The 143,247-nt window shown below is 42.5% G+C and overlaps 9 protein-coding genes and 1 long non-coding RNA gene across 25 annotated transcripts in view; 5 read left to right on the top strand and 5 right to left on the bottom strand.

The window, feature by feature from the left end:
* The window catches only part of LOC124043312 (enhancer of filamentation 1-like), a 47,435-nt gene extending 23,332 nt beyond the window's left edge, over window positions 1-24,103 (top strand). The window contains 8 exon segments of the mRNA XM_046361793.1: window positions 4,405-4,803; window positions 18,677-18,775; window positions 19,052-19,207; window positions 20,312-20,458; window positions 20,460-20,626; window positions 20,664-21,522; window positions 22,345-22,434; window positions 23,048-24,103. Coding sequence (XP_046217749.1) covers window positions 4,405-4,803; window positions 18,677-18,775; window positions 19,052-19,207; window positions 20,312-20,458; window positions 20,460-20,626; window positions 20,664-21,522; window positions 22,345-22,434; window positions 23,048-23,611 — 2,481 coding nt within the window. The 3' untranslated portion in view covers window positions 23,612-24,103.
* Window positions 24,104-31,117: 7,014 nt separating this feature from the next.
* Window positions 31,118-33,976, bottom strand: LOC124042737 (small integral membrane protein 13-like). The gene is made up of 2 exons (XM_046360839.1): window positions 33,448-33,976; window positions 31,118-32,071 (listed from the first exon to the last, which is right to left on the bottom strand). The coding sequence occupies exons 1-2, from the start codon at window positions 33,521-33,523 to the stop codon at window positions 31,881-31,883; spliced, it is 267 nt and encodes an 88-aa protein (XP_046216795.1). The 5' UTR covers window positions 33,524-33,976; the 3' UTR covers window positions 31,118-31,880.
* Window positions 33,977-50,783: 16,807 nt separating this feature from the next.
* Window positions 50,784-63,790, bottom strand: LOC124043309 (ribonuclease ZC3H12A-like). 4 transcript variants are annotated; one of them, XM_046361788.1, is made up of 6 exons: window positions 63,671-63,790; window positions 61,532-62,117; window positions 56,311-56,450; window positions 52,589-52,823; window positions 52,253-52,353; window positions 50,784-52,074 (listed from the first exon to the last, which is right to left on the bottom strand). In XM_046361788.1, exons 2-6 carry the CDS (start codon window positions 62,074-62,076, stop codon window positions 51,068-51,070), a joined length of 2,028 nt encoding a protein of 675 aa, XP_046217744.1. In that variant the 5' UTR covers window positions 62,077-62,117; window positions 63,671-63,790; the 3' UTR covers window positions 50,784-51,067. The 4 variants fall into 4 exon arrangements, with proteins under 4 accessions (XP_046217744.1, XP_046217742.1, XP_046217746.1 ...); XM_046361786.1 differs by lacking the exon at window positions 63,671-63,790 and adding an exon at window positions 63,406-63,551; XM_046361790.1 differs by lacking the exon at window positions 63,671-63,790 and adding an exon at window positions 63,257-63,357.
* On the top strand, window positions 63,554-66,410 carry LOC124043311. The gene is made up of 3 exons (XR_006840297.1): window positions 63,554-63,791; window positions 64,296-64,363; window positions 66,357-66,410. It is a non-coding gene; the product is annotated as an uncharacterized LOC124043311 (long non-coding RNA).
* A 4,992-nt stretch (window positions 66,411-71,402) lies between these two features.
* On the bottom strand, window positions 71,403-75,938 carry LOC124043308 (vegetative cell wall protein gp1-like). Of its 2 annotated transcripts, XM_046361785.1 has the most exons (4): window positions 75,875-75,938; window positions 75,106-75,204; window positions 74,944-74,969; window positions 71,403-74,064 (listed from the first exon to the last, which is right to left on the bottom strand). In XM_046361785.1, the coding sequence occupies exons 2-4, from the start codon at window positions 75,138-75,140 to the stop codon at window positions 72,167-72,169; spliced, it is 1,959 nt and encodes a 652-aa protein (XP_046217741.1). In that variant the 5' UTR covers window positions 75,141-75,204; window positions 75,875-75,938; the 3' UTR covers window positions 71,403-72,166. The 2 variants fall into 2 exon arrangements, with proteins under 2 accessions (XP_046217741.1, XP_046217740.1); XM_046361784.1 differs by having other exon boundaries at window positions 71,403-74,969.
* A 2,386-nt stretch (window positions 75,939-78,324) lies between these two features.
* LOC124043310 (protein OSCP1-like) lies at window positions 78,325-87,045 on the top strand. 2 transcript variants are annotated; one of them, XM_046361792.1, is made up of 12 exons: window positions 78,325-78,657; window positions 79,431-79,460; window positions 79,826-79,980; window positions 83,278-83,445; window positions 84,124-84,204; window positions 84,346-84,449; window positions 84,891-85,019; window positions 85,133-85,187; window positions 85,683-85,825; window positions 85,970-86,030; window positions 86,163-86,264; window positions 86,405-86,547. In XM_046361792.1, exons 1-11 carry the CDS (start codon window positions 78,546-78,548, stop codon window positions 86,226-86,228), a joined length of 1,104 nt encoding a protein of 367 aa, XP_046217748.1. In that variant the 5' UTR covers window positions 78,325-78,545; the 3' UTR covers window positions 86,229-86,264; window positions 86,405-86,547. The 2 variants fall into 2 exon arrangements, with proteins under 2 accessions (XP_046217748.1, XP_046217747.1); XM_046361791.1 differs by lacking the exon at window positions 86,163-86,264 and having other exon boundaries at window positions 86,405-87,045.
* A 438-nt stretch (window positions 87,046-87,483) lies between these two features.
* On the bottom strand, window positions 87,484-89,628 carry LOC124043306 (glutathione S-transferase A-like). The gene has a single exon (XM_046361777.1). The coding sequence runs from the start codon at window positions 88,923-88,925 to the stop codon at window positions 88,236-88,238; it is 690 nt and encodes a 229-aa protein (XP_046217733.1). The 5' UTR covers window positions 88,926-89,628; the 3' UTR covers window positions 87,484-88,235.
* Window positions 89,046-90,825, top strand: lsm10 (LSM10, U7 small nuclear RNA associated). Of its 5 annotated transcripts, none has more exons than XM_046361782.1 (3): window positions 89,046-89,137; window positions 89,602-89,805; window positions 90,064-90,825. In XM_046361782.1, exons 2-3 carry the CDS (start codon window positions 89,638-89,640, stop codon window positions 90,262-90,264), a joined length of 369 nt encoding a protein of 122 aa, XP_046217738.1. In that variant the 5' UTR covers window positions 89,046-89,137; window positions 89,602-89,637; the 3' UTR covers window positions 90,265-90,825. The 5 variants fall into 5 exon arrangements, with proteins under 5 accessions (XP_046217738.1, XP_046217739.1, XP_046217735.1 ...); XM_046361783.1 differs by having other exon boundaries at window positions 89,050-89,185; window positions 89,602-89,790; XM_046361779.1 differs by having other exon boundaries at window positions 89,050-89,185.
* Window positions 90,826-94,704: 3,879 nt separating this feature from the next.
* On the top strand, window positions 94,705-98,964 carry LOC124043305 (protein eva-1 homolog B-like). The gene is made up of 3 exons (XM_046361776.1): window positions 94,705-95,067; window positions 97,588-97,783; window positions 98,282-98,964. The coding sequence occupies exons 2-3, from the start codon at window positions 97,717-97,719 to the stop codon at window positions 98,704-98,706; spliced, it is 492 nt and encodes a 163-aa protein (XP_046217732.1). The 5' UTR covers window positions 94,705-95,067; window positions 97,588-97,716; the 3' UTR covers window positions 98,707-98,964.
* Window positions 98,965-100,303: 1,339 nt separating this feature from the next.
* On the bottom strand, window positions 100,304-139,818 carry thrap3b (thyroid hormone receptor associated protein 3b). 7 transcript variants are annotated; one of them, XM_046361762.1, is made up of 11 exons: window positions 139,603-139,818; window positions 118,544-118,701; window positions 109,271-110,116; window positions 108,051-108,707; window positions 107,689-107,867; window positions 106,917-107,028; window positions 106,624-106,699; window positions 105,113-105,297; window positions 104,622-104,898; window positions 103,830-103,991; window positions 100,304-103,280 (listed from the first exon to the last, which is right to left on the bottom strand). In XM_046361762.1, exons 2-11 carry the CDS (start codon window positions 118,669-118,671, stop codon window positions 103,047-103,049), a joined length of 2,856 nt encoding a protein of 951 aa, XP_046217718.1. In that variant the 5' UTR covers window positions 118,672-118,701; window positions 139,603-139,818; the 3' UTR covers window positions 100,304-103,046. The 7 variants fall into 7 exon arrangements, 6 of the variants coding, with proteins under 6 accessions (XP_046217718.1, XP_046217720.1, XP_046217717.1 ...); XM_046361764.1 differs by lacking the exon at window positions 139,603-139,818 and adding an exon at window positions 131,958-132,064; XM_046361761.1 differs by lacking the exon at window positions 139,603-139,818 and adding an exon at window positions 131,655-131,951.
* Between the last annotated feature and the right edge of the window lie 3,429 nt (window positions 139,819-143,247).

The following is a 143,247-nucleotide window of genomic DNA, read 5'->3' as shown; positions in this document are numbered from 1 at the left end:
AGCCTAGGAGCCGGGAGCCGGGGCCTCCTAACCCTCTGACAAATGGCAAACACGTGTTTACTGGAGGATAAGCAGCCAGCTGAGTCACCTCGTTATGACTAACCAATGTTTATGCCGGGGATATATGTACACATGCGCTGATTGGTCGGTCACACCTTCTCCAATTACAGATCAGTAGTAGTAGTGTGAATTTGTGTGAGTGGGTGTATGTTTCACCCTGTTCTCTGTGTTCCAGATGATGTGTGTTTGTTAGGCATTTCTCCACACACTCACTCACCAGACCTCCTAAGAAGTCTAACTTTTGAGCTTATTCACTGTCAGTAAGCAGTGATGACTGCTGATGACAGACTGTATATGTTGTATTTGTGCTACTCTATTAATGTACTGGCCATCTTGTGTGTCCTGATCTTACCTTCACCAAGCTCTTCATCAAGACCTCTTACCTTCATCAAGAGATCTTACCTTCATCAAGACCTCTTACCTTCATCAAGAGCGCTTACTTTCATCAAGACCTCTTACCTTCATCAAGAGCGCTTACTTTCATCAAGAGATCTTACCTTCATCAAGAGATCTTAATAATAATAATAATATATAATATAATAATATTATACCTTCATCAAGACCTCTTACCTTCACCAAGCTCTTCATCAAGACCTCTTACCTTCATCAAGAGATCTTACCTTCATCAAGACCTCTTACCTTCACCAAGCTCTTCATCAAGACCTCTTACCTTCACCAAGCTCTTCATCAAGACCTCTTACCTTCATCAAGAGCGCTTACTTTCATCAAGAGATCTTACCTTCATCAAGAGATCTTACCTTCATCAAGACCTCTTACCTTCATCAAGAGCGCTTACTTTCATCAAGAGATCTTACCTTCATCAAGAGATCTTACCTTCATCAAGATCTCTTACCTTCATCAAGACCTCTTACCTGCATCAAGAGCTCTTACCTTCATCAAGACCTCTTACCTGCATCAAGAGCTCTTACCTTCATCAAGACCTCTTACCTTCATCAAGAGCTCTTACCTTCATCAAGACCTTGCTGACCCATTTTGTGAAGGTATTTTTCTGTACCCGGTCTCGTTCATCTATGGGAGAGAGAGAGATGATCGATATCAAACAGCAGGGAGAGACTGCATCTAGATAAAGTGTCTTGAACAAATGGAGGTTTATGGAATCACTCATATAAGGGATCACTTGTTGAGATGAAATATTAGGCTAAAAACAACAATTGAAAATAAGTTTAAAGCATGTCATGTCAGGGTAAGTCCCGGTGGTGCTTCAGACCTGCGGGGGAAAAAAATGTGTGATTGTGTTTGCAATGTGTGTGAGGCTGAGCTGTTGACACTTGGGCAGGGGTGTCAAACTTTGCACCGAAGGGCTGCACTGAAATTGTGTTATATTTTCTCACCATCAAAAACACAATCAAAAAGTCCTCTATCCATCATTTTTGTAATTTCCGATGCTCCCTGACTGTCTAGCTTTCATTTGGGTGATTATTAGCGAGCTGGACACAGTCAAGAAACTGTATGAATGTAGGTCCATTATCATTCTACACAGGTTGGATTTGGTTTTAGTCATTTTACATTCCTTAGTAGACATTTTTATTATTATTATTTATTCAAACCACCCGCAGGCCGGATTGGACCCCCTCACGGGGCCATATGTTTGACACCCCTACAGTAGAGGAAACTGAATGCTGGCAGTCAGAGATGAACACTAGCAGACTATGGGTGGTTTGGAAGTGTTGGGATTAGTGGAGCGTTTTTCATCAGCATCTCACTGCTCTTATCTTCACACTCTCAGAGCTTAGCTGAGCAAAGTGCTAAAATGAACTGTCTGGTCATTTGTGTTGGCAGATGATCACATTAATCTGTGTAATTAGTGGAAGATCAACAGTCTGTAAAGGATGATGTTGTTATCATGTCTGTTATGGCAGTGACCTCAAACAAATGATACCTCTCCAGTCCTCCTCACTCAGTAAATATTAAAAAGCACCGTGAACACCACTATAGCCAAGAGTTTACTTATAGAACTGTTGTCTTAGCAAGATGAAATTGGATTTATGTAGATGTCTATATTCGTATTAGGGGTTAACAAGGCAGTTCATACTCAAAATAATCAGCATTTATCTCCGTTCCTCTTATAAAACAGTAATACGTTCATCATCAGATTACCAATGAACAAGAACAGATCCCAGCAGATCCTCTCCCATTGGCCAGCAGCATGCCGTGACATTACGGTGTCAAGTAGAAGCGGAGCTTCAGGCGTGCAGGCAAGCAGCCAAGTGACGGGGGGTAATTGTGGTCTGTAATTGTGCAGTGAGTGTTGGTGGCACTGACACAACGGTTAGTGAAGCCAGATGCCCAGTGAGAGATAAGGATTCCACCGGTCTAGTAGAGGTTCACATGGGAACCCTGTGAATCAGAGTGGGTGGGGAAAAGGAAAAGTCCATGGAACGGTCGGGGAACATTCAGGGAACATTCAGGGAACGGTCAGGCTGAGAGGAAGGCTTCCCGAGTGACATAGCAAATGGTCCGATAACGTGTGCTTGGGAGGGCGAGAGACAGAAAGAGTGTGTGTGAGAGAGGGGACTGAGCCTGATTTCTTAAATGAGAGGCTATATGCAGGAACAGCATCGCGTGTTCCCTAAAAACTGCTTATATGTTTTTGTATTCTATTCATTGCTCTGTAGAACGAGCTGTTTGTTACTGCAATGAATGGTCTTGTACTGTATCAGATTTGGTGTCAGATTCTATGCCCAGCCCAACCCAGCTAAGTCTTCTCTGGTGTCATAACGAGTGAAAAGCAGGAGCACAGTGTGTAAAGCAGACTGACTGAATAAAGAAAAACACATCTAAGATGAACAGTAAGTCTGGTGGACTTGTGTTACACGGTGACCTCAATCCCGACAGTCCCTCTGTGGCAGTTTATCTCTGGTTGGGATGTGATGATGAGAATAATATTTGTGGTTGTATTTTGAGATAGTAATACCACTGGAGTGGCTTTACTAGCACAGAGGATATATCTATATGATGTATTTATTTTGCTCTATACTGTATGTCCGTTTGCTCAGATGGATGTGTTTACCAAGGCAATTTGGGATAAGTGCTTGTCCCCTATAGAGACAATAGTGGGGGTTTCGTATCTCAAGTGCTGTGGTTGGGAACCATTATCCTTAACCGCTGCACACCAACCAACCAGTTGGGTAACCGTGCCCTGGAGCACACAGCAAGGAATGAGAAAATCCTATCAAGATCAAATCAGTCAAAAAGACATCTGGCATGGGACCTAATACAATTTTGCATGGTAATTGCAAGTTGCACAGTGAACAGTTGTGACAGTTCACCCTAAGACTTACTGTACATAACAACCCCATGGACTAGAACAGTGGGCCCACACTGTGGGGAGTGCTCCCTCAGGGCGGCGCGAGGGGTTGGTGCCCCCCCATAAATACGTACTTTTGAAAGTTGTAATAGTAGAATGCACAAGGTGCAATGTCGAAATTGGATAGTGTATCAGTTCCCCTTGTCATGTTAGTCATTGTATACCTTGGAGAGCTACTGTGTTTATAACTTGACATAAATGTCCAGATCAACTGGCCCATGTCAGCAAATGTTTATTTATTTAGGTTTTTTAGCCCATAAATATTGTTGTAACTAGTCACTCAAATATCATATGAATACACATTAGACATGGCAAAATGTATAGAATTGTAAGGAAATGTGTGTTAATAAAACTGCAACATTTTCCTTGAACCCAATGACAAAATGTGTACAATTGCAGGAAAAAAAGAGGAGTGTGAACAGTTTGTGTTATGAACAGTGCTTGTTCCCATAGAAATATAAGCTCCTGACTGGCGCAGCAGTCTAAGGCACTGCATCTCAGTGCAAGAGGTGTCACTATAGTAACTGGTTTGAATCCAGGCTGTATCACATCTGACCGTGGGAGTCCCATAGGGCGGCGCACATTTGGCCCAGCGTCATCTGGATTTGGCTGGAGTAAGCAGTCATTGTAAATAAGAATATGTTCTTAACTGACTTGCCTGGTTGAATAAAAATGTGAATAATAGATGTGTGTGTGCAGGGGGGATGTTCCCCAATGCTGGAAGGGGGTCCCCAAGTGAAAAAGTTTGGGAACCCCTGGACTAGAAAACCATCATTTTACATGTATTAGATGGGTTTACGGTAATGTTCACTACATGTGCTCAAGCCTGTAGACATGTTGCTAAAAGCAGTGACGGGCTAAAACCAGGCTATAAACTCAGCTGTATGTTGCTCAATGCTCACTGTAGACTAGCATATAGTCCAACCTACAGTTCTTTCCTTTAAGCAGTGGCAGGCTAAAAGACTATAAACTGTATGTTGCTAAATGTAGACTGACTTCCTCTCTTCTCTCTGTAGAACCTGATGGCCAAGGCATTGTACGACAACGTCCCGGAGTCCCCGGAGGAGTTGGCCTTCCGGAAGGGAGACATCCTAACGATCATTGAGCAGAACACGGGCGGCCTTGAGGGATGGTGGCTCTGCTCGCTGCATGGGCGCCAGGGCATCGCCCCCGGCAACCGCCTCAAGCTGCTGATTGGTCCCATGTTCGACACCCAGTCCCCGGCCGCCCAATCGTCACCTACGGGCTCAGCCTACCAGCAGAAGGTGGGCGTGTCTTCGTCCCAGGGGCTGTACCAGGTGCCGCCCTCCCAGAGCCCGGGTCATCAGGGCATCTACCAGGTGCCTCCAGGGCAGGATGTCTACCAGGTCCCTCCACAGAGGAGCGTCCTGGCTGCAGACAACACCCCCAGCAAGGTAAGAGACCTGGAGAGACAGAGGGTTGGAGAGAGAGAGAGAGAGAGAGAGAGAGAGAGAGAGGACCCAGAAAAATCTGAGCCTACACCGTCACTATGGTGAATGACTAAAACAATACAGAAATACACTATGGAAAAAGAAGAAACAGCACATCAGAAATCAGCTCAATGTAATTGAAGAATCCATTGAATGTAACCACTTCTGGGAAAACAAACAACAACACGAAGAGTTATCTATCATGATCAAATCTTGGAATCAACTATTTAGGACTACCAGAACCCACTGGATTCTCCAATTACTTTGAATGAACTACAGGACAAAATACAAACCCTCCATGTGTATTTGTATGTATGTGTATATATAAATATATATATTTACCCCAAAAATATATGGGGGATTAGAAATGATCTACCCCCTAAAAATGTTTTATTATTTATTTCAGAGAGAGAGAGACAGAGAGACAGAGAGAGAGAGAGAGAGAGAGAGAGAGAGAGAGAGAGTTACTGCTCAGCTAAAGCTGGTCCCCTGACCTCAGGGTTCTGGGATTATCAAAGGGGATTGAAAACCCCATAAACACCAGCAGACACATGAGACATTAAATACTACAGGGCTTGGAGCTTTACAGTTTAAACCATGGGCCGTTCTGTTCTCCTGCAACGCCACTGGCCTCAGACCTGTCTTATGGAAGTCATTACATAGACATAGTCACAGGCCAGAGAGATTGCAGGGCTGCAAATGTAAATGAAATGTGGACAGGGTGTGCCCTGATGTTAGTTCACCACAGAACAGGTCAGTGCTTTTATGCATAGAGAGAGCAAGACTCCCATTAGTTTATTTTGTGTGTTGGCGAGCTGTGTGTAGGGCCAGGGAAGCCACAGAAGGGCACTGAACGGGGCCCAACTCGTGGAAAAGCAAACAGTGCAGCACCAAATGCCTGTACTTAGGTCTCTGCACTCAAACACAATACTCAGGTCACAGACAACAACCAAGCCCAGTGCAAATGGATTCACCAGTCGTCTATATGTCTATTTATGTTCCATACGGTACAGTATAGCTGTGTATTTCTGTAGTGTAATAACCTATACGCTACAGTATATCAATAAAAGCACATAAATACATACAGTGCATTCGGAAAAGTATTCAGACCCCTTGACTTTTTCCACATTTTGTTACGTAACAACCCTATTCTAAAATTAATTTTAAAAAAAATACAAATATCATCAATCTACACACAATACCCCATAACGACAAAGCAAAAATAGGTCTTTAGACATTTTAGAGGAAAATGGTAAATAAGTAACTAAAAATAAATAAATACATTTAAAAAATGAAATATCACATTTACATAAGTATTCAGACTCAGTACATTGTTGAAGCACCTTTGGCAGCGATTACAGCCTCGAGTCTTCTTGGGTATAACTATACAAGCTTGGCACACCTGTATTTGGGAGTTTTTCCTATTCTTCTCTGCAGATCCTCTCAAGCCCTGTCAGGTTGGATTGGGACCATCGCTGCACAGCTATTTTCAGGTCTCTCCAGAGATTTTTGATCAGGTTCAAGTCCGGGCTCTGGCTGGGTCACTCAAGGACATTCAGAGACTTGTCCAGAAGCCTCTCCTGCATTATCTTGGCATTGTGCTTAGGGTCATTGTCCTGTTGGAAGGTGAACCTTCGCCACATTCTGAGGTCCTGAGCGTTCTGGAGCAGATTTTCATCAAGGATCTCTCTGTACTTTGCTCCGTTCATCTTTCCCTCGATCCTGACTAGTTTCCCAGTCCCTGCTGCTGAAAAACATCCCCACAGCATGATGCTGCCACCACCATGCTTCACTGTAGGGGTGATGCCAGGTTTCCCCCAGAAGTGACGCTTGGCATTCAGGCCAAAAAGTTCAATCTTGGTTTCATCAGACCAGAGAATCTTGTTTCTCATGGTCTGAGAGTCTTTAGGGGCCTTTTGGAAAACTCCAAGCAGGCTGTCATGTGCCTTTTACTGAGGAGTGGCTTCCATCTGGCCACTCTATCATAAAGGCCTGATTGGTAGAGTGCTGCAGAGATGGTTGTCCTTCTGGAAGGTAAAGAAAACAACTGTTTTTGCTTTGTCATTATGGGGTATTGTGTGTAGATTGATGAGGATTAAAAAAAAAATGTTTTATCCATTTTAGAATAAATCAAATCAACTCAAACTTTGTCACATGCGCCGAATACAACAAGTGTAGACTTTACTGTGAAATCCTTACTTACAAGCCCTTAACCAACAGTGCAGTTCAAGAAGAGTTAAGAAAATATTTACCAAGTAGACAAAAATAAAAAGTTAAGATAAAAAGTAACACAATAAGAATGACAATAACGAGGCTATGTACCTAGATTTGTCACTCTGGCACCGCTTACCGTGCGGTAGCAGAGAAAACAGTCTATAACTTGTGAATGGAGTCTCTGATTTTTATGGGCTTTCCTCTGACACGCCTCTTGTATAGGTCCTGGATGGCAGGAAGCTTGGCCCCAGTGACGTACTGGGCCGTTCGCACTACCCTCTGTCGCGCCTTATGGTCAGAAGGCTGTAACGTAACAACATGTGGAAAAAGTTAAGGGGTCTGAATACTTTCCGAATGCACTGTATCTGGCCGTTTCTCTGAGGTAGTTTCCAAGCAGTTTCACATCGCATTTAAAACATTTTTAAAAAATTACAGCATATGGAAGTCAATGGAAAGGGAGTGGTGGAGGTACATCACTGGAAGTTATGTCAAATATATATATATATATATATATATTTTTTTTTTTTTTCTTGTTTATTCAAAATCTTTAAAAAATGGATAAGACACTCTATTCCATTCCCTTAACAGAGAGAAATTAATTATATCCTGGTGGTATTTCTTCTATCCGGGGGTATTTTCAACAGGAAGGCATGACTTAACAGAGACATTACCAAACTAAGGTGTGTGTTTGTGGGGTAAATAGGGAGCAGGCGCCTGGAGCTTAGCTATGCATTCCAAATGGCACCCTATTCCATTTATAGTGCACTACTTTTGACCAAGGCCCATGGTCAAAAGTAGTGCACTATGTTGGGAATAGGGTGCCGTTTGGGATACACTTCAGATCCAGGAATGGAGCTGCGATAAGCCAGTCAGCCAATCAGGAGGCACCAGGGGCCTGAGCAAGAGACTCAGAGAACAGAGACACTAGCTCAGAACAGATAGGCCTGTCAATCAATCCCACCTGTACTGTGCAAACATGCAGTCTCCGTCTGAAAGGGCCCATAGAGCTCTGGTCAAAAGTAGTGCACTACGTAGGGTATAGTAGGGTGCCATTTGAGGCACAACCATAATCACACTCAGAACAGTGCTACTACCATCACTATCACTCCCCCTCTCACTGATAAGGAGTTTACTAAGGGAATGGAATTAAGGCTTTGGTGAAAAGGTCAATTAAATAAGTCTATATGAATGTGCCTCGTGTCTACATGCTACAATGTATAATCAACTTGTTTGAGATTAAATTTAGACTGTGTCAATGTCGAAAAGTGCAATCTGTGTATAGCAAAGTGGTGCCACTGCAGATTTTAGCTGTGTTCCTGAATACTGGCCATTAAAGAAAGCCGCAACGGATGCCTCTGTGTGCTCTGTGGAGTCCAGACAGACAGTGTTGTGTTGTTTTCCACTGAGTTCTGAGTGACTCACTGATTTGCCAACACCGAGCTGTGCTTGGCCCAAATGTCACCCTATCCCCTATATAGTGCACTACTTTTGACTAGCCAATAGGTAATAGGGTGCCATTTGGGACATTACCCTGGTCTAGGTTGATGAAGAAAGAGGCAGGCCAGCTCTGTTGTTGACTGGCTGAGTGGTTACTGCATTAAGGGCTGTTCAGGTGTGGTGTTCTGGCTAATTAAGCTGGTTAAAAGGGAGGTTAGGGGGATTTCCTGGTTGCCAAGCACACACGCACACGCACACGCACAAGCACGCACGCACGCACGCACGCACGCACGCACACACACACGCACGCACACACACACACACACACACACACACACACACACACACACACACACACTTCCTCCTTTCAAGGAGTCAAATGATTATGGGCATTGAGGCAGACAGCCTCCTATACTGAGAAGCCCCTCTCATATCCCACCAAAATCACCATGTGTCGACATGTCACAGCTGTGAAAGGACACAGCTTTGTTACTCAGGCAAGATGCAAGTTTAGCTTTAAAAAACAGATAATAAAAATGTTGTATCACAGCGCCTCTGCTCTCTCTAAAGATCCATTTAACTGTACTGAATTTAAGAATATGAATATGTATATATAAATAGTTTGTAAATAGTATTTTTGTTGTTTCTTGGTGTCATTCCTATATCTATCTTTTTAAAATAATTTTGAATGAAATGTAATATCTGTTCTTCTTGTCTATAACTGTCTGTACTTTGACATGCATTTGTAAATGTTATGTGGACCCCAGGAAGAGTAGCTGCTGCATGTGCGGAAGCTCATAGGGATCTGGATAAACGGAACTAATTTTATGTGTGTGTGTGTGTGTGTGTGTGTGTGTGTGTGTGTGTGTGTGTGTGTGTGTGTGTGTGTGTGTGTGTGTGTGTGTGTGTGTGTGTGTGTGTGTGTGTGTGTGTGTGTGTGTGTGTGTGTGTGTGTGTGTGTGTGTGTGTGTGTGTGCCAACCCCTCTGTGAAATTTCAGATCAGCGACTGGTTATTTTATATTCATGTGACGTAGGGCTTTGGTATATAAATGCACACTGAGGTTTGGCACTGGCTCTAGCTATCTCTCTCAGGCTACTCAGTTTGTGCTGTGGCCCTGGCTGCCTGTCCTTGTGTAACCCTTCAGAGAGGGTGAGCTAAAGCGCCCCAACCACAGCTGCCCCATTCAAGGCCCCAGTGTTGGCCCATAGCTGGCCCGAAGCTGGGAGCCCTTGGGGCTCTCTGCCACACAAAGAGCCCCTCACAGAGACCAGGAGCTGCCTTGCACGATCCTTTGTCACACTGGTGTTAGATGGCAGTTTTATCATCAGTCACTGGCCCTGGTTCTTCTGATTCTCAAAGGTGCGTCTGTTTCTCTCTCTGTGTTCAAAGGCCCCGCCGAGCCTCTTATCTACTCCTACCAGTCCTCTTCCTCACATCCTGCCTCAGCAAGACAAGGCTCACTCCTTCTATGGCCACTTCCTGTCTCTGTCTTATACACATGTAGAGATCCTATCATTCGCTGACGTGGACTGTGATCAACAGTAAGAAACACAGTGCGACTGAGTTAATAAACTCCCACAAGTCACAGAGGATTGAGGAAGTGAACTGCTTGGGTAACTGAGTTGGCCGTTAGAGTGGAGGTAACCAGGTTAAGCTCCAATAATTGGCTTGTTTGTGAGGTTTGCAAGACATTGCTTGACTACTTTTGACCAGAGCCCTTTGGCCCTGATCAAAAGTAGTGCACTCTATATGGAATAGGGTGCCATTTGGGATGCCGAAGTATTTTCTCCCTCTAATCATGTGTAGAAAATGAATTATTCCTTCCTGTTGGGCTCCCTCCTTTAGACACGTGTCTGCTCTCTATTGTCGCCACGGTGACGAATCACTGGCCTGTGTAATTTGACCCAGGGCAAGGTCATAAATCCCATTGTATCAAAGGGAATTGGTGTCCATGTTGGTGTTGGTGTCCATCTGCCGCACACCAACAGAGATAGAGAGAGAGACCCTTCCAGAAAAGTAAAGATAGAAGAAAAAATGCTCTTTCTGCAGTGCCAAGGAGTAAGAAAGTGGAGAGAAAGTGTGGAGGGAGAAAGAGAGGACAGGAAATGTTTGTCTGATAGGTAACTCCATTTCCCCCGGTTTAAAATCTATGCTGACAGGGACAGCTAGTAGGTCACATTCTACGTCTCCCTTCTCCCCGCTTTTTCACTTTCTCACAAATCAAAAAGGACATCTTAATAATGAATAAATTCCTGGAAAGTAAACAGGAAATGGCCGTTCCATCATTAACACTACCCCTATTAGTATAATTTCTGCCAATTTTGAGATTTTAAAAGTCTTTGATCAGAGGGAATAGAAGATGATCCTTATTAGCGATGGAATCAGTGAGCATGTGTGCATAAGTGTGTGTGTGAGGGCTCTTTTAGCGCCCCTGGTAAAGCCCGATCTTTACTTGGCTTTGACCACATGGTCACATCGTCATCATGGAGATCGAGGCCTCGTGGGATTGGCCACGTAATTACCTGCATTAATTAGTTTGCCATGTTATATAGGCCACCGTCGCTCTGAGCTGTGGAAGGGAACATTAGTGTTCAGCTGAAGTGAACGTTGTTGAGAAATAACCTATAATAACACTGTAAAGCTATACGACTGTGAGTCAGCAACCACAGGTGGCCCCTTGAAATCCCCTTGAAACCAAGAGGACAAGGGTAGCATCCCAAATGGCACCCTATTCCCTATGTAGTGCATTACATTCAACCGGTGCACTACGTAGGGAATAGGGTGTCATTTGGGACGCAGCCCATGATTCAGCACGACAGGTGCCCTCTGTAAACCAAGGTGCCCTCTTGAAAGGCTATTATAGGAACTCTGCCACACCCCTTCCCTTTTGAGTGACTTACAAAGAATAACATCACTAATGCCACTCTCCTACACGCTATTAGTCATACCATTAATAATGTGTATTGGGTGGCAACGGATTGAATTTCCCTGGTACTGACAAGGCTCCCTGTGTGGCTTCTGCCCACCCTCAGTGACTGAAAGCTGAAGCAACACCATTGTGTTGACAATTGCTAATGAGAAGATGGGGGGTGAAGGGAGGGATGAAGGGGGATGAAGGAGGGATGGGGCGGGGAAGTTATATGAGAGAATGGTGGCTTTACTGTGTCAGCAGCAGCCACACACACACACACACACACACATACACACACTGGGGAGTGGGTAAGGGCACAGTGGTGATGTCAGGATGGCGATATAGGGAGGAATGGATGGATGGAATCACCCCATCCAGTTCTAACAGGGGTCAATGGCTGCCTGGCAATATGATTGTCACCATTAGGGTGATCTGGCCACCGTTGGCATGTGTCATCAAGTCATCAGCGTGTGAAATGACAACGTAGTGTGCCTTTCTACACCTACGCTCACACCTTCCAGTGTTCACACACACAAACCCACACAAACATTCACACTCAAACTAGCTTTCTTTCAGAGCTGAAGCAGCACTGTCATCACAATGCAGGGTTGACTTATAAAGGTCAAAGTCGTAGTGAACAGTTGACAAGGACATTTTAAATCTACTTAAAATACTAGGCTATGTATGTATTTATCAAACCCATGAAGTCATTGTTGGCAACATGACACGATGACTACCACTGAAATCATATGCGGGGAAAAACCCAACCTGTCCCAACTAGAATCTGTCAGCACATTAAAGTAAATGTGGTGTGGGCTGAAAGAATAATGAGTCACTCAGAACAACCCAGTACTATCCCAACAATGCATGCAGCACCTTGGGGACACCATTTTGAACCTGATCCTTCCGTAGTCACCCACAGTCCTGTGTGACTAGTCCATGATAGAATCCACCTAAAGAGCCTGTCTGCATCCCAAACGGAACCCAATTCCCTCTGGGCTCTGGTCAAAAGTAGTGTACTACAGTATATAGGGAATAGGGTGCCATTTGGGACAGATCCCATCACCTGAGTGGGAACAAGTATTTACCCAGTCCCTGGCATATATGATGTCATCAGCACTCACCCACCAAGACTGTATTTTCTGATGCCGCCGTTCACCTGCCCATCCCCATAAAGGAACCAGTCAGGTCAATATTTACCCAACCACCATTAGGAGCGCCAAGTACCCCGGCAGAGCCCGCCGCAGCGGCAAAGCCTGCTGGGTAAACAGTGAGTGCAGAAGGGAAATAAATGAGCAGTGTTTGTCTGGCAGTGAATGACAAGACCCCGTTATAGGAAGAGTGGAGTAGAGAGTGGCTGTCTGCGTCAAGGAATGGCAACCTATTCCCTTTATAGTGCACTACTTGTTTTGACCAGGGCCCAAAAGGCTCTGGTCAAAAGTAGTGCACTACAAAATGGATAGGGTGCCATTCGGGACATACCCTGACATGCACCTGTTGAGGAGCCAGATTGGTCACTGTGGTTTTCTGTCTTTCATAGGTAGTACCATGTTAGCATTCTCTGGACTGTGTGTGAGAGAGGGTAACTCAAAAACAGAGATCTCCTTTTGTGCAATGCACATTCACTGCAACTTTCCCACACATAGTCACGCCACAGGGAGTATAGGAACTACAGAGAAAGCAACAAGGACCTTTTAGTCCAGGACTTTCCTTTGTTGTGTAAAGGGAAGCTATGCTGGTGTGTCTGGTTACACATGCCCTGGGAGCTTGTACCCAATCAAAGATACACGTGTGTGCGTGAGAATAATCAAATGTAGCATGGCTATTGGTTCCCATGCCTAGTCTTAATAATAGGATCATGGCTTTTTTCAGTCTGTCATAGCTTGGTTGACTCACACTAAGCTGTAGTGAGTAAAAGTTTAGTCTGTAGGTCCTACAGGGTGAAGTACAGTTGAAGTCGGAAGTTTACATACACTTAGGTTGGAGTCATTAAAACTCGTATTAAATGTCAAGAATGGTGGAGTTTAAATGTATTTGGCTAAGGTGTATGTAAACTTCTGACTTCAACTGTATGTATGGATAGGAATCCCAACCATGAGCACCTTTATTTACACTGAGAGGGTATTTACAGACCTTTATTTACACTGAGAGGGTATTTACAGATCTCTCCCTCCCTCTATGGGAAATATATCTTTAAATTGCCAATGCAAGTGAAATGGATAAACAAAAGTTAAATAATAAAAAGTAAAAACAGTAAATATTACACTCACAAGTTCCAAAAGAATAGAGACATTTCAAATGTCTATATACAGTGTTGAAACGTAGTGCAAATAGTTAAAGTACAAAGGGAAAAATTGATAAGCGGGGCGTAGCAAGTGAACCCAAGTGCAGACTCAGATGAGGAGACAGGGATAAGGTAACTAAGGTATTTATTGAACAGCGGGGGGAAGATGGGGTGGCCAGGGGAGCCTCAGACAGGTAGCCGGGACACAAGGATTGAGGGTGAGGCCCGGGGCAAGGGGAGCGAAGGCAGGGTAAGCAGGTCCGGAGCGGAATCCAAGGAAGCCATAGAGCGGAGTTCCTGAACAGGGAAGCAGGACTGACGAGACGAGCGACAGGGACCAGAGGCAGAGCGGACGGAATGATCAGAGATTACAATCTGGCAGCATGGAAGTGGCAGGGCTGAGTATTTGTAGAGGTCTTGATTATGAAACAGGTTGCAGCTGGTGGGGATCTGCTCTGCCTCCAGCACACCTGTCTCCACTCACACAATCGCATGCACCCACACACAGAGAGAGAGGGAGATAACACTGGGGGAATGGCAGCAGGTTAGGGAGACACAGGATGAGAATTAGAGGGTGCGGCAGGGGCAGATGTAACAAAAATAAATAAACATATATATGGGTTGCATTTACAATTGTTTGTTCTTCACTGGTTGCCCAGTGGTCATACATTTAGCAGGATGTTAGGAAGTGCAGCTCAGTTTCCACCTCATTTTGTGGGCAGTGTGCCCATAGCCTGTCTTCCCTTGACTGCCAGTGTGGCCTTTCTCAATAGCAAGGCCATGCTCACGGTCGGAACATAGTCAATATTTCCTTAATATTGGGTCAGTCACAGTGGTCAGGTATTCTGCCACTGTGTACTCTCTGTTTAGGGTCAAATAGCATTATAGTTTGCTCTGTTTTTTGTCAATTCTTTCCAATGTGTCAAGTAATTATCTTTTTGTTTTCTCATGATTTGGTTGGTTCTAATTGTGTTGCTGTCCTGGGGCTCCTTGGCGTCTGTTTGTGTTTGTGAACAGAGCCCCAGGACCAGCTTGCTTAGGGGGCTCTTCTCCAGGTTAATTTCTCTGTAGGTAATGGCTTTGTTATGGAAGGTTTGGGAATCGCTTCCTTTTAGGTGGTTGTAGAATGTAATGGCTCTTTTCTGGATTTTGATCATTAGCGGGTATCGGCCTAATACTGCTCTGCATGCATTATTTGGTGTTTTACGTTGTAAACAGAATTCTGCATGCAGAGTCTCAATTTGGTGTTTGTCCCATTTTGTGAATTATTGGTTGGTAAGCAGACCCCAGACCTCACAACCATAAAGGGCAATGGGTTCTATAACTGATTCAAGTATTTTTAGCCAGATCCTAACTGGTATGTTGAATTTTATGTTCCCTTTGATGGTATAAAGGCCCTTCTTGCCTTGTCCCGCTGATCATTCAAAGCTTTGTGGAAGTTATCTGTGGCACGGATGTTTAGGCCGAGGTATGTATAGTTTTTTGTGTGCTCTAGGCCAACGGTGTCTAGATGGAATTTGTATTCGTGGTCCTGGCAACTGAATCTTTTTGGAACACCATTGTTTTTGTCTTACTGAGATTTACTTTCAGGGCCCGGATCTGTGCAGACGATATAGGTGCTGCTGTAGGCCCTCCTTGGTTGGGGACAGAAGCACCATATCATCAGCAAACAGTAGACATTTCACGTCAGATTCTAGTAGGGTGAGACCAGGTGCTGCAGACTGTTCTAGTGCTCTCGCCAATGTGTTGATATATATGTTGAAGAGGGTGGGGCTCAAGCTGCTTATCCCTGTCTCACCCCCCGGCCCTGTGAAAAGAAATGTGTGTGTTTCATGCCAATTTTAACCACAAACTTATTGTTTGTGTACATGGATTTTAAATTGTTGTATGTTTTCCCCCCAAAACCACTTTCCATCAATTTGTTTAGCAGGTCATCATGCCAAATTGATTCTAAAGCTTTTTTGAAATCAACAAAGCTTGAGAAGGCTTTGCCTTTGTTTTTGTTTGTTTGTCAATTAGGATGTGCATGGTGAATACGTGGTCCGTTGTACGGTAGTTTGGTAAAAATCCAATTTGACATTTGCTCAGTACATTGTTTTCACTGAGGAAATGTACGAGTCTGCTGTTAATGATAATGCAGAGGATTTTCCAGAGGTTTCTGTTGACGCATATCCCGCAGTACTTATTGGGGTCAATTTTGTCTCAACTTTTGTGGATTGGGGTGATCAGTCCTTGGTTCCAAATATTGGGGAATATGCCAGAGCTGAGGATGATGTTAGAGTTTAAGTATAGCCAATTGGAATTTGTGGTCTGTTAATTTTATCATTTAATTTAGAATACCATCAACCCCCTAGGGCTTTTTGGTTTGCAGTGTTTGTATTTTGTCCTGTAGTCCATTCAATGTAATTGGAGAATCCAGTGGGTTCTGGTAGTCTTTAAAAGTTGATTGTAAAATTTGTATTTGATCATGTATATGTTTTTGCTGTTTGTTCTGTTATAGAGCCAAAAATATTGGAGAAGTGGTTTATCCATACATCTCCATTTTGGATAGATAACGCTTCGTGTTGTGTTTAGAGTTTTCCAATTTTCCCAGAAGGGGTTACATTCTATGGATTCTTCAATTACATTGAGCTGATTTCTGACGTGCTGTGAAGGTGTAGGCTCAGGTTTTCTGGGTCTCTATGTTTTTGGTTGGATCGGTTTCTCAATTTCTTTCTTAAGTTTTTTCATTCTTCATTAAACACATTTTCTTAGATTGTCTGCTTGAAATGTTTTGATTTGATAGGGCAGCTGATATGTCAAATATACTGTTCAGATTTTCTACTGTCAAGTTTTACAGCGAAACATTTTTTTCCAGGAAATTGTCTAGAAGGGGTTGAATTGTTGTTTTGGTAGATTTCCACACTACTTTCCTTCCATCTATAGCATTTCCTAATATTATTCATTTCCTTTGGCTTTGATGCCTCATGATTAAGCATAGCTCTGTTCAAGTAGAGTGTGATTTTGCTGTGATCTGATAGGAGTGTCAATGGACTGACTGTGAACACTCTAAGAGACTCTAGGTTGAGGTCAGCGATAAATTAGTCTATAGTACAATTGCCAAGATATGAGCTATAGGTGTACCTACCGTAGGAGTCCTCTCGAAGCCTACCATTGACTATGTACATACCCAGCCTCTGACAGAGCTGCAGGAGTTGTGACCCGTTTTTGTTGGTTATGTTGTCGTAGTTGTGCATAGGGGGGCATACGTGGGAGGGAAGGATGTCACCTCCAGGTAGGTGTTTGTCCCCCTGTGTGCTGAGGGTGTCAGGTTATTGTCCCGTTTTGGAATTTAGGTCGCCACAGACTAGCACATGTCCCTGGGCCTGGAAATGGTTGATCTCGCCCTCTAGGATGGAGAAGCTGTCATTGTTAAAGTATGGGGATTCTATTGGGGGGATATAGGTAACACACATGCGGAAATGTTGCTCTGTTGAGATAATTTCCTTATTCATTTCTAGCCAGATGTAAAATATTCCTGTTTTGATTCATTTAATAGAGTGGGTTAAGTCTGCTTTATACCAAATTACCATACCCCTAGAGTCTTTTCTCTGTTTCACACCTGGTTGTTTGGTGGATGGGGCTACCATATCTTTGTAACCTAGAGGGCAACCATTGGATCTGTCTCCTTTATAACCATGTTTCTTTGATGAAGTCTGGGTCCCTGCTCTTTAGGCCAATGGCAGATGACCTCAAACCTTGTATATTCGAGGGTGAGATATATCTCTCTCTGTATCTCTCTATACCGCTCTCTTTCTTTCACTCTCTGTATCTCTCTCTCTTTCTCTCTCCACTGAGACATTCATCTTAGTCTGGTGGATGGATGGGGTCTAATGCTGGGGTTATGGATGCCATCATTCAGCTCATAACTTCTCAAAAAGAGAAGGTATTAGGGTGGCTACACAGGGACTAAAGAAGAGACCATAGAGATCTCAGTGTAGCCTCAGTGCATTCCAAATGGCACCCTTTTCCCAATATATAGTGCACTACTTTTGACCAGAGCCCTATGAAATAGGGTTCTATTTGGGAAGCAGCCTCTCGCTACGTCCCTGGAGTCTTTCTGTCTTTAGAGCAGGAAGCCATACGTATGGTTCCCATTTTCCAGCCCTGTCAGTGAACCCTGCATGTTCCAGTGTGGTGATGGTGGTGTGTCTATGGAGGGGGAGGAAGGGACAGGGAGAGAGAGGAGGGGGTAGCGGGATACAGGGAAGGGGGAAGAGCATTCCGTACATTCTTCTGTCTGTCTGACGCAGCGAGGAAGTCTGGAGCTCGGAAGGCTGGGATATACAGGGTAAGAGTAGAGAACTGACAGAGGTATGGGAGGGAGAAAGAGAGATTGGGAGGGTGATTAACACTTACGGGAAAGAGAGAGGTGGAGGAATGTGACACGAGTAAAAAAGTGATGGAAAGGGGAGGAAAAAGCGGTCTGTTCCTTTCTTTCTCGCCTCCCTTCTCCTGAGGAGCCAATGTGACACCCATGTTTCTGGGACATCTGTTCTCTCGCAGCACCACACCTCATGACAGCTCAGTCCCCAATTTCACGGTTACATGGCTGCATCCCAAATAGCATCCTATTGGGAATAGGTTTCCATTTGGGATGTACCCAGAGAGAACAGGGTCGTATTCACTAGGCACCAAACAGAAGAATACTTCAAGGGAGTCCAGGGAGGGACTACCTGAACATTTCCAATAAGAAACGCTGCTTTTCGTTTTGCGTTTCAATGTGCACTAATGAATACAGACCAACTATGGGAGCCACGAGAGAGAGATAAATAGGATTAGTCAGAATGACTCAGGGCCTGCAGTAACAAGTCATAGGAGGTATGAGGTGAATTGTGTGTACTGTGTGTAATTTGTAAGACTTTTCACTGTTGTGGAACTGTCATGAACCAGTTGTCGAGACAGAGGTCCTTATAGTGTTGTTTCTTGTGTGTGTCCTGGTGTGGACAGGTGGTGACCCCAACACAAGTGGGACAGTCGTACGCCTACAGCCCTGGCCAGCACACCCAACAGGACCTCTATGACGTTCCTCCCATGAGACCACAGGGGGTAAGTGTCTCTACCTCTACACATAACATAGAACTTCTTATGTCAATCCATCAGGGAAAATCTAAAATGGCACCCTATTCTCTATGCAGTTAGCTACTTTGTATGAAACACTGTGGCTTTGTCTGACATGGCACCCCAGGGCCCTGGCCAAAAATAGTGCACTATATAAGGAACAGGGAGCCATTTGAGACACAGCCTCAGTATTTTACTTAGCTGTTTCTGCCATTCGATGTAATCTATGGTATCCTGATTTTGGAATGTCACTCTGTTTTCCAGGTGTATGACATTCCTCCTGGGAAAATTATGGGATCGCCTTTTCCTGGACAACATTGCAATTCTCCCTCCCAAGGAGGAGTCTATGATGTTCCCCAATCCACTCAGATGGACCCGCGGACACAAGGGGTTTACGATATCCCTCCCTCTACGCAAAGGGTATGTCAGACCATTCAAACTACACAGAGAAACACTAACCACACTGAGACCACATATAGAAGGTTTATAACCTGGTCATTCTACATTCTAATAAAGTCAAAAGGAAGCGGTAGCCATTTAGGTCCGGAAAACATTTTACTTTTATTTATTGACACATGCTCTAGTATCCCTCTTAATTGCATGGTAATAAATTAATAATATGTCAAATTATCATATTTATTACATTTTCGCGGTTCCCTAAAAGAAAGTGTTGTCTGCCAATAGTGTTCGAGCAAAACTCGCTGAGTAGCATTCTCTCTGTCTGTTAACACTCCAGCAGGGAAGTCAAGGACTAAATTATTACATCTCTGGGGATATATCCCAAATGGCACCCTATATAGTGCACTACTTTTATCCAGGCCCCATAGGGCTCTGGTCAAAATGAGTGCACTTTGTAGGGAATAGGGTGCCATTTGGGATGTAGTCTGGGGCATCTTACATTACACCCTGGATACAGTGTTCTAGGCCCAGCTAAGGCTTAGGGCCATCAGTTTGTTTGTAATAACGTGAAATATGTGGGAACCCGTTATTTGCATCGCGGTTGGGTTCGGGCTGTCTCGCAGTGAGGAGCACATTTCAAGGCTGACTCAAATCACTTACAGCCCACTCTTTTTATTTATCCAGCTCCGCTTTCACGCTACGTGCCATTTACGTCACAATCCATATTCCACACTGTCAGGACAATACTAGATGTTTATTGCTTATGCGTTTTGCCATATTCAGGCTGATACTGAGTTATGGTGAAGGAATAGGAAGCTGAGCACTGTGGTTTGCAAATATAGTATCAACCGAAACAGTCGGTTCCGTCAGTTCCTCAATATCTAATTGAAATAATGTGGTGCAAAGCCGGTTTGTTATTGATTTGGTAAGCTGTATTTCTGTAGCTATGACTCATTGTTGCATGCTGGAAGATGCGCTGTCTACTCCCCTCCTTACTGTAGGCCGTCATTGTAAATAAGAATTTGTTCTTAACTGACTTGCCTAGTTAAATAAAGGTGAAATACATGTTTTTTAAATACTGTAGTCTATGAGGCACTCATCCAAACGCTTGTCTTTTCTGTACAGGTGTACTCTGTGCCTCCCTGCCGGATCACCCCAGCCCTCCAGGAGGGAAACTACGATTTCCCCCAACCTCTCAAACAACACAAACAACAGGAGGGCATCTACGACGTACCCCCACCCACCCTCACCAAACCCTCCCCGTCCCCCCCAGTCCAATTATGACTTTCCCCCCAGCTCCGAGCCAATCGGACCCCACCACCTCCAACGCCCTGTCGCCAGCGACAACGAAGGCATCTACGACGTGCCGCCCCCCGCCCACCAGCTCTCAGGGGCGGGGCCTTGTGGCGATCTGTATGATATCCCCAGGGGGATGCAGCAGCCCCCCTCCCAGCACCGCTCCACCCCCCCAGGAGAGGGACAGGGACAGGGAGAAGGGCCAGGGCGTATATGACATCCCACCTGCTCTGGGGGACATGACAGACGGGGTGAACCGCCTGTCCTTCTCCAGCACGGGCTCCACACGCAGCTCCATGTCCACCTCTTCCACCTCCACGGTCTCCAGCGCTGAGGGCCGGCTGGCCCTAGATGTGGACCAGGCAGTCCAGAGGCTGTACCGCCTGCATCAGGCCGTGGAGGCCTCTGTGGGGGCCCTGCAGACCCTGACCTCCTCCTCCCACTGGAGGACTTACCCCTTCATGGAGCGCCACACCAACGAGGTGCGCACCATGCTGGACAGGGTACGGGCAGCCCTGGCAGACTTTGTGGTATTTGGCAGGGGTGCTGTGGCCAACGCCACGGCCCTGTCAGACCCCAGCCTACACAGTAAGCTGAGGAGGCAGCTGGGAAGGCTGGAGGACTCCCAGCAGATCATCCTGCAGACCTACCAGAGCCTGGAGAACTGCGGCTGGGCCCTCAACGCCCTGGCCACCTCCAGCAGCACCAAGCACCAGATTAAGAGTGACAACCTGGACCGCTTCGTTATGGTTTCCAGGACGGTGCCCGACGATGCCAAACAGCTGGCCTCCTCCGTGGGGGGTAACGCTGAGCTGCTCTTCAGGCGGACGCCAACCAGGAATGGGTCCTCCTACCCCAGGGGGGGCACGCCAGAGGAAGCCGTCATCCATCCTCTCACCTCCCCGTCCTCGGACAGCGACAACTACGTAGGCCAGACCAAGCCCTTTCCTGTGCCCTCCAACCAAGACAAAGGCAACATGAACAATAGTGAGAAATGTGTGAAGAGCTGGATGGAGGACTATGACTACGTCCATCTGCAGGTATGTTTGACTCTGACTCTAGCCTGACCTACCACACAGATGTTATATTTACTGTAGACAAAACGTTGGTCATTAAGCAGACACTTATCCAGAGCGACTTACAGTCGAGCATTCAATTTAGATGGTAAGACAAACGGTAGCTAGGTCAAATGTTAGCCCCTCACATCAACATATAATCCCTGATCTATGCATGAGAGTTTAGATGTGAATCACTAGATTCCTATACAGTGTCTTAAGTGTGTTGACACAATATCTAACCTTAAGGGAAACGCTGATCAGGTGGTGTTGAGCATGCTAGCTGCATTATCAGTACACTCTTAGAAAAAGGTGCTATCTACAACCTAAAAGGGTTCTTCAGCTGTCCCCCATAGGAGAACCCATTAAAGAACCCTTTTTGGTTCCAGGTAGAACCCATTTGAGTTCCATGTAAGACCCTTTCTGCAGAATTATTCACATTGTTCTACATGGAACCCAATAGAGTTATACCTGGAACCAAAAAGGCTTCTCCTTTGGGGGCAGCCGAAGAACCCTTTTGGAACCCTTTTTTGTAAGAGTGGGTAAAGCCAGGCTGTATCTGCCTGTTGGGTAGTCCCATCTGTTCATCCAGGAAGACAACAGATAGATTAGAAAGGAATAACTAACATACAAATGTTTTACTGAGCATCAATATGTAGGACTATATGAGAGGGACTATGTTTTCAATCCTAATCTGAGTAGCATCGCAGGTTATGCATTGGGAATTACACGTGTACTTACCCTCTGCTGTTTGAATCTGCTGCTTTGGTTGGTCTTCTCCTCAGTCACACTCTTGTTTCTCCTCAGGGCAAAGAGGACTTTGAGCGGCAGCAGAAGGAGCTCCTGGAGAAAGAGAACATCATTAAGCAAAGCAAGTTACAGCTGGGACAGGAACAGGTAACGGCTTCTTTCCTCTTTTGCCCAGTCTGGGCCACCATACTCAATATCATGCATATTCATGTATTAGTATTATTTCTATGCACTAGATTTACAGTATTAAAGGCCCACTCCTCAATTTGAAAAACAACAAAACGGTTGCTCCGCCACGTTGGTTTTCTATAAAGCTGAGAGATGTGGGCAGAGAAATGTATCCACTCTGAAACAGACTTTTCATACTGTACACATAATTTCTTGAACATACAATATTATTCAAACGCTCACAGTGGATGACCTTTCCTTCATGGGTTCAGAGACAGTGCCTACCTCCTAGAATAGAGCAGAGCCAGGAGGACACATCTGGCCCACTCTGACAGAGCAGTCAAACATACTGCCGTAGAACAGGAGATGAACCGTTTCACTCCTGTAATCATGCTGCAATTATGTTCTCTATGGAAGAAGGAGAATTCCATGATTAAATTGATATGTAGGATGTATTTTCATCATGTTTATTGTGTACATTAGAGATGCCCATCTCCATAATACCACACAGTTTATCTACTTGTGTACATTTTAAGACAATTGAGAAATGGAACCAAAAATATTGATCAGACTTTTCTCTTTCATGTCACAGATTAACCAGTTCATACAGTTGGAGCAAGAGGTGATCAAACCAGTGGAGAATGACATCACACAGTGGATCGCCCACCAGCACCCGACAGGCCCCTCCTCCTCCCCCTCAGACTCCTCCTCCTCTCCCTCCCCTTCCCTGGCTGAAGGCGGGGCCCAGCTGTGTGCGCGGGACCGTCAGCTGCTGGGCTTCTATGCGGAGCAGTGCCAGCAGCACTTTGTCACGTTGCTCAACGCAGTGGACGCTTTCTTCGGCTGCGTGGGCGCCGGCCAGCCACCGCGCATCTTCGTGGCGCACAGCAAGTTCGTCATCCTCAGCGCCCACAAACTGGTGTTCATCGGTGACACCCTGTCCAGGCAGGCAGCCACGCCCGAAGTGGCCAACCGGGTGATGAACTCCAGCAACGTGCTATGTGACCTGTTGAAGACAGTGGTGGGAGCTACCAAGACGGCCGCGCTGCACTACCCCAACACAGCCTACGTGCAGGACATGGTGGACAGAGTCACGAATCTCTCACACCACGCTCAACAGTTCAAAGAACAGCTGCTGCAGATGGCTGCTTTGTGATAGTTTGCGTTGTCATTTGTCACTTCCTGGTCCCGCCTATTTCACCACAGCAACCTGTTTATATACCTTATATACAGTATCTCTCTCTCTCTCTATATATATATATATATATAATTGCTTATTGTTAATCTTAAAAGTACATTTTTGGGCTGTTGTAAATAGTATCGTTTTCTCTGTTCTGTAAATATTAGGCTCTATTTTTGTGTAGATTGTTTTATATAATTAATTATGATATGAATATATAGATGTGATATCTGTGGCTTTTTAGGGTTACTTGGACATGTTTTCGTAACATTCCAATTTCATATATTATAAAGCAACTTATGATGATGACATGTCCGTTTTTTTTTCTTTCATTTTCACCTGTAAATTGTTGACGCACCCTACTGCTGGAAATTACAGTAGTACTTTGTGTAAATGGTTTGATGTCGTACTTCTTTTATTGAAAGCGGTAGGGTTCTCAGACAAAGTAAAGGACTGTTCTTACCCATATGACTGTGTCTTTTTATTTTAAAAAAAAGAACTGCTGGAGACTAGTGGGCTCCACTTTGTTTGCAGACAGTGCACATGACATGACATTACCATGCGTTGTTAAAGCTCACCGACCTGTTATTACACACACACACACACACACACACACACACACACACACACACACACACAGACAGACACACACACAGACAGACACACACAGACACACACACAGGCAGACAGACACACAGGCAGACAGACACACACAGACACACAGGCAGACAGACACACACACGCACAGACACAGACACACACAGACAAACACGCACACAGACACACACACACACACAGGCAGACAGACACACAGGCAGACAGACACACACAGACACACAGGCAGACAGACACACACACGCACAGACACAGACAAACACGCACACGCACGCACGCGCGCAACAGGTGGACCAGTCAGAGATATTATTAACTGGAGTAACTAGGGTAAAATGGCTGGACTGGTACACAATATCGGCACCAACAGTGAAACTCACAGCTAAAGCCTGGTATTCATCTCTTACATTCACCCAGTGCTGGGTGTGGTGGAAATAAATAAAATGGGTATGATAACGACCAGATGGTAAACCACTCACGTTTTCACATACGGACGAAGAAACTAGTCATGTTTGAATATAAATGAGAACGTAACAACAACAGAAATGTACGGTATGTTAAAGAAGTAGACTTGGAATTCTTGGAATACTCAGTAGTAGATGCAGTCAATCAGGTTAACATCAAGAAAAGTTGCCTCACCTTCGCTCTTATTCTCCTGGATCCTCATGTTATTTTCCATTCCATGTCATATTCAATGAGGATTTTTTAAATACCATCTAAGCCTCAGATGGGACGATGAAAGACGGGGCTAAAAGGATTTCACGGAAAACGGGGCAGGGCCAGCGCAGAGTCCATCCATGCCAAATGATCAGTCTTAGCCTGTGGAACATCTTTTATGGCATAGTTAGGAAGGTGGGAGAGGGGGACAGAACATCACGCCCAACTGGTCTTGATCTGGAAACTATCTTTAGCATTTTCTCTTTTCATCTAGAACGTGTCATAACACAGTTCTTGATGCACAGTACACAGATGAACCATCGTTTTATGGCACGGCATACTGAATAGTGCAACAGCATCTAATGAAAGGCATTGTGGGTTGGATATGCACACAGAGCCTTAAAATACAACTAAAAAACATTCATGGTTTATTTTCCCTCTACCCCTCTTGACCCTCCTTTTCATTACAGCCTGACTGAAATACACTGTATATATACTGTAGTTTCTCCCTGTGGAGAGGTGGGCCTGTGGCTATAAGGGACTGGTAAAGGGGTATGGAGGAGATGCCTATGCCAAACTCCTATCAGCTCCCAATCAGAAAACTTAACTCACAGAGCCTGGGTCTTAACAGGCCATCAGTGGTATTATCACCTGCTGCATTCCATTCACTGCTATCCCAGGGGACGAGACGAGAAAACGGAATCCGCTCTGGAATGGCTTTTAAAAGGCTTAATTTAACCCAGAATGTGGATTGACACGGTAAATCAGGAAGATGTGTCATTCCCCCCAAGTCTCAGGTCCCGGGTGACAAGTCTCTGTACTGATTTACCATCAGCTAATAATGGCATCCAGGCACATCTCGTGGTTGGCTCCGAAACAAACAATAGAAAGAAATGGCCCTTTGGAGACTGAGAGCTTTGGCTGCATATCTGGAGACTGAGAATCTTGGCTGAGTTAACACTGAACTTGGAAGCTCTCAACCTTCTCCACTGCAGCCCTGTCGATGAGAATGGTGGTGTGCTTGGTCCTCTTCTTCCTATAGTCCACAATCATCTCCTTTGTCTTGATCACGTTGAGGGAGAGGTTGTTGTCTTGGCACCACATGGCCAGGTCTCTAACCTCCTCCCTATAGGCTGTCTCGTCGTTGTCGGTGATCAGGCCTATCACTGTTGTGTCATCAGCAAACTTAATGATGGTGTTGGAGTTGTGCCTGGCCATGCAGTCATGAGTGAACAGGGAGTACAGGAGGGGACTGAACACAAATCAAATCAAATTTATTTATATAGCCCTTCGTACATCAGCTGATATCTCAAAGTGCTGTACAGAAACCCAGCCTAAAACCCCAAACAGCAAACAATGCAGGTGTAAAAGCACGGTGGCTAGGAAAAACTCCCTAGAAAGGCCAAAACCTAGGAAGAAACCTAGAGAGGAACCAGGGTATGTGGGGTGGCCAGTCCTCTTCTGGCTGTGCCGGGTGGAGATTATAACAGAACATGGCCAAGATGTTCAAATGTTCATAAATGACCAGCATGGTCGAATAATAACAAGGCAGAACAGTTGAAACTGGAGCAGCAGCACAGTCAGGTGGACCGGGGACAGCAAGGAGTCATCATGTCAGGTAGTCCTGGGGCACGGTCCTAGGGCTCAGGTCCTCCGAGAGAGAGAAAGGAAGAGAGAATTTGAGAGAGCATATGTGGGGTGGCCCGTCCTCTTCTGGCTGTGCCGGGTGGAGATTATAACAGAACATGGCCAAGATGTTCAAATGTTCATAAATGACCAGCATGGTCGAATAATAGTAAGGCAGAACAGTTGAAACTGGAGCAGCAGCATGGCCAGGTGGTCTGGGGACAGCAAGGAGTCATCATGTCAGGTAGTCTTGGGGCATGGTCCTAGGGCTCAGGTCCTCCGAGAGAGAGAAAGAAAGAAGGAGAGAATTAGAGAACACACACTTAGATTCACACAGGACACCGAATAGGACAGGAGAAGTACTCCAGATATAACAAACTGACCCTAGCCCCCTGACACAAACTACTGCAGCATAAATACTGGAGGCTGAGACAGGAGGGGACAGGAGACACTGTGGCCCCATCCGAGGACACCCCCGGACAGGGCCAAACAGGAAGGATATAACCCCACCCACTTTGCCAAAGCACAGCCCCCACACCATTAGAGGGATATCTTCAACCACCAACTTACCATCCTGAGACAAGGCTGAGTATAGCCCACAAAGATCTACACAAAGAACACACACCTCTGAGTGGCCCTTGTTAAGGATCAGCGTGGTGGATGTGTTGTTACCTACCCTCATCACCAGGGGCGGCCCATCAGGAAGTCCCGGATCCAGTTGCAGAGGGAGGTGTTTAGTCCCAGAGTCCTTAGCTTATTGATGAGCTTAGAGGGCACTATGGTGTTGAACGCTGAGCTGTAGTCAATGAACAGCATTCTCACATAGGTGTTCCTTTTGTCCAGGTGGGAAAGGGAAGTGTGGAGTGCAACAGAGATTGCATCATCTGTGGATGAGTTGGGGCGGTTTGGATAATGGTGTTAATGTGAGCCATGACCAGCCTTTCAAAGCCCTTCATGGCTACAGATGTGACTGTTACGGGTCAGTAGTCATTTAGGCAGGTTACCTTAGTGTTTTTGGTCACAGGCACTATGATGGTCTGCTTAAAACATGTTGGTATTACAGACTCGGACAGGGAGAGGTTGAAAATGTCAGTGATAACACTTGCCAGTTGGCTAGCGCATGCTCGCAGTACACGTCCTGGTATTCCGTCTGGCCCTACAGCCTTGTGAATGTTGACCTGTTTAAAGGTCTTACATCGGCTGCGGTGAGCGTGATCACACAATCTTCCGGAGCAGCTAGTGCTCTCATGCATGTTTTAGTGCCATTTGCCCGGAAGCGAGCATAGAAGTAGTTTAGCTCGTCTGGTAGACTCGTGTCACTGGGCAGCTCTCGGCTATGCTTCCGATTTGTTATCTCTCATGGACAGACTACCAATCTGACTAAAATCTAGATTTTAGTTCTGGGTTAACTGGGATTACACAGTCACAACATATGGCTTGATAGACTTTAAATACACCTGCATCTGAAATGTAAATTGGCTGGTTTTAAACTCTTCCAATACTCCCTTTGACTACAGTCTGAAAAACAGTTATTTTCTCCATCACTGTTTCATGTTGAGCAACACTGCCACCTGTCGTTCAGTCACTGTATGCAAATATGACAGTAAGTGTGGAGGGTCAAAGAAAGACTCAATTTGAAGTCTGGCTACACATATGCAAGACAAAATAATACACTCAAAAAGATGTACAAGCCTTAAAATGTGTCCGTGTTGTGACATCAAATTGAACATGCAGTTAAACAAATATGCTTACAACCCCCCCACATGTCAGTTCTATATTCTTGAATAAACCATTTCAGCTTTAAAACAATGCAATTCAAATAAATGTATTTCTATACAGAGTTAAGAAATATATTTATTCTGGATGTAAATTACAGCAATAGCCCAAAACAAAAGTGAAATTTGGACAATCACACGTTAAACCATTACATAGAGAATGAACATGTTTTACAATGTCAGGCTTATAGCTGGATCAGAGATAATGTAATGAACTACAGGGAAGGATGCCCTCTTTATGACTACGGAAGCTAGTGACGACCCTGTAGCATCGGGTGTAGTCTTTAGGGCACACCATAGTGAAATACTTTACAATGGAAAACACAAATGATTCTTTTTGGACATGTTTAGGTTCTCCCTTATTCAGCTTTTCGCCTCCATTTGGTCCTTATTGAATACACCCCAGCTATCACCTCTGGGAGGCTAGCTAGCCAGAGCAATGAGCTATAGCCTATTTATTTGTTGCCTTAATAGGGAGTTCTGGGGCAGTATGTATCAAGCATATCAGAGTAGGAATGCTGACTTTGGGTCAGTTTAGCCTTTTAGATCACAATGAATAAGATTATTTGGACAGGGCGGAGCCTGATCCTAGATCACCACTCCTACTATTCTGAGATGCTTGATACAGTTGAAGTCAGAAGTTTACATACACTTAGGTTGGAGTCATTAAAACTAATTTTTCAACCACTCCACAAAATTCTTGTTAACAAACTAGTTTTGGCAAATCAGTTAGGACATCTACTTTGTGAATGACACAAGTAATTTTTCCCACAATTGTTTAGATTATTTCACTGTATCACGATTCCAGTGGGTCAGATTACATACACTAAATTGACTGTGCCTTTAAAAAGCTTGGAAAATTCCAGAAAATGATGTCATGGAGTTAGAAGCTTCTGATGGCGTTAGAAGCTTCATCATTTGAGTCAATTGGAGGTGTACCTGTGGATGTATTTCAAGGGCGACCTTCAAACTTGGAACCTCTTCGCTTGACATCATGGGAAAATCAAAACAAATCAGCCAAGACCTCAGAAAAAACATGGATCATCCTTGAGAGCAATTTCCAAACACCTGAAGTTACCACGGTCATCTGTACAAACAATAGTAGGCAAGTATAAACACCATGCAGCCGTCATACCGCTCAGGAATGAGACGCGTTCTATCTCCTAGAGATTAACATATTTTGGTGCGAAAAGTGCAAATCAATCCCAGAACAACAGCAAAAGACCTTGTGAACATGCTGGAGGAACAAAAGGTACAAAAGTATCTATATCCACAGTAAAACGAGTCCTATATCGACATAACCTGAAAGGTTGCTCAGCAAGGAAAAAGCCACTGCTCCAAAACCGCCATAAAAAAGCCAGACTACGGTTTGAAACTGCACATGGGGATTAAACCTTGTACTTTTGGAGAAATGTCCTTTGGTCTGATGAAACAAAAATAGAACTGTTTGGCCATAACAACCATCGTTATGTTTGGAGGAAAAGGGGGAGGCTTGCAAGCCGAAGAACACCATCCCAACTGTGAAGCACGGGGTGGCAGCATCATGTTATGGGGGTGCTTTACTACAGGAGGGACTGGTGCACTTCACAAAATAGATCTCATCATGAGGTAGGAAAATTACATGGATATATTGAAGCAACATCTCAAGACATCAGACAGGAAGTTAAGCTTGGTCGCAAATGGGTCTTACAAATGGACAATGACCCTAAGCACACTTCCAAAGTTGTGACAAAATGGCTTAAGGACAACAAAGTCAAGGTATTGGAGTGATCGTCACAAAGCCCTGACCTCAATCCTATAGCAAATTTGTGGGCAGAACTGAAAAAGTGTGTGCAAGCAAGGAGGCCTACAAACCTGACTCAGTTACACCAGCTCTGTCAGGAGGAATGGGCCAAAATTCACCCAACTTATTGTGGAAGCCTACCTGAAACGTTTGACCAAGTTAAACTATTTAAAGGCAATGCTACCAAATACGAACCGAGTGAAAAATAAGCTTCTGACCCACTGGGAATGTGATGAAAGAAATAAAAGCTGAAATAAATCCTTCTCTACTATTATTCTGACATTTCACATTCTTAAAATAAAGTGGTGATCCTAACTGACCTACGACCAGGAATTTCAAACTAGGATAAATGTCAGGAATTGTCAAAAACTGAGTTTAAATGTATTTGGTTGAGGTGTATGTAAACTTCTGACTTCAACTGTACATACGGAGCCTGGATATCGTCTTCGTTGTGGTATTGTAACCACACCATTCCATAACAGTTATACAGTGCATTCGGAAAGTACTCAGACCACTTGACTTAACATTTTGTTACAGCCTTATTCTAAAATAGATTACATTTTTTTTTAAATGTCCTCATCTACACACAATACCCCATAATGACAAAGAATAAAACTTTACATTTTGCAGAATGATTAAAAAAACAGAAGTACCTTATTTACATAAGTATTCAGACCCTTCGCTATGAGACTGGAAATTGAGCTCAGGTGCATCCTGTTTCCATTGACTATCCTTGAGATGTTTCTACAACTTGGAAGTCCACCGGTGGTAAATTCCATTGATTGGACATGATTTGGAAAGGCACACACCTGTCTATGTAAGGTCCCACCGTTGACAGTGCATGTCAGAGCAAAAACCAAGCCATGAGGTCAAAGGAATCGTCCGTTAGAGCTCCGAGACAGGATTGTGTCGAGGCACAGATCTGGGGATCTGTGTTTCCTCTTGATGAGGGTAAAACATTTTTATTTATTTTAATTTTAGAATAAGGCTGTAACATAACAAAATGTGGAAAAAGTCAAGGGGTCTGAATACTTTCTGAATGTACTGTATTAATTTCTGACCAACAATAAAAACCTCAAAAATAAACATTCCTTTCATTGCACTTTGGTTACAAATAAAGTGAAATGAACACGACAAGGAACTTTATCAGTTATACAAATTGTTTCATTCCGTTTCTTCTTCTAGCAGTTGTTTTGCTTCTGAAAGCAAATGCTAACAAATGAGCCTGTTTTATACAACAGTTTGTCTAGGTTTGTCAGAATATAGGCGTTGCTACAAAAACATGTTCAAATAAACAAACTCTCAAAACGCACACATACACAGTCATGACAGAGAATTCTCTTGTGTGATCATGGAGAAACAGATTCCCTGTGCAGGTGTTAGCAGCGATTCCCTGTGCAGGTGTTAGCAGCATGACAGCCAGTGGGAGCTGACCATATTGCAGTGTCAGTTAAGGCCAAGTGAAGAGACTGGATGTGCTGCTCAGTACATATACTGTGAACAGCTAAAATACGTATTTGAAACATGAACAAGTTGTACAAAGAATGTCCCATGATTTGATGGGTCTCGTAAGAGTGTCCAGGAGAGAAAAGTAAGAGTATCAAGTTTCTAAGACGAGGACGTTGTAAGGTAGTGGAAAGGGGAGTAGTATGCATGGACATGGGAATAGTATGACATTCGACATCATGCCATTTAGTAAGGGGTTTCATTTTGTCCACCACGGTTTCCTAGAGTGACGAGGGTTGGTGAATAGGGGGACAGGGTGAGACTGATAGCAGATGGGTGTGGTCATCTATGTAGTGTTTTCAGGAGGAACGACCCTCTGGCGGGCAGTCTTGAGCCTCTGGCGTTGGGTTGGAGGAGAGGTATGCTTGCTCTTTGATTCGGACGGCTGGGTCTCTGTCTGTGGAGATCCGGTGTCGCCCAACATCTCACGCAGGAACTTGAACTTGGACAGAAAGAGCTGCCAGACAACATACCAACCTGAGGAGCCAAAAAGAACAAAAGTCCTCAATAGAAAGTGCACAGTGACTGTATATGAATCAAACAATTAATTTGTTGTAATTTATTTTTATATACACACTGAATAACAATATAAACACAACATGTAACAAAGTGTTGGTCCCATGTTTCATGAGCTGAAATAAATAATCCCACCAATGTTCCATATGCACAAAAAGCTTCTCAAATTGTGTGCATTAATTTGTTTACGGCACTGTTAGTGAGCATTTCTCCTATGCCAAGATCATCTATCCACCTGATAGGTGTGGCATATCAAGAAGCTGATTAAACAGCAGGATCATTACACAGGTGCACCTTGTGCTGGGGACAATAAAACATCACTAAAATGGGAAGTCCTGTCACACAAACACAATGCCACAGATTTAATTTCTCTACCATAAGCCACCTCCAACCTCATTTGAGAGTTTGACAGTACATACAACTGGCCTCACAGCCGCAGACCACGTGTTACCACACCAGCCCAGAACCTCCACACCCAGCTTCTTCACCTACAGGATCGTCTAAGACCAGCCACCCGGACATATGATTAAACTGTGGGTTGGCAAAACCGAAGGAGATGTGTCCCGCTGCATTAAGTAAATGGTGGTCACACCAGATACTGCCAAAAAATTATTCCCAGGCATGTGAAATCTATAGATTATGACATAATTAATGTATTTCATTAACTGGATTTCTTTAGATGAACTGTAACTCAGTAAAATCTTAAATTGTTGCATGTTGCATTTATATTTTTGTTCAGTGTATATACACAAGATAAAGTCCAAAACGTAACATCAAATAAGTCTTTGTTTTCCACACACAGGTATGCATAAATTAATTTAACTGGGCCTCAACAATTGATCATCACACTTTGTGATTATTATAGACAGATAGGGTTATTATAGGTAAAATTAGATGTAGCCTACAAAGATATGATCATGAAACAGGAGACTGCCTGACTGGATGATGCTGCAAGACAATCCTGTCGAACACTGCTCAAGCACAAAAAGAGAGACTCAACTGATATGTATCAATTATTTAAACTGATCCAATTAATAACAGCTATGAGGGACAAACCTCTAATAACATGATGTCTTGAGAGATTATTCGTTGTATAGACAACTTTGATCTACCTACTCAACATTTTGAGAATGAAAAAGGTCAAGACAGTCACTGCTCACTAAAGAAAGAGATGACAGGTAGCTGGATATGAAACAAGCACTAAGTATAATCATGGCTGAATGCTACATAGTTAGCTTACTGTACCTAACAGCTAATACGTTTCACAGCTGTGTCCGAGTAATGTCATTTCACATTACATTCAAGAAAACTGAAGTCAAAATATTATGATTACTTACCAAACACCATGAAGAGCAACGCACACACAAGGGTGGCCACAATAACCAGCACAGTTAGACCAACGCTTTGCCACATGTTTGTCTTCTTGTCAGGGCTAACTAGCCAGCTAGCTTCTAGTTAGCGAAGGCCTTACAAAGTCAAAGTTGCTGACAGCTACGTTAACTCCCCAATTCGCTTTACCGTTCAGTCCATTAACTCATTCACCAGACTTGTAAACTGTCTGTCAGTGTCACTGTTGTTTGCCACAGAAATAACGTTACAACATAATTCCTTGCTTTCAACATTAGTGGAGAATAACGTCACCTAAACTAGCTACTGCGGCGAAGGAAAATAAATCCCTCGTTGCTGAGTGATACGGTCTCGCCGCCTGCAAAAATGTCAACATCGGTTTGCAGTGCCAAAATCATGGACAGATAAAGTACCGTTCATATCTAGCTGCATTATTGCAACCTGAACGATTACATTTGGAAAAGAAAGTAGATATTACAAAATCGGTGGTGGAAATGAGCATGCGCAGTAGGCTTAAGATACGCGTTGCATTTTGGGTACAATAGTCAATAGAGTTCGCCAGCTTTTAGTTCTAAAACCCGGAAATGATTTACCTCTGGTTCGTTCAACCGTTCCAATGTGAAAGTGAATGGGGAAATTATAGGGTTTTGGGATAAACGCCGAAAATAAGGTCTGAGGTTAACACAAGCTTATGAGATAATATCAAACATGACATTTATAAATTATGAAGCCTTTAAGTGCTTTTAAAAAATTACATTACAATTATTTTATTTAACCTTTATTTAACTAGGCAAGTCAGTTAAGAACAGATTCTTATTTACAATGACAGCCTAGGAACAGTGGCTTAATTGCCTTGTTCAGGGGAAAAACTGATTTTTACCTTGTCAGCTCAGGGATTCGATCTAGCAACCTTTCGGTTACTGACTATTATTTCTTCCAATCTAGTTAGACCTATATCCCCCAAAAAGTGACATATTTAGAGTGATTCACACAACTGGAGTACAATTTGTCAGATCAACAATGACAGATCAACAAGTCAAATCAACAACAAGCATCTGGATCCGCTTTTTCTGACATCTTCAACCAAGCTGGTGAAAGCTTTCACTACCATTGTGTTCAGGACACGTTGTGTTCAGGACACGTTTTTCACAGCTCCCAGTCAAATGAAGGTCTTTCATCTTCTCCATGTAGATCTTGTCAAACATCTCACTCTGGGCCACTGTGAACATAGTCTTCCAGTCCCCCACTCCCCCACGTTCCCTGATTAGAGACATAACAGACAGTATGGTATCACTTTATAGGCCTTTTCACACCACATTGGTCTTAGCCCTGGGCTATTTTAGGCCCAGGCTAGCCTGCGCTAGTTTAGCCTGCATTCGCACAAGCATTTATTAAGCCTGGACTAAGCTTTAGCCCTGGCTAAGGATTTAAGCTTGTATTCCAAAACCCTGAGCTAACGGACAAACAACATGCTACCAACATTTGTTCTCTGACACACGACCAATGTTATAAGCAATAAGACATTTATTAGCACATTATTTGCTCTTGCTTTTAGCCTAGCGTTTAGTTTCCAACAGTGATGGTTTGTTTGTATAAACCTTGCTGTCTGCCAATCTGACCTCGGAAACAATCAATATGTTTCACTTTTGAAATTCGATCTGGCCATCTATGCACGTTATATGGGTTTTTGTCCTCAGGATGAAATAGTACCAATTTCCTTATCAAAATAGTGTGCAGAACGCATTACAGGCATCACGAGTATATGTAAATGAAGTAACAGTGCAGATTTTGTGATTGGACAGTGAGCATTCTAGATGTAGAACAATCCAGTTTCACTGGATATTTTGGCACCGTGTTTCTGGGGCTAGCCCCAAAAAGTTTGTACTAGCCCAGGGCTAAGGTTGGTGCTATCCCACTTTAGAATGTGCAAGAACACTTGCTTAGCCCAGGGCTTGGAGGCTCTTAGCCCTGGGATAAGGTGCAGTTTGAATGCGCAGTATTTGGATAGTCCCAAATTGTAACGGTTTTCTTGTGTCGAAGGAGAGGCGGACCAAAATGCAGCGTGGTTGAAGTTCATGTTTTTTAATAAGACAACTAAACATGAACATAATACAAAACAACAAACGTGGAAACCTGAAACAGCCCTATTTTTTTTAAATAAAAAATTATTTATTATCTTCAATACCATTCATTCTTTACAACTCATAATTTACATACATAAATAATTTTAAATAAACATAAACCCCAAACAAAAACCTCAGGGGAGCATCTTCCCTCCCCGTCACCCTACAAAATACCTCTCCCTATCTCCCCGTCCCTAATCTATCCTCTTACAAATCTAAATGACACCCAGCCCTAAACCCCCCTTCCACCTCTCCCGAGCAGCATGCTGCCCCCACTTCCTCTCCTCCCTCTTCATCCTCCCCCTCAAATCTCCTTCCACCCTCCTCACTATCCCTTCCACCCCCAAATCTCTCCCTGTCTTCACCATGTTCTGCCTTGCTTCCCACAGCCCCCGTTTAAAGAGACTCATGAGAAGCCAGAGCAGAAACCTGTCCCTATCCGTCCCTCTCGCTCTCCCTACACCCCTCTCTAAACCTGGCCCACGTCAATACAAAATCCCCCTTTACCAAACCTAACAACACCCGTGCCCTAGCCCATACTACTCCGGCAAAGGCACAGTCCCAAAAGACATGGCGCACAGTCTCCTCCCTGCCAACAAGAGGATCTTGGACAGGTGGGGGATTGCACCAAATTATACCAGTACAAGATGGAACGCACCGGGCAAACACTTATGAAGGCTCAACCAATTCAGGTCCTTGAGCCTGTTGTCCAGAACCCGCGCCTGCACTCCCTCCCAGACCACTTCCGAGATGCCCACTACAGGCGCCGGACTCCCTGCCTTTCTGACCTCCTCTTACAGGTGCCTATGATCTAAGCATGCAGCCACTTGGCCGCATGACCAAAGTGCCATGGCAGCTGTTCCGCCCGAGGACCCGTGTTAGACCACACATTTACATTACATTTACATTTAAGTCATTTAGCAGACGCTCTTATCCAGAGCGACTTACAAATTGGTGCATTCACCTTATGACATCCAGTGGAACAACCACTTTACAATAGTGCATCTAAATATTTTAAGGGGGGAGGGGGTGAGAAGGATTACTTTATCCTATCCTAGGTATTCCTTAAAGAGGTGGGGTTTCAGGTGTCTCCGGAAGGTGGTGATTGACTCCGCTGTCCTGGCGTCGTGAGGGAGTTTGTTCCACCATTGGGGAGCCAGAGCAGCGAACAGTTTTGACTGAGCTGAGCGGGAACTGTACTTCCTCAGTGGTAGGGAGGCGAGCAGGCCAGAGGTGGATGAACGCAGTGCCCTTATTTGGGTGTAGGGCCTGATCAGAGCCTGGAGGTACTGAGGTGCCGTTCCCCTCACAGCTCCGTAGGCAAGCACCATGGTCTTGTAGCGGATGCGAGCTTCAACTGGAAGCCAGTGGAGAGAGCGGAGGAGCGGGGTGACGTGAGAGAACTTGGGAAGGTTGAACACTAGACGGGCTGCGGCGTTCTGGATGAGTTGTAGGGGTTTAATGGCACAGGCAGGGAGCCCAGCCAACAGCGAGTTGCAGTAATCCAGACGGGAGATGACAAGTGCCTGGATTAGGACCTGCGCCGCTTCCTGTGTGAGGCAGGGTCGTACTCTGCGGATGTTGTAGAGCATGAACCTACAGGAACGGGCCACCGCCTTGATGTTAGTTGAGAACGACAGTTTGTTGTCCAGGATCACGCCAAGGTTCTTAGCGCTCTGGGAGGAGGACACAATGGAGTTGTCAACCGTGATGGCGAGATCATGGAACGGGCAGTCCTTCCCCGGGAGGAAGAGCAGCTCCGTCTTGCCGAAGTTCAGCTTGAGGTGGTGATCCGTCATCCACACTGATATGTCTGCCAGACATGCAGAGATGCGATTCGCCACCTGGTCATCAGAAGGGGGAAAGGAGAAGATTAATTGTGTGTCGTCTGCATAGCAATGATAGGAGAGACCATGTGAGGTTATGACAGAGCCAAGTGACTTGGTGTATAGCGAGAATAGGAGAGGGCCTAGAACAGAGCCCTGGGGGACACCAGTGGTGAGAGCGCGTGGTGAGGAGACAGATTCTCGCCACGCCACCTGGTAGGAGCGACCTGTCAGGTAGGACGCAATCCAAGCGTGGGCCGCGCCGGAGATGCCCAACTCGGAGAGGGTGGAGAGGAGGATCTGATGGTTCACAGTATCGAAGGCAGCCGATAGGTCTAGAAGGATGAGAGCAGAGGAGAGAGAGTTAGCTTTAGCGGTGCGGAGCGCCTCCGTGATACAGAGAAGAGCAGTCTCAGTTGAATGACTAGTCTTGAAACCTGACTGATTTGGATCAAGAAGGTCATTCTGAGAGAGATAGCGGGAGAGCTGACCAAGGACGGCACGTTCAAGAGTTTTGGAGAGAAAAGAAAGAAGGGATACTGGTCTGTAGTTGTTGACATCGGAGGGATCGAGTGTAGGTTTTTTCAGAAGGGGTGCAACTCTCGCTCTCTTGAAGACGGAAGGGACGTAGCCAGCGGTCAGGGATAAGTTGATGAGCGAGGTGAGGTAAGGGAGAAGGTCTCCGGAAATGGTCTGGAGAAGAGAGGAGGGGATAGGGTCGAGCGGGCAGGTTGTTGGGCCATTATGCTTCTCGCCTGATACGAGAAAAACACCCGCAGGAGGTAACCGGACGGGTGTATCACTGGCTGAGCAAGCTCCGTTAACAAGAAAGAAACAAAAATTGTGTCCAGCTTGAGGTGGAAATGTGGTACCCCCCTATCTCCCTCCCCGATGGGACAGATCATGCGTGCCCTGGCGACCCACTCGCACCTGCCACTCCACATAAACTGAAACACAAGCCTCACTAGAGGCCTCCTCAGACAAGCCGGCAATGGGTAGATGTATGCCAAATACAAAAGAGACGGCAACACATCCACCTTTAGGACCAGGACTTTGCCCATAAAAGACAAATACCTAGCTTTCCACATTGCTAGCTTCCTCTGTACCACAGCGATACGCATGTTCCAGTTTAGCGTCGCTGAGCTGGAGGTCTCAAAATGGACCCCGAGAATCCTCAGGGCTCCCTCACAGAGAGATAACCCCCCAGGCACATCCGTTCTACCGCGCCATCTTCCGAAAAACTTGACGGAAGACTTTGCATGGTTCAGAACTGCTCCCGACCCTCGGGTGAAATCCCCAAAGATGGCAAGGGACCTTGTCAGGCACGAGTCCTTGCACAACAGCAAGGAAGTGTCGTCGGCGTACTGCGTCATCGTAACACGCAGCCCACCACTTCCAGGGATCAGCAAACCTTCCACCCCTGTGTCTGCCCTAATGGCAGCCCCCAGAGGCTCCATGTACAGAATGAAGAGGAGAGCAGAGAGTGGGCACCCCTGCCTGACCCCAGACGAGAGGTCAAAAACGTCACCCAAGTGACTATTTACACTAACTCGGCACCCCGCTCCGACATATAATGTACGAATCCATCCTATAAACTTCTCCCCAAATCCTAATCGACCTAACACTCTGAATAATATATAATATAATATATAATAATAATAATATATGCCATTTAGCAGACGCTTTTATCCAAAGCGACTTACAGTCATGTGTGCATACATTCTACGTATGGGTGGTCCCGGGGATCGAACCCACTACCCTGACGTTACAAGCGCCATGCTCTACCAACTGAGCTACAGAAGGACCAAAAGGATCTATTCACGCGATCGAAGGCTTTCGCCTGATCTAGCGCTGCTACCATTAAAGGCAGACCTCTATCTTTAACCCAAGCGATGGAGTCCCTGATTAACTGTAGGTTCCATCTAATAGAGCGGCCCTCTACCCCGCACGTCTGATCCTCATGAACGACGTAGGGAAGGGCTGTGCGCAACCGGTCTGCTAAAACCTTTGCAAGTAGCTTGTAATCTACACACAGCATGGTCAACGGCCGCCAGTTGCCAAGGTCTGTTATTTCCGCCTTCTTATATAAAAGTGACAGCACACCAACAGCCATTGATCCCCCCGGGACCCCCGTCTCAAGGATGGCCTTCAAGACTTCGAGGACCACTGGACCAAGTATACCCCAAAACTTGAGATAAAACTCAGCCATCCTCCTAAGAGCGCTCTCAACCTCTTCTAGTGAGATCTGGGCCTTCATCACTTCTCTAATGTCCTCCGGCAACCGCCTGGACAAGTGTTCTAAAAACACATTTCCCTGCTCTACATCTATTTCCCTTTCCTTAAATAAACCTTGGAAATGATCAGTTGTCACCCTGACCATATCCTCTGGTTCTCTAACTATACTACCATTTTCTTCCCTAACACTATGCATTACCTTCCTACTCTGTCTTTCCCTAACCATCTTAAAGAACATAGCAGAACAAGTCTCATTATGTTCTAGAAAGCCACTATACGCACACTCAAGGAAAGCTCGAGCAACTCCCTGAGCTGCGCCTTTAGGGTTGCGGATCTCTCCCAGTCAAACGACCCGCCGAGGTTGCATGCCTCGTATTCGAGTTCAATTAACCTCTGGATACTCTCCTCCCTTTTTTTCCTCTTGCAATACCCTATTATAAAAGGCCTAATCCTCACCTTAACTAATTCCCACCACTCTAACACCTCCTTGCACATGGACCGGAGGCCCTCAAGCCTCCAAAATAAACCATAAAACCCATCAACAAAAGCCTGCTCCTCCAGCACATCCCGATCTAGCTTCCAGTACCCCCTACCAAAGAGGCAGACTGGCGACCCCACCTGCAGGACCACCCAGCGTGATTCGAAAAGAAAACAGGCAACAGCCGCCCAGACAACTCACCCAAAGACCTGGGTACAAAAATATAGTCGAGCCTCCGCTCAACCCCCCTGGAGTTGCGCCATGTAGGACCGTCCATTTTCGGAGTAGTGTCCAGACCACCATCTACCAGACCATGGCAAGCCATTATCCTGGCAATGGCGCCCGCACTGCTACCCCCCCCCCCTCTTCCTAAATCTGTATTAAAATCCCCCCTATCACTAATTTCCTATTTGTGACACACAGGGGCGTCAGACAGTCCACCATCTCCCTCCTGTCTGCCACCACCTGTGGCCCATACACCACCACTAATCTAAATTTACAATCCCTTATCGTGACATCCACCCCTATAACCTGACCATATCCTCTGGTTCTCTAACTATACTACCATTTTCTTCCCTAACACCATGCATTACCTTCCTACTCTGTCTTGCCCTAACCATCTTAAAGAACATAGCAGAACAAGTCTCATTATGTTCTAGAAAGCCACTATACGCACACTCAAGGAAAGCTCCCCTGCATTACCACAAAAGAATCCTCCACTTTTACCTCCCTGTGCCCACACAAAATCCCTACCCCCCGATGAGTGCACCCCCCCCGACACCCCAAACCGACTCCCCCTTGTCCCACTCACTCTTAAACCTACTAACATCCCCTCCACCCCTCAGGTGAACCTCCTGTAAAAAACAAAAATCAAACCCCACACACTCCAAATAACTAAAAACCGCCCTCCTGTTAACAAAATCCCTTAAATCCCTTACATTTAAACTAACAAAAGTAAATTAGACTCCATGAAAAAAATAAAAACATGTAATACACTCAAATTCTAAAACCAGACAAAAACAAACAAACAGGACTCACCCGATGCTCCCCTGAGAACACCATCCGTAATCCCGACATCCCCCCCTCTTCCTCCATCACACCATCCCAGGATGCAGGAATAGTGTTTGGCTCCGGGGTGCCCTGCACCCTGGGTCTACTCCCACAATCCTCCCCCTCCCCAGTGTTGCAGCTGGTTTGGAAAAAAATTGGGGAGGCTGAGTCCCCAAACAAAAAACTCCCCACCTCCTCTTGTACCCAGTCCTGAGTCTTGTTAGGTGTGTCCCCACCCAACAGAAGTTGAGGGCCTGGGGAAACCAGCAGCAACCCAGAGGTTTCTCCCGCCCCCATCACTCTCTTGGCCATCCCCTCCCCCTCACTGTCGGCCAATCGACCCCTCTTCATACTCTTCTTTGGTGATGGCGGCAGTGGAGAGATACCATCCTCCCCCCCCCCCCGCCAGCTCCTCTACCATACCCCTCATCTCTTCCACCAGGGCACTTTCCCCCCAGTCCACTTGCTCTTCCACCGTCTCCTTCTTCACCACTCCTCCCTTGCTTTCTTCGCTCTCATGCTCCTCCACTCGGTTGCCTTCTTCCGCCGCTTTTCCTGGTTCTCCTACTCCCGTGCCTTCCGTTTCCTTCTCTCTTCCATCCGCCGCTTCTGGCTCCTCCTCCTTCCTTGTGGCCTTCCCCTCTGGTCCTGTACTCTGGTCATGAGGCGTGCCTCCTTCCCCTCCTCTTCTTCCCCCATCCCCCGCTCCTGCTCCCCCCCCCCCCCAGCCACAGACGCATATGACCTCTGACGGGCCGGGCACCCCCGCCACAGGTGTGCTGACGAGCCACACCCATGGCACGTCTTAGGCTTGTCACAATCTCTCGCCTTGTGATCCTCAGATGCACAGAATCTGCATTTTCTTGTACTGCACGAGGCGAATATGTGACCGTAGGCCATACAGTGCCTGCAAAATGGGGGCTGACGTGCATAAAACAACGTCCCCCTGTCAGCCCCTAGGGAGAACATAGGAGGATGGAGGTAGCCACCATGTCCCTTTGGGTCCTCTCTGAGGAGGGCCTGGAAGCCTCTCCTCCCATTCCAAAACCCAAGGGAGTCTTTGAGGTGCCTTGCTGAGGAGACGTTATCCATGTATCTCCCCAGAAAAGCCCTCACCTCTTCGTCCTTAACGTAAGGGTTGTAAATGTTGACAGTTACAACCCTAAAGTTATTCTTCGCCAGGCTTGTTATATCGTAGTGGCACATCGGCCTCTCACCTCCCACTGCTCTTGCCCTTCTCAGGATATCATCGTGTTTTTCCTCTGTATATAGTGCCACGTCGTATGCTCCCTCCATCGAGTTGCCTTGGAAACAAAACACGTCCTTCACCGTCCTCTGGGAGGAGAAGGTAGCTGAGTTGGTAGAGCATGGCGCTTGTAACGCCAGGGTAGTGGGTTCGATCCCCGGGACCACCCATACGTAGAATGTATGCACACATGACTGTAAGTCGCTTTGGATAAAAGCGTCTGCTAAATGGCATATATTATATATTATATATTAGAATCCCCATCAATATAATCCTTCCAAAGGATTCCCATCCTAATAGGCTCCAACTCCTTTTCCTTCCAAGCAAACCGAATCGTGTTGGCCAGCCCAATCCCAGGGACCGACCGTGTTGATGTATTTAGCACCATCTCCGCAAGGAGAATGGCGCTCGTTCTCTTCTTCCAAAACAAGTAAAAAAGGAAAACCAAAGTGACCGAGCCTATCTGGTGAAACTACACAGAGACAGGAACAATCACCCACAAAACCCAACACCAAACAGGCTACCTAAATATGGTTCCCAATCAGAGACAATGACTAACACTTGCCTCTGATTGAGAACCATATCAGGCCAAACACAGAAACAGACAAACTAGACACACAACATAGAATGCCCACTCAGATCACACCCTGACCAAACAAAACATAGAAACATACAAAGCAAACTATGGTCAGGGTGTGACACAAATAGATTATTTGTATGTAGTCAACTAACTGTCAGCAACATTTCAACTTGTTCAAAAATTGCAGGATGCTGTATATCATTTTGAGCCTGTGGGTTTTCTTTCCTGTTCTTGAAGGAGGGTTTGTCCACTATTGTGTCAATGGTTTTGTCATCCAGGTTTTTAACCAAGTTTGATATCCTGACAACTGCACCTCGTGTGTCCTGAAAGCAATTGTTGTTGTGTTGTTGTTTGATTAGTCTTACGAATATGCAATCCATTGTTTTGTGATCTGATCATTATGGAAATTAATTTACCTTGATCATATCCTCAAATGTCAGTGAAAGGGTATCAAATGAATCTTCCTGAGCATACCAATCAGCAACATGGTCAAAGCAAGAGCCCCCGAGAACTGAGAAATACATATATTTAGGTTATTTCACAATGACACACTTATCATGTGCATTGAAGAGGCTATAGATGTGTTTGATCAATCAATTAAATAAATTGCATGCATGTTATTAAGCCCTTTTACATCAGCAGTTATCACAAAGTGATTTACACTTACTTGACGTAGACCCCAAAGAGCAAAGCAGATGTGAAAGCACAGTGGCCAGGAAAAATGGAGATAACTGAAATGCTGTGTTATGATTACCATTCCCCAAAAGAAATTGAATAACAAATGTATCAAAGTCAGGTTCGCTCTCAAGGGCTTTCATGAAATTGTGGAGATGAAATAAGGACACTGCAACATCGTTTGGGTTCCTGGCTATGTAGAACACCTGAAACAATTTACACAGTTAAAATACAACCTTATCAATAGACATTTAATACAACAATAAAAACACAAATACAGTGTATTTTCACTCACAAATAAAGTAGATTGATGTAAATTAACTTGTTTCTTGAAGAATTATTGTTAGCATGCAGGTTTTTTAAATTATGTCTTTCTGAAGATGTTTTTTAAACATAATCTGTGTACAGTTTTATACATTTTACACTACAGAAATAGCATATACACTAAACTGTGTCATACCATGGATTTCACTGGCAGTTACCATTTTGCCTTCATTTGCATGTGATCTCTCTCTCTCTCTTACCTTTCCCTTCTCTCTCAGTCCTTGAGGGAGTGAAGACAAATGCAAGTGAGACACAAAGGTCCTTGGTGATGGCATGTTGTTGTCGTCCACTTGTCTTATATTCTCCTCAAACCAAGGCACCAGTTGTTGGATTGATTGTTTGTTACATCCCTCTGTCATTTGATCGCCATGATACAATAGGGACAAAATATTCTGTATCCATGTAGTTCCTGTGGTTTTTTTAAAGAAATATAATCTGGGCATTTGTGAGATTACGTTGCACATTCACAGTACAATCCCAAAATTCATGCATAATTGAATATGTTTTGTAGTGTAGCCTACATTTCACTCTGTAGTAAGCACTGTATAGTCCTATAACCTACACTATGTCAGATGCATGGTTTTACCTGACCGTGGGTAAGTAACAGCAAATATGTCATCATCATGTACTTCAAATGTCTCCAGAGACTCAAGGTGTTCAACTTGATGCACCCCTCTGATCAGGTTGATCCCCTTGTATGGGAAAAGCCCAAGGGCAGGTCTTCTGAATATTCTGTTCCTCTCCCATCCTTCAGTTAAAACAGGTATAACCATCTATTACAGCTATTAGGTTAAAAACTAACATTGTCTCCACAAGTACATATATACCCTCTACTGGGCAGAGTCAACTCTTTGCACATCTCGACAGCCAATACATCTCTGTTGCTAGGCAGGAACTTAAGTGATGTGTGTGATAAAACTGTTCCTTCTCCCTTCAAGTGAACTGACCTCTGTCCACATTCCTCACTAATCCACAGCTATCCACCTTTATCAGTGACCACAACCATGTGATTGTCTTTTACCTTAATTAGTAACTCTCCAAGCCCCTAGCTCTTATCCAACCTCCATTGACCCCACAATATACATTACTCATACATGTACCCATTAACTTCTAGTTTAGCAAGTATTTCCAACTAAAACCCAACACGACCAACAGGATGTTTCTGGGAAAATTCCACACTTTCAACAAAAATTTAAGATCAGTTTGGAGGAATCTCTAATCTGGCCTTATTTCACCATGTACTAAGGTATAGAAGTTCTAGAAACTGAAACTACAGCATGTGCAAGTGATTGGAAGTCTTTCTGGCTGCCTAACAAGCATGCATTGAGGTCGCACTGAGGTCATGTGAAACATTGGTAAATGTGAAGTTGATACAGGCAGAGACTATAATTTTTTATATATAATTACCCCTTCCCTCAAGACGTTGAATCATCAGTCATATTTGATACATTTCTGATTCATATGTACCAAAGTCATATATTTGCTCTCAAGGACTTTTGTGCAATTGTGGAGATGAAAGAACACTGCAACATGTTCCACACATACAGTCCCTCAGAGAGTCTTTCTGTCCAACAAGATCACATTATCTCACTGACGGGCTGCTGTCAGTTTGTCCATCATCATCAGTCCCGCAGGGGGTGTTACTGTACATCCACATCTGAGATTGTTTGAGGCCCTATACTTTTTCCCAAGTTTTACCCGATACTACACTGTTCTTGAACACTTTGTTATTGCTTATGCTTCCTTCCTGATGACAGTGCAATTTGCGGGATGATGGCATGCAATATCTTTCTGTTTTCTGTTACACCTCTGGTAGCTTTGTTATAACAAGACCTGAGATCAGTAATCCTGTAACCACCATACATTATAATGGTCATTAACATCATAACAGTTGACATCAGCTGAGCTTGTATCAACTGTGACGGACAGTCTTAACTCAGTTTTCACTAGAAAAAAAGTTAATAACAGTAGTAACTGTTTTTCTGTCAAGTCAACATTATGGCTTCGTCCCAAATGACAATGGCTCATAGGGCTCTGGTCAAAAGTAGTGCACTATATAGGGAACAGCGTGCCATTTGAGACGTAACCTTAATTCCCCAGTCAGCCCTCATGTGACCCTGCAGCAGTAATGTTTTAAACCTTTAAAAATGTAACAAACATCTCTCTGCCTTCTTTGGGAAAATGACAGGTCAAGTCTGGATGTGTGTTTGTTCATCTGTACATCTGTGTGAAACCTGGTGTGTTTAGTGAATTCTATACCCTGCATAAATATTTACCCATGGTAGAAGTGGTCAGAAAGGGATTATTTTGGACCCCACCAAAATAATACCCCACCCTACCATGAGACATCCATGTCTTCATCACTGAAAAAGTTGAACAGTTGAGTTTGATTAAAAAACACCCCTGGTCTAGTTCCTCGTCATGAGCAACAGTGTGTGTGTGTGTGTGTGTGTGTGTATTGACAAGCGACCTAGTCAATATTTTATTTAACTAGGCAAGTCAGCAACCGTTCGTTTACTGGCCCAACGCTTTAACCACTAGGCTACCTTATTAGTGGAAGGAGCAGTACAATGTAAGCACACTGATGGCATTGTCTTATGTCAGATAGCACAACTATTCCTCCTGCAGTGAGAGGGACGAGTGTTGCGAAGGAGTGACAACATAAAGTAAGACAATGCAATAATGGAGAAACTTTTCCCTCAAAATGAGTCATGAATTTATTAAACCCACAACAGCAGTTTGGTGAATTTCCTTATTCTCAAAATAACTATTATATTTTCCCATCAGTAATAATAGCAGTGAATAGCAGGTATGAACAGCTCCCAGCACAGTGAGTCACAACAGAAGTTTTTCAGTAGAAAGACTTACAACTACCCCAAAAGATGAAAGCTTATCAGTACCACTACAAAAACTGTGACAAAACTAAATAACTTTCCTACATATTATCCATTGTCATATCATGTTTCATCTGTAAAGCTTTGTCTAAAACATTATAAACATTTGGGGAGATAAACTTTCACAGACTAATTTATAACATTTAATTCTGATACTCCACATCAGATTCCATCTGTTTTGGCTGTTCACCACTTCGTGTCTCTGTGTTGCTACTTGGTCACACAGTGCATGAACTAACCCATCTCACGTCTTGATACGAAAACTGAAATTATTAATTGCCTGTATTCACACCACAACTCCATGTACACTGAAGAAAAGAAAAACACTCCCTTGGCAGCTAATGAACACACACAGTGCATTCGGAAAGTATTCAGACCCCACATTCTGTTACGTTACAGCCTTATTCTAAAATTGATTCAACCGTTTTTTCCCCCCCTCATCAATCTACTGTACACAAAATACGCCACAACGCCAAAGCAAAAACAGTGTTTCAGAATTTTTACAACAGTATTCAGACCGTTTACTCTCTACTTTGTTGAATCACCTTTGGCAGTCATTACAGCCTCAAGTGTTTTTGGGTATTACGCTACAAGCTTGGCACACCTGTATTTGGTGAGTTTCTCCCATTCTTCTCTGCAGATCCTCTCAAGATCTGTCAGGTTGGATGGAGAGCGTCACTGCACAGCTATTTTCAGGTCTCTCCAGAGATATTCGATCGGGTTCAAGTCCAGGCTCTGGCTGGGTCTCTTAAGGACATTGAGACTTGTCCCGAAGAAACTCCTGCGTTGTCTTGGCATTGTGCTTAGGGTTGTTGTCCTGTTGGAAGGTGAACCTTCACCCCAGTCTGAGGTCCTGAGTGCTCTGGAGCAGGTTTTCATCAAGGATCTCTCTGTACTTTACTCCATTCATCATTCTCTGGATCCTGACTAGTCTCCCAGTACCTGCCACTGAAAAACATCCCCACAGCATGATGCTCCCACCACCATGCTTCACCGTAGGGATGGTACCAGGATGGCATTTAGGCTAAAGACTTCAATCTTGGTTTCATCAGACCAAAGAATATTGTTTCTCATAGTCAGAGTCTTTAGGTGCCTTTTGGCAAACTCCAAGGCGGCCGTCATGTGCCTTTTACTGAGGAGTGGTTTGCGTCTGGCCACCCTAACAAAGACTTGATTGGTGGAGTGCTACAGAGATGGTTGTCCTTCTGGAAGGTTCTCCCATCTCCACAGAGGAACTCTGACCATCGGGTTCTTGGTCACCTCCCTGACCAAGGCCCTTCTCCCACGATTGTTCAGTTTGACAGGGGCGACCATCTCTAGGAAGTCTTGGTGGTTCCAAACTACTTCCATTGGAAAATGATGGAGGACACTGTGTTCTTGGGGACCTTCAATGCTGAATACATTTTTTGGTACCCTTCCCCAAATCTGTGCCTCGACACAATCCTGTCTCGGAGCTCTATGGACAATTCCGTCGACCTCATGGCTTGGTTTTTGCTCTGACATGCTCAACTGTTGGACCTTATCTAGAGAGGTATGTGCCTTTCCAAATCATACCCAATCAATTGAATTTACCACAAGTGGACTCCAATCAAGTTGTAGAAACATCAAGGATAATTAATGGAAACAGGATGCACCTGAACTCAATTGCGAGTCTCATAGCAAAGGGTCTGAATACTGATGTAGATAAGGTATTTCTGCTTTTTGGGTTTAAAAACATAAATTGCACAATTTTCTAGAAACCTGTTTTTGATCTGTAATTATGGGGTATTGTGTGTAGATTTATGAGAAAAATATTTTATTTAATCCATTTTAGAATAAGGCTGTAACGTAACAAAATGTGGAAAAGGGGATGGGGTCTAAATACTTTCTGAATGCATTGTAGCAGGGCACTGAACAACAATCTGAAATTATAAAAATAATAAACAAGCCATCTGCTCTCACATTGCTGCACACAGAATGAATACAAAGTAGATACTAGAAATGGCAAAAAAATATTATACTGGTCTATATCTATTGACTTTGGATCTATTTTGTATGTTTTTGTATTATAGAGGTATTTCTTTTAAATTAAGAATGCAATTATACTTCTTCTCTGGACATTAATGTTCTTCAATGAACTTGACCCATAGAGCATCTACTTCACTACCGTATTAGACTGTACTAGACAGTTAGCTGTGACCACCATTATGGCACACTGTGCCGATAATACTCTTTGTCATAATTCATCTTGAAACATTTGTCTATAATAGTGCCCTAAGGCCTATGTACAGTGGGGCAAAATAATATTTAGTCAGCCACCAATTGTGCAAGTTCTCCCACTTAAAAAGATGAGGCCTGTAATGTTCATCATAGGTACACTTCAACTATGACAGACAAAATGAGGGGCGAAAAATCCAGAAAATCACATTGTAGGATTTAAAAATATATATATTTGCAAATTATGGTGGAAAATAAGTATTTGGTCACCTACAAACAAGCAAGATTTCTGTCTCTCACAGACCTGTAACTTCTTCAAGAGGCTCCTCTGTCCTCCACTCGTTACCTGTATTAATGGCACCTGTTTGAACTTGTTATCAGTATAAAATACACCTGTCCACAACCTCAAACAGTCACACTCCAAACTCCACTATGACCAAGACCAAAGAGCTGTCAAAGGACATCAGAAACAAAACCGTAGACCTGCACCAGGCTGGGAAGACTGAATCTGCAATAGGTAAGCAGCTTGGTTTGAAGAAATCAACTGTGGGAGCAATTATTAGGAAATGGAAGACATACAAGACTACTGATGATCTCCCTCGATCTGGGGCTCCACGCAAGATCTCACCCCGTAGGGTCAAAATTATCACAAGAACGGTGAGCAAAAATCCCAGAACCACACGGGGGGACCTAGTGAATGACCGGCAGAGAGCTGGGACCAAAGTAACAAAGCCTACCAACAGTAACACACCGCCAGGGACTCACATCCTGCAGTGCCAGACGTGTCCCCCTGCTTAAGCCAGTACATGTCCGGGCCCGTCTGAAGTTTGCTAGAGAGCATTTGGATGATCAAGAAGAAGATTGGGAGAATGTTATATGGTCAGATAAAACCAAAATATAACTTTTTGGTAAAAACTCAACTCGTCGTGTTTGGAGGACAAAGAATGCCGAGTTGCATCCAAAGAACACCATACCTACTGTGAAGCATGGGGGAGGAAACATCATGCTTTGGGGCTGTTTTTCTGCAAAGGGACCAGGACGACTGATCCGTGTAAAGGAAAGAATGAATGGGGCCATGTATCGTGAGATTTTGAGTGAAAACCTCCTTCCATCAGCAAGGGCATTGAAGATTAAACGTGGCTGGGTCTTTCAGCATGACAATGCTCCCAAACACACCGCCCGGGCAATGAAGGAGTGGCTTCGTAAGAAGCATTTCAAGGTCCTGGAGTGGCCTAGCCAGTCTCCAGATCTCAACCCCTTAGAAAATCATTGGAGGGAGTTGAAAGTCCATGTTGCCCAGCAATAGCCCCAAAACATCACTGCTCTAGAGATCTGCATGGAGGAATGGGCCAAAATACCAGCAACAGTGTGTGAAAACCTTGTGAAGACTTACAGAAAACATTTGACCTCTGTCATTGCCAACAAAGGGTATATAACAAAGTATTGAGATAAACTTTTGTTATTGACCAAATACTTATTTTCCACCATAATTTGCAAATAAATTCATTAAAAATCCTACAATGTGATTTTCTGGAGAAAAAAAAACTCATTTTGTCTGTCATAGTTGAAGTGTACATATGATGAAAATTACAGGCCTCTCATATTTTTAATTGGGAGAATTTGCACAAATGGTGGCTGACTAAATACTTTTTTGCCCCACTGTACATCCATTCTGTAAGAATATTGCTCCTCAAATACATTACTTTTACCCATCGAATACACTCGAGGGTCTAGAAAGATTTATTAAATAGATACATTTTGCATCAACAATCAATTGCCTCCGGTTTTATGTTCGAGGCAATATAAGCGACCTAGTTCCTGAAACACTTGGCAAGAACACATTTGGCAAAGCAAATACAGTAGGAAGATCTGTGTTTCCACCTTAGGGAAACATTGATCTTTATAGTAGCTTGGACATTTTTTCAAGAGACTCTTTCAACTGAAAAAAACGAAAAATCCCTCCATCTCAGAGCAACGAGCCAATCACAGGCCCTGAGAGGATCTCAGGGTGAGGATCTCAGCAGCCAGTCTCTGTGGGTCCATGAGATGGGGGAACATGTCCATGGCCCTGTCCACCAGACGGCCGTTAAAGATGGCCAGCAGCTTCTTCCTGACATCCTCCCTCTCCCTGCACTCCCCATGGGGGCTCGGCTGTGTCCGGGCAGGGGACCCGTGTCTCTGCTGCTCCACCTGAGCAATGCAATGGAGAGTCTGAGGAGAAGTCCCAAACGGGTCCGACCAGAAGGTCTGCTGTGAACGGTGGACCCTGCCCTGCTGTTGGAAGTCACTGGGGTGGCTATACTGATGCATACTAACTGGATACGTTGGTGTTCCATAGTTGGGGTAACAAGGGGGGTAGTAGGTCATCATGTCTGGGTTGTGGGTGCTGGCTGGGCCCATGCTATGGTGTGGGCTGTGGTGTTGTTGGTATCCTGCACTGGGGCCTGAAGGCTGAGGAGCATGGGAGCAGCAGCTACAAGGCAGGTCGCTAGAGAGAGAATAGCGTTGTTGTTTCATACTGGGGGCGGACTTTGACTGGCAGTTCCTGTACCCAGCGTTGCTATAGTGATCACAGTGGTTTCTAGAGGGGTCAGATGCCTGGCTCTCGAAGGAGCCCAGCCCAGAATCTAGCCTCTCTTGAGAGCCACTGGCCAGGGCCGAGTCCAGGTCGGTCGGGGAATGTCGGTTGGTGCTGGCCTTCTTAGCTGGGGACGTCCAGCTGGAGCGATGGCCTCCCTTGAGAAGAAGAACATTCTCACTGGTGAGGCCTTTCTTCAAGGAGCCATTCCACTGTTCTAGGGTCAGTTTCTGAGCCATCTGCTCCTCCAGGGAAAGGCCATAGGCAAGTCCAGGACCTGTGGTGGGGTGTTTCTGTTGTGACAAGGGCAGCTTGGCCTTCTCCCGCAGCTCGTCAGCCAAAGAGCGATTGGATTGGTTGACTCGCTCCGGGTGGTAGAATTTACACTTTATTCCATAAGTGCATTTCCTTCCTGTATTCATGAAATATAAACAAGAGTTAATTAGTACCGCTGAGTTTAAGCACATACAGTACATTTATTACATCCATTACAGTATTTGTGTCCGTTTGTTAATAATTGTTTGGAAATGTTCCCCCCACCCATATGTAAGGTCAACCACAGGATGACCCCAGTAGAGATGTGATCTCACCGTAAGGACATGGCTGTTTGCGTGGTAACCGAGGAACCTTCCGTAGAAAGTTCTCCAGGGTGGGACCATGGCGACCCAGGGGGTCATCAGGGGGCATGAACCTGAGAGAGGGGGAGTGGAGTTTAGATTGATACTACACTGTGGCTAATGTATACTAAACAATAATGCATAATTTGCATATATATATATATATATATAGTTAAACATTCATAAGCATTTATAATGTCTCATTCATGAAAGTTATAGATCTGTAATACCTGCATTATCAGTTAAAACATGAGTTATTAATCCAGTGTATGCATTTTACGGTTAATAATAAGCTACCACAAGACTTACTTGTCATTGACGAATGAGAACATGAGCAGCCTCTCCTCGATGAAGCGCTTCCACTCCTGTCTCTCGCCCTGAAGGTCACGGTATGTGTCGTTGGATACGATGACACCGTCTGACTCGTACGCCAGCTTGACGATGAAGCGATCATCGTAGCAGACCACACGTCTGCCCGCTACACGCCGCGAAGGGGTGAACACCATGATTTTCTTTCTCTCCAGCTCAAGCAAAATGTGTTGATCTTTAGAGTAGAGAAAAATATTAATGTTAGATAACTATTCAATTAGTTAATTAAGATCAATCATGCAATCACATACTAATTCACTTTCCTCCTGATCTTTGTGGAAGATGTTTTTTTTTTAACCAGGCAACAAATTCTTCACAACACTTTACTTTCTCTCATGTTCTCTCTCTCCGGGGGGAAACATGTCATCCTTTGTTGACAAACTTAATTGGAACTCGAGCAACTAAGATGCTCTGATAGTGTGCTGGCTATAGCATGTATGCTCAACGTTGATATGATATTTGGCACACACATATTAAAAGGACAAAGTTTAATTGATGAGCATCAGATATTTTACATCAATCAATTAAACTCAATTGAAAAATATCTATATGTACAGTGAGGGAAAAAAGTATTCGATTCCCTGCTGATATTGTACGCTTGCCCACTGACAAAGAAATGATGAGTCTATAATTTTAATGGTAGGTTTATTTGAACAGTGAGAGACAGAATAACAACAACAAATGCATGTCAACTATGTTATAAATTGATTTGCATTTTAAATGAGGGAAATAAGTATTTGACCCCCTCTCAATCAGAAAGATTTCTGGCTCCCAGGTGTATTTTATACAGGTAACGAGCTGAGATTATGAGCACACTCTTAAAGGGAGTGCTCCTAATCTCAGTTTGTTACCTGTATAAAAGACACCTGTCCACAGAAGCAATCAATCAGATTCCAAACTCTCCACCATGGCCAAGACCAAAGAGCTCTCCAAGGATGTCAGGGACAAGATTGTAGGCCTACACAAGACTGGAATGGGCTACAAGACCATCGCCAAGCAGCTTGGTGGGAAGGTGACAACAGTTGGTGCGATTATTTGCAAATGGAAGAAACACAAAAGAACTGTCCATCTCCCTCGGCCTGGGGCTCCATGCAAGATCTCACCTCGTGGAGTTGCAATGATCATGAGATCATACGCCGTGAAGGACTGAAATCCTGCAGCGCCCGCAAGGTCCCCCTGCTCAAGAAACACATATACATGCCCGTCTGAAGTTTGCCAATGAACATCTGAATGATTCACAGGACAACTGGGTGAAAGTGTTGTGGTCAGATGAGACCAAAATGGAGCTCTTTGTCATCAATTCAACTCGCCGTGTTTGGAGGAGGAGGAATGCTGCCTATGACCCCAAGAACACCATCCCCACCGTCAAACATGGAGGTGGAAACATTATGCTTTGGGGGTGTTTTTCTGCTAAGGGGACAGGACAACTTCACCGCATCAAAGGGACGATGGACGGGGCCATGTACCGTCAAATCTTGGGTGAGAACCTCCTTCCCTCAGCCAGGGCATTGAAAATGGGTCGTGGATGGGTATTCCAGCATGACAATGAGCCAAAACACACGGCCAAGGCATCAAAGGAGTCCCTCAATAAGAAGCACATTAAGTTCCTGGAGTGGCCTAGCTAGTCTCCAGACCTTAATCCCCAATAAAATCTGTGGTGGGAGCTGAAGGTTCAAGTTGCCAAACGTCAGCCTCGAAACCTTAATGACTTAGAGAAGATCTGCAAAGAGGAGTGGGACAAAATCCCTCCTGAGATGTGTGCAAACCTGGTGTCCAACTACAAGAATCGTCTGACCTCTGATTGCCAACAAGGGTTTTGCCACCAAGAACTAAGTCATGTTTTTTAGAGGGGTCAAATACTTATTTCCCTCATTAAAATGCAAATCAATTGATAACATTTCTGACATGCATTTTTCTGGATTATTTTGTTGTTATTCTGTCTCTCACTGTTCAAATAAACCCACCATTAAAATGATAGACTGATCATTTCTTTGTCAGTGGGCAAATGTACAAAATCAGCATGGGATCAAATACTTGTTGTTTCCCCTCACTGTATATATATATATATATATATATATATATATATATATATATATATATATATATATATATTATATGCACATATCTATATTATATGCACATATCTATATGTTTGAGACAAACATCATATAAACATTTGAGCATACACGATATAGCTGGCTTTTTGCATACATTGGCAATGGATAAGGCATGAGGATAATTGGCTATGGCAATAACAGTTACTAAGTCAGCCAAGCCACGCATCCTGTCATCACAGCAGCAGCTCATCGTGAGAGGACCATTTTTATGTGCTACAGCAGGAAGTAATAAAGATGTTGAGAAAAGTCCCTAATTTAATCAGATGAATAAGTGGTGATTTGGAGATAAAGTTCAGCACAAGTTGCAATTTGGAAACAGAAAAATACTGTTTCCCCTCCTGCTCTCTACACTGCTCTCACCAAGAGTAGGAGTGTTGCGTCACATTGAACCCTAATCCGTTTTCGTGCCTAAGTTGTTTGCCTCAAGTTCCGTAACTGACAAAGGCCAAATGGTATATTGTTTCTTGCTCAAACACAGAAATGTTTTACCTTTCCAGACCAAAGAGACACTATCTACTCAATCATTGAGATTGACAGGAAATGTGCATACAATATATCCCATAAGGTATTCAGTAGTAGAAAAAGTACCCAATTGCCATACTTAAGTAAAAGTAAAAGATACCTTATTAGAAATTGACTCAAGTAAAAGTCAACCAGTAAAAAAACTACTCAGGTAAAAGCCTAAAAGTATTTGGTTTTAAATATACATAAGAATCAAATGTAATTGCTAAAATATACTTAACGAGTCAAAGTAAAAATAATTTCACATTCCTTATATTAAGCAAACCAGGTGGCACGATTTCCTTTATTATATATATATTTTTACAAATAGCCAGGGGCACCTCTTTAAGGAATACCTGGGATAGGATAAGTAATCCCTCTCACCCCCCCCCCCTTTTAACATTTAGATGCACTATTGTAAAGTGACTGTTCCACTGGATGTCATAAGGTGAATGCACCAATTTGTAAGTCGCTCTGGATAAGAGCGTCTGCTAAACGACTTAAATGTAATGTAATGTAAATGCACACTCCAACATCATTTACAAACAATGCATGTGTGTTTAGTGAGTCCGCCAGATCAGAAGCAGTAGTGATGACCAGGCTCTTGATAAGTGTGGGAATTGGACCATTTTCCTGTCCTGCTAATCATCCAAAATGTAAGAAATACTTTTGTGGGTCAGGGTAAATATACAGAGTAAAAGGTACATCATTTTCTTTAAGAATGTAGTGGAGTAAAAGTCAGTTGTCAAAAATATAAATTGTTAAGCACAGATACCCCAAAAAACTCCTTAAGTAGTACTTAGTGTTTTTACTTAAGTACTTTACACCACTGAAGGTATTAAATAATGTTCTCTATGTGCCATCTCCGATTTTAAAAAGCATATAAACTCAAAATTCCATTGAGTGCCAAAAACAAAATGTCCACCCACTATATGTATTGAGGAGAAAATCTACTGGATTACATAGGCTACAATGAGGGCTGTTGTGTGATACAGAAAAGGAAGTAAATATTGGGCCCTGAGTGGTGTATTCCCAACATCCTACCTGTGATGGGGACATCTGGTCTGGGCTGCTCCTTCCTCCATGAGGGAACAAACACAGTGATATCAGTATGACCCCTGTCCAGGAAGAAGTTCACAGCCAGCTGGATTCCCAGGCAGGAAAACACTTCCTTGTTCCCGTGACTACAACAGAGGCAATAGAAATAAATATTGCTGAGCAAGCAAACCAATCAAATCCTTCTTTGTACACTACACTTCCTTCCTTGTTCACGTGGCTACAGAGGGGCAATAGAAATAAACTGTTGAGCAAGAAAACAAATCACGTTCAGAATTACTTATTTGTGTGGTCAGGGTAAGTGGCACCCTATAACCTACATAGTGCCTATGACTCTGGTCAATATAAGTGCACTATATAGGGAATATGTTTAAACTGTTGTTGTTCATGTTTTGCTGTGTTCTAGTGTACTATGGAATATATTGCTTTCTTATACTTGACACTTCTCCCAGTCATATTTAAGGTTAGAACTACCTTTCTAAGTGTTCTGATATTTCTAGCTTGGAGTTGTATTTTTATGATAACATAGCTACAGTTCTTCACTTTTTAATGTGTATAGTATTGCTGACTAGGTGTGGCCAATCAATTTTGTAACCACCCCCTCTTCAAATTGGGGCTAATTGGAAAAGCTGTTCAAGAGGACATTGCATTATTTCTTTGTACTCCCTGATGAAGGCCATGCAGCCGAAACGCGTCGGATTTTTAAAACCTTGTTTCTATTGAACATGCCATACAAATATAGGCATTTTAATTAATTATATGAAGAGTGCCTTGGTCCTTTCTTTTTGATGACCAATATTCAAAAATCTATTGAACTTAGTAGGGAAAATGTTAAAAGTTTATCATAAGACATGATCAGAATGCATCAGTGATTCGTAATTCCTAACTTTCTGAAGAGACAGGTGCTGCTACACCTGCATTGCTTGTTGTTTGGAGTTTTAGGCTGGGCTTCTGTACAGCACTTTGTGATATCAGCTGATGTAAGAAGGGCTATATGAATAAATTGGATTTGAATTCCCCCAGATGATGCTAATGAAAATTATTCTAGTAGATGGAAAGGCTTTCCCAAAAACCTTCTCAATTTAATGTTAACTAAAAAGTTGCCTATGCTTGCTTACCTAGCAGAATGAGAATTATTATTTGCATCAATCCAGTGGGTATTTATTTGGCAAACCGTACCATATGTGTGCACATAAACACAGCTAAACAGCATCTTGCTAGGTGAGCACTGGAATTAAAGGGGAACTATACCCAAAAATATTTGTAAAAAAATTAATAATGTTTAACCAGACTTCAAAAGTTGTCTCCTGATGTGGTGGAAGAATTGTGAACTTAGAAAAATAACTAAATTGGAGTTTCCATTAATAAAGTGTAACCTTGAGAGCAAAAACATGAAAACACAGGAGAAAACTTAAAATGCGGAAAATTACAGAATCAGACAAAAAATATATATTTTATAGGGCCCTACTATGCCGTTTACTTTTTGCATCTACGTCATATTGCTGAGTCTACCTTTAACAAAAACGTGTTATGGTAAAGATTGACTGTTGCACTGGTAAATGTACACTGTGCATTCTGAAAGTATTCCTTATTCTAAAATAGATTAAATTGTTTAAAAAAAAATTTAAGGATTCAGGCCCTTTACTCAGTACTTTGTTGAAGCACCTTTGGGAAAAGGAAAGGGTATACCTAGTCAGTTGAACTGAATGCATTCAACTGAAATGTGTCTTCCGCCTTTGGCAGCGATTAAAGTGTTCTTGTGTATGATGCTACAAGCTTGGCACACCTATATTTGGTGAGTTTCTTCCATTGTTCTCTGCAGATCCTTTCAAGCCCTGTCAGGTTGAATGGGGAGCGTCGCAGCACAGCTATTTTCAGGTCTCTCCAGAGATGCTCGATCGAGTTCAAGTCCAGGCTCTGGCTGGACCACTTAAGGACATTGAGACTTGTCCCAAAGCCACTCCTGTGTTGTCTTGGCTGTGTGCTTAGCGTTGTTGTCCTGGAGCAGGTTTTCATCAAGGATCTCTCTTTACTTTGCTCCGTTCATCTTTCCCTAGATTCGGACTAGCCTGACTGGCTTCCGTCTGTTCACTCTACAATGTAGGGCTTAATTGGTGGAGTGCTGCAGAGCTGGTTGTCCTTCTGGAAGGTCCTCCCATCTCCACTGAGGAACTCTGGAGCTCTGTCAGAGTGACCATCAGGTTCTTGGACACCTCCCTGACCAAGGCCCTTCTCACCAGATTTGCTCAGATTGGTAGGGCGCCCGGCTCTAGGAAGAGTTTTGGTGGTTCCAAACTTCTTATATTTTAAGAATGATGGAGGCCACTGTTCTTGGGGACCTTCAATGCTACAGACATTTGTTACTTTCCCCAGATCTGTGCCTCGACACAATCCTGTCTCGGAGCTTGATTTTTGCTCTGGCATGCAATGTCAACTGTGGGACTTTATATAGACAGGTGTGTGCCTTCCAAAATCAATTGAATTTACCACAGACTCCAATCAAGTTGTAGAAACAGCTCAAGGATGATCAGTGGAAACAGGATGCACCTGAGCTCAATTTCAAGTCCCATAGCAAAGGGTCTGAACACACGTGTAAATAAGGCATTTCATTTTTTTATACATTTACAAACATTTCTAAAAACCTGTTATCATTTTGTCATCATGGGTTATTGTGTGTAGATTGATGAGGAAAACAATTTATGTTATCCATTTTAGAATAAGGCTGTAACATAACAAAATGTGGAAAAAGTCAAGCGGTCTGAATACTTTCCGACCGCAGTGTACATGTATTATCCTCATCTAAGGACAGTCAGTAAATGCAACGCAATCAAGCCTGTTCCTGTTAGACTGAACTGATTTGCATGCTCAGATTTGCATACCTGAGCAACAAGGGAGAGATGTGCCTGTACAGGTGTGAGTGTGTATCAAAGTGGGAAGGAGGCCAAAGAAGTACGAGGAGCAGTGGATGGGGGAGTGAGATAAAAGGTTGAGGCTTCCTCCAGACTAACTCCAGCCACCCAAGTCATAGACTGTTCTCTCTGCTACCGCACGGCAAGCGGTACCGGAGTGCCAAGTGTGGGACCAAAAGGCTCCTGAACAGCTTTTACCCCCAAGCCATAAGACTGCCGAACAGTTAATCAAATGGCTACCATTACCACTTGCTTTGACTCCCTTTTTATTTGCGCTGAGTCTCTTGCACTGGCTCTATGCACACTCACTGGACTCTACCCACACACACATACTACAGTAACACACCAACACACACATGCAACCTACCTGCCCTCCAGGACACCTACAGCACCCGATGTCACAGGAAGGCCATAAACATCATCAAGGACAACAACCACCCGAGCCACTACCTGTTCACCCTGCTATCATCCAGAAGGTGAGGTCAGTACAGGTGCATCAAAGCTGGGCCCGAGAGACTGAAAAACAGCTTCTATTTCAAGGCCATCACTAGCACTGAGAGGCTTCTGCAAACATACAGACTTGTAACCATTAATGTTTACATATCTTGCATTACTCATCTCATATGTATATACTGTATTCTATCTATTGCATCTTAGCCTACGCCGCTCTGACATTGCTCATCCATATATTTATATATTCTTATTCCATTCCTTACTTAGATATGTGTGTATTAGGTATTTATTGTGGAATTGTTCAATATTACTTGTTAGATATTGCTGCACTGTCAGAACTAGAAGCACAAGCATTTCACTACACTCGCAATAACATCTGTTTACCATGTCTGTGTGACCAATAAAATTTGATTTGATAGATGCCACACACACATTCACATACGCTGCTACTCTATTATTTATCCTGTTTGCCTATTCACTTTTACCCCTACCTATCCGTACATATTACGTCAATTACATCATACCCCTTCACATTGACTCGTCGGTATCGGTACTGTGTATATAGTCTCGTTACTGTTATTTTATTGTGTTACTATTTTTTTTAAATTCTTACATTTTTAGCTCTGCATTGTTTGGAAAGGGCTTGTAAAGGAACCCTTTCCCGGTAACACAGACAAATTAAATTTGACACAGTCAACTTAAATAAAATTGTATTTGTCATATGCACTGAATACAACAGGTACAACAGACTTATTTTTTTCTACTATGCTATTAAATTGTTTATTCCATGTGTAACTCTGTGTTGTTGTCTGTTCACACTCCTATGCTTCATCTCAGCCAGGTCACAGTTGCAAATGAGAACTTGTTCTCAACTAGCCTACCTGGTTAAATAAAGGTGAAATAAATTAAAAATACATTTTTTTTAAAGTCTGTTGTATTCAGTGCATATGACAAAAACAATTGTATTTCATTTGACTGTGTCACCTGATAGTGACTGAGTATTGAGGGCTGAACCACCATCCCGACTTCTAGCTAGATCGTAATTATTAGGTTAGGGCAGGAGTTTAGCGTAATAAGGAAATGATCTGTTCTTGAGAACAGGAGGGGGTATTCTGCCGGTAAAGTACAAACCACAAGTTCCTTCCTAGAAACAGTCACTGGAGAGATTAGATTAAAGCTGGTCGAAGCATGTATCTACGTGTATTCCATGAACATTATCCATTAAGCGTGATTATATGTCTACATTATGTCCACCCTCCACTTTCTGCAATTAGAGCACAGATCTGAGAACACGACTGATTTGTTTGTAATGTTCACAACTGAAGAGCACTTTAATGCTGACTCAAAGACTTATTAGTAGTGCAGGTTGAGGTACGGGGAGTCCTGATGAGTGGCCAGTAATGTACATAACATGCAGATGTCACAGAACCCTGATACCTTCCTCAATGCAAACCAATTAAGTATCCTCAGGACCCTATCAAAACAGCTGAATAATACATTCTGCTATAACTATCACCAGCAAACAGCTATTCAAGACACAGGTAGTTTCCCAGAAACAGATTAAGCCTAGTCCAAGACTAAAAATTACTTTCTTTGAAGAATCTCCATTGAGCATGCTTTTTACATTTAAGTAGACACTCTTATTCAGAGCGATTTACAAGGAGCAATTAGGGTTATGTGCCTTGCTCAAGGGCACTTCGGCAGATTTTTCATCTAGTCGGCTCGGGGATGCGAACCAGCAACCTTTTGGTTACTGGCCCAATATTCTCAATCGGTACGCTACCTGCCACCCCTTTAAATCTAGGACTAGGCTTAAGCTGTGTCTGGGAAACCAGTCCTCTACTCACCTCATAGCCATATTACTCCCATCGATCACTATGGGTTTCAGGTCATCTTCCTCCTCACTGGCTGCATCCTCCCAAATTGGTGGAGGGGTGAGGGGCAGGCTACTAAGGGTCTCCCCTCTAGCAACCAGGACAGACATGGTAGTTGGGGCTCCCTCCTTCTCCATCCCTTCTGGGCTGGCTCCAGTCTGCACCAGCTCCCCCAGAATCCTGTTAGTGTCTGTGTTCAGGCCAAACTTCTGCAGCACGGTCTGGACCTGCGCTGGGGAGTAGCCCAGTTTACGGTAGAAGTCCAGCTGAGCCTCTCCAGGGTCTGTGGCGGTCTTGCCGCTCTCCTCTGGAGCAGAGCATTGGGTGCCTCTCTGGTGCATTCTCTCACAGATGGGATAGGGTGGATGATGATTGTGGAAGGCAGGCAGAGCGGAGAGCCATCCGTCTGTGTCGTGGGGCTCTGTGGGGCTCAGACGGGCTGTGTAGGAGAACTCATTCCGTGGGAAGACCTCTGTGACTGGGTACAGCTTTGGGATGGGACTGACTTCTATGTTCATCTCTCCCTCTCCCCCCTTCGGCCAGTGCTCATATGTCACACCTGTTTAAAAAAAACATTGTTTTGGTTGTGTGAAGTGGTATAAAAAAATGTTTTCCCCAATCATATCAATACCATTGTTTAAAAACAATACAATCTGATGACAGATCACATCTCACTTTAGTATTGAAATTGACGTCTGTATTAGTTCTCACTAAAAATACCATTAATAAATGAGTTAATTTTACAGTTGTCACAAAATACTAATAACTAATGATCATGGTTTAACAGCGTCCCCCGCTCATTTCTGCCAGTATCATATAATGAAGCCTAAATAAATGTATTGTATTCCTTCATACACTGTACATTTACAGTACCCTTATTTGGTCAGAAAATACATGTATGTTATTGATATAGTTCTACTGTATTATACTTTGACTGGGCTACACTCCTTTTCAATGGATAACGGCGATTATTGATTAATTCGGCCTATAGTGTCTTGGTTAATTTTATCATTGCCTATGTCTATTGTCAACCACTCCAGTATTTTCAGGAAATTAAATACATGTTCGGTGTTCATTCCCAGAGACATGTGTCAGAGACATGTAAAATGTATCCTACCAACCTGAGTTTACCTTCTTTGATTTGTTCTACAAGTTAGTTTTGGAAAATCTAAAACGTCTGCCTTCATGAGATTTTGACACCGTTACCTGGCCCAATGTTGGACTGATGGGTTACTCCTTAGTCCAAAGACCGTACATTTTCTGTTTAAAGGGCGAATTGGCTCTGAAACAGCCAAATACTCCATGTCAACGTGAATCGATTCTCAATTGCGGTACAATAAACAAATCCCTCTATTTTCATATCAAATCTAAATAAATGTAACAAATACAAAATCCACACTTACTGTACCCCGTGTTAACCGATTTTAGCACAATTGTAGCGGATGGTATTTTTCAGTGACAACACGTCTGTGGCATCTTTCTTTCGTTTACACACAGGTGTTTGGAGTTGCAGATATTTAATTAACGTTAGCACAGGTAGGCGAGTCCACGGACTGTCTTCCGTGGACAAGCGCTGTAATATAGCAGTGTCGGAACCCTAACTCTACAGTAGGTGTGTATCAATTTAACGTTTTGTTTTTTTATAAATTATCTTTCGCGGATATGAAAGATAAGGTCCTTATGCTTTCAAAACAGTACCCCAAGCGATGCGTCTTTATGTTTCGACCGAGCGTTGCGCTTCTTATCAAAAGTCCCCCATACAGAAGTCTCCTTTGCCCAATGATCAAGGGCTACATGTTCCCAAATAAGAAACTAAGTAAACCCGTTAACGTAGTTATCCTACTTACCAGTAATTTATAGTCCAACATTTTCGGCCATTCATGTTATATGTTCGTGTTGTTATCCATGTGAAATATCTTGCTCTCTTATGAGCAGTTTCACGGTGGACAGTAGGCTACAACAGCATATTGGAGGCGATGACGTCAGTCATACGCTTCAAACTCTTAACAAGGAAATAGTGTTTTGTTTCGCTATACTTTTTTTACACGTTTATTTATTAAAAAACTCGACAAGTCAGTTAATAACACATTCTTATTTACAATGACGGCCTACCGTGGAACAACTTCCTTGTTCAGGGCAAGAACGACGGATTTGTACCTCGTCAGTTCGGGGATTCGATCCAGAAACCTTTCGCTCTAACACTAGGGCTACCGCCCCTGTTTGATGTAGTAATGTAAGTTGTTGATCATTTCATATTATGAATAAACGATTTTTAAAAATAAAATAGAGCGTTTTCCGTTTTATTTTGGTATTGTCTGACTGAACACTTGATTCAAAGCCTTTTACAAAAAAAATTCAAGGGCGCCAATATTGTTATCAACTAATCGATGGTATGATAAATGTATTTAGATCAGAGACGTATTTGCTATTCTTGCTACTGCCTATCCTATTTTTGTAGGCTAGGCTACCATAAGACATTTTGATTTCTGCTTGTTTTATTATAGGTTCACATCTCCCCTCTCTACCTGTATTTGCCTCCTGGTAAAGGAACAGAGTCAACATGGGGTATTTAGCCAGTAGTGTCATCAGTTTTAAGATTGCCTAACTTTGATTATCATTGAGGGGTAATTATGTTTTTGACTCACATCATATAGTTATTCAAGCATTATCTTATATCTGAAGTGATCATTGGCTGATACAATAAAGTATGATTTCTTCTTATTTCTGTAATGTATAGAATATGGATGGATCTTCCTTTCTAAGAAGATTGGTTGTTGATGTAAAGGGCAAAGGCTGGTCGTATTGGTGAGTTTTTCCCTTTCCACTGTCTGTAAACACTATTATAGGGCACTGTCTATTTTCTACTGTCTATAGACTCACAATAAATACAGGAAATATGCATTTGAGATTCCATTGACAACATTGGTAAATAACTGCTCTACATTTTCCTTCACCATAAAAGGAAGATAAAGGACAACTGTATGAACTTAGACCAGACAGAGAAACAGTCAGAAATCAGCTGTGTGGTCTGATGACCTATGACCGAACAATACACCCTTTTTCTACAATTGTAGTTTTCCTAAGGCTCTTACCTGATTTTGGCATTTAGGCATGTTCTTGAGCTGTTTTTCATACTCAAGAGAAACTCTTTGTCTTTATTTGCATACAGTTTAGTCTGAGGAGTAGGATAAGGTTGCATTGATGCTTGGGCTATTTTCTTATGGGTCATACTTATGCATTCAAATCAGTCATGTTTGTCTGCTTGCTTGCAATATGTAATTCGTTTTTCCTTACCTCTCGATATAAATGTTTTAGAATCTGTGTCGTATAACTTTTATAAATTCTTTCCTGTTTCATCACAGCAAGGGACTATAAACCCAAAATCTTTGGATAGACTAATTTAGACAGGGATGATCTGATCACCTTGAACTTAAGACTACACTTAAAGTAGTATTTACAGTAGTACTATTACATTTAAACCTAGGGGACTCACTGACTGGGTTTAGTTCGGGTGGGCAACTCCAGGAGAAAAAGTGTGACATCTATCAGGCCCCCGAGTACTGGAGTTGCCCACCCCTGTCCGGGAGGGCGCGGACGGAACTAAACCCACAGTTAGTGACTCCTCTGAGGGGCTAAGCCCCCTTATGGAGCTGGGCCCGTGTGTAGTGGATAGCAGAAAAGAGGAAAATCTGTCACTATTATTGATGTTTGACGAAGCTGGGATATGTGAGTTATATGGTGTGAGCTTTCGCATCCAAGCCGTTGTTTTTCTGGAATTGCAAAAGGTATGGCCATGTATCAAGTGTGTGCCAAAGCAATGTTGAAGAATCTGTGGATGTACATTTACATTTACATTTACATTTACATTTAAGTCATTTAGCAGACGCTCTTATCCAGAGCGACTTACAAATTGGTGCATTCACCTTATGGCATCCAGTGGAACAGTCACTTTACAATAGTGCATCTAAATCAGTGTTGCAATTGTGCTGGAAATCATGTTCCCAATTCCCTGGAGTGCCCGGTTAGGGTAAAGGAGTATGAAGTGGCAAGGGTTTGGGCAGCAGGTCTCCTGCACAAAATTGTTGCAAGAGCAAGTGAAGATATGGCAGTGGATACCCCACAGCCTGTGGAAATTCAGTGTCCAACAATTGAGGGAAACTGATATGCTGAAATGGATTATGATTTTTATTTTATTTTTACCTTTATTTAACCAGGCAAGTCAGTTAAGAACATATTCTTATTTTCAATGACGGCCTGGGAACAGTGGGTTAACTGCCTGTTCAGGGGCAGAACGACAGTTTTGTACCTTGTCAGCTCGGGGGTTTGAACTCGCAACCTTGCGGTTATTAGTCCAACGCTCTGCCGCTGATACTAGTTAATCACATTTTTTTAACGTATGAAAATTAAAATAGTTCGCCATGCATGATTAGCATGATCCCTAACGTTTGCTATTTCAATTGATCGATAACTGAGCTAGCCTAAATGTTAAAGGCTTGTGCGTATGCTTTGTTCAGTATGAACACGCACAAAATGCTAGCAATAGCTTAGCTAGCCTAATCTCTAGCAGCTCGTTTTCCTTATGAAAACTCACCAAATCCTGGCGTCAATCTTTCCCTCAATCACTTCACAGCATGTTTGTATAGATAAGTGACCCCTTCTGTCTCAGCCTCCAGTATTTATTCTGTAGTAGTTTATGTGTCGGGGGCTAGGGTCAGTTTGTTATATCTGGAGTACTTCTCCTGTGCTATTCGGTGTCCTGTGTGAATTTAAGCATGCTCTCTCTTTCTCTCTCTTGGAGGACCTGAGCGCTAGGACCATGCCTCAGGACTACCTGACATGATGACTCCTTGCTGTCCCCAGTCCACCTGGCTGTGCTGCTGCTCCAGTTTCAACTGTTCTGCCTTATTATTATTTGACCATGCTGGTCATTTATGAACATTTGAACATCTTGGCCATGTTCTGTTATAATCTCCACCCGGCACAGCCAGAAGAGGACTGGCCACCCCACATAGCCTGGTTCCTCTCTAGGTTTCTTTCTAGGTTTTGGCCTTTCTAGGGAGTTTTTCCTAGCCACCGTGCTTCTACACCTGCATTGCTTGCTGTTTGGGGTTTTAGGCTGGGTTTCTGTACAGCACTTTGAGATATCAGCTGATGTATTAAGGGCTATATAAATACATTTGATTTGATGTGAGTGCTCTACACTGTAGCTCTACACGTTCCGTTCTAGCTGTTTTAAGAGAGGACTAAGAAAATATTGAGTTTTGATTGGCTCAAAATAAACTGCTGTCAACTTAAACATATCAACAGCAATATAGTATAATATGATTGGTTATTGGAATCTCACAAGTAAGATAAGTATTCAACATTAGTTGAGTTGCGTTACAAACGACTTCAACCATACTTATTCTTTCGATTCCTTAATCAATTCCTTGATAGATTTTTCCAGCTTTCTTCATGCTCATCTCTTGTAGTTTCACTCTGAAAAGCACAGTCTCACTGTCATGTTTGCTCAAGAACTCCCACAGAATGTTCAGGACCTCATGGAAATTGGTATGTTTAAATGCCCATTCATGACATCAAGGATGTTATGGAAAATACTGGCCTCTACACGTATATCGAAGTATCACAATCCTGCTTTCAGCTTGTTCTCCAAGGTCCAAGCCTGACACTGTATAAGTGGTCCACCATACAGAGTTAGGCCCTCATGAGTTCCGGGGATAGTGAGAACTTGAAGGAGTTTGTCATCAAGTATATATGCCACGATGAACCACAAGCAGTTGTGAAAATCCTGAAAGGGAAGAGACAGAAAATCACATTTCTATCAACCAACATTAATATCATGATGATGTCATTTTTTTTTTTTATGGCTAACTCCATGTGGAAAAAGAAAAGTATGCAAGTAGGTAACTCTGACTTACAAAGAGAGAAGACATAGGCATAGAGGGAAACCCATGGTTGTGGTATTTCCAAAAAAGACAGTCTGGGAAAGGAAAGAGTGGATATGGTGTTGTGGAAATTCTTACAAAGGGACACTCAAAGTCAATCTTAAATTAATCATAATCATCCAGCGTGCTGGAGAGGTTCCAACAAACTTGATGCACCTCTGTCTGTCAGGAGCTCTAATGTGGCAGTCCCGTTTAGTTCTCTTTTTATAAACTGGGTGGTTGGAGCCCTGAATTCTGATTGTCTGACAGCCATGGTATATAAGACCATATACCACGTACTGTTGAAGTCAGAAGTTTACATACACTTAGGTTGGAGTCATTAAAACTCGTTTTTCAACCACTCCACAAATGTATTGTTAACAAACTATAGTTTTGGCAAGTCGATTAGGACATCTACTTTGTGCGTGACACGAGTAATTTTTCCAACAATTGTTTACAGACAGATTATTTCACTTATAATTCACTGCACCACAATTCCAGTGGGTCAGAAGTTTACATACACTAAGTTGGATGTGCCTTTAAACAGCTTGGAAAATTCCCAAAAATTATGTCATGGCTTTAGAAGCTTCTGAGAGGCTAGTTGACATCATTTGAGTCAATTGGAGGTGTACCTGTGTATGTACTTCAAGTCCTACTTTCAAACTCAGTGTCACTTTGCTTGACATCATGGGAAAATCAAAAGAAATCAGCCAAGACCTCAGGAGAAAAACAATTGTAGATCTCCACAAGTCTGGTTCATCCATGTGATACATTTCCAAATGCCTGAAGGTACCACGTTCATCTGTACAAACAATAGTACGCAAGTGTAAACACCATGGGACCACGCAACCGTTATACCGCTCAGAAAAGAGACGCGTTCTGTGTCCTAGAGATGAACGTACTTTGGAGTGAAAAGTGCAAATCAGTCCCAGAACATCAGCAAAGGACCTTGTGAAGATGCTGGAGGAAACGGGTACAAAAGTATATATTCACAGCAAAACGAGTCCTATGTCGACATAACCTGAAAGGCCACTGCTCCAAAACCGCCATAAAAAAGCCAGACTACGGTTTGCAACTCCCAGTTGATATATTTATCGAATAGATATTTGAAAAACACCTTGAGGATTGATTATAAAAAACGTTTGCCATGTTTCTGTCAATTCTATCCATAATATGGAATTTTTGCCTGCGTTGTCGTGACCACTATTTCCGGTGGATTCCTAGGTATAAAAGCATCAAACTAACAGAGGTATTTGGATATAAAAATATATTTATGGAACAAAAGGAACATTTGCTGTCTAACTGGGAGTCTCGTGAGTGAAAACATCCGAAACTCATCAAAGGTAAATGATTCATTTGATTGCTTTTCTGATTTTCATGACCAAGCTTCATGATGCTAAGTGTACATAACGCTATGCTAGGCCATCAATAAACTTACACAAACGCTTGTATTGCTTTCGCTATAAAGCATCATTTCAAAATCTGAGACGACAGGGTGATTAACAAATGCCTAAGCTGTGTTTCGCTATATTTCACTTGTGATTTCATGAATATTAATATTTTTTAGTAATATTTTTTGACTGTTGCGCTATGCTATTCAGCGTTGCTGATGACAAACATACTGGATCCGGATGGGTAGTTCTAAGAGGTTAAAGCTTGGTCGCAAATGGATTTTCCAAATGGACAATGACACCAAGCATACTTAGTATGCAAGTATAAACACCATGGGACCATGCAGCCGTCATACCGCTCAGGAAGGAGACGCATTCTGTCTCCTAGAGATGAACAGACTTTTGTACGAAAAGTGCAAATCAATCCCAGACCAACAGCAAAAGACCTTGTGAAGATGCTGGAGGAAACAGGTACAAAAGTCTCTATATCCACAGTAAAACGAGTCCTATATCGACAACCTGAAAGGCCGCTCAGCAAGGAAGAAGCCACTGCTCCAAAACCGCCATAAAAAATCCAGACTACGGTTTGCAACTGCACATGGGGACAAAGATTGTACTTTTTGGAGAAATATCCTCTGGTCTGATGCAACACAAATAAAACTGTTTGGCCATAATGACCATCGTTGTTATGTTTGGAGGAAAAAGGGGGAGGCTTGCAAACCAAAGAACACCATCCCAACCGTGAATAACGGGGGTGGCAGCATCATGTTGTGGGGATGATTTTCTGCAGGAGGGATTGGTGCACTTCACAAACTAGATGGCATCATGAGGAAGGGAAATTATGTGTATATATTGAAACATCCCAAGACATCAGTCAGAAAGTTAAAGCTTGGTCGCAAATGGGTCTTCCAAATGGACAATGAACCCAAGCATACTTCCAAAGTTGTGGCAAAATTGCTTAAGGACAACAAAGTCAAGGTATTGGAGTGGCCATCACAAATCCCTGACCTCAATCCCATAGAAAATTGGTGGGCGGAACTGAAAAAGCGTGTGCGAGCAAGGAGGCCTACGAGCAAGTACGAGCAAGAACTCAGTTACACCAGCTCTGTCAGGAGGAATGGGCCAAAATCCACCCAACTTATTGTGGGACTCTTGTGGAAGGCTACTCAAAACATTTGACCTATGTTAAACTTTTTAAAGGCAATGCTACCAAATACTAATTGAGTGTATGTACACATCTGACCCACTGGGAACGTGATGAAAGAAGTTTAAAGCTGAAATAAATCATTCTCTCTACTATTATTCTGACATTTCACATTCTTAAAATAAAAAGTGGTGATCCTAACCGACCTAAGGCAGGGAATTTTTACTAGGATTAAATGTCAGGAATTGTGAAAAACTGAGTTTAAATGTATTTGGCTAAGATGTATGTAAACTTCTGACCTTAACTTATGACAAAACATTTAGTTTCACTGCTCTAATTACGTTGGTAGCCAGTTTATAATAGCAATAAGGCTCTTCGGGGGTTTGTGATACATGACCATTATACCACGGCTACAGGCTGTGTCCAGGCACTCTGTGTTGCGTAGTGCCCAATAATAGCCCTTAGCCATGGTATATTGGCCATATACAACACCTCCTTGGGCCGTATTGATTTATGGAACAAAAGGAACATTTGCTCTCTAACTGACATCATTTGACATCATTTGACATCATTTGAGTCAATTGGAGGTGTACCTGTGTATGTACTTCAAGTCCTACTTTCAAACTCAGTGTCTCTTTGCTTGACATCATGGGAAAATCAAAAGAAATCAGCCAAGACCTCAGGAGAAAAACAATTGTAGATCTCCACAAGTCTGGTTCATCAACTGCAGACAACTCATATTTGCATGATTTAGCTTATTCATAATGAATTAATCATTAACGTTTGCTTAATTCATGTGACCGACCAATACTGGGTCATGCATGTGACATACCAATAGATCACGAGGCTTCTTCTCTCTAAGCTGAGACCTTGAAACTGAGATATCCCTTTCTCTAAACAAGGTTCTGGGTGTTGTCGTGGTAATTTCCTGTATTACTAAATGATTAGAGTTATAAACCACACACAAGTCAGAGTTATATTTAAACTTAATCTTTAATTATATGAGCTTCACCATAGCCATTTGACTCTCAGATCAATTCAGAGTCTGTAAATGAATTCTGAGAGTCCCAACATAATGGAAACTGAGATCTTTTATAGCAAAGATACACCCCTCCCCTCTCAACTTACTTTGTGACAGTGTGACTGTTTGAGGTTGTGGGCAGGTGTATTTTATATTGATAACAAGTTCAAACAGGTGCCATTAATACAGGTAACAAGTGGAGGACAGAGGAGCCTCTTAAAGAAGAAGTTACAGGTCTGTGAGAGCCAGAAATCTTGCTTGTTTGTAGGTGACCAAATACTTATTTTCCACCATAATTTGCAAATAAAGTCATTCAAAATCCTACAATGTGATTTTCTGGATTTCTCATTTTGTCTGTCATAGTTGAAGTGTACCTATGATGACAATTACAGGCCTCTCTCATCTTTTTAATTGGGAAAACTTGCACAATTGGTGGCTGACTAAATACTTTTTTGCCCCACTGTATGTAAACGCAGCCTTTGTATCTAACTATTTATGTTGACATTATACGTTGTTTTAGATATATTATTTGAAGCAGCTCTTCTACATACACAATAGAGAGATTTTTTTAGAAAACATTTTAAATGGAAATGTTACATACATAAGAGGGTGTAAGTGATCCCCTTAGAGACTTGAAATCATTTACATGTCCAGATGAATCACCATCAAAACAAGTAGTAATATGCATTGTAACCTGTAGGTGTCACTGTGGGTTTAGATACTGGTTTCTGAAAGGCCCTGTGCTATTTTATTAAACGTATTGATGGGAAAAAACTACCCTCAGACAGATCTCAGCACAGATGGGTTAATTTTAAAGTAACTATCAGATTTGCATATTTCAACTGCAACATGGAACAGTTGGTCTTTCCTAGTTAAACATGCAGTTGATATACAAAATACCACATAGTAGAGAATTGTTTTACTGTTTGAAGGGAGCATTTGATTTTGTATTTATTGTTGTAAGGTTTTAGATGGGATTCTTCTTTACTAAGGTTAATTGGACAATAATTGTGTTTTTTAATCTCTTCAATGTTTCTCATTGCATCTCTTCTTCCTTGGTTATTCCAGTAAGGCTTTGGGCTACCCTGGGGGTTCAGGCCCAGGTTCTGCTGTTTCGGGTTCTGCTGGTTAAGCCTCTACTGGTTCGGCCTCTGCTGGTTCAGTGTCTACTGGTTCTGGCTCTGGCTCTGCTGGTTCAGGCTCTGCTGGCTCAGTCTCTGCTGGGTCTGGCTCAACTGGTTCAGGCTCTGCTGGTTCAGGCTCTTCTGCTGGTTCTTCTGCAAGTTGGGGCTCTGCTGGTTCAGCCTCTACTGGTTCAGGATCTACTGGTTCAGGCTCTGCTGGTTCAGCCTCTGCTGGCTCTACTGGTTCAGTATCTACTGGTTCAGGCTCTGCTGGCTCTACTGGATCTGGCTCTGGCTCTGCTGGTTCAGGCTCTGCTGGCTCAGTCTCTGCTGGGTCTGGCTCAACTGGTTCAGGCTCTGCTGGTTCAGGCTCTTCTGCTGGTTCTTCTGCAAGTTGGGGCTCTGCTGGTTCAGCCTCTACTGGTTCAGGATCTACTGGTTCAGGCTCTGCTGGTTCAGCCTCTGCTGGCTCTACTGGTTCAGGATCTACTGGTTCAGGCTCTGCTGGCTCTACTGGTTCAGGCTCTAGCTCTACTGGTTCAGGCTGTGTGGGTTCAGGCTCTACTGGTTCTGGTTCTACTGGTTCAGGCTCTACTGGCTCAGGTCCTGCTGGCTCAGATTCTGCTGGTTCAGGCTTGGCTGGTTCAGCCTCTGCTGGCTCTGGCTCTGCTGGTTCAGGCTCTGCTGGTTCAGGCTCTTCTAATGGCTGAACCTCTGCTGGTTCAGCCTCTGCTGGCTCTGGCTCTGCTGGTTCTGGCTCTGCTGGTTCAGGCTCTGCTGGTTCAGGCTCTGCTGGTTCAGGCTCTTCTGCTGGCTGAGGCTCTGCTGGTTCAGGTTCTGCTGGTTCAGCCTCTGCCGGCCCTGACTCTACTGGTTCAGGCTCTGCTGGTTCAGGCTCTTCTACTGGCTGAGTTTCTGCTGGTTCAGGCTCCGCTGGTTCAGGCTCCGCTGGCTCGGGCTCTACTGGTCCAGGCCCTGCTGTTTCAGACTGTGCCGGTTCAGGCTGTACTAGTTCAGGCTCTTCGGCTGGCTGAGGCTTTGCAGGTTCCCGCTCTAATGGTTCAGGCTGTTCTGGTTGTTCAGATGAACCACTTCCTGGATTTCTGTTTATCTCAATGATGTTATGGATGAGGTCTGGACTGGGGAAGTCCATGCTGATTACCCCCAAGCAGTCTGGTTTGTTAGAGCCTGTCTGTAGTTCAACTATGAGCTTATTGAGCTGACCATTAACCACTTTGGCCACAGTTTTAGGGCCTTTGAAAATGGCTGTGGCGGAGGAATCGGTCAGTGCCAATGCATGACCACAATTCTCTTCAGCTTCTTTCAGATGTTTTGTGATCTTCTTCATCTTGTTTTCAATGTCTTTGAATGTGTCGTCGCCTGTGACAAAAGTGTCATGGTTAAGTGTTCCAACATTGAAATTGGTACTCTGCACGAAGATGATCTTCCCCTTTGCTTCTTGCATTTTAGGGACAAATGTCTTTGTCCATATTCTATCTTCAGAATTCTCAATCAATGTTTTGATACATTTTCCAGCTTTTTTCATGCTTATTCCTTGCAGTGTCACTCTCAAAAGCACAGACTCACTTCCATGTTTGTCCAAGAACTCCCATAGAATGTTCAGCACCTCATGGAACTTGGTGTGTACTAAATGCCCATCCATGACATCAAGGATGTTGTGGAACATACTGGCCTCTACACGTATATCAAAGTACCGCAATCCTGCTTTCAGCTGGTTCTCCAAGGTCCAAGCCTGACACTGTATAAGTGGTCCACCGTACAGAGTTAGGCTCTCATGAGTTCCGGGGATAGTAACAGCTGAAAGGAGTTTGTCATCAGGTATAGACTCCATCCACTTTTCCTGATAAGAGTTTTCATTAAGTGTTGAGTCGTCACTAAAACCTATATGTTCAGGCTCTGCTGGTGCAGGCTCTACTGATTCAGGCTCTTCTGAGTGCTCAGATGAACCACTCCCTGGTTTTCCATTGACCTCAATGATGTTATGGATGAGGTCTGGACTGGGGAAGTCCATGCTGATTACTCCCAAGCAATCTGGTTTGTTAGAGCCTGTCTGTAGTTCAACTATGAGCTTATTGAGCTGACCATTAACCATTGTGGCCACAGTTTTAGGGCCTTTGAAAATGGCTGTGGCGGAGGAATCGGTCAGTGCCAATGCATGACCACAATTCTCTTCAGCTTCTTTAAGGTGTTTTGTGATCTTCTTCATCTTGTTTTCAATGTCTTTGAATGTGTCGTCGCCTGTGACAAAAGTGTCATGGTTAAGTGTTCCAACATTGAAATTGGTACTCTGCACGAAGACGATCTTCCCCCTTGCTTCTTGCATTTTGGGGACAAATGTCTTTGTCCATATTCTATCTCCAGAATTCTCAATCAATGTTGTGATACATTTTCCAGCTTTTTTCATGCTTATTCCTTGCAGTGTCACTCTCAAAAGCACAGACTCACTTCCATGTTTGTCCAAGAACTCCCATAGAATGTTCAGCACCTCATGGAACTTGGTGTGTACTAAATGCCCATCCATGACATCAAGGATGTTGTGGAACATACTGGCCTCTACACGTATATCAAAGTACCGCAATCCTGCTTTCAGCTGGTTCTCCAAGGTCCAAGCCTGACACTGTATAAGTGGTCCACCGTACAGAGTTAGGCTCTCATGAGTTCCGGGGATAGTAACAGCTGAAAGGAGTTTGTCATCAGGTATAGACTCCATCCACTTTTCCTGATAAGAGTTTTCATTAAGTGTTGAGTCGTCACTAAAACCTGAACCACAAGGAGTTGTGAAAATCCTAGAAGGGAAGAGACATAACATCACATTTCTGTCAACCTACATTAACTAAATGATCATGTAATTTTGCTTTCTTTGAATAACTCCAGTACCATGTGGCAAACGAGCCTAATGCAAGCAAATAACTCTTTACTTACAAAGAGAGAAGACATAGGCATAGAGGGAAGCCCATGGTTGTAGTATTTCCAATGAAGCCAGTCTGGGAATGAAAAGAGCGGATGCACTTGTCCCATGAACTGTATAGTAATGACACACACAAGACAAAAAGTGAACTTACAAAACTTTTCATAACAATTTCCCATGTTAAAATCCAAGCTGTATCCTATTCAAAAGCTATGTTACAAATACTGCTCAGTCATTTTCAATCAGCCAATTAGTCCATGATATATACTGAGTGTACAAAACTTTAGGAACATCTTCCTAATATTGAGTTGCACACGCTTTTGCCCTCAGAACAGCCTCAATTCATCAGGACATTGACTACAAGGTGTCAAGTGTTCCACAGGGATCATGTTGACTCCAATGCTTCCCAAAGTTGTGTCAAGTTGAACCATTCTTGACACACATGGGAAAATGTTGAGCGTGAAAACCCCAGCAGCGTTGCAGTTCTTGACACACTCAAACCGGGGCGCCTGGCACCTACTACCTTAACCTGTTCAAAGGCACTTAAATATTTTGTCTTGCCCATTTACCTTTTGAATGGCACACATACATATTCCATTTCTCAATTGTCTCAGGTTAAAGAAGGATTTTTATTCCTTGTCTCCTCCCCTTCATCTACATTTAATGAAGTGGATTTAACAGGTGACATCAACAAGGGAACATAGCTTTCACCTGGATACACCTAATGTTTTGTACACTCAGTGTATATATATTATAATTTTTTTGTCCATGATATTTTCTTACCTCTACAGGTGTTTAAGAGTCTTCTAATCCCCCAGTTTGTATCAAAGGATGACAATGATCCTGTTCGTGGAACTGTCTATTGGATAACTGACTGTAAGGCTATTAGGACTACACCCACACTGCTCTGTGGCTCACAAATGTACATAAAAGATATTAGGAATTTGCATCTTTCACTGTACCTGTCCTGCCCTAAGTCACACACTAATACATCTCATGATACTGTATTGCAATAAGTTAATATCGATTCCAAGGAATGCATAAAAGATGACGATGAGAGAGTTGTGGGACAATATGGCCTTGGAATGGTTCCTTTTAGCAATACAGAAACATGATGAGTAGACACAATAATTAAACTGTAATGTTTGAGTACTGATCTCCCCTTTGATGATCATGGAAATACGGGCCAGTCATGAATGGGAGTATTTTCATATTGTAACACAGCCATCAGTGGCATGAAAGAAGCTATTCATTGCCATGTTTGATTTCAGGTTATACAACTTGTCAGGTAATTCTTATGACTCCTCAACAACAGGTACCAACCATGCTTGCATTTAACTTTTATTTTATATTTTGAATAGTCACTATTTATATGCAACATTTTTTTTAGGTTTGGCTTGACCATCCCCTACCAGATATGATGAGATGTCCTATCAAAAAAGTATCTCCCTGGACAAATTTGTTTCAAAGGGCATCAGTGGTGACCCGTCATTCAGGGCAGGTGGGGCACCTGTTTTTTTGGGGGAAGGGGGCTTTCCTGTTTTGCATGTTATTTTGACATTAATACATGTCACATATCAGTTTGCAAATAATGTAAAAAGATATATATCATTGAGGTAATAAAGCTGCATACAAACATGGTCTCTTTTTAGTTTTCTTGAGTAAGGGAGCTCCAAATTGCAGGTGTTTCAGCCTAGCTCAGTGCTTTCTGTGGTGGTGCGGCAAGCTAGCAGAAAATCCGGAGCGTTGGGCCGTGATTGGCTCAGTGTTCTGTCACTCATGGGGACACAAATGTCACTGCCAAGTCTAAGCGTAGACCTAGAAAATTCTAGCCACATGGATGCTGCCACAGAGTTACATTACTTCTAATGTGGCCCATCCAAGAATGCTCAAGGATAAAATGATGTCAAATCACCTTATCTACAGTAGCTTTGATTGGACTGATCATGTCAAGATCATATTTTCAAAATCTTAGCTAGCAGTCATCATCATGAATCCAGTCAACAATCTACTGGCAAATCATTTTTAATCCTTGTCATTTGAAGAAAAATAAGGAAGTGAAATTATTGATAAAACATATCGGTGCTCATCGGCCATTGGACAGAAACATTACACAACAAGTGGGAAATTGCAAATTCAACAATGAGAGGTTTGGAAGGAATCAGTGGCTAACTGTGAGTTCAAGACAACTAGGAAAATACGTTTTGAACTTTCATCCAACTCGGAATTATAAATCGGGTACTTAGGCCCATCTCTAGAGCTTGCAATTCTGGATGCAAATCTCTCATAAAAGCAAAATATGGTCAGCATCGCTGTGTGCTGCTGGTTATAACATGGCAATAAAGAAGAGAGAGAAAGGAGGGACCAGTTTACTGTTTTAAGTGGGATGCTGCAGTTTTGCACATTGTTATTTATCTTTCTTTGATATGGTGCAATATTCTATTATTATGTTGTTCAGATTTGTATTTATTTTGAATTGTTACATTTATATACACTTTGTTTATATACATTAAAAAGTTGTACTTTAAATGCACATGTGTAATAGCATCCTTCTTTTTTTACATTTATTTCAATTTGTGGGATGCTGCAGTTTTGAAAATGTCCCTTTGATGTGGTGCAATATTCTATTTTGCTGTTCAGATTTATATCGTTTTGAATGGTTAGATTTATATGCACTTCGTTTATATACCGTAACGACCCTGGGTTTATAACCGTGGATATCGACTCTGCCACTCGAGTATGCTGTTATGGGACAGTCGATTGGGCGCTGGACTTCAGGCTAGAAGATCGAGGGTTCGAGACCTGCTCCCTGCTTGTTTCATTACAATACATTAAAAATATATACTTTAAATGCAAATGTTTAATAGCATTACTTTTCATAACAAACCAATGCATTTTTAAATACATTGTGGTTAAGGTAGTGTATGATTTCATTTAATAATTTATTTAGAATTGTTTTAACACCAATCATAGTCAAACTACCACAAACTGTTTGACTTGGAAAAAAATATAACATATTTTTTTGAAAGAACCGTTTGGAAGCCAAAACAGTCGGCTCTTTTTGGTGAGCTGAGCCGAACGAGCCGGCTCACTGAAAAGAGCCGGAATGCCCATCACTACTGGATAGAGGTTGGTCTATGATGTGGTTCAATTTGTCTGATTGGTTGTGTTCCGCTGTGCCACGTGACTTTGAGCGAATCAAATAGCCATGTCCTGTGCAACTGTTGCACTTGTCCACTTTGTGATCGAAGAGCGGAGCAGAGGTTGAAGAACCCATCGACTAACTGTTACCTGGACTAGGCTAATTTAAACGGTCTAATTGAGCCTTTTGACATTATGCATTTACTACAAGGTTAGCAGATTAAGGTAGTTATCCACAGTCTCAGTACAGCACGGTCCACCAATACAGCAAGTGAGCTAACTAGCTTGCTAGCTAATCCTCTGGTTCTACAAGATGTCTATGAGAACACTTCCTCTAGTTTTTATTAACCTCGGCGGAGAAATGCTCTATATTCTGGACCAACGTCTTCAAACTCAGAATACCGCCGATGATAATACACAGAAAGGTAGTCTGAAACTAGATTATCATAGCTAGCTACTGAAGGCATGTTAGCTGCGCACACAGTAGGCTCCCAATTAATCCTAACCCTTTCTAATTAGCCTAACTAGTTAGATGACTAACCTCAGTCCCACATGAATAGGGGAAACCTATTCATCTGGGCCAGGGGTAGACAGCCCTGGTCCTGGAGTGCCACTTCATGTTTTGATTTAACCAACCTGGAAGACCAGGTGTTGAATTCAGACAATCATTGAACTGATCAATTAGCTCAGTTGGTCAGGTGTGGTGCCTAGTTGAAACTAAATCCTGCAGTACCTGCAGCACTCCAGGAACAGGGTTGCCTACCCCTGATCTGGGCAATTCTATGGTAACGGAGTGATGCTGAGACTCAGATTGTTTGCTTTAAAATGTATGTCAAACAAAAACCAATGATTGCAAAGTTAAACAAACAATAAAGCACGATGCACAATGACGACTGTTAACAATTTAAACAGAATATTTTACAAAAACACAGTCGAAGAACAGTGTCGATGTAAACTTTGGTAACAGAATGACTGCTTGTTCTGTCATTTTGTTACCAAACTTTGCATCTGCACAGTTCAAGTTTGAAAAAAGTCTCAGCATCACTCTGTTACTTTGCCAATCATTAAATGTATAAGTTAATTGCAAGTATCTTTGGTGTAGTAGCAGTTTGAATTTAACCCCCCCCCCCCCCCCTCAACATATTATATTTTTGCCCTCCTTAACATATTTATTTCCCTAAACATGACTTTATTGCAGGTGTATGGTCAGATGACGACAGAAAAAGAGGTATTTTCCTAGCCAGTCACATCCCTCTCCCCATGTATCCTAGCTATAGCCTGTATTCTGTACTACTGCACTATTAGTCAGTGTAGCCCTAGGTCCAATACATTAGTGAAAAAGTTATACAAGACAGCACTGCAATTCTATGATGTTCAACAATCTTATATATTGGGCATGTGTTGAATTTATCAAATTGATTATTGCTGTCACATTTGCAAAAAATTTTGATTATTTTCTGTACCTCCATTTTATCACCTTTATTTTGTATCACCTAAAATGCATTCATAACCAAATTTACTTTTTTTTACACTTTTGTTTTGTTCAAGTCCTTAATAAATTAACTGTTTCTGTCTGTCCTATCATGTCTATAGTTATGAATGACATCATAGCCACCATGTTCAGTAAGGCCTTTATGGAGGAACTACTGAAGCCTCAGGACCTCTACAGTAATAGGGCTCTGAGGACAGTGCTAACACGACTAGCCCATGCCTCCATCATGAGGCTCAACCCTGCCAGCATGGATAGGGTAGGCAACATACAGTAGACTAAAGGCCCTAATTCAAATAATCCAAGTTTAGGAATTACTTGATCATTTAAAGCCTCCATGTAGTCTGTTTACTGTAAATCATCACTGTATAGCTAATAAATCACTTTATTTCATGAAAATAACTCAAAATATATTTTTTTGCCAGTGAATTTACATACACAGCCCTGATTGGTGGATTGAATCAACCCTACCCCGCTTACCCCTTCAAAGTAGGAGGATACATATGCAAATAAAAGATGACTGGTCATTGGTCAGAATAATCAGATCAGATTGTGACTCCATGCTATGGGCCAAAAACTCCATCCCACCTGAGCAGACTGAAATTATTTTCAAAAAGGTCTTTCACTAAAAGGCATTATCATAATTTTCACAATTTCAGATTGTTACATTAACCTCATAGGGTGAAGACTGAAACAAAAGGGGAAATACGTTTTTGACTGCACTGCCACTTTCAATCTGCCCCTTTTAAATCAGCTGTGTAGTGCTAGGGGAAAAACTAAAGCTGTGTTCGAATACCCATACTAACATACTGTGTACTATACTTAATGAGTATATACTACATACTATATTAGTTTATTTTAGTATACTGTAAACGAACGGTATCATTTCAGTTGAGCGTACTAGAGCTTCGCCTGTCTACTGGAAGTTGATACTGTTGCTATGAAACCTCTTGCCAGTTTGTGAGCATAACAGATGACTAGCTAAACATATTATGATTTCGGTTGTGTTTGATCCGGAGTGCCAGAGTGCACTCTGGGCATTTGTAAATCTATAGCGAAAATAGAACAGACTCTGTTCATAAATTCGGAACATTCAGAGAGCGCACACTGGAAGCTCTGGCCGAGGGTTGATCTGAGCGTTCAACGAAAGTCAAGCACCCAAGCTAACTGGCTAACATTGGCTTGCTACTTCCAGACACAAATGAGACTGAGAACACCTCACTCTGACTATTTTACTCACCCTAGCAGAGCTGGTTAGGCTGTTTTCATATTGTCTAGAGCGTTGATGACTAACTATGCTGCTGGCAACAATTTTTTTTGCCGGCGTTTACTAACACCGGCCATATTCAACGGGTGTTGAGTGTTCGTAAATTCATCAGTTATTCTGGGCAAGAGTGCTCTGAAATTGGAGTAGAATGGTGTGAATAATCAAGTCAATAAACGTTGGGTAGTTAGTTAGATAGCAGATAGCTAATAATACTGCCTGGCAAGTTGGGCGTATTTGTAGCCAACTAACGTTAGGTAGCTAATATTAGCTAACATATCGGTACCTACTGCTGTAAAGCTATGCGGTTCGTAAGGATAGCGTAGCTAACAAATTGTCAGCCAACACAACGTGTAATGTAACTTATTTGAAAAGTCATTACTTTTTTACATTGCTCAACATTTAACATGTTTCATAGTTGGTTAAAGCAATTAATTTGTATCCGCTTTTGTAGGACTTCGGCTGCATATTTTCTGCCATTTTTTTCAAATCTGAAAACGTGACGCCATGCCCATTTTTAGAAGAATTGCATTATGGGCCATAAAAGCACGGCAATAGTGTCCACTGCATGTATACTTCGAATTTTGGCGAATTTAGTACGACATCCAGGAACTTTTGGCATACTAACTATATCCATACTATGACCAATAAGCATACTAAACTCAGCAAAAAAAGAAACGTCCTCTCACTGTCAACTGCGTTAATTTTCAGCAAACTTGACGTGTTAATATTTGTATGAATATAACAAGATTCAACAACTGAGACATAAACTGAACAAGTTCCACAGACATGGAATAATGTGTCCCTGATGAAGGCACCTGCAAGTTCTCTGACATTTCTGGAGGGAATGGCCCTAGCCCTCACCCTCCGATCCAACAGGTCCCAGATGTGCTCATTGGGATTGCGATCCGGGCTCTTCGCTGGCCATGGCTGAACACTGACATTCCTGTCTTGCAGGAATTCACGCACAGAACAAGCAGTATGGCTGGTGGCATTGTCATGCTAGAGGGTCATGTCAGGATGAGCCTGCAGGAAGGGTACCACATGAGGGAGGAGGATGTCTTCCCAGTAATGCGCAGCATTGAGATTGCCTGCAATGACAACAAGCTCAGTCCGATGATGCTGTGACACATCGGCCCAAACCGTCACCCCTGGTGAGACAAAACCGCGACTCGTCAGTGAAGAGCACTTTTGCTAGTCCTGTCTGGCCCAGCGACGGTGGGTTTGTGCCCATAGGCAATGTTGTTGCCGCCTTAAGCCCCCAGTCTAGCCTCTCTTTTTAATTTAAAAAAATATATTATTTATTTTTTACCTTTATTTAACCAGGCAAGTAAGAACAAATTCTTATTTTCAATGACGGCCTGGGAACAGTGGGTTAACTGCCTGTTCAGAGGCAGAATGACAGATTTGTAGGGGTTTGAACTCGCAACCTTCTGGTTACTAGTCCCGCTCTCACCACTAGGCTACCCTGCCGCCCTCTCAGCCTATTGCAGACAGTCTGAGCACTGATGGGGGGATTGTGTGTTCCTGGTGTAACTCAGGCAGTTGTTGTTGCCATCCCGTACCTGTCCCGCAGGTGTGATGTTCGGATGTACTGATCCTGTGCAGGTGTTGTTACACGTGGTCTGTCACTACGAGGATGATCAGCTGTCCGTCCTGTCTCCCTGTAGCGCTGTCTTAGTCGTCTCACAGTACGGACATTGCAATTTATTGCCCCGGCCACATCTGCAGTCCTCATGCCTCCTTGCAGCATGCTTAAGGCACGTTCACGCAGATGAGCAGGGACCCTGGGCATCTTTCTTTTGGTGTTTTTCAGAGTCAGTAGAAAGGCCTCTTTAGTGTCCTAAGTTTTCAGAACTGTGACCTTAATTGCCTACCGTCTGTAAGCTGTAGTGTCTTGACGACTGTTCCACAGGTGCATGTTCATTAATTGTTAATGGTTCATTGAACAAGCATGGGAAACAGTGTTTAAACCCTTTACAATGAAGATCTGTGAAGTTTATTGGATTTTTTCTAATTATCTTTGAAAGACAGGGTCCTGAAAAAGGAATGTTTATTTTTTTGCTGGGTTTATATACTCAATTCACATCACTAATAGTGAGGTTAGTATGAGTATTCGAACACAGCTTAAATGTGAAACACTGCGGCCTATCCCTTTCACTCTCGACCACTAGGCCCGTCAACAGGCCCCTTTCAAATATGAGTAGATTAGAAAATACTGGTCATGCCATCTTATATGGCATTCAACGTACCGTAATTTGTGTTTTCTTTTGTCTGCTGTTTTCTGTATAGCTTTATGAATTGATGGTGATGGCTTTCAAATACCAACTCCTGCTGTGTCCACGTCCCAGAGACCTGCTGATTATTTCATACAATCACATAGACGCCATCCGGGAGTTTGTGAGAGACACCCCCAGTGTTCTCAACCAAGTGGACGAGACACACCGAAAGATCATTGAGGTACGGACCTGTCACTGGCACTCTATTCCCTATATAGTGCACTACTTTTGATGAGGGCCTATATGGCTTTTTTTTTAAACAAAAAAGTATCATGTTCGAGTGATCTGTGTACATGCTCGCAACAAAAAGCCCTGTAGCAGACAGCTATACACTGATGTCAGGACCTTGACAAACTTAGCACTGAGTAAGTGTTGACAATGACAACACAAGATTGATGGCTATAGCTATACTCAACAAGTATATTATTCCTCTGGCTTATTCTATCTAGCTCTGTTTGTGATATTTTACCTTGCCTCTCAAGCTTGCCAGGTAATCAATCTTCTGACACCTGTGATGATGTAGACAATAGTGTTTCCTAATTTACATGAGCTGCATCTGGAGTCAGATGTGATCTTATTTACTTCTATGTAAACAAAACGGCTTCTGATTCAGAACTGCACACATAACTTTTCATGACATGATTGGGAAATGGGTTTATAGGACTCTGGTCAAAAGTAGTGCAATTTTGTAAGGAATTGGGTGCTATTTGGGACGCAACCTGATTCATTGTGACAGATTACATGCATGCTTTACCTAAACTACAAAAATATGGCCTTCATTTGCTGTCTCGCCCACATCCTGCTTGTAATGCCAAGCTAAGTCTGATGTACTCTTTTCTACTCTTCCTGTTTGTTAAAGGTGTATACACCCTTGTCTGATGGGGAATTTCAACTCCTCCGACAAACGCTTCTCATATTTCTTCAAGACATGCATGTCAGGGTAAGTCCCCTTTTATCTTTATCGGCTGTTGAAAACTAAATGTTTCTGTATAAAAAAAAGTAATCAATACAAAAAAATAGTATTTGGACCGATACTGCTGTTGACAAAAACAAAAACAAATATGAATGTTGTCTCTGACAGGTATCACTTTTCCTCAAGGATAAAGTGCAGAATCCCAATGGACGCTTTGCTCTCTCGACCACAGGCCCAGTGCCCCATGGGACAGAAGTCCCAGGGTTAATCAGGTAATCTACTTGGCAGTAGCCAATGTGGAGTCGCCAGAAAACGCTAAGATCTGTTTTTCAGGGATATAATATTTTCAACCTAACTTCCATTTCCCCTGAAAAAAACTGAAGTGGGAACTCCGCTCAGGCATCTTTCTATACCTGCTACGTTAGGTTAACTTGGCAGTAACGCGACGGAGGTGTTAAACATATTTGAACCGCTAGTTAGCGGATCAACTACCTGGTCTCCATGAGTAGTGACTAAGAGGTCATATAGATATTCATTGTAAAGGCCAAGAGGAATTGTATTGATGGTCATGCATTGCATGCTACAGTTAGTGGATGTATTTTGCTAGTCTGTTCCTTTTTTTACTAGTTCCCTTTTAGATGCGTTTCAACCTGAAGACATCAATGTAACCAATCTGAATTCAGGATTTCATCTCTGACTTCCTGTTATCACAGGATGTTTAGTAGCAATGGGAAGGAGTGGAAGAGATGGGAGTTCCCCACTGGAGGCAGTTACACCAGCTCCATCCGAGTGGGCTCCTTTGAGCGGTTTGGAGATAGAGTCACCCGAATTGGGACAAATATGTAAGTAACTACCTACTGCACCTGGCATGGAGGCTCGACCATTAAACATCAGAGTCGGAAATCTACATTAGCTGTTTGTTTTAAATCGATATGTATCTGTTGAATTCTAACAGGTACAGTGTGACTCAACCAGAAGAAACTCACACTTCCAAGAACTACTCTCAAAAGGTAGAACTCTGAACACACTTCATTCCACTTAAAGTGCCCTCATTTTTGTATCATGCATCTCAACGTAGGGGTGCTGATTTAGGATCAGTTTTGCCTTTTAGATTACATTGAATAAGACTACATGGACAGGTAGGACCTGATCCTAGCACTCCTACTCTGAGAGACTTGATCCATAAACCCCAGGTGTGCGTGCTTACAAGAACAGTAAAGACTGCCCTCTTGAGGCACTAGCACTTACTGTACATTTGAGTCATTTAGCAGACACTGTTATCCAGAGCGACTTGCATACATTTTTTCTACTTTTTCATAATGGTCCAACATGGAAATTGAACCCACAGCCTTAGCATTGCAAGCGCCAAGTGCCATGCTCTACCAGCTGATCCACATAGGGGGCAGTAAACCCAAGTAAACCAATCTGCAACCGAAATGGCACCCTATTCCCTATATAGTGCCATTTGGGATGCATACCCACTATATATACTTATTGTTCCACAGGCGAACTCTGAACCCAACCCCCTGGCCAAAGAGGAGCTGAACCTGCTGGCTCGACTGCTGGGTGGAATGAAGGTTCAGAACCAAAACACTGAAACAGGGTTCCGGGTCAACCTCTTTGCCACAGACCAAGAGGAAGAGGAGGCGTGAGTTCTCTTTCACTACTCGTGCCTTAGTTCTTTGTTTAACAGTGATTGTGATGCACATTGCAGCATCTTGATCATCTATAATTTGGTTTGATCAGAGCAAGTAATTGGTATGTGTGAAGGAATGATCTTTGTCTTCTACAGTGGAGCATCAGGAGGGAATGGGGATCAGTCATTCCAAGTGATTAATATTCAAGCAACACAGGTATGATGGTATTGAGTGATTTCATAGCAATTACAAACCGAATGCGACTTGCCATTCATCTGGCGTTTGTTCGCCGCAGTGTGTTTTAGAGACCGTCTGACTGCTGACATTTTCAAGCGTTCCTACATGTAGATCGGTTTGCAAATGACGGCTGGTACTCTGTTCAGAGGTGCTAAGTACTCTCGGCAGGCAACCTAGCATCAGACTGACAAACCAAAGATCACCATATCATTGGTGTGTATTCCTGCTCAGCTCTTTTACAATCTCCACTAAAACCCATTAAGCTCAACAGCATATCTGTATCAAGCAACAATTGTAGTTCATTATTGTACTGATTATGCATCAAATGAAGTGTTTTTTTCCCCCCCTCTCAGGACGTGCAAGTCAACACAGAACTGGCTCGGATCGTGGGAGAGTTTACCGGGGAGCCTGAACAGACTGAATCGCCAGAGGGACCAAGCAACAAGGGGGATGACCTGCTGGCCATGATGGATGAACTTATTGAACTATAATGTTGATTATGATGAGGTTTTGGTGGGTAGAGCTGTAAAATCAGTATTGTAGTTTGGGCAAGATGCCTATTGTAGTTTGGGTGCTTAATGTTACTGTGGTTATCCACTATACTGGTGCTGGTCAATCAATGCTTACATACACAAACTCAACATTACCTCTTAGGCCTGTTTGTTGGACAAAAGTTGAATCACGTATTACTTTAGTCTATCTTTTCATCCCTCTGGTGGTGCTATTTTGGTTTGTAGATTACATCTTAAAACGAGTGCAAAAAGTATAAGACTGTAAAAATAAATTAAATGTATTGTAGATATGAATAGCTGTTATGTTGTATATTTGTAACGTTGATGATTCTATGAAGAAAATCTTGTGTATATAGAGAATATTTATATATAGTATGTATGAGTTTTATTTTTGTATTCGGTGGCATTTCATATTTTGGTAAATTATCTACCAGTCATTGAATATAAGAAGCAGTTTTCTTCAATAAACCAACACTCAAGCATATTTTTCCACATTTATATGTTTGTAGATTTACACAGATCATGTTATTTTCTGAAGGATCCTCAGATCGCCAGCAGGGGGAGTAGTAACAACATGCCAGCAGAGCCATTTATTTCTAAAACATGTTTTCTTGTTAAGTCATGTTCTTACAAACATAGATGGTGTTACAGTACAAAACAGCCTTTGTTTGTTACAAAAACAAATGTGTAAATCCACAAAAAAAAGCAACGTTTCTGTTTCATGAGGTGTGCAACCAAGGGAAACTACACTACATAACTAAAAGTATGTGGACACCTGCTTGACGAACATCTCATTCCAAAATTATGGGCATTCATAAGGAGTTGGTCCCCTCCCTTTGCTGCTATAACAGCCTCCACTCTTCTGGGAAGGCTTTCCACTAGATGTTGGAACATTGTTGCGGGGATGTTGCTTCCATTCAGCCACAGGAGTAAGGTCGGGCACTGATGTGGGCGATTAGGCTTGGCTTGCAGTTGGTGTTCCAATTCATCCTAAAGTTGTTCAATGGGGTTGAGGTCAAGACTCTGCGAGATGGTGAAGCGTGATCCATCACACCAGAGAACGAGTTTTCACTGCTTTCGAGTCCAATGGCGGCGAGCTTTACACCACTCCAGTCGACGGTTGGCATTGTGCTAGTGATCTTAGGCTTGTGTGCGGCTGCTCAGCCATGGAAACCTATTTCCTGAAGCTCTCAACGAACAGTCCTTATGCTGACATTGCTTCCAGAGGCAGTTTGGAACTCAGTAGTGAGTGTTGCAACCGAGGACTAATGATTTTTATGCGCTTCAGCACTCTGCGATCCTGTTCTAAGAGCTTGTGTGGCCTACCACTTCTCGACTGAGCCGTTGTTGCTCCTAGATGTTTCACCTCACAATAACCACTTATAGTTGACCAGGGCAGCTCTACCAGGGAAGAAACTTGACGAACTGACTTGCTGGAAAGGTGGCATCCTATGACGCCACCACACTGAAAGTCACTGAGCTCTTCAGTAAGGCCATTCTACTGTCAATGTTTGTCTATGGAGATTGCATGGATGTGTGCTCAATTTTATACACCTGTCAGCCGAATCCACTAACTTGAAGGGGTGTCCACATACTTGTGTATATATAGTGTACGTAGATTTTAAGTGCCTATAATACTTTAAATAATGTGTTCCTTTAGTAGGAGTGAGTCTCAGAGCTCTTTCAGAAAGTCACCCCACTGAGGTTTTTCCTGGTCTTCTAGCCAGTGTGGGGGCCAGGTAGTTTTGACACTTGGTCTGTCCTTCATCATAGAGTAGTATGCTATCAGTTTGGGGTAACTCTCTGCTGACAGCCCAGAGCGAAAGGAGTAGGCAATGGTGGGGAAGACAAGGACATCAGCCAACGAGAAGGCTTTTCCTGCCAGGTAAGAGCCTGCCTCCATCTTCTGAAAGTATCCCTCCCACAGTTGAATTTCAATTGCAAGGTTATCTTTGTTCCTCTTGATAGCAGAGTCATGTCTCTCTCCCTGAGGGACATAATATTCATAGTAGACCACATCACTAAGTTTCTCGTAGAAGGTTTGGCCTTCAAACATGCGTTGGTACATCAGGGCCTGTTCAGCTAGACCCTCAGGGATCATCTGGGTCCCCTGGGACCTGAACTGGTTTTCCAAATACATGCATGCTCCATAGGACTCGTTCACTATGCAGTCCCCGTGTTTGAATGTAGGGAGCTGTGCCCGGGGGTTGAGTTCCATGACTATTGTAGATTTGTGCTCTTCTTTATCGAAGTCCAACAGCGTCTGGTTGTATCCCTGCAACATTTTCTCCTCCAGAGCGATCATAACCCGCCAGCACGGAACCGAGAAGGTGCACCAGAGAAGTGTCATGTTATTGGCCATGATTGTAGACACCGCGGAGAAAAAGGCGAGGAGTAGTCAACTTGGTAGTGTTGTTCAAGACGTTGGCAAGTTTCCAAATACATGGGCCCTGCGTGGCAGTTGGTGGTGACGTAGACGACACAGTTGTGAAACGTCATCAAACTGCTCCGGCGGTTTACTTTCATCCTCAAGTTTGCTCCGTTGACATGATTAGCTACGAAGTTCTTCTCTAAGTACACTTAACCTTGGTTTCTCCTGAATATAAACGAATCAACCAAAATGTACGCTCGCTTCTTAGCTTTGTGTAAAGTCAGTGTTATCCAGCTTCTGTTGTAACTCTAGTCCATCGCGCTACTACAACGAATTATCTAGCTTTGTCGCCTTCCATTGATCCTTTAGGAGATTCTTTCTCTATGTTTAGTGACTTGACTTATATATACTTTAGTAACCCACCAAAGTAAAGATGTTGTGCTGTACCGTGAGAACGTATTTATTTGTGCGCACGGTGTCGCGTTTTTCCAAAATAGTAGCTCTGGTCCATGCGTCAGATGGGAATGCAGATCCAACGCGTGAATTATAATAATAATAATATATGATAGGTCTAACCATAATGCCGTTTTTGCAAGAAACGTTTTGGAAACGAATCAATTACAAGTCTTTACATTTTATACACAGACCCTTTCCTCCCTCTCCATAGTCTTCCCTGGCTGTATCCTCAACCTAAGCAGGACCAATGGAGGTGTCCCATTCGATCAGGGAGCGCACCATAGCAGAGAACAGCCTAGTGATCCTTCTCCAGGGGCTTCAGGGGGAGGTGACCACCGTGGACCTGAGGGATGAAAGCACGGCGAGGGGGCGTGTGGTCAACGTGGACGCCTTCATGAACGTGCGTCTGGAGGAGGTGATTTTTTTGGTTGATTTTTGGGTAAAACAGATTTTTACATTTAGAAACAATAATGTTAAAGTACAAATAACTCCAGAGGATGACACAAGTGTTAAATACACGTTTTTCCAATGTTCACTCAATGTTCACAATTAGATTTTACGTGTTTATTTATTCTATGTGGATGCAGCAGCACATTCTTTAATTATCCAAGACGATTTTCCCCTTTGGTGACAATAAAGTATATCCTAATCCTTCCAATGTGGTCGACCACAGGTGCTGTACCGGGACCGCCGCGGACGGCTCAGTCAGCTGGCCGATCTGTTTATCACGGCCAGGAACGTGCGCTACGTCCACATTCCCGACCACGTGGACATCATGGAGACCATACAGACCCAGCTGACCAGGATCAGACGCGTTCGCAACTTTGCCAGCGATAAAGGCGGCAGGAAGGAGTATCAAAAGAAAAAGAACTGAACTTGGAAGGGTGGAGGACGTTGTGTTGGCCCCAAGGGGCTGACCTGAGTTTCAGCTCCTTGTCACTCATGGTCATCCCAAACTTGTGGCTTTACAATGTGCAATGGAGTTGGCAAGAGCACAAACAGATCTGGGACCAGGCTATACTGAATTGATAAAATAATTGAACTTGAAGAGTGGTATTCTCATCCACCAGTTGGCTTTCTCTCGGTCTATGTGGTTGGCTAGTAATTGAACCAGGGGACGAGGTTAGAAGGATGGAGGTTGTGTTGCCCCAAGGAGCCTTCCATCACCGCTCATTTCAAATTGTGCAATTTCTCCTTGTTTCATTAATGAAATTGTGACTCCAGAACAGAAGAATATGAATTTGAATTGATTCTCACAAGTTACATGTGTCATCCTTGAGTCTTTATGTTCATAATGCTAAATTTAACATTATAACTCACAGAGGGTGACAGGTTCTTCTCTAATCCAAGGAAAGAAAACAACTAAAGTTTAAGAATGTCACTTGTTGGCATTGTAAAGACTTTTCTTTGGTAAATAAAGACTATTCCTTTGGATGCTTAAGTGTTTTTGATTCTCATTTTGCTCCATCTCTTGTTGAAATACTTTGAATAAACATTCCTTTTTTAAAGAAATCATTGCATTTTCAGAAAACAAAACTAATTGAGTAATTCCAAGCCATGTAGTCTTAAGTGCTGTTTGGTAAGATGACAAGATGTGTGATTGCTATATTTTGTTGGTTAGATTGTCCTTTTGTCTTGGGGAAAACTGTTTTTGATATAGGCACAATGCAATTTGGTTTATTGTGAATCAATCAATCAGATGTATTCATAAAGCCCCTTTTTAAACCAGCAGATGTCACAGTGCTATACAGAAACCCAGCCTAAAATCCCAAACAGCAAGCATTTCAGATGTAAAAGCACGCCATGTAGGTTACGCCTATGTATACCATTATTTCATTACATATACCGTTCGTCCCTTCCTTGAAGTGATCACAGACGGTTGATCCTGTAAGCTATGTATTGGAGTCCTTGCTTTCATCTGTCCAACTGTGTTAGATCTGTACTTATGAATTCAAGGAAGCAAGGAAATGTTTTAATTGTATAGCATTTGAACAGGAACCAATACATACAGTACACTACAGTGAGGGTGTGTTTGTGTGGGGGCAGTGTTTTCTCTACTGGGCATGAACATGTCTGTGACTCAAATGGCACCCTATTCCCTATGTATTGCACTGAAGTGCAATATCCCTATGAGCTCTGGTGAAAAGTAGTGCACTATAAAGGGAATAGGGTGTCATTTGGAATGCAAACATGGCCAGGAGCCTCGGCTAGGATAGACCACAATGCCCATCTGTCTGAGGAACCAGCTCTCTGTCTCCCTCCCTACCGACAGGCCAGCCAGGGAAAATATTACTTATGATCAATACCAGTCTGGATGAGGGGAAAAAAACAGGGCTGTTTCCAAACTTTAGCTCTCCCAAACAGAACCCACTCATAAAAGCCTTTTGGTTTCACTCTTGAATTTGATTGATGGACTGGCAGTCACGGAACCAGGATGGAACTTCTTGGGGCAAATGACATAGAGAAACTAAGAGGAAGAAAGAAGTGTTTCCCTTGAAAATGGCTATCCTAAATGTTCCGATGGTGTTTGGGATTTAGAGGAATTTCTAAATGGGTATGTTATTTCTTAGCAGTGTCAGGAAGAGGACAGGTCTGACATAACACGTGTTGCCTGGAGAAGAAGATTAACGCTTTCTTTTCTGTATTGAAACTGCACTGTTGTATGCGGCGCATGTGACTAATACAATTTGATTTGAGTTTTGTTTGGGCTCGTTCCAAGGGGACGAGAGTTCTAGAAGCTAGTGAGTTTTAGGATTGTATAGAAATAAAAAGGAGATTGTTTATTATTGTTATTAATTACGAATGTGTTTTTTCTTGTTTTTAATTGTTGACAACCAGTAGACACTATGTTTATATTGGTGAAGGTGATGCATTGTAGTTGATTATAACGTAAAATGGAAGTTGTTTTCTGGTGGTGAGCAAACTTGTCCAACACAAATATAGGATATATTTGTTGTCTTAAAGGGGAAGGTGTTCCAGGCTTTGGTTTTTCCATTTATGTTTTGAGGTTGGACTTTAGCCGTCTAGCTCGTTAGCATGTAGGACGCACTGATCGGTGTCACCTCGTTAGTCAGTATGTATTACACCTGTGCTGGCTTGTCCATCTCGTTAGTGGGAAGGTGTTTTACCTGAGCTGGTCCAGGTTCTATTTAAGTGTGTCTGGCCTCTTAATATTTTAATCAATGGCATTTTCTTAGGGTGCTCATTTGTCTTCTCTTTGGTGTACTAAATATTTCTGTTTATTTTCATTGTTTTTTTCCTGTGAAGCCATTGTGTTGCATTCATGTCTGAAATGTGCTGTACAAATAAAGCTTGTTGTAGGTTCATGTTCTACAACATCCGCAGAGTACGACCCTGCCTCACACAGGAAGCGGCGCAGGTCCTAATCCAGGCACTTGTCATCTCCCGTCTGGATTACTGCAACTCGCTGTTGGCTGGGCTCCCTGCCTGTGCCATTAAACCCCTACAACTCATCCAGAACGCCGCAGCCCGTCTGGTGTTCAACCTTCCCAAGTTCTCTCACGTCACCCCGCTCCTCCGCTCTCTCCACTGGCTTCCAGTTGAAGCTCGCATCAGCTACAAGACCATGGTGCTTGCCTACGGAGCTGTGAGGGGAACGGCACCTCAGTACCTCCAGGCTCTGATCAGGCCCTACACCCAAACAAGGGCACTGCGTTCATCCACCTCTGGCCTGCTCGCCTCCCTACCACTGAGGAAGTACAGTTTCCGCTCAGCCCAGTCTAAACTGTTCGCTGCTCTGGCCCCCCAATGGTGGAACAAACTCCCTCACGACGCCAGGACAGCGGAGTCAATCACCACCTTCCGGAGACACCTGAAACCCCACCTCTTTAAGGAATACCTAGGATAGGATAAGTAATCCCCCCCCCCCCTTTAGGATTTAGATGCACTATTGTAAAGTGACTGTTCCACTGGATGTTCATAAGGTGAATGCACCAATTTGTAAGTCGCTCTGGATAAGAGCGTCTGCTAAATGACTTAAATGTAAATGTAAATGTAAGATTAACGCTTGAGTTCAGATAGTTTCACCATTACCAGTCAGTTACATGTATAGAGTGTACTACAAAGGGGAGGAGTTGAATTCACCTGGGGTCAATATGTTCCTACATAATGTAGTACATAGGGAAAGGGAAAGGGTGATACCTAGTCAGTTCAACTGAATACAACTGAAATGTGTCTTCCGCATTTAACCCAACCCCTCTGAATCAGAGAGGTGGGGGGCTGCCATAATCGACATCCACGCGTCTTCAGCGCCCAGGTAACAGTGGGTTAACTGCCTTGCTCTGACAGAACGACATATTTTTACCTTGGTCAGCTCGGGGATTCGATCCAGCAACCTTTCGGTTACCTGCCCAATGCTCTAACCACTAGATAAAGAATGTAGTTACACCACTGGATCTCAGGAATTTCCCTATGCCTTTCCATTATTGTTAGTCGGGGACCTGTGGTCTGAGCTGTGGTATGATTTTGGTTTTGAACCTTCTTTTTAAAAAACAAATGTTTTCTCTAAGACCAACCTTGAGAAACCTCTCAGTGACAACAACCACATAACTGCTTTTGAAAGCCACTGAACAGAACAGTTCTTTACAGAGTAATTCAAAATAAACATTTTGGTTGTGAAAGCCCCTTGGAATAATAAGAAACAATGGTTGTTTGCCTCATCCATCTGAAATATGTGGACAAACCACTATGGTTTACACAACAAACACAAAGGACCACATACACAAATTGTATTACTTTTATAGGGGTGTGAAACAGTTTATTTAAACCTTGCTAGGGGCATATTAATCCCTAAAACCATGTGCCTGTCTAAAATGGCACCCTATACCCTACACAGTGCACTACTTTTGACCAGGACCCATAGGGCTTATGTCAAAAGTAGTTCCCTATATAGGGAATAGGGTGCCATTTGGAATGTAACCCCTGAGATCACAACACAAAAAGTTTAATTAATCCCCAGTCAGTCCCTCCTTCCTGGGTTAACGCTGAGCAGAGCTTCCTCACTGTGGCATGGCCTAGAGCTGGAGATAGCCCACACACACAGAGGCCAAGTTAACAGGACACTGACTACAGCACAAGTATACCTCAGACTGAGTGTAAGTATGTATGTATGAAGATCTGTGGAATGCAACTAATGTTGTTTGGGGATTTTTGGTAAATGCTAATCAAGCTAATTTCTCTCTGTGTTTTTTGGAAAATGCTAATCAAGCTCATCTCTTGCTCTCCTCTCTCTCTTTTCTTTTCTCTCTCAACACCTCCCTTTTGACAGCCTCTCTTGGCCCAGGTTTGGTCGGTCCTCCCTCTCTCTGAGTAGAGGCGGTGGTGGTGGAGCACAGCTGATGTTGAGGAGAGAGGCATCATGTGTGAAGGCTGTTCTCTAACGGACTATATTCAGCTTTACAGAGAGGCCAGGTCAAGCACCCCTGAGCCTTGGATCTTTCCTCATCTTAACCAGCAGTATAACAGCCCGATGGGACTAACTGCTTCTACTCCTCTCCGCCTCTGAGATCCTCTGTGTTCTCCTCCACCACCTTCACAGCCTGTGGCAGTATTTGCTTTCCACAGAGATGGACAGCTGCTCAGTCTAGACTTAGAATCATTGTTGGATCTGTGGATTAACTGTGAAGCCACAAATTCAACTGACTTTATCAAGATTAAGGTGAGTGAGTGGTTTCAGTTCACTTGTGTTGTTGAATGGTGTTGTCACTATTTCTGTATGTAGGACCGACTGTTGATGTCCTCACAAGTGATAAGGATGTATTCACTTGCCTTTTCACATGTTATGTTTTCTATGGAAGAGACTGATTTCCTAACAATTTAGGAAAACACCTTGAGTTTACCTAAAAAAGTGATCCTGTACTCTGGAAGTAACAACATGACATGGAGGTTTATTAGTAGAGACTGTTATTAACTCTTATTCATGTCTGTACTTCATAATGCCACATCTAGAAAACTCTTAATAGGCACTGTAGCAGTAACAGAAGCAGAGACCCAAAATGCCTCTACATGCTCACTTAAACATGATCAGAGCAGTCGGTCTCCCAGCCTGCCACACATGTATGTTGTGAAAGACCATATGTGCTTTTGGCAGTTTTGTTGTCTCTATGTTTTTTTGTATTATGACAACAACCTTATCCATTAAAGTTACTGTGTTGTTGGATGATATCTGTTTAAAGGCACCAGTGACAAGATTAATACTTACGGGAAAATCTACGGCAACAGAGTGATTTTGAGATCTTAACAGAATGAAGGTTTGTGCTTTTGATGCCGTCATTCTGTTACCAAACTTTGCATCTGCACTGTTCTTCAAGTAAATGTGTTTTTGTCAAATTCTGTGGAATTTGTTCAAATTTGTCCTTGTACATAGTTGTATGGTTTGTTTAACTTTGCAGTCATTGGTTTTTGTTTGGCATACAAAAACCAATGTTACCGTAGAATTTCCCTTAGGTATTCAAAGGTTTAAAATGTCATCGTTTGAATCTGATTGATTTATCCAAGCAGGAAATGTGTAGGGCTGAAGGCAGAGGGTTTAATGAGGTATGTAAACACGCACGTCTACAGTTCATTTCAGGAGTTATTGAACTTGTCTGGTAGGTGTTAATGCTGTCTGTCTTAGAATTTGTTGACCAGAACTGTGTAACTTAAAGAGCCAACACCAGTTACCGCCGGTATGTAGCATGCAGATATTTTGAGACTGAGAGAAACTTTTATGACGGTAACATTTCTTGTTTGTTGTGATAAAGTTGTATGGTTGTTTGTGATAAAACTGCTTGGAGTGCATTGGTATACATGGCTACTCAAAGAGAGGGAGGGAGGGGAAGGAGAATGCACAGGGAGGAGAATGTGCTTGAAAGGGATTATATTTTGAGATGCCAAGAAGTAGACTATAAACACACAAAAAAGTACAAAAATGTGTCTGGTGCATTTTTTAAATGAAGAGAGCTTTTGTGCCTCTTTTAAAAAAAAGAGCCTTCCTAACCTTGATCCTTTTCAATCTGCCTGACTCATGGTGATGAAACACCATCCTGGTAATTTGTAGGATTTGGGAAATTAAAATCGAGGCCAAGCAAGGCCTAATTAAATGAAAATGTTGTTTGTCTTTAAATGAACTGCAAACAAAATTACTCACAGCACTTGTCATTAAAGTCTGAAAAAAAACTGAGGATGAAGTTGGTGAGCTATTTCCTTCCAAAAGTCAAATCAATTATCTAGCCAAGATAATAAGCGGAGAACCCCTGATGGGGCAAGGCGGCAAGTCCCACCATCTCCCAGTCTGTGGGCCAACAAAGCAGCAATGCTGCCAATTGCGGCCACCATTTAATTGGCAAAATGTACTTTGAGAGTGAACAGCGTCAGGGTCTGCTGCCAAGAGTCGGCGGGATAAAGATCAGGGTGGGAAAACACAGGGTCCTGATGGGCCTGATGATAGCTGGCATGATTTTAAACTCCCAGAGGAAAGACGCAGCGAAAGAGCAACAGTCTGCCAGTGCCTCAGCTGTTGTTGAATTGCATGCAGGCAATGAGGGAGGGAGCAATCAGTCAGCAGTCATTGGATTTCATCAACACTTTGTTGTCCTATTCCCTCTCCAGATTCACTCTCAACATCTGTAACACTGTATAGTGTTATTTGTCTTTTAGAGCTCTCCTTCCCTTTCACTTTGGCTCCTCCTCGAGGTGAGACTCCACACAGACAGACTGTTAGCATGCATGTGAAACACGTGTTTCTGTGGGAAAAGTGAACCCCCCACTCTGAGCACACAGGAAAGGAATAGCAGGGCCACTGCTACGGAAATACCAGAAATACGAAGTAATTAGTGGTTAAGCAAGCACACTGACTGACCCTGTGTTTATGGTGTCCTCTGTGGGGCACTAGGGACGTACTACCAGGAACACAATGTGTACATCCTAGTGACCTCTGACACCTCATTGAATTGTAGTGAGGATGGTTGGGTGGGAAATAGGTGGAGGCATTCTGTTACACTCTCTTCTAAGCCTTATGAGACTCCTAAGGGCCAGATAATGAGCTCAGGCAGTTAGACACTGAGTGCAGGCTGTCCAAAATGACAGTCCGTTCATCTCATTGGAAATGACACTGGCGTCATAGTAGAAGAGGAAATGTTGATTGTTTCCTGTTTGTGGGGGCAGTTCTGACGGTATGTTAATTATTTTTGAACTACAGGTCCTTGTATTGGAGACAGGCCCGGAACTGACACCATAGACACCTAGAGATGTGATGACCAGAGAAGTCGTCAAAACAGAAGAACTCGTAATATTGTTGGTGGATGGTGTCAACCAAACATAGGTCAAAATGGAACCAATTAGAAAAGACATGGAGCTGCTAAGTAACAGCATGGCGAGCTATGCTCACATCAAAGGTGAGACATCCGTGTTTGTTCTTCTTATAATTCTAGGATAAAGCAACCATTTATTCATTCTGATGCTTTAAGAAAGCTTTCCGAAAGATCTGTAACCTCTGAGTAGAACCACAATCCTTTCCAGGGACTTGTGTGTTCTGTTAGCTCTGGCTTGACACCCCTGTACCGGGAAAGTGTCTGCATGCTTGACCTCTCAAATATTGTGTAAAGTTCCTAATTTCCTGCACTCATATTACAGCCAAAGGAAAGTGGCTTATACAGTAAGACCAGTCAGGGGCCCTTTGTGAAGAGATTTGCCAAGACCTGATACCAAACAAGGCATTGTTAAAGTCAATTCACATGCTGTTGTATTTAGTTTAAAGAAATGAAGAATTGACTGAACCCCTGGCAATGTAGCTGATAGCATCAAAACCAACCTGATCTTGCAAGCACATACAATCTGTTTTCACAAGGCTATGTAAGTGAGTGATCTAAACTGTTTTTCCTAAACCCATCTAGCCAACCCAGAGAGCTTGGCTTTGTACTTCATGATGGGTGTGTGTTTTGGCCTGCTCCTGGCCCTGTGCCTCCTGGTCACCGGCATCGCCTGTAGCACACATCGTGGTCGCACCAAGAACACTCCCCACGCCCTAGAGAGGAGACAACTGAAGTCTAGTGAAGAAGATGAGGAACAGGAGAAAGTGGATGTGGAAGAAGGGGAGGAGGTTGAGATCCCTAAATTAACTATGGTGCCTATGAGCAACCTCAGCAGCCAATCAAATGATACTTTGAGGAGCGTGAACGTGTTTGCGTCGGCAGATGAGCTGGAGAGGGCGAGGCAACTGGAGGAGAGGGAACGCATCATCAGAGAAATCTGGAGAAACGGGCAGCCTGATATAATGGCGACTGGGACAGGGACCATCGGACGGGTACACTACCTCTAAAGGACCTAAAGTGACTCAATGACCCACTAACATTTTATTAACCCTGAACTTTATATACTTCAGACAGAGACTGTAGTGGACTTTACTGGGCAAGCACAGATTCACCTTCATCTTTTCATTCAATGTGTATTTTCAACGTTCTTCATTAATGTACGACCATGGCAAATGTGTTGCACAATACAATGTACGCTTTTATGTTTATACTTCAATGAGTATCCATATACATTTTTTATTTTGGTAATAAAAAGTAGAATTTCATGACCACTGGACATTCACACATTGATTTACAATGCAGACAGCTTAGAGAAACCACCAATATCACTGTCTTATGTATGTTAACATTTGCTTATCGACTTACATGGTTGTTAGGCTGCTCCACAAGGGTTGGAGCCCCAAGCTCCAACCCTCCATGTTAATCTTAGCCGGCTACAAGTCTTCCAACAGAATCCCCCATCCTTTAACCCCTCGTTAGCCACCATCTCTGACCAGTAACTTCCTGTTTTCCTTTCCACAGTCCCAGCAGTCTCTGTTACAGCAGCAGCAACACTATGGATGCATAAATGGCACCCTTACATGGTGCACTACTTTTGACCAAACTCCTAAATGATTCCATTTGGGATGTACACTCAATTTCCCTTTCCACACTCCCTGCAGCCTCTCTCTCTCTCGCTCTCTCTCCCGAAGAGGTTTTTCAGGACTTATGAAAAGGTCATTTGACCCCATGCAATATACCTGTTTTTGTTGCCCCAAATGGCACCCTATTTCCTACCAAGTGCACCACTTTTGACCATGGCCTCTGGTCAAAAGTAATGCACTATATAAGGAGTAGGGTGTCATTTTGGACATACCTGTGCTGTACATCTTACCAAGGCACTACTTCCCTTGTGCAAAATCCAGTGCATCCCAGCTATGTCCCAGGGGATCCTCTGTTTTTGGCTTCCCTGAGTGAGTTTTTCCCTCCAAACCCAAACTGTTCTTTGCTGAATGAAAAGGTTGCTTGTTATGACTGGAGTGTTCATGTCCAGTGCCAGTAAGTGTCCTGTTAATTTTACTACTTCAATTGGGGATTGTTACAACAGCCATATAAAAAAAAATCCCTGTATAGTGCACTACTTTTGACCAGGACCTTGGGCTCGGGTTAAGTGGTGCACTATGGGATAGGGTGCCATTTGGGCTGGCATTTATTCCTTGAATTTTGCTTGAGTGAGTGACCCGTGTTTGCTTTTGAGGTTATGTAACTTCAGTCTGCACTAGTGATGGATGGGTTATTAGCAATTGCAGGTGAACAAACAGCTGACCCGCGCACAACTAGTCTGCAGTCGCATATCGAGTATGTGCTCATTACCAAATTCCACAGCTAAATTCCTGCAGTCCTTATCAAATTGTCCTAAGCAGGCACTCATGTCTAAAATTAGTTAGACATGTTGCAATATATCTTGTCAAGTCCAAAGAATTGCAATATAACAAATACCGTGGATGTGTACAACTTTTAGAGCTAATTACTTTCCATTAGGCATTTGATAAGAATGTTGAAAACTCTGAACTTTAAATGAGTGCAGAAGGAAAAGGCAAGTAGTACATGACAAAACAATTCAAGTGAACCAGAGAAAATATTTATAGAAAATTAATGACAAGTACTTAAAATCTCTGAGAGAACAGTAGAAAAGATGTCAGCTTCTGTTTCGAGTAAGAGCGTAAAAACAAAGAATAGAGTCCTACAGTTACAGTATGCTCAACACATACAGTATGGACACAATGTGGTCTAGGGGTAGACTGCACAAAGCAGCAGTCTTGCACTGTTGCTGACTAAACCTGCTCCTCGACATCTACTCACCTGTATTCGTGCTCCACCAACAAGTATAGTTTGACAGTATGTATTTGCCACATACAGGGAAAAGTTATACTTATGTCATCTTGTGCCATAACCTCAATAGTATAGGTTTACCTTTTGATGTACAACATTACAGAAGAACAAAAAATGATGAAGCCCACAAACTGCTATTCTAGACTGAACAAAAATATAAAAACGCAACAATTTCACTTATTTTACTGAGTTTCAGTTCATAAGGAAATCAGTCAATTGAAATAATTTCATTGAGCCCTAATCTATGTATTTCACATGGCTGGGCAGGTGCGCAGCCATAGGTGGGCTTAGGCCCACCCACTGGGGAACCAGGCCCAGCCAATCAGACTGAGTCTTTCCCCACAAAATGGCTTTATTACAGACAGAACTACTCCTCAGTTTCTTCAGCTGTCCAGGTGGCTGGTCTCAGATGATCCCGCAGGTGAAGAAACCGGATGTGGAGGTCCAGGGCCGGCATGGTTACACGTAGTCTGCTGTTGTGAGGCCTGTTGGACGTACTGGCAAATTCTGTAAAACGACGTTGGAGCGGCTTATGGTAGAGAAATGAACATTACATTCACTGGCAACAGCTCTGGTGGACATTCCTGCAGTCAGCATGACAATTGTACACTCCCTCAAAACTTGAGACATGTTGTGACCTTTTATAGTCCACAGCACAAGGGGCACCTGTGTAATGATCATGCTGTTTAATCAGCTTCTTGATATGTCACATGTCAGGTGGATGGATTATCTTGGCAAAGGACCAATGTTGACTAACAGGGTTGTAAATAAATGTATGCACAAAATGAGAGAAATAAGCTTTTGTACGTATGGAAAATTGTGATCTTTTATTTCAGCTCATGAAACATGGGACCAACACATTACATGTTGCGTTTATATTTTTGTTCAGTATATTTAAAACATTTAAACTCCCAATATAAAAGTCCTCAATATCAATAATTTTGTTCATTACATAACTACTTATTTTTCCTATAATTATATTCATAAAAAAATCTAAATAGTGATTTACCTAAAATTATATGACACAGACACAAACATCCACCTGCTATTTGTCAGCTGTGAAACAAAATATTTTTTTTTGTAGCAGACCTTTCATTTTACACAGTGAAAGTCCTCTTGATGCTTAAAAACAGGAAGTATCAATGGGAACAAACCACACAGAAACAAGCTCAACTCCGCAACAAGTAGAAGACCAGAAGTATTGGTGGTAATGAGAATGCTTATGTAGGATGGAGAATTCTCAAGGTGGCAGGACATACTGGTATGTGAGCAATAGCTGGGACGATAAACCAAAATTTAAATCGCAGGTATTTTGCTGATATCGTTCAATACGATAAGTAGCCTATAGTAGAGAAATGTGAACCTTTAAATAAAGTTTGCTAATATGGGTGATTGTTAATTGGATAATTGATGGCTACAACCATCAAACTAGTAGTAGTTGAAAGTATCATTTAAAAAAAAGAATTAACATAGTTAATTGTTAGAAATTTATCGTTCTCGCATCAATTCAGGCAATTTATCGTGATATGGATTTTTGTCCACATCGCCCAGTTCTAGTATGAGCCCAGTACCCACAGTAAAGATTGGACTCTAACCGTACCACCCCATGGGACCAAAGTGTCATGCAAAACACCATCAAAAACCTAGCACTGCCCAAAACAACTGTTTAGCTAAAGGCTTGCTTTAGCTAGTACAGCAGAAAAGCTGTACGACGAAAGTATAAGAGCAATACATATCACTATGAATATCAATTTTAAGGCACAAATCCATTTGTCATTTTTATGTCTTGAGGAAAGTTACTTTGCTTTAAATCAACGTAGCTACAATAACGTAACCATTTCAGAGGACCCGGAGGGGTGTACTACAAAGCAAGATCAATGAGTTAGCCAACCAGAAATAACTACAGATATTCTGGTTCATTAAGAAAGCTGAACTTACAAATGCATTTTTGGTTGTTGAGTCAATTAGACCATGCCTATTTCAATCTGGGCATGGTCTAATTGACTGCAAAAATAAATAACTTTCTCATTTCATAATATTTACTGTAGGCAAGTTAGCTTACCAACTCCTTTATCCTGTTTGTAGTATATCCCACAGGAGACGATCGGAAACCAGTCTGCTATTGTTCATAACAAACAAGCAAATACAGATAAAAAGACAAACAAAGCACATCTTTACATATCAAACACCCAGAAACAAATACAAATTACTGGTAGTAATTAAAAATAAAATAAAAAGTAGCTTGCCCCTTCATTCAAGTTAAATTAAAACATTTTCTCCCATATAACCCTTACTGAAAGTGGCTTGAGTCAACGATAGGAAAACAACCGTGTACATTCTGATGCTGTGACTGACTAGGTGCAGGGCAGGTAGCCAGAGTTTAGACTCTTCAAGCTTACACAGAGATGACGGCAGATAATCAGATGACCTCAAACAGATGAACAGAAAGCTCTGGAGGAAGGAAGAGGAGGGTCTACTACAGCTTGGAAGCTGAGGGATCTCCGGACTGGATGTTGTCTTTATGGTCCATCTCTGTGTGGTGCTCCTCCCCATGCTCGCCCCCCTCCTCCCCATCCCCCTGGAACTTGTCATGAGTCCACTTGTTGGGGCTGCTGCCGCCCTTGCGGTAGATGAAGCGTCCCCTGCTGCGGGGGAAGGCCCCTCTGCCACGGCTCTCCAGCCACGTCTTCTCTCCCTCTCTGTCATCATGCTGCCAAATAAGTAAACAGTCAGATCAGTGAAAAGGATTCCAAGACAACATCAGCAAACTAAAATGCATTAATGTACATTATTAAAACCGAGATCCACATTGGTGTAACAGTGCCACTGGTCGCCCCAAGCACATTTGTTTTTGTTTTCTTTTGAAACGGGGCAGAGGAGCATTCTACATCATGGTAAAAAAATATCATAGAACATACTCTGCTGTTCTATCGCGTGTGCAATGCTGTCCGAGGGAAAACTACATCTTTGTTGTAATATCGCAAACAGACGTGGCAGTTTCACCGCTACCGATTCCAGATTTAACATGCGTACATCTTGTATTAATGTCACTAAGAGCAAAGATGATCACCTATCACAATATGAAAACAGAATCAAGACCATGTTTTCATATTCTAATCTGGGAAAAACAGAACCAAAATCAGCTTTGAATGTTAGGAGAGACTATTTGGATTCAAATCCACCAGGGATATTGTGCAGAGTGCTCACAAAAAAAAGTAATTATGGTATACTCAAATAAAGAGTAAGTGCTGAAACTTACAAAGTAATATTTCCTACTCTTAGGAGTGTACTCTGGGTCCCACTCCTCGTCTGGCGGGCGCTCTGGGGGGGCGTTGCTCATATTAGGAGGGGGGTTGCTGTTGTTGTTTCCTTGGTAATTGCCCCTGTTCCAGCCCCTTCCACCTCCTCTCACTCTGGGGAGCTGAAACCAAAACAAACAGGGTCAGACTGGGGGTGTAGAGTGAAGTTGCCCATAAACACTGATCTAGCATTTCCCCTATTAATGGCTAAGGTTAGGATTGAGGGAGGGGAAGCTGATCCTAGATATGTACCTAGGAGAAACTTAGTCTGAGCACAATCAACTATTATAATTTCCAATATTCACAGGGCTTGGACTGAGGGCTTGGACCTGAATAAAAAAATGATAGCTGCAGGAAAGCAGTCCTGATGTAAAGATCAAATACATCAGAGATGGAGAGCGAAAGCGCGAGTAAGCGGGATGAGAACACCAGGGGCTCTCAGTCGGCTGTGGAGAGAAGGAGGAGTCAGGCTTCTACATTGAGTATTGTGTTTCTGAATGTCACATGAGTATTACTTTACCTTTAGTAATCAGGTATGGATTAAGTGTGAAATAGAATCATCATCCTCCTCATTTTCCTTATCATCATCATCATTAGGAGGAAGGAACAGAGCAGAGAAGCACAGTCTATAGCGAAGTTATAAAGATAGAAAATTACAAGACAATCAAAGTCATTCCATAGTGCACTCCAGTCCATACAGTAGGCTGGCTAGGTGAAACAGTAGAATACGTCACACAGAGAGCAGAACTTACAAATCCTCCTCCACGTCCTCGGCCCCTATCCATGTGGCCCTCGAAATCCCGGGGGGGACCCCTCTCCATATGGCCCTCATAATCCCGGGAGAGACCCCTATCCATGGGGCCTCCGTAGTCCCGGGGCCCGAAGCGAGGTTTATTGTAGCCTTGGTCCATGTGCTCCATCTCCTCCCCCATCATGTGGTCTTTACCTCTGAACCCTCCTCTGAAGGGAGAGGGAGAGGAGGAGGAAGAGGAGGAGGATGGAGAGCGATCACGCTTCTTCTTGTTTTTTCTGTGAGCGAGAGGGGTAAAAAGGGGAAATTACAAACTAGACTCCATTTTAACTGAATCTATATTTTAAGTGCTGAACATGAAATCGCAAAGAAACCTTGGGGTGGAGAAAATGACATGCATATAGTTTATATAACCACATTCCAATGAAAGAAAATTCAGGGATGGAGGAGACTATGGGGAGGTGATTTTAAAGTAAACTGTAATAAGCCTACTTGGATTTCTTGTGGTGTTTGGCGGATCTCTCTGAGGACCTCTCTTGGCTGGGTCCTCGGGAGCCTCCGGAGCCCTTGCCCCCGTCCCGTTTATGCTGCCCAGGCTCCTTCCCAGAAAACCTTTTACGGCGCTCTATATCCAGACGCAGGTCCATTGGGTCACCTTTAGGTTTTTTACCCTGATCCTGTGGAGATATGGAAGTGCGGTCTATGTTATTTGCCACTTCCGATACCACAACTTAGAAGTGGGCAACATAATGAAGTAATGATGCCTTTCCATTTCATGGGTTGCACGTTTCGTCACAATATTGTTTTGAACATTCATTTTAGGACTGGTGCCCAACTGAGCATTCTATTCAATGCATTGTCAATGAGCGCGGATGGAGATATATTAAAAAGTGCATTACAGTGTCTTGGAAATACAATCACATTTCAAAAGGAGGAAAATAATTAGAAGAAAATGGTCATCATTGTGATGTCGCCAGATTGACTTTAGATGCAGTATAACATTAGCTAGCTAGCTAAGATTGAGGGAAGACCAACAGTTTTTAGCAGGCTAACATTAGCATTGCTAGCTATTTTTGAGAAACTTTGCAAGATAATGACATTTCCATCTGTCTAAAGTAAATTTGACCGCATGATAATGCTGGCAAAGTTGCTGCCTAAAAAATATTTTCCTACTTTAGCAATGTCAAATTTCCAGGCCACTATCGTATAATTTAAACAAAACAGTCATTAGCCTCCGTTCAGAATGACTGGGCTTATCACGAGGGCATCTTGAGAACGTTCATAACAATGGCATGGCGTGACAGTGACTGAGGTGCAACCTATGAATATATATCAAAGATTAAGTAAAAAATAAATAAAAAATACATGCAGTGAAATAAGGAAGCTGTGTGTTTGTAGTATTGCACCCCATCTGCTGGTGATTGCACAATAAATGCATCCCTCCAGAGAGCCAAGGCCATCTTGAAATGTTTTCTTCCAAATAACTTAAGCTCTATGTCAAAGTATTTTGAATTGATGTACTCAAGTAAACAGATCAATCACGTGTGTTAATGTAATCTTAGTTCATTTTCTAAGGCTTTATTAAACGGAGTAACTTGGCCAAGTAACATACATTCACATCAACAGACATATACGCACTCATGGGAAACAGGAGCATGCTTTTAAGACATCCTTCAAAAACAAAATGATTTTACTGAACTTGAAAACATGTTGCTTGTTTGAGGAGAAATACTTACGATGGCATTGCTTAGGGTCCCATGAGAGGCTTGGACACAGCATCTTAAGTCACCTCCTTTTAGCTTTTTCTTGGGTACGTACATACCCGCTCAATAACCATATCTCATAGGCTGGGGGGCTCGCTTGGGATTACAATACACAAATTGGGCTCTTTTGATTTAGACTTATGCATCTCCTTTAAAAGAAAAGCACAAGCTGAACACTGCTGCTTTGGATCGTCTCAATCACCTTATATTTTTACATCAAATGTCAAAAAGGCCGGTCACCTTGTAGCTGCAGTCCTCCAGCTCATCCAGCAGGTGAGAGTGTCTCTTAAACGCACTGGGGGAGACATCGATTCTCCTGGAGGAGAACACAAAAGGAAAAGGCACAAGGTGAGTTGGATATGGCTTCATCAAAGCATGTACTTAACACACTATAGTGTCAAAGTATTTGAGAGTATTTCATTTGTTGAACACACAACTTTGCAGCTATACTGAACGCTTAACGTAAACTCATAGCAATCTGAAAAGAAGGCAACCAATACTGGCTGACACTGTTATGAGAAAGACTGCCTTACCTATGGATTTCTGGACTCTTCCTTGGCTTCATCAATTCCATCTCAGCAGCTTTTCTTTGGTACATGGCAAATCGCTCACTTAAAGTCATGCCTGAAGAGCTGAAATGTTGGGCTGCAAATGGAGGACAGATACAATATCTATATAGTCTTTCTAGTCAATGGACATCTCTAACAGATTAGACCGGGTAAGAGATCCATTTCACCAGCCACGTTGGCGGGTGTTCAGGGCTCCACAGTGCAAACATTTCACGTGCCTTTGTGAATAAATAAAAGTATAACCACATTTATAGTAAAAATCGCACAAAGTAAAAGAACTACAAATCCTATATAGCCCATTCCACCTTGTGCTGCAACACTACCTGGCTGAACTGAGTGAAAGATTCATTTTTAGAAACGCTGCATACAGGCATGATAGTTTACTTTAAGGCGAAAGTCTACTGAATTTAGACTTTGTCCTTGTTTCTTGGCTATTTACATTGTTTTGTTCACAAGCTAGGTTGTTTTTCTATGTATGAGTTTCAACTGCTAAGGAAGAGAAGATATAACGCTCCTACCAAAAATGTTTATAGCTAACCCAAGATAGTGTCATTTTAGCAGAAAATATATATTTTGGCTGGTAAATAATCTGAGTGGCTGGTAAATCCTACAAAGAGACAAGTGATTGAACAGTCCATGGAACTAGTGAATATTTCAAAGCTAAACCCCACTGCTGTCCTTGTTGTGTCTGTGGCTTCATAGACAGCACTTTATGGTCCCCAATAACAGACCTTACCTTTGATGTAGTGCACAATGGTGACAATGTGCTGCGCAAAAAGCTCAGAGGGGCTGCGTCTGAGCTGAGCTGCCTGAATATGCTGGAAGATGGAACGGAACTCTCCGTGATCTTTCTTAGCGGGATGCACCAGATCCCTGGACATACCACGCTCCTTGGTCAGACCTCCAGATGAGGAGCTGAGAAAGAGAGACCAGGTGGATCAAGCAGATACAAAAATGTTTTGTTCAAGACCATGATGAGTTCCATAACATTTTTAACTTTCAGGTAGATCAAAAACTATCCTGTGTTAAATTATATTTTCAGAAAACATTAACCCTCCAAGTAGTCTGTTGATGAACAATAATGGTAATGCTGCTTACCTGGGCATCTTGTCAAAAGAGTTGATACTAAGCTCAAAATCATCCCTCTTTCCAGAGGGCCTGGGTAGGGGTGAGTCCACCCTAGAGATGGGGAATAGGGCCAGGGGCCTGTCCTTCTCCCTGCTACCTGAACCCCTAAGGGCCACGGTTGCTATGGCTGGGGACGTACTGCTCTTCTCCTTGTCTTTCTTCTCCTTCTTCTTGGACTTCTCTTCTTTCTTGGAGGCCTGCTTGCGGCTGCGGTAGAGCTCCTCCTCCATGTGCTCCAGGTCTTCCACCACATCTTCGGCCGTGTCTCTCAGTCTCTCCTCGTCCTTCCCTGGGGGGTAGTAATGGGGTTCGTCTTCCCACTTCCCAAACACGTCCCGTGTTGTCAGGGTGGCTCCTTTGGGCTTGGCCTCCTCTTCTGCCTCCCTCTCCCTCTCTCTCCCTGCAGCCTGAGACTTGAGGAAGGCCTCTTCAGCTTTGTCCAGGAAGGGCAGGGACTTATCGGCCTTGGAGCTGAAGGAACCTGCTGTTATGTTTAAGAGGCCACTGCTAGTCCTGCTCTTGCCTTTCTCTCTGCCGTCTCCGTCCGTGGTGCTTTGGTCCCTGTCCCGGCCATTCTCCCACTCTGCCGCCGCCTGCTGCTTTTTGCTCTTGTTTTCTGCCAAGAACCTGGACAATCAGACAGAGAAGTAAATGGACATTTACAACATGTTATACAAAGAAGAATGTCTAGTTGTGTTACAGAATCCCAGTTTTGTAACAGGGCACTGATTAAATGTGAATGCTTTTCGTCACAAGGGGTACAAATATTGGATTAATCAACAAACAAGACAGCACAACCATAGAGGTGACAACACCACAGAATGACATGTAACACTTACAATAGCATAGGTCTGGTATTGAAATAATTATACTTAATCTCCACCTCCAAAATTAGGGGGATTTCATACAACTGAACCTACTTTCAATGCATAGCAGAGGACAACAGCCAGCGACTTTTTAATTGTTGTCACTTGCATTTGAAATGAGAAGAGGACTGCCATTGATTATGGCATACAGTTTTAGCTGTATTCTTCCAAGGATCTTTGTAGCTGAGCACAGACTGAACAATTTTAAAAGAATAATTACAATCACAAACTGGGATGAGGAAAACTCAACTTAAAGAAAATAAAACAAAACAGGTATGATGAAAGACAAATGTAGCAGAATATAATGGGAAATATGGAACATACTTTTTGAAAGCAGAGGAAATGGCACTCTTATCGTCTGCCCTGGTGGGATCCTCCTTGCCAAGGAAGCCAAACCCGCTGAAGGAGGCGGTTGGCCCGGCCTTGGTGGAGCCCGGTGGGCTGTTGGTGGAGGGAGCACTGCCAGTGCTGCCGATAGTTCTCCACAACGGCCCTTTGGGTTCTGATTTTCCCTGGTTGGCACCAACAGCAGGACTGCTGCGTTTGGGGCTGGTGTCATAGTCACTCAGACCCTGCCATTTCCCAGCAGAATCCTTATCAAGAGTACTGGCCTCTCCCCCCTGTCCTTCTGCCTGCTCCCCAGCCCCTCCTCCGCTCTCCCCCTTGGCCTCTGCTGGCGTAGGCCTGTCCTTTACATCCTTGGAGCCGGGCTTCCCCGAGCTAGGGCTGCTGCGGCGTTGCCGCGGGGATGAGGAGCGGGAGCGAGACGAGCTGTGGCGCCCCCGAGACCACCGAGAACCCCTGGAGGACGAGCGGTCAGAGTATCGAGACCGTGAGTGGCTGCGGCTGCCCGAGCGTTTCCTAGGAGTGCGGGAGCGGCCTCTCCTGGGGCTATGCGGACCGTGGTGATCCTGGTCGCGGTGTGGCCCGTCCCGGTGGCCACCCCCCCGCCAGTTGTTGGCTCTGTAGCCATAGCTGTTCCCTCCTCTCTGGTAACCACGGCGAGGGTAGAAACCCCGGGTTCTACCGCGGAAGTAGAAGGGTCTGCGGAAGCCGCGGTTGTAGCCTCTCTGGTAACCCTGGTAACCCTGGTTGTTCTGATAGTCTCTGGTGGGATAGTTCCTGCCGTGGGACGGAGAGTGAGATCTGGAGCGGGAGCGAGACCTGGAACTAGGAGAAGAGAAGAAAACAGAAGAGGAGGAAGAGGTATGTTAAAAGATACTGTGTGGTCAATGCCCATACAAGTTTCAGGAGGTAGCCTAAAACATTGTAAACCATAAACACATGTTGAGATCCAGTCTGGTGTATTCAGACAGAGAGGAAAAGTGTTGTTTCGCCAGCCTGCACTTTGCCAACTCCGGTGTGCGTTTGCCCGTCACCAGACAATTCACTCACAGAAAACAATGAATAAACCCCACAGGGATTGACATTAAGTTCTCAAAAAGGCACTTACTTGCCCGTCCGTCCAGCCGTTTTTAATTGCCTAAAGAATATGGTTGCTTGACCAGAAAATGTAGTTGGCTAAACAGTAACAACATTAACAGATCCAGAAAAGAAGAAAAAAAATCACGTCAGGACCCTATACTACGAATGTAGTTTGAGTTAGCGAAGTAAGTTTGGTCAACTGAGTTCAACTTGGGATAACCGGTACCATGAATGTGGCTCACCTTTTAGCGAGGTAAATGTCTATGGCAATTCATCTTTTAGATCTAACCTGCTCCGGGGCAGGCTAAATCAGGGCTAACTACATTTATCCTAAATGAAGTGTCTGAGCCATGAGTTGAGGATCAATTAAATCAAATTCCCTCCCTCTCGCAAATATTGAGTCATCATCCACTTAATTTGAGGAAGACAACAGATAAAATACTTTTCTAATAAATGTGTTTGTGTGCAAAAAAAATGTATTCAAATAACTAGCACATTACCAATTTAGTAATGACAAATGCATTTGAAATTACTTAATTATTTTATCATAAGAGTGTGAAATAAGGGTGATCGTGCATTGATAACCACACCAAAGTAACACAATAAAAGACAGCACTTCTAAAAGTATATTTCACACCATACCCTGCTGAATTTCAAAGATATCTAAAAATGAAATGTTTTCGGTTCAAATGAAAGTGACTTGCCCATGGATTGATGTTTCAGCACTGTCTCAATGAAGAGTTTGGCATTCGACGAGCCATGTCAGACATGCATGCGCAGTTACAAGCCTGCTAGAGTTAGCGGCAGGCAGATGAGCAATATCCACCGTCGTAGTACGGATTGTTTGTAAATATATGTCTGAGTGTTGGAGTGTGCCCTTGGCTATCCATAAATGAGCTGGAATGTGAAGCGGGGAAAAAAACTGAGTAGACCTAGCTTGCTTTGTAGTATACCCCTCAGCAGTGGTAGAAAAAGTACTCAAATGTCATTCTTGAGTAAAAATAAAGATACCTTAAAAGATAATGATTCACGTAAAAGAGAAAGCCTCCCAGTAAAATACTACTTGAGTAAAAGTATTTGCTTTAAAATATAATTAAGTATCAATAGTAAATGGAATTGCTAAAGTATCAAAAGTAAAAGTATGTGTGTGAATTGGACAATTTTCCTGTCCAAATGTAACGAGTACTTTTGGGTGTCAGGGAAAATGGAGTAAAAAGTACATTATTTTCTTTAGGAATGTAGAAGTAAAAGTTTGCAAAAATATAAATAGTAAAGTAAGGTACAGATGCCAAAAAAAACCTACTCAAATAGTACTTTAAAGTGTTTTTACTTAAGTACTTTACACAACTGCCCCTCAGATGTATTCAATAGCTGGGAGTGAATTAAACAAACAGCACAAACCATCAGGCTAAAGAAAACTGACTGTAAATGAACTGGTTGTGCTCCAAGTGGATGTGACTGAGGGACTGTGTTATGGAGTATTCTGTCCACTCGGGGGAGCTACAAAACCATACACTACATCACCAATTACAACTCAGCAAATATTCTACTGCTGCCATTTTCCTCTGAAGTCTCAACATCTTCACTTCAAGGTGCCCTTTGACCAGATGGAAAGAGCAGGAGAAGTGCCCATTCTAGTATTATATGGAATAAAATAGCCATCGTTTCTTACGAAAACAAATTAAATGTAGGCCTATTAATGCAAATGTAGCCACAAGCCAATGCATTAGGTTAACACCTGGAGAGCATAAAAGTCTGCTATCTAGGTCTAACACCTTCGAATAGTTTAAGATCATGTCTTGCCTGTTACACATTCTTCTTTAAATCAATGGAAATAATGTACAAAGAATGAAATGGAAAACCACATGGTGGTAGCAGTAGAAGTACAATAACATTGAAAGTACCGTGCCTACAGTACATCAGCCCACCTCACATATCATGGAAAATACTAACTAGCAGGCAAATTTTAAAAACGACGAATGCAAATTGGGGCCTTGCAACAAAACCCAAATTAGAACCCATGCAGCAAGCAAACCGGAGATTAGTTTCTACCCATCAAATCAAGTTTTATTGGTCACATACACGTGATTAGCAGATGTTATTGCGGGTGTAGCGAAATTCTTGTGCTTCTATCTCCGACCATGCAGTAATATCTAACAAGTAATATCTAATAATTACACAACACACCATGTACAGCAGAGGGGATGGGGGGAACCCCCAAACAGCCAAATCTGTCATGTAAACTTCTAATAAAATCCCCCATAACTTACCGCTTGCGCCTTTTCATTGGAATATTCTGGAGGTGATGTGCTAAGCAGTGAGCAACATATAACACTCACAGTAGTGAGAGACTCCCATGTCTGGTGAGAGCGCGTGTGGTGGGACTGGAGCAGTGGAAAGAGGCGGAACACATTGGGCCAAAACGGGAAGCATTTTCACTCTAATCCTTGAAGGGAGTGGGGAGAAGAGAGTTTGGCCTGGGTCCCCCCCCACACCTCCCTCTCCTTCCTTCTGCCAATTCCTTCTCTCTTTATAAAAGCATGCACTTCCAGCCATTACTTTCCCTATGGACAAATCACCCAAATGTATGTCACTTGTCTTATGCATTGCTGACCATTAAACTAAAAGAGGTCCCAAAGCGCTTTGTTTTGAGCCCTAAAGCATGGCATAAAAACAACATCTCCTGCCAGAGTGGGATCAAACTTTAACAATAGCCATATATATATATATATCAAACTTTAACAATAGCCATATATATATAGCCATATATATATATATATATTTTATTAATTACAAAGCTCAGTCATGAAAAACTAAGTTGTGACGTAACTGACGCCGGGCCCTCATTAAAGTCCTACCAACTGAAAACGTACCGACAAAGTGCTGAACACTGTCTGGCAGCCAATCTATTTCAGAGCAAAGAACCAACCGAAATTATGAGTCAAATCAAAAGGATTTAAGTATTCCTCTGAAACAAAAGGCTGACTAAATAATTTATCAAAACTGATGGTGTCACTCCCTGCATGTTATTGTAAGTGCACTACTTTATTATGTCACTCACAAAATGTACAACTCAACAGAAGACTGGAGCGAGGTTGTGTAACAGGTCCTATAATGTGTCATCTGGAAAAGAGGCTGTAGACTGTACCAGAGCATTGATACTAGGGCCAGGACGATACCAGTTTCACGATACTCATTAGTATTGGGAAAACAGCCCTCATGTTGGAAATAAACATCATCATGGTGTCATTGAGTCACATGTATTTATTTTCCAAGCTATTGCACACAACATTTAGCATACAGGAGGTTAAAGAGTAACTTTCATGGAAAAACATTTTAGGCTTAGTTATACTGACTCACTTCAATTCTGGTTCATTTTGACAGTTCGTTGCAAAAGTGATATACACAGACTGTACAAAACATTAGAGGCACCTTCTTAATATTGAGTTGGACCCCGCTTTGCCCTCAGAACAGCCTCAGTTCGTTGGGGCATGGACTCTACAAGGTGTCAAAAGCATTCCACTGGAATTCTGGCCCGTGTTGACTCCAATGCATCCCACAGTTGTGTCAGGTTGGCTGGATGTCCTTTGGGTGATGGACCATTCTTGATACACACGGGAAACTGTTGAGCGTGAAAAACCCAGCAGCGGTGCAGTTCTTGACACTCAAACCGGTGTGCCTGGCACCTACCCCACCCCGTTCAAAGGCACTTAAATATTTTGTCCTTCCCATTCACCTTCTGAATGACACACATACACAATACATGACCCAATTGTCTCAAGGCGTAAAATGAATCCTTCTTTAACCAGTCTCCTCTCCATCTACACTGATTGAAGTGAATTTAACAAGTGACATCGACAAGGGATCATAGCTTTCACCTGGATTCACCTGGTCAGTGTATTTTGGTCTTTTGGTAGTAAATCTAGTTCGTAGGCTACACTCCCTTCTAGATGTGCTGAGTGGTACCACCTCAAGGCTTACTATAAAAGCAGGTGACAGCACGGCGAATATATTTTGCATGATGCTTCCTTGACTACTGCCGTTACACAAAATTGTGAAATCAGTATGGCACATTTCCGCATATGACCAAATTCAACATTTTTGCTTACCCTTTCATACACATCTATGTGGTTTTAAGAACAAATGTGTAAGGCTATGAGGATTATATGATGTTCATAGTCATAGAAATAAATGACAATGGTGGTCATGTCACCTCGTTTTTTTCTCATCTGCTATAACTGATTGATGGTGCAGTCCGCAAAGGCAGTTGGCTCATAGTTAAAAATATGAGTTTGAATCCCAAACAGGGCAGATATTATTTTGATCCTATATTTACAATATTCATCCGATGCCCACACACTTCTAATTCTGAAAAGTGAAAGCCTACTACCAGGGGTCACACTGATAGTAGTTGTAGGTTTTTATACAGTACCCAAGACCAACCTGTGAATTAATTTGACCATTGGAAAAAGAGCTACTGCGTAAATACTGCAATACAGGTTGGATTGAATTGAATTGAGCCCCTAACCTTAATTTTCAAGGTGATTGCACTTTTCACAATACCACATAAAAATAAAAAAATCCATCCCATGGGATTTGAACTTACACCCCAAGTAGCAATAGATGTCAGGAACTCGGCGCCTTACCACCGTGAGCAGACTGTCCAGAGCCGTATTTGTTTACAATGCACATATTTGTTTTATCCGAGTGTGCCAGTGGACTTCTGGTAAGTATGATTTAGTGAGAATGTGTTGGGATCAGGTACAACTACATTTACCCACCACCAAAATAAATAGTAATAATTCCCCCCCCCACACAACTTCTCACGTGAATGCATTTCTTAAAACAAATTTAAAGTGTAGGGCAAAGGCTCAAATTGGAGTTGAGAGTTAAAAAAGGACCAAAGAGTTTGTCGGCTTCGTGTTTTCATTTTTGCTATAAAAAATGTTTTTTAAAAGTTGTTTAAATGTGTGATACTGGTATTGTCACAGCCTCAATGGATACAGCACATCAGCCTTAATATGAAGAGAGGTTAGTCTTCTAGTAGCAAAAGAAGAGCAAGCAATAAACATACATTAGTTGAAAGTTTGTTTTACCCAAATATTCTAAGAATAGATATAGCCCAACTCCAGGCTGAGGAACAGGAAATACACATATTCAAATCTCCCAGTAATCTTATGAGAAACAGGACTGGATTACAACTTCATACAGTAATGCAGTGCTCCCCAAACTTTGAGCTGAGATCAGAGTCAAAATGAAGGCAAAGATCTACCGCTCAGAATTTTAAAAAACATTTTAAAAAAACGTAAGCCTGTGCAACACTAACCTATTAAAACAGTTCTGTAACAATGAGGTTTGTAGTAGGCTATATGCCAAATACATTATCACTGCATATCGGTTATGCTCGAACTGTCCTGCCAATGTTCTTCTCAGACCATAAAAAAATATATATTTTAAAACTTGAGGAATATGATCACACTGGTTATAAATCATCACTTGTGGTATTACTTGTGAGGCACAGCTGAGTGAGCATACATTTAAATAAATGTGCTTTTATTTTTTTTAACTGATTGTGCCTGCATCTGATGGTCTGTCTCAGTGGAGGGAGAGCATCAGCAGGTCAACCTCCCACCGTCAGACAGTCCCTAAGCCCTCCATGTAGACTGACCAAGAAGGGGAGTCTTCCAGCTGATAGCAAAAATCGAGTCATACCACATTATTTCTGCCAAATGCACAAATTCATGTTGTTACTCCTATGACCAGAGAAAGTGATTTCCTCTATATTAAAAAACACATCTACCAATAATAACTCCAGCCTATCAATACATTTTGATACTAATTTATTGAAGCTGCAATGCTGGTTGCAGCGCAATTGGCGAAGCACATTTCATGGCTTATAAACGTGTTGAATAAAAACGTAAACATGAACTCACTCAAATACAGAAGCGCTGTTGTATTTGTTGATAGTCTCTCTTTAGTCAAGGTTTTAGACATTTTGAAATGTATCTTTTCTGTGCGCTTGAGGAAGCTGCAGACAGACACAGAGGGGTCAAATGGTGGGGAAAACAAGTTCATATTAGTTATACCAGAACTGTGATTAGGTGCGTGTCATTTTTCTTATTTAAATTGTTACTAAGCCACAAACAATGTCATCAAATCATTGTTCAAAACAAAAAAACAGTATTAGGCCTAGTTATTCAAAAAAAAATCTAGTCTATAGAAAGATTTTCAAATTGGTATGGCTATGTTTCTCTTATCCATAAAAAAACTCAGATATCAGTTATTAGCCTACCTTTTAAAAACAAATATTATAGCCATATCAAGTGTAGGCCATTGTTATTTCATCTTGATCATCTAGGTATGCGCATTTGCGCCATTCTTCCATTACGCCTCATGTCCACCAGATGCAAACTGTTTTCCGGCAGAAGTCATTCATTGTCAATGGAGCAGTCTGTAACGCAATGTTGGGGGTGCCGTACTAAGCTGCGGTGTGTTCGGTGTACCACATACATTCAATATTTTCAACTCCTGCGTTGCTTTATCATGCGGTGGTACAAACATTAGTACACAGACTCCAACTAGCTAGCTTTTAGCTAGTTGAAAAGTAAAGCACTTGGACATCAAGTACAGAAAATGCTGGCTAGACATCCAGAAAAGAAAAATGCATCTGGTGGACATAGGGCATTAGGCTACATTTGCTTTTTGGTTAAGGTTGGGAATAAGGTTAGTAGTGTGGTTAAGGTTAAAATCACATTTTAAGAAGAGAAATTACAGAAATAAGCTGGTTTTATGACTTTGTGGCTGTGGTAACTAGTGACGAACGCTACTTTCCGACATAAAAAGGAAGTGATGGGATTTCACTTATAGTATAGCCTGCCTTATGCTAAATCAGAAGGGGAAAAAACAATGGCTGACTTGGTGGAAAAGAAAGCAGGTCTTTGCTTTCAGGCCGAGTGATAAATGTGAGGGATCAGCAGCAGACCTGACTGAAGTCACTTGCAGAATATGCAAAAAAATATCAGGGCAAAGGACCTCCGTCAACATTAACAAGTGAATCACCCTGCTGAGTGCTCTACTCTGGGGCAGAAAAGGTGAACATGCTTGTGTTCCTTGCCAGAAAACTTTAGGTCTACCTAAGACTTGGCAACAAAAACAACTAGACCCAATTGTTCCTCATTGCACTTTAATTTTAAAATATTCAAAATACATTTGTTATAGGCAAAAATACTCTGTCAAATCTTGAAAGACTTATTTGCAGCATTTGCTTTTTTAGACTATTTTATATGCCTATATTTAGGATTTGTACAGTTTATTAGGCAAAAGGCATAGCCTGGTTAATAGGCCTATTTGTTTTAAGCCTAAACCAATGTTCATGCAAGTGTTAATAGTTTTCTGACTGTGGTGAACTTTTATATAAAATGCACAATTTGTAAGTTATTCAAAATAAAAAGTTGTTTTTCAGACAACTATGACACCAACTCATCAAAAATTCATTTTTTGTTCCCGCTTATTGAAAGTTCTGCTACGGGAACTTATATGCTCAGTTTACGGACATTAATAAACACTTCGTAAATATTAGTTAAACTTTTATTGATAGTAGACTATGTGTAGGTCTATAGCCTATTGTTGGTTTGGTTTGCAAGGAGAGAGTCTCTCTCGGAGTAGGCTAGGCCAACAAGTCACATTCAAATCAAATGGGGAGAAAAAGGGGAAATTTTAAAGGGAGATTTTAAAACAATAAGCCAGACAGAGTGTCTGCTGTAAACATCATCCAACATTGGAGAGGGTAGGAAAAAATAACAAAAAACACATTAGGCCCCATCTGACATTTTGCGCTGCTTTGGTGCCCTCCATTCTTTCTACATTGTTCTCTTGCATTAGCAACTACCACACATGTATTGAACATTTTAGGTTATGGCAAATAGGGAATAGGCCATTTTGCATGTCGCCCTGCTGTGTGCTTGCTGCCCTGCCAGACTCAAATATGCTAAAACATAGTTTGTGACATCACAATGTCATCATCATCAACGATGGCTGAAAAACATTGTTGATAGAAGATGCAATCATAAAATCGTCCGACACTAATGCAAGGCTTGATCGTATTTTTTTTTTTTACAGAAATGTTTCGCAATTGACCACCAAATAGGGGAAGGAAGTTCAAATAAACCTTACCTGTAGCGGTGCTTCCTGGATCTGGAGCGGCTTCTGGAGCGGCTTCTCGAGCGAGACCGAGTGTAAGACCTGGATCTGGACTTTGATCTGGAGCGGGACCGTGCAGGGGAATCTGGAGCCTTGGACATCTCCGCAGTCACAACTGTCTAGAGGTTTACCTGTCCAACAACAGGGTGATGTTAGTATGCACTGGGTAATACACTTGTGCTTTAGACACTTCTCAACTTTCATGCCTATTGAACAAAATTGATACACCTAAAAAGAGGAAGTTGCCATCCTTGAAATAAGCACAGATCTACAATAAAACTAGTTTACTTGCAAAAATATACAGTACTAGTCAAAGTTTGGACACACCTACTAATTCATGCGTTTTTCTTCATTTTTACCATTATCTAAATTGTAGAATAATAGTGAAGACATCAAATCTATGAGACAACACATACGGAATCATATAGTAACCAAAAAATGTGTTAAACAAATTCAATTACATTTTCTATTTGAGATTCTTCAAAGTAGCTACCCTTCACCTTGACAGCTTTGCACACACTTGGCATTCTCTCAACCAGATTCATGTCACCTGGAATGCATTTCAATTAACAGGTGTGTCTTGTTAAAAGTACATTTGGAATTTCTTTCCTTCTTAATGCGTTTGAGCCAATCAGTTGTGTTGTGACAAGGTAGGGTTAGTATACAGAAAATAGCCCTATTTGGTAAAAGACCAAGTCCATATTATAGCAGGAACAGCTCAAATAAGCAAAGTGAAACGACAGTCCACATTACTTTAAGACATGAAGGTCAAGAACTTTGAACATTTCTTCAAGTGCAGTCGCAAAAACCATCCAGCTCTATTATGAAACTGGCTCTCATGAGCACCGCCACAGGAAAGGAAGACCCAGAGTTACCTCTGCTGCAGAGGATAAATTCATTAGAGTTACCAGCTTCAGAAATTGCAGCCCAAATAAATGTGTCACTGAGTTCAAGTAACAGACATCTCAACAGCCACTGTTCAGAGACAATCAGGACTTCATGGTCAAATTGCTGCAAAGAAACCACTACTAAAAGGACACCAATAAAGAAGAAGAGACTTGCTTGGGCCAAGAAACACGATTAATGGACATTAGACCGGTGGAAACCTGTCCTTTGGTCTGATGCGTCCAAATTTGAAATTTTTGGCTCCAACCGCTGTGTCTTTGTGAGACGCAGATTATGTTAACGGATGATCTCTGCATGTGTGGTTCCCATTGTGAAGCATGGAGTAGGAGGTATGATGGTGCTTTGCTGGTGACACTGTCAGGGATTTATTTCGAATTCAAGGCACTACTTAACCAGCATGGCTACCACAGTATTCTGCAGTGATACGCCATCCCATCTGGTTTGTGCTTAGTGGGACAATCGTTTTTTTTTTTAACAGGACAATGACCTGAAACACACCTCCAGGCTATGTAAGGGCTATTTGACCAAGGAGGAGAGTGATTCAAGTGCTGCATCAGACTACCTGGCCTCCACAATCACCCGACCTCAACCCAATTGAGATGGTTTGGGATGAATTGGACCGCAGAGTGAAGTAAAAGTAGCCAACAAGTGCTCAGAATATGTGGGAACCCCTTCAAGACTGTTGGAAAAGCATTCCTCATGAAGCAGGTTGAGAGAATGCCAAGAGTGTGCAAAGCTGGCTACTTTGAAGAATCTCAAATATAAAATACTTTTTTGGTTACTACATGATTCAATATGTTATTTCATAGTTGATGTCTTCACTATTATTCTACAATGTAGAAAATAAAAAATGTAAAAACTTGAATGAGTAACAAAATGTTGACAAATACTGTATATAAAATCACTACACAACTTCAAAACAATGTCCAAGAAAATCAACTCTACAAATTCAAAATCATGGCCCCCAGAGAATCTTTGAGCCTACCAGCAACCAGGGGCCTGTCTGAGTATGTCCCAAATGCCACCCTATCTATACCTACAGACCCTGGTCAAAAGTAGTGCACTATATAAGGCAGGGGTTGTCAACAGACTAATCTAGTTGATTTAGGGAATAGGTGCCATTTGAGACAGCCTATTTCTAGAGCTGTTGTGACCGCAGGTCTGGAACAATGACTTGACACCTTGTCCCCCCCGTCTACAAGACCCACTGCCTAGCGGCCCTCACCTGCTTAACCCCTGCCTGTCACCGGTAGTACCGCCAAAAGCCCCACACGACGAGTGTGGAAAAAGGCTAAACCTGGCACTGGCTAAAAATAGAAACTACACTGTCCGAATATATAACAAGAGAGAATGGCGAGGAATGCTTTTAGCGCCGGCATTATCCTGCAGCCATATCCATAGTGCATGATAGTGCAGGTGGGGGCTGGGAATAGAGCAGCACTATTTCGGACACAAGACACACAGCCTCTGGAAACTCCATGGGGGTAATGGCTGGCTCTGCTTCAGATACACACAGTCTTAATATTCATGACAGGTGCCTCCATCAAAACAGAAAGGAGGGATGGGGACGTAGTCCCAGATCAGACATAACCAGAAGGATTTGAACATAGCTTTAAAAATCCTGACAGTGCTCCTTCTGAATATCAGGCAGCACGAACATGTTTTATATTGTTTTCCTTGTTATCTTTTCTCGTAACTTCACGTCTACCTTCCAGCCACACAATCATCTCAGGGGTGTCAAACTCATTCCATGGAGGGCATAAACGGCTGCTGGTTTTTGTTTCTCATTCAAATATGAATTAAAAACCAGATGAGGGTAATTGCTTGCTAATCAGCTACCTTAATTCATCAAACAAGTACAAGGGAGGAGTGAAAAGCCAAACACACGGCCATCTGTGGAATGAGTTTAACATGTGATCTAGGACAAGTCAAGTCAAAGGCAACTGGCCTCCTCACACGTGCATCAATATAATTGGACACAATGACCCATCATTTAACAGTGCAGTCTTCTCTGGAATAGCAGAGCAGGAAGACAAGTACACAAAATGATGCAACTGGGTACTTATTGTAGGGTTAGGATGTCAAATTTGGTGTTCAAATGTATTTTGAAAACACTTCCCAACAATACACAAGTATTACAATGATTTTTTATTGTTCTGTAGTACTGTTAGCGATGAAGAAAAATTGACAGTAGAGAGGACACTATGGCCCAAATGGGCCAAGAGAGTGGCAGAAGTCAGGGGGTCAAGTGCTCTGCATTTTTCTATTTCATTGCTAACAAAACATTATTTCAAATATTTAGAGGAGTTAACTTTAAGGTAGTCCACATACATAACACTAACTAGCAATGCATAAAGACGCTGTTAAACAATTAGGCCTAAACTTTGTATTTGCTCATAGCGAATGAGGATGCACTGCACACACCATCAAATGGTATCAATTAAAATCGATTACAAGCATTTCACGACACCTGCAATAACATCTGCAAATCTGTGTAAGCGACTAATGAACTTAGATTTTGATTTCTTGTCCAATTGGTATTTCAACCACAAACAAATGGTTTTCTTCAATCTACTGCCTAAATATGATTAACTTGTTCTCACAGGTTGTATCTATACATTGCAATCAACACAACATTTGCAATTTTGCACTTGTAGGCATATTTCTTGCCTATTGTTCTCACCAAACCAGTTGGAGCCTAATGTTGGGACATAGGCTACTCATTATAGCCTAATACAGAAAAGACAGAGGTAGACCTATGATAAACAAGGCTGCCTCCTGGTTAATAATTAGCAGTGAAAGGTTTGTATGCGAATCATCACTGTCTGATGCTCCTTTCCTCATTTCCATGGCTGTGCAGTGCATCCTGCAGAGTACATGTTACAAGCACTGTATTGTATTTACTCCCCAATGCTTCAGTGCCTTCCTTCACTTTCCCTGGCCCGCATTATCAACCTTATTCATCAAAACCGTCTTTCTCTGTCTGAATCCCAAATAGCACCATATTCCCTACATAGTGCACTACTTTTGACCAGATCCCTAAAAGTAGTGCGCTATGTAGTGAATAAGGTGCCATCTGGGACATACCCTTACCCCCTCTCAAACTTAAATCAAGCAATCAGAACAGAGAATAAATATTTCACAATGTGTTATTCTTCCCCTTCTTGAACAGTATACTGGTAAGGGGTTGTAGTGTACAAACGAGACACGGGAGGTGGAGTCTTGGGAAGTGTTGACACATCATGTACAACACAGGAAATCTGACAGAAAGTTCCTTCACAACCTAGGTCTCTAGATCCTCAGCTTTCACAGATTCTGAAGAACATGGCTTTGTGACTTCGCTATGTTACTCATTCAGACCTAAAAGTTTACACTTCAACTAAGCAGTAGTCTCTCACAGAGAAGTGCAAGTCACATACCCAGCTAGAGTTCAGGGTTTTTCACAGTAAGAGGCTTCTAATTCTGGTCAACATACAGGCAGACAAAAAGAGCCTGTAGTTACTAAATGTGGGACCTATCCTAGTGCACACGCAGGCCTAGCATATACACTACCGTTTAAAAGTTTGGGGTCACTAATACCCTGACTACATCACGTGCGTGAGCGGTGCAAAATACATTTAGAAATCTATATTATTAAATTATTGCGCGAGCGCAAACAAGCGTCTGCGTTGCCAAGGGCTAAAATAGAAGTCAGTTCTATTTGTGACACAGATCGCGCTGCAGGTCCTGCCTCTCCCATCTCCTCATTGGTTTATAGAAGCAGGTACTAAAGGTCGACCGATTATGATTTTTCAACACCGATACCAATTATTGGAGGACCAAAAAAAGCCAACACCGATTAAAATCGGACTATTTTATTTCTTTATTTGTAATAATGACAAATTAGAACAATACTGAAATTAACACTTATTTTAACTTAATATAATACATGAATAAAATCAATTTAGCCTCAAATAATGAAACATGTTTAAATAATGCAAAAACAAAGTGTTGGAGAAGAAAGTAAAAGTGCAATATGTGCCAAGTAAAAAAGCTAACGTTTAAGTTCCTTGCTCAGAACATGAGAACATATGAAATCTGGTGGTTCCTTTTAACATGAGTCTTCAATATTCCCAGGTAAGAAGTTTTAGGTTGTAGTTATTATAGGAATTATAGGACTATTCATCTCTATACCATTTGTATTTCATATACCTTTGACTATTGGATGTTCTGATAGGCACTTTAGTATTGCCAGTGTAACAGTATAGCTTCCGTCCCTCTCCTCGCCCCTACCCGGGCTCAAACCAGGAACACATCGAAAACAGAAACCCTCGAAGCATCGTTATCCATTGCTCCACAAACACTGCGGTCTTTGCAGGGCAAGGGGAACAACTACTGCAAGGTCTTAAGAGCGAGTGCAGTCACCGGTTGAAACGCTATTAGGACACACCCCGCTAACTAGCTAGACATTTCACATCGGTTACACCAGCCTAATTTCGGGAGTTGATAGGCTTGAAGTCATAAATAACGCAATGCTTGAAGCACAACCAAGAGCTGCTGGCAAACGCACGAAAGTGCTGTTTGAATAAATGCTTACAAGCCTGCTGCTGCATACCACTACTCAATCAGACTGCTCTATAAAATATCAAATCATAGACTAAATTATAACATAATAACACACAGAAATACGATCCTTTGGTCATTAATATGGTCAAATCCGGAAACTATCATTTCGAAAACAAAACGTTTATTATCTCAGTGAAATACAGGACTGTTCTGTATTTTATCTAACGGGTGGTATCCCTAAGTGTAATTATTGCTGTTACATTGTACAACCTTCAATGTGATGTCATAATTATGTACAATTCTGGCTAATTAATTAGGAATAAATGGTCTTCACACAGTTCGCAACGAGCCAGGCAGCCCAAACTGCTGCATATGCCCTGACTGCTTGCACGGAACGCAAGAGAAGTGACACAATTTCCCTAGTTAAAAGTTAATCATGTTAGCAGGCAATATTAACTAAATATGCAGGTTAAAATATATACTTGTGCATTGATTTTAAAGAAAGGCATTGATGTTTATGGTTAGGTACACATTGGTGCAACGACAGTGCTTTTTTCGTGAATGCGCTTGTTAAATCATCACCCGTTTGGGTGATTCGGCTGTGATTTGATGATAAGTTAACAGGCACCGCATCGATTATATGCAACGCAGGACACACTAGATAAACTAGTAAAATCATCAACCATGTGTAGTTAACTAGTGATTATGTTAGGTTGATTGTTTTTTATAAGATAAGTTTAATGCTAGCTAGCAACTTACTGTGGCTTCTTGCGGCTTCTTGCTGTATGGTTAGTGTTGGACTAGTAACCAGAAGGTTGCAAGATCGAATCCCCGAGCTAAGTTAAAAATCTGTTGTTCTGCCCCTGAACAAGGCAGTTAACCCACCGTTCCTAAGCCAACGTTCCTAAGCAGTCATTGAAAATAAGAAAGTGTTCTTAACTAAAAAAAAGATTATTATTTATTTATTTTTTTAAATTGGCCACAATCGGTGTCCAAAAATGTAGATTACCGATTGTTATGAAAACTTGGAATCGGCCCTAATTAATCAGCCACTCCAATTATTCGGTCGACCTCTAGCAGGTACCCATGTGCCATCTCCTCATTGGTTATACCCACATGGGTGACTGAAAGACAAACGAGGTCAGTGGAGGTAATGCACCATCATTTATTAAAGTTACCAATCGCAATATAAAAGTTGAGGGAAGAGAAAGCCTGAAAGGAGGAGAGATGACCAGAAACGAGTCAGTTGATTGTTTTATATGTGGATTAATTGTCGGAGTAGAGGACCTTGTGCATTTCAGGTACAATAACAACTCAATGTTTATATCCCAGGACAAATTAGCTAGCAACAGCAAGCTAGCTAAATAGGACACATTAACTACCAAGTGCAAGCTAGCTAGCTAAATTGCCATAAATGTTTAATGCTTTTTGACCTGTGCCCAAATGAATGTAATTGGTTCAGAGTTTGTTCTGATATTTTTACCTGCGTGTCGTGATCGCGTTTGGTGTGGGGGGACAAAACAAATTTATCCACGATGGCGCACACGCGCAGCCGGTTTGGGTTCTGTGTAAGAAACGTCCTTGTTTTTGAAAGAAAAACACATTTTTTGTCCATTAAAATAACTTCAAATTGATCAGAAATACAGTGTAGACATTGTAAATGACTATTGTAGCTGGAAGATTGGAAAAAAGTGTTACTTATTTTCCACCATAATTTGCAAATAAATTCATTAAAAATCCTACAATGTGATTTTTCTGGGGGTTTTTTCTCTCATTTTGTCTGTCATAGTTGAAGTGTACCTATGTTGAAATTTACAGGCCTCATCTTTTTAAGTGGGAGAACTTGCCCAATTGGTGGCTGACTAAATACTTTTTTGCCCCACTGTATATTCTACCACACCCATAAATCTGCTCCTTTTATTTATACATATATATTTTTCCTTGTCCCCAAAGCTCTCGGCGACCAGTTTTGATAGCCTTTAGCCGCACCCTCATCCTACTCCTCCTCTGTTCCTCGGGTGATGTGGAGGTAAACCCAGGTCCTGCATGTCCCCAGGCACCCTCATTTGTTGACTTCTGTGATCGAATAAAGCCTTGGTTTCATGCATGTCAACATCAGAAGCCTCCTCCCTAAATTTGTTTTACTCACTGCTTTAGCACACTCTGCCAAACCTGATGTCCTTGCCGTGTCTGAATCCTGGCTTAGGAAGGCCACCAAAAATTCTGAGATTTCCATACCCAACTAAACTTTCCGTCAAGATAGAACTGCCAAAGGGGGAGGAGTTGCAATCTACTGCAGAGATAGCCTGCAAAGTTCTGTCATACTTTCCAGGTCTATGCCCAAAGAGTTAGAACTTCTAATTTAAAAAATGAATCTCTCCAGAAAGTCTCACTGTTGCCACCTGCTACCAACCCCCCTCAGCTCCCAGCTGTGCCCTGTGAATTGATCACCCCCCATCTAGCTTCAGAGTTTGTTCTGTTAGGTGACCTAAACTGGGATATGCTTAACACCCCGGAAGTCCTACAATCTAAGCTCGATGCCCTCAATCTCACACAAATCATCAAGGAATCCACCAGGTACAACCCTAAATGTGTAAACATGGGCACCCTAATTGACATTATCCCGACCAACTTGCACTCCAAATACACCTCTGCTGTCTTCAATCAGGATCTCAGCGATCACTGCCTCATTGCCTGTATCCGCTACGGGTCCGCGGTCAAATGGCCACCCCTCATCACGGTCACATGCTCCCTAAAACACTTCTGCGAGAAGGCCTTTCTAATCGACATGGCCCGGGTATCCTGGAAGGATATTGACCTCATCCCGTCAGTTGAGGATGCATGGTCATTCTTTAAATGTAACTTCCTCACCATCTTAGACAAGCATACTCCGTTCAAAAAATGCAGAACTAAGAACAGATATAGCCCTTGGTTCACTCCAGACCTGACTGCCCTCGACCAGCACAAAAACATCCTGTGGCGGACTGCAATAGCATCGAATAGTCCCCGCGATATGCAACTGTTCAGGGAAGTCAGGAACCAATATACGCAGTCAGTCAGGAAAGCAAAGGCCAGCTTTTTCAAGCAGAAATTTGCATCCTGTAGCTCTAACTCAAAAGTTCTGGGACACTGTAAAGTCCATGGAGAACAAGAGCACCTCCTCCCAGCTGCCCACTGCACTGAGGCTAGGTAACATAATCGAAACTTCAACAAGCATTTCTCAACGGCTGGCCATGCCTTCCTCCTGGCTACTCCAACCTCTGCCTAAAGCTCCGCCCCCCGCCCCCGCCTCCTTTACCCAAATCTAGATAGCAGATCTTCTGGAAGAGCTGCAAAACCTGGACCCATACAAATCAGCTGGGGTTGACGATCTGAACCATCTATTTATGAAACTGTCCACCGCCATTGTCGCAACCCCTAGTACCAGCCTGTTCAACCTCTCCTTCGTATCATCTGAGATCCCCAAGGATTGGAAAGCTGCCGCAGTCATCCCCCTCTTCAAAGGGGGAGACACCCTGGACCCAAACTGTTACAGACCTTTATCCATCCTGCCCTGCCTATCTACGGTCTTCAAAAGCCAAGTCAACAAACGAATCACTGACCATCTCGAATCCCACCGTACCTTCTCCGCTGTGCAATCCGGTTTCCGAGCTAGTCACGGGTGCACCTCAGCCACGCATAAGGAACTAAACGATATCATAACCGCCATCGACAAAAGACAGTACTGTGCAGCAGTCTTCGTCAACCTGGCCAAGGCTTTCGACTCTGTCAATCACCATATTCTTATCGGCAGACTCAGTAGCCTCGGTTTTTCTAATGACTGCCTCGCCTGGTTCACCAACTACTTTGCAGACAGAGTTCAGTGTGTCATTTAGCATTTAGCAGCAGCATTTAGCAGACGCTTTTAGCAGACGCTTTTATCCAAAGCGACTTACAGTCATGTGTGCATACATTCTACGTATGGGTGGTCCCGGGGATCGAACCCACTACCCTGGCGTTACAAGCGCCATGCTCTACCAACTGAGCTACAGAAGGACCGTGTCAAATCAGAGGGCATGTTGTCCGGTCCTCTGGCGGTCTCTATGGGGGTACCACAGGGTTCAATTCTCAGGCCGACTCTTTTCTCTGTATATATCAATGATGTTGCTCTTGCTGCGGGCGATTCCCTGATCCACCTCTAAGCAGACGACACCATTCTGTATACTTCTGGCCCTTCCTTGGACACTGTGCTATCTAACCTCCAAACGAGCTTCAATGCCATACAACACTCCTTCCGTGGTCTCCAACTGCTCTTAAACGCTAGTAAAACCAAATGCATGCTTTTCAACCGTTCGCTGCCTGCACCCGCACGCCCGACTAGCATCACCACCCTGGATGGTTCCGACCTAGAATATGTGGACATCTATAAGTACCTAGGTGTCTGGTTAGACTGCAAACTCTCCTTCCAGACTCATATCAAACATCTCCAATCCAAAATCAAATCTAGAGTCGGCTTTCTATTTAAACAACAAAGCCTCCTGCACTCAGGCCACAAAACTTACCCTAGTAAAACTGATTATCCTACCGATCCTCGACTTCGGCGATGTCATCTACAAAATAGCTTCCAATACGCTACTCAGCAAACTGGATGCAGTTTATCACAGTGCCATCCGTTTTGTTACTAAAGCACCTTATACCACCCAACACTGCGACCTGTATGCTCTAGTCGGCTGGCCCTCACTACATGTTCGTCGCCAGACCCACTGGCTCCAGGTCATCTACAAGTCCATGTTAGGTAAAGCTCCGCCTTCTCTCAGTTCACTGGTCACGATGGCAACACCCACCCGTAGCACGCGCTCCAGCAGGTGTATCTCACTGATCATCCCTAAAGCCAAAACCTCATTTGGCCGCCTTTCCTTCCAGTTCTCTGCTGCCTGTGACTGGAACAAATTGCAAAAAGCTTTGAAGTTGGAGACTTATCTCCCTCACCAACTTTAAACATCTGCTATCTGAGCAGCTAACCGATCGCTGCAGCTGTACATAGTCCATCGCTATATAGCCCACCCAATTTACCTACCTCATCCCCATACTGTTTATATTTTATTTACTTTTCTGCTCTTTTGCACACCAGTATCTCTACCTGCACATGTTCATCTGATTATTTATCACTCCAGTGTTAATCTGCTAAATTGTAATTATTCACTCCTATGTCCTATTTATTGCCTACCTCATGCCTTTTGCACACAATGTATATTGATTATTTTGTTTCTACTACGTTATTGACTTGTTTATTGTTTACTCCATGTGTAACTCTGTGTTGTTGTCTGTTCACACTGCTATATCTCGGCCAGGTCGCAGTTGCAAATGAGAACTTGTTCTTAACTAGCCTACCTGGTTAAATAAAGGTGAAATAAATCAATAGAAATGCTGTGTATGTGACAAAACAAGCTAGTGTAGAGAATCATTGTATCATCTAAACAACTGAAATATATTTTCAATAATCACATTTAGTATTTTTCAGCTGTTTAAAGCTGGTGTACAAAACGGAAACTAAAAACTAAAACCTTAACTGGAAGCATTGAAATGGAGCACAGAACAGATCTACCCCTTCGTAGACTTGCTTTCAATGAGAATTACATATCTATAATCCCATTTCTACCTGAATTTGGTCAGGTCGCCAAAAAAACATGTTGAAGCTTTAAATTATGACATAGCCTACACAGCCTAAACCCTATGGTTGAACATATTCGGTAAATAATGATATTAGAGTTGTAAGCCTCGGTTTCTTGTTACTGAGTATTGAATGCAGAGTCGGGTCCTCACTAGTCACCACTAAATCATAATTATGACTAATCCCAAACTAACTCGTCACTGGAAATAACACTATCATATTTCATTACGCTTTTAAAACAATGAAATGCACTCCAGATCGCCAAAGCAGCCAAAAGATGGTATGGGCATAATTGTCTAGAACACATCCATCCGTTTATGTCGTCCTGAAAAATGAAATATTTCACTTAGATGTGCTTTATCTAAACAGTGTCCAAAATGATTCAACTATTTTTCTCCTTCAAGTACCATGTCGCAATGCGCCCTGTGTCTGTGAAACAGAGATATTAAATAAAGGAATGAAGAAACGCCCCATCCAACTGACTGTCGACCCATCACATTCGCGTCGTCATGCTAAATCACACGGTTGCTAAACTAATCGTCACGCAATCTCTTCTCAAATTTAGAGTAAGAGTAGAGAAAGTTGCCTATTTTCCTCATGTCATGATTCCAAAGCTATATGATATTACAGCGAACAAGTTAATAATCTCACACCTTGGAAATGGTTTGCAACGTTGTACCTGTTTCTCGAAATTCATGCTAATGTTTGGTTTTTGAGCTAGGGCTCAATTGACTCCCATTCACTCCTTGAAGGAGAGCTCATTGTCACAGAATGCACCGCGTTCACAATGGGCGTTATTACGATTCTAATGGAGTACCCCATCTCCTCAAAAGCATCTCTGTGGGATAGCAACGTTACTCTGCTCTCGGTAGAGACGCCGTTTATAGCTCAGTGGCAGAAACGAACTGGAAGTTGAACTCAGTGAGTAAGACTTCTAAATTGATAGTGCTGTTTGTTTAGGCGATTGTACAGCTAGCTAGTTACTTCACATGCTTATATTGACTCTGCTACTATTGTGTGTAGCTATGTTTTCTAGCTACCTAGCCCAGCGAGAGAGAACTGCATTGTGGTTTTTGTAGTATATTTGAGCTGCAACAGATTTCCTTAAGGGATTTAACGACAAAATGAAACATTTGTCCAAATTCGTTTTACGTTCGTGTTACTTACCACTCAAATTTTTTTTTTTTTGATATAGCAATTTTCACTGGCTAGTGACAACGGCGGAATAGTCTAATCGAGAGCAATCTCATTTAAATATTGACATTGATTGAGAGCATTCTAGTCCCTGAAATGTTGCCAGATTGACATGTGATCGGTCTGCTTTTGGTCAATCAAAAGACAAACTTATATTTCAAGAATGTATTGCTACTCATATGATTAATGCTGGTGGAGTATTATTTAAAATTCTGGCTACAATACTGTAGGCTATTGTTGAATTCACATGAGGCTACATTATACAACTTCCAAAAAACAGATGACAGCAACTGTTTGATGCCCGACGTTAGTTAGGTCATTAACAGTTGGTGAATACATCTGTTTTTGCACTCATTTAGCTTTTTAATTATCCTAATGTACTTGGCAAACAGCTGCTCTAACTAGTAGTGGAGTGATGGACATGACAACAGTCAGTGTACACATACTTGAGCTAACTAACTAGCCACAATGTCAAGGCTAATAATGAACCAGATTAACTATATAAAATCAGGTAGCTAGCTAGAATTGCGTTTTCTAACTACCTAACTAGTCAATTTTTTACAGTAAACTGGGTTACACTTTAGTTGGTTAACTAGCTAACTACACTATTTTAGTATTCAAGTGACTAGTTACCTGGCTGGAGAGCAGAGGGTAAGTAGCCGACTAAACTGGAGTTGAGTTTAATCGGCTAGGGGATGGGTAGCTAACGTTGGCTAGCTAACTAGCTTCACTGGCAGACGTCAACAGGTAAAATAACTGGTTTATAAAACAACATGCCCTTTCACTTACCTCAGACTGGTTTCACACGGCTAAATTAGCTAGGTTGTTTGTTAATACAAATAAAATGTTAACAGTTAGCTAAATTGTGTTGCAAGCCAAACCAGACAAACGCTCCTGCTGCTTTCCGACAAAGCAACTGAATAACGTTAACTCTACCCCTGACAAGGAGGACGCAGTTGCACGGTCGGTATTTAACTTTACTACCCGAAGTCATAAATGTAATTTTCTGCTAAATACATACATATTTCTGATATCGTAGCTAATGTATCGTACGCTAGCTACCAAATGTATTGAGCCATTTGGTCCCCTCACCAGTGAGTCGTAAGGTACAGTACGCAGCAGCAGTAGGCTAGTGAGGCAGAGATCGGTATATAATGACGAGTTGCTCATATCTCCGCCCCAACAATGGAGTCGATGTCCCAAAGGCAGGAAGGCAGGTGAATAGCTCCAAAATAAGCCCATAGGAACAAATTATGCTTATTTGAGACATTTTGGCGAGAGTGAAACATCTTGCTATGCCTCTTCCTCTTTGACTAAGGTCAAATTTCCTTCCTAGATTTCCCTGTCAAATCTTTAATTAAGGCTGGCCCCCCATCTCATTTGATTATTATTTGGATTATTCAAATCATGCTGCCAATCAGTCATCCAGTAGCTACTGTAGGCTACTACTGTAAAATATTACCTGAACCTGCAATGTATTGTGCTTTCCTGATGAGACGCATTTTCTTGGGCTCGAAATAGACTACAGGATGCACTGTTTCCTCTACCAGTATTGACCTCAATGAACATGCGCTCAACCCCCTTTTGCTTCATCATACTCTAAAATGTTCCGTACATTTTACAAGCAGTTGGCTACCTGTCCAAACTATCTGTCCCTAATGAAAAGGAAAGTACGACTTAATTGAAATAGGGCTATCTTCTGTAAACCACCTCTACGTTGTCACAACACAACTGATTGGCTCAAAGAAATTAAGAAGGAAATTCCACAAATTAACTTTTAAAGGCACACCTGTTCAAATGCATTCCAGGTGACTACCTCATGAAGCTGGATGATAATACAAAGATTGTGCGACGCTATAGGGTGGCTACTATATACAATATATTTAGATTTGTTTTACACTTTGTGGTTATTACATGATTCTGTATGTGTTATTTCATAGTTTTGATAAGTCTTTACTATTCTACAATAAAGAAAATGGTTTTTAAAAAACTGTTGAATGTGTAGGTGTCCACACTTTTGACTGGTACTGTACCTGAGAGATATAAAGATTTGTATTATTATTTATTTTTTTACATGCATTTAACCCATTACTAAACGGTTTCCATGTATTTATTTTTATTTAACCACGTAGGCAGTTAACCCACTGTTCCTAGGCCGTCATTGAAAATAAGAATTTGTTCTTTAACTGACTTGCCTAGTTAAATAAAGGTTAAAATATATATATATATATATATATATATATATTTTTTTTTTTAAAGCGACAAAAACAACAGTTACAAACAAACGTACAGTCAATAACACAGTGTGTGCAAATGTAGAAGAGTAGGGAGGTAAGGCAATAAATAGGCCATAGAGGAGAAATCATTCAAATTTAGTGATTAACACCGGAGTGATAATGTGCAAATGATGATGTGCAAGTAGAGATACTGAGGTGCAAGTGGGTAAGTAATAATATGGGGATGAGGTAGTTGGGTGTGCTATTTACAGATTGGCTGTGTACAGGTACAGTGATCGGTAAGCTGCTCTGACAGCTGATGCTTAAAGTTAGAGAGGGAGATATAAGAGATACTTCCATTCATAAAAAAAAATAAAAAAACTGGTACTGGGGGGCCTTCAGAAGAGTCTTGTGAGGCCTGTTGGCGTCGTAGAGCAAAACAACCGACATGTACCTGTTTAAGAGTCTCAGAAGTTGGCAGATCAGCTGTACCGACATCATACAAGTCCCAAGACGTTTGTGGGGGTCGTAGAGCCAACCGGAGACTGAAATATTAGTGAGAGTCTCACCTTTTCATAGAGGGTTCATAATAGTTCATAATAGTTTGTAGGCCAACCCGTTCGGACGATAAAGACGCGAGAAGACCGATTGTTGGGATATCTCATGGTCTGACAAACACCGCTCTAGCTGTCACCTTTCACAGCAAGATGCGGAAGTGCGACATCGGTGGAAATGGCGGTGAAATGTTTTGTTGAATTCGCACGGCTCAACCGAATGTACATTTTAAAAATAGACATTGAACTGACGTCTGTGCCCAGTAGGTGCCCCTCAATGAGGCCAACAGGAAGCTTAATCTGATTTGTGTCTAGTTCATAACTGTAAATAACTTGCACAAAGCAACACTATTTTAGTTAGGGTGTCATAGTACCCCGCAACACAATTTGTGTGTGAGGAGGAGATGAAGGCCATCTGTTTGGGGGCCTATGTTGATGTTGTGATGTTGTAATTGAATAGTAAAAGCATTTTTTTAAAGGTTTTTTTTTTTTAGGCAGAGCATCCAGTGCCATTTTTAATAGGGGAGGACTGGCTCGTTGTAATGGCTGGAGTAGAATGCTATCAAATGCATCAGACACATGGTTTCCATGTGTTTAATGCCATTCCATTCGCTCTGTTCCGGCCATTATTATGAGCTGTCCTCCCCTCAGCAGCCTCCTGTGGTGTCAGCTATGCTATGATACCTTGAGTTTGAAAAAATCTCTTGGATATTGAGCTACAGTAAGTGAAGTGGATCAACACTTGGATGATGATAACATAATTACATTATTGGTCCATGATCTGTACTAAACATACTGTAAATGCATAATTTATATATGTAATTCTCTTCATGGTGATGTATCCTGAAATATGTACACAAAGGTAGAAACATTTCATATCTTCCATTGCATGTTTGGGTCTTATTCTACACACTGGCTATCGTTCTAACAAGCTCCTCCCCTAAACAAGACCAACTTTGTTTGGTCTAGACCTGACCAAATCTGTTCCACTCATATGTTTGGACATGACAGTATAGTACAGTAGACTACTGTCCAGTAAAGTAGTGCATATTACATTATACTGTACTCTACTCGTGTGCTCTATGGTACTGTACTACACTATACTCTATCTACTGTGCTGCACTGTATTTTACTGCTCTGTACTGTGCTCTACTCCAACTAGTTTGTGACTACTATGATTTCCCGTTGTGACCAATTCAATTGCAGCTATTCTGTTACAGATTTTTCGGGTCACTCTGTTTAGCGATTTGATAACAGAGTGACGTGTTATAAATACTTAGTAATTCATAAACAATTGTTAGCAGTAAAAACACTAACTAATTAGTAGGTCTACCTTTTATTTCTGTGAGCTTTCAGAATTTTCCCTCATGAGGGAGAGAAATGTGAAAATATCTTATGTTATGGTTATGGTAACAGAATGATAAGAGCCTAGACAATATTTCTTAAACTTATGGAAGGCAAATCATTTCTGCAAAACTAAATATAAATGTTGATATTAGTTGGCAAAGGCCTTAACTTCAATGTAATTGTGTTTTAATATATTTCAAATACATTTTAAGACTTTGTAGTAGATGTTTTTAAGACTTTTTGCGTCTGCGTGACAAGAAATCAAAGCCTTTGCTTATTCTTAATTGTTACGATGTAAAACATTTTTGTAAACGTATCTATGCCTTCATTTCCCCAAAATGTAGACTCTTCGCTTTCATTTGACACAATTTGATATGTACCTATAAACTTCCCATGTTGGTGCTCATGGGTCCTTTTTTACATAGAAATGACCATAGAATACTCTATCCCATGAATGGGTTTACATGGGTGTGTGTGTGAGTGTGTGTGTGAGATTAGTCATCTGTAGAGGACTGTATTAGCCAGTAGTAAATGTGTAACAGATTTTGGTAACACTTTATTTGGATAGTCCCTAGTAGATGTTCAATAACCGTCAACAACATTTCAACTAACTATCCTCTACCCTAGCCCTAAACTTAACCCTTAGCCTAACCTTAACCTTAACCCTCACCCCACCCCTTATTCTAAACCTACCCTTAGCAAGTATTTGCTCATCAACAGACAGTTTGTTGATAGTATGACCATCTGTACATCCTCTATATGGGACTATCCAAATAAAGTGTGACCCATATTTTTTATAATCATTGTCCATTCACAGAGAGGGTGCATTGTGGGAATCTGGAGTCATTTCACTGTTGGACATGTTATTCCCCCCTGAAGTGTTTAAAATAAAAATCTTTGTATTCAATGGAATACACTGCCAATCTTTATCCAAAACCAAGGCCTAGTCAGCCAATTCAGTAAAACCCCAGATGTGTTATGGAAGAAAACAGCACTTTTCCATTCAGAAGGAGGCAGATAAAGGGATTATTTTTGCACTCGGGAGGAAATCCCCATTAAAATCCAAATGAATTAGAATCATATTAATCCAGCAAGAATTACTGCATGAACATCAATAATGCAATTGTATTTTTGTGCTCTTGTAAAAATGAGCTGATTTGTGTAGTAATGCGCCTCTGTCGTCCCTTTTTTGTTCTGTGCCATGTGTAGACCCCAGCAGCAGGTCTGTATTTCCATTACCTTCCATTTAACAGGGAAGAAAGATGGTAGCATGCAGCTTGTTGGCAGATGATGCCTTTGTTTTGAATGGTCTCATAAACCAGCATCTTTGCTCCCTGCTGAGAAGTCACGTCGTGTTGACTATATCACTGCTACCATGCAGTTGGGGTTTGAACAGTGCCTGGCTGCAGGCTCCTGAAAGAGAACCTGACGAGATCAGGTGTGTTTGATCTAAAGCATAAATTGAACACACGTCATTACTCTGGAAACTAAATAGTGAGATATGTCATGCCCTGAGAGACTTGAGCAAGGAAAAATGCGCTGGGCTTCAACTCCGTACAGTGACTCCCTTTCTATTCACTGTGTTCTTATCATGCTGCGTTGACATGTCCCATACTTGATAGTCTTTAAATAGGCTAACTGAGCACCACATACATACAGGGTATCATCATAATGGTTGTAGAAAGGAAACAAACCTGGCTGTTCTCTAAAACCATCTCAAGGACAGAGGAACTGCCTATCCAGATACTTTCTAAAACTATCTCCCTCCTACTGCATATATAATAGTCTACTCTACTCTATAACATATAACTAACCACTACCAGCTCCAAGATGCATCCTTTATCATTTTTCCAAGCACATCTCACATCTGTGGTAGTAAATTCACCCCCTTTTGACCTTAGAGGCTGCAGAGATAGTGACAAACACTCTTTTTTTTCTCACTCTCCCTTCCTTCCCTTCCTTCCAGGTGCTTTTGGAATGCAGGTGTCCCTAGACCTGGTGGTGCCTAGATTCAATTTAGCCCATGCCCAATGTCCTGTCGACACATTGTGTAATGCCACATGCCTCCTAGACCTGTCAATCACTATTATAGACTGTTTATGGTCTCACTTTGGCTTTACATTCCATGAGGGAAGGGACTAAACAGGAAAAAGGTGGGTGACAGTGAAAATGGTTGTCTCAAAGGTTTTGACCCTGTAAAGGTAACACTAACCTATAAGATGAAGATATGGCAAGGAATGTTGTAAACCTTAGGACATGTCTGCCGTATCATCCCTTTGACAACTCATTTACTAGCTCCTGAAGTTTCATATATCTAACAGTTTTTGTGACCCTAGACCTACAACCAGTCAACTAAAGCCTTGGCCTATGTGAAAAAATCTTGGTGCTCTGCTTTACATGCACAATCCTTCAGGAAATGTGCTCCTTGTGCATAAACTAAATGGGGAAAGTTTTCATGCCAGTACTTGAGTCATCTAGTCATAGGCTTTCCAGGTTACGGGATTAGTACACTTGATGTCTTCATCCCACAAAAAAAGGCTAAACCAATAGCACATGTCAACACTAGGCCCATAGGACAATGAAGTAAGTCAACTCAAAAAGAAGGAAAACAAACAACCAATGTTGCATAATTTTGTGAGATGGGTAGTCTGTCCACAACAGGGCTCTAAACCAACAGAACAAACACAAGGTCATGCTGCAATTCATTCGAGTTTTTATCAAATGTGTTTTGTGGTTTTTATCTGTGTGATTCCCAGTTTACTGCATTCCCATTGTAGGAATGCCAGTTCAAATCTGGAGTGTGTTGTAGTGAGTGACTGGCTGGCCACCATAAACTCAACCAAACACTGAGGTGGAAGACAACGTCTTTTGTCAGTACCTGTTTCTATTTAAAGCGTTGATCATTGCACTTCACTTTCACAGGAGACTGGAGGTACATAATTCTGTGGGAATAAGGTGACTGCTGCTACAGCGGTGATGCAAACGATTTTGTGCTGTGACCTATTTCCTGCTTCTAGCTGAGAGCTGTCCACAGTAGGATGCGTACCAAATGGCACTCTATTTCCTATATAGTGCACTACTTTTTAAAAAAAAAAAACCAGGGCCCATAGGACTATGTAGGGAATAGGGTGCCATTTGGGACCGAACCTATGTGGCTCTAGTTGTGCAGAAACACACCGTCAAGTTTGAGGGTAATTCTGCTGAGTATGCAATGGGATGCTATGTCCCCTTTACTTGGGCTTCATTGCACAGAGTGGCGTGTAAGGCCTCCACAAGGTCTCTCCATCTCTTCCTGTCCCCCTTAGCTTTAACTGGGGTTAACTGTGCACCATGTCAACAGCTTCAAACCCCTCAACAGCTTAATAAAAATGCCTCAACAGCTTCAAATGCCTCAACAGCTTCAAACCCTTCCTGTTCTTATTTTGTTGGTTGACATAATTGCCTCTCCTCTGTGTTGGTCACTTAACTCTGTTTACAAGAGGTTTTTTTTTTTTTTTACATAGGGTCATGACTGATTATATAGATATACAGTCCGGTATTATATTCAAAACAATGATATTGTTCTAAGTAGTAAAACATAATTATCGGCACCCCTGTTTTCCATACTCCGGCACCCTCTCCTTGCATCTTTCTTTCGACGCCAAACCCCCCACTGGTGTGTGTGATCCTAGGGCTCGATTTGTGTGTCCTCTGATCATAGCACCGGTTCCAATCCAAGTGCCAATGCTGTTTTAGCAAACTCCAGGCATTTACAATTGTTGGATGACATGAAAATAGAGTTCTTTGGCCACGCACACCCAGTGGTGGGTTTGGCCTCGAAAGAAATATGCATATGCAGAAAAGTACATCATACCTACTGTAAAATAAGGTGGTGGATCTATGATGTCATGGGTTTGTTATGTTTCCACTGGTCTTGAGGCCCTTGTTAAGGTCAACTGCATCAAACTCGACCAGGTACCAGGACATTTTAGCCAAAAACCTGGTTGCCTCTGCTAGGAGGCTGAAACTTGGCTGCAAGTGGATTTTCTACCGAGACAATAACCCCGAGCACACATCAAAATCCACAAAGAAATGGTTAATTGACCACAACATCAACATTTTGCAAATGTCTTCTCAGTCTCCAGACTTGAACCTCAATAAATGTGTTTTGCATTCTGTATATAGACATGGTCTAAGATCCCTCCCAATGTGTTCTGCAATCTCATAAAACATCTTTGAAAAAAGTGCAGGAGTATTGAAAACAGGAGTGCCAATTATTTTGACTTTCTTTTTTTAGATTTGTTTTTTTATTAGCTAAACAAAGCAATTGTATTAGTATAAAATATCATTTTCACCATAAAATAGCATTGTATTACTTTATACAGTCTCTTTCTTTTGGTTGAATCAATGTTGTATCCACGTCATTTCAATGAAATTACCTTGAACAAATGTGGAATAGACGTTGAATTGACGTCTATGCCCAGTGGGGTCATTGTATGTCCATTTAACTCATTATAATGGCTGATCTACTAAATAATTAGTTTCAGACCTGCATACCTACCATCACACAAGATCTGTCTAAAAACAAGGGCTAGGTAAACATGTAAAAGTAAGAAATCCAAACATAAAAAGAGAACTCACCTCGAGTCTGGCAGCGTGAAAAAGAGAAAGTAAAAAATAAGAGCAGGAAGCCCAATGAACCACGGGGGAGGAATACAAACCCTGGTTCTTATCTGGCATGTGCTTGAGAAAAACTACAACGGCAAACAATCTGTATACTGCACACGTTGTTCGGTTTATTTAGTGTAGCATTGTCTGTAGTTATGTGGGATTATGTGTTTGTATATGGTATGTCTTCAGCCTCTCGGAAACCATGTGTTCAGCAGGGGGAGTTGACTTTAAAAACAATTCAATGGTAGATTTTATGAGGACCGAGACAGAGGCAAGGGTCAAAAGTTCAATGTTATTCATGTCTAAAGGATGGCCTCCCTAGATGCTAGTTCATTTCAGTAGACTCGGTGTTGTTTAGTCTGTGGGAAAGGACAACACAGTGTTGTGGAAAATGTGTCCTGTAGTGTTTTGGTAAAGTTGAGCAGAAGACCTGCCTCGCCCTTTCCAGATGACGGACATTTTAAAATGCAACACGCCGTCCATACCACTGTGGCCAACGTGGGACCAGAGAGGAAAGGGCCCTGACACGCAGGTTTCAAATACCTGTCCGTCCTTTTTCAAAATGGTAGAAAGACTAACACATCAGTCACTAGAGATACTGTAGCATACATGGTTGAAACATTTGCATAATTGTAGAAGATTCAAACTATCCATTGTCAAAGGTGTGATACCACATCACAATGTACAGACGGTTATGCAAATAGTCCACCCGAGCTAGCTCTCCAGTAACCAAAGGGAAGTGGTTCTGTGTATTATCATATAGAGCAGTAGGCAGCTCTTGACCTAGCTACAATACCATCGAGATCCTATTAAATTACAAATGTGCTAAATTACTAGTATTCTTAATTCTACGATGCCTACACCTATAGACATCAACCTAGCTTTTTCCCAGAACATGTGACATGAGCAGCTGGGACCCTGGTGACATCACCTGGTTCCAGTAAGTACACCCAAGGAGAACATAGAAAATAAGCGAATGGAAGGCTCTTCGTCTACCTCAATGCACTGTACAAGGGAAACAATGGGAATAAACCTTTTAATATACAGTATGTATTAGTGTCTTCAGCTGGAGTGCCAAATAAGTCACATCAATTTTATTGTAGTCCTGAGTTACTGCACTGAGGACTACAAGTGTTTCTGAAGACACAGAAAAAGCTTTTCTCTCCAACAGAGAGTAAACCAATACAGAGGGCATACTTTCAGTGCCAGAAAGCTGTTACGGCTGCTGTTTCAGTAGGCACAGTTTATTTAGCTGGATATTCAATATGTTAGCCAGGGCATGAAATAAGCACCATGACCATAGCCTAGGGGAATTTGTTGTGATAAAGGGTTCTATTAAAAGTTAGTGGGCTGCCCAGGGATGCTGAAAAGAGATTGACCACAAGGCATATTATGTTTGATTGCAAAGGGATAGTGAACACACACCTGTTGTCGTGTCTGCTTTCATTACAAGGGTCAATCATCATGGGGTTGCAACCCAGAGCAACTGCTAAACAAATACAGCCTGTCCTGCACAGATAGCAGGTGTCTGACTATTAGTGCAGCAATCTTTTTGTCCTTTATATCGACCGTCTAATGTCCAATGAATCAAGTCAAGTTTGCTTTCACAGTTCATTGACCTTTTTTTAAAGTTAAAATTTTACCCACAGTAAACACCTGAGATGTATAACACAACTTGAACACAACGAATGCTCACCAAAGATCAATAGTTTTAGCCATAGCAAACAAAACCCTGAAAGATTCACTGTATAATATGTTAGAATGAGGATTAGACATCTATAACCGCAACCAACAGGGTTGTTGGGTAGGTGACTTTCTAAATGTAATCTGTTAGTTACTACCTGTCAAATTGTAATCGGTAGTGTAACTTTTGGATTACCTTAACTCAGTAACGTAATCTGATTACTTTCAGTTACTTTTGGATCACTTCCCCTTTTTAGAGGCATTCGAGGAAGATAAAACGGATCCATCATACGCAGTTGGTGTCACAGTGGTCTCTGACTTGTGGTTAGAGTCGCTCTGGTGAACAAATTTGAAATTACGCTTTTCAATGTTGAATTGAATGTAATTGTGAAAAAAAGAAAGGTGTCAATGTATTTTTTTCGCAAACGTCCTTTTTTGAATTTAAGTGATCCAAGAAGTAATAATCAAGTGTTTTTTTTAAATACATGTATTCAGTTACTCTCCAACCATGGCAACCAATCAACACCACAATAAACTATCTGTAATGTCATGAATCAAATCAATTCTCTTCAGTTGCCACTTTGGGAACCTTCAGCGTTTCAAATGGAGGCAGAGGCGGCTCAATCCATCATAATGGATCCTGTCCCACCTTCCCAATGAATCAAGTCCTTGCTTGTGTCCCAAATAGCACCCTATTCCCTACATAGTGCACTACTTTTGACCAGAGCCCTATGAGCTGTGGTCAAAAGACACAGACCCTCTTGGCATAGACCATGACTGAAGCCCATATGTCATTGGACTGTCAGCACTCTCCTATAAATAGATGGATAGATAAGAGTGAAGCTCCTTTCTTCAGTGATTTCATCAGCTGCAGATGATCCATCACGTGGATCAGACCTGGTCTGGAAACGCTGGTGGTGCCTGAATGATGATGAGAGATGAGTCATGTTTTGGTATTTTTGAGGGAATAATAACAGCAAAAATCTTAGTTGCGTTTTGTTTTTGGATGCTGTAAAATCACTGTATTGTGCACAAGGAATTTGGGGAACACGTGACATTTTCACTATCCTTCGGACCTTTTTGATGATTTAATCCGATCATAATGATATTTCCTCTACTCGCTGGAGTATCTGTGATAAAGATAAATACGGATGCCATTATAAAAGACCAGCAGGAGAAATTTGAACAGTTGTTGAACAGAGGATCCGCATCACGTTTGTAAACTAGTGCTGCCACCTTCTGGCATAATGAGCTTATGCCTCTGCCTCAAATGGCAGTCCATTCCCTATATAGTGCACTCCTTCAAAAGTAGTGCACTATAAAGGGAATAGGGTGCCATATGGGATGAAGATAATGACTTATCCGATCAAACTAATAACCAACAAACCTACTCACAATTACCATTGCCCACTGAAGCAGTGGTGTTTTTTTCTCTTGAGAAAATAATAAGTAATTATTGTCTGTAATGGAGGTTTGAACCTGACTCAATGATTTGCATCACCAGCTGCTACTCTGGGTAAACAGGCTGGCAATCCTACCCCAGTGATTTCTAGTGAAGTGTGTTGTGATCAGAGAGAGTAGCTGTAATGCTGCACTTAACAGATCTATCCATCTCTCTCTCCATCCATCCCTCCATTTTTCACTCTTGGTCCCTTGATCTGACAAAATCCATCTCTCTCTCTGCCAGATCAAGGGACAGAGAGTCTCTTTAACCTCCCATCTCCCTCCTCTCATTCACCACTTTAACATTTGGAGAGTTTGGGACTGAGGTTCTATCTGCATTTTTGTCAAAATGTAGCTATTGATGTAGCCTTGTTCTGTTCTCTATCTATATAGTACTCTAAATACCAATATGCATGTTGTTAAGTTCAAAAGAATACTAGATAAAAATTGCTGACACCATTCAAACCAACAATGGTTCAGAATTGGAAA

The sequence above is a fragment of the Oncorhynchus gorbuscha genome, linkage group LG09, assembly GCF_021184085.1.
Source record: "Oncorhynchus gorbuscha isolate QuinsamMale2020 ecotype Even-year linkage group LG09, OgorEven_v1.0, whole genome shotgun sequence".
Lineage (NCBI taxonomy): Eukaryota > Metazoa > Chordata > Actinopteri > Salmoniformes > Salmonidae > Oncorhynchus > Oncorhynchus gorbuscha.
This window is presented reverse-complemented; position numbering and strand designations above follow the sequence as displayed.

Excerpts from the sequence above, each read along its gene's own strand:
- LOC124043310 (XM_046361791.1), top strand. The coding sequence starts at position 78,546 with ATGTCTATGAGAACACTTCCTCTAGTTTTTATTAACCTCGGCGGAGAA. Across the intron at positions 79,981-83,277 it reads ACCCTGCCAGCATGGATAGG|CTTTATGAATTGATGGTGAT; the intron begins GTAGGCAACATA and ends TTTTCTGTATAG. Across the intron at positions 84,205-84,345 it reads TTCAAGACATGCATGTCAGG|GTATCACTTTTCCTCAAGGA; the intron begins GTAAGTCCCCTT and ends TGTCTCTGACAG.
- LOC124043308 (XM_046361784.1), bottom strand. The coding sequence starts at position 75,140 with ATGGGCTTCCCTCTATGCCTATGTCTTCTCTCTTT. Across the intron at positions 74,970-75,105 it reads TGCCTATGTCTTCTCTCTTT|GATTTTCACAACTCCTTGTG; the intron begins GTAAGTAAAGAG and ends CTTCCCTTCTAG.
- LOC124043306 (XM_046361777.1), bottom strand. The coding sequence starts at position 88,925 with ATGGCCAATAACATGACACTTCTCTGGTGCACCTTCTCGGTTCCGTGC.
- thrap3b (XM_046361762.1), bottom strand. The coding sequence starts at position 118,671 with ATGTCCAAGGCTCCAGATTCCCCTGCACGGTCCCGCTCCAGATCAAAG. Across the intron at positions 107,029-107,688 it reads CATTGTGCACTACATCAAAG|CCCAACATTTCAGCTCTTCA; the intron begins GTAAGGTCTGTT and ends CTCCATTTGCAG. Across the intron at positions 105,298-106,623 it reads TGGAGGACTGCAGCTACAAG|GATCAGGGTAAAAAACCTAA; the intron begins GTGACCGGCCTT and ends ATATCTCCACAG.
- LOC124043309 (XM_046361788.1), bottom strand. The coding sequence starts at position 62,076 with ATGAACATAGAAGTCAGTCCCATCCCAAAGCTGTACCCAGTCACAGAG. Across the intron at positions 56,451-61,531 it reads GGGAGTAATATGGCTATGAG|TCACGGGAACAAGGAAGTGT; the intron begins GTGAGTAGAGGA and ends CCTCTGTTGTAG. Across the intron at positions 52,354-52,588 it reads TTCTCATTCGTCAATGACAA|GTTCATGCCCCCTGATGACC; the intron begins GTAAGTCTTGTG and ends CCCCTCTCTCAG.
- LOC124043305 (XM_046361776.1), top strand. The coding sequence starts at position 97,717 with ATGGAACCAATTAGAAAAGACATGGAGCTGCTAAGTAACAGCATGGCG. Across the intron at positions 97,784-98,281 it reads GAGCTATGCTCACATCAAAG|CCAACCCAGAGAGCTTGGCT; the intron begins GTGAGACATCCG and ends AAACCCATCTAG.
- LOC124042737 (XM_046360839.1), bottom strand. The coding sequence starts at position 33,523 with ATGTGGCAAAGCGTTGGTCTAACTGTGCTGGTTATTGTGGCCACCCTT. Across the intron at positions 32,072-33,447 it reads GTTGCTCTTCATGGTGTTTG|GTTGGTATGTTGTCTGGCAG; the intron begins GTAAGTAATCAT and ends TTGGCTCCTCAG.
- lsm10 (XM_046361782.1), top strand. The coding sequence starts at position 89,638 with ATGGAGGTGTCCCATTCGATCAGGGAGCGCACCATAGCAGAGAACAGC. Across the intron at positions 89,806-90,063 it reads TGAACGTGCGTCTGGAGGAG|GTGCTGTACCGGGACCGCCG; the intron begins GTGATTTTTTTG and ends GGTCGACCACAG.